This window comes from Magnolia sinica, chromosome 18 (genome assembly GCF_029962835.1).
Source record: "Magnolia sinica isolate HGM2019 chromosome 18, MsV1, whole genome shotgun sequence".
Taxonomy (NCBI): domain Eukaryota; kingdom Viridiplantae; phylum Streptophyta; class Magnoliopsida; order Magnoliales; family Magnoliaceae; genus Magnolia; species Magnolia sinica.
The window spans coordinates 53,289,669-53,433,847 of record NC_080590.1 but is presented as its reverse complement, the minus strand read 5'-3'; the positions used below and the strand labels follow the sequence as shown (position 1 = coordinate 53,433,847).

Below are 144,179 nucleotides of genomic sequence, written 5' to 3'. Positions count from 1 at the left end.
TGGGTCAATGATATAAAGGGAGGTACCTTAGCTTTCCAAACCCGCTATATGAATGAGCTTAATTAAGTACTTGACTAACACGACCATGCACCGCATTGCATGTGCTTTGACGAGGAAGTTGCACTTTAAGGAGGTTGTAATGGGCGGACTTGGTTGTTGGAGTCGCTTATGAGGGAGCTTTGTGCGAGGGCATGCATCATTATTGCATTCCATCCCTGCATTAATAAGAGTAGTTAGGGAATGATTGTTGTACTGCTTTATCGTTACTGCTTGATTGAATTAATAATATGTTAACCTTTGCCTTATAGTACCACTGAGTTGATCACTCACTCCCACCCTGGGATGGTGTTTTAAAACACAAACTAGACTATTGTAGATGCAGGTGATGACGAAGTTTATGCGACTGAGTTGGACCTCATAGATGAGGAGGAATTCTCCTATGTTCAGCTATTAGGCGGGTCTATGTAGACCTCGTGCTGATTCGACGGGATACAGAGGCACATGGATTAGTTGGACACTTACATTTTGATATTTTGCCTATTTTGAAACAATACATGTACTCATTCAGCCCGGCTACATAATCATACTCTGGAGGTTGTAAAACATTTACCTGTTCAGATATATAAGTGTTTCTATCTTCCACTTGCTAAATTTAATTATATCTGGATTATGATATGCTGTTTTAGTATTATCCCACTCATGATTAATACATTGCTATTGACAACATCTAAACATCATTATCCATCTTGCATAAGTGATGTACTGGATCTCGGGAGTTGAGTTTTGCTCGACCCTCGAAATCCGGGGCATTACAGGCGTTCTCACCTACATGGTCTTTTCCAGGTAGTCTGTCTACCATGGGCGACCCCTTTTTTAATACCCCAATTCCTGAAACTCAAGTACGCTACTCGTGTTCCAAAAACTCGAGCATTAACCTTTGAAAACACTCGAATTACACGTGCATTTTTTTTATCAAAGTTAACAATTTTAGCGGAATAAAAACGATTCAAGTATAAGAGGGAGTCTAAATGTACATAACCAAGATTTCAAGTGGTCACCCAAAAACTTATACAAATCAATGTCTTAAGTTTTTAAGATATATAACAGTACCAATTAAAAACAAATTAAATCAGGAATAGAGAGTCGCAGGATCATCTGGCTCTTCCTATTTCATATGAATGCCAGCATACGCGTCATCTGCATTTCCTGCACACTGAGTACGATTTAATAGCGTTAATGGCTATGCAAGTGAGGTATAACCCCCAAGATTTATTATATCATCAAGATAATTAAGCATAGTTATCAGAGATAGTGTATAACAAATATTACACAATGATTATCATGGAAATCAGATAAGGTTCATTAGATACACATTCATTAAATAAATTACACAAGATAATCTTGTTTAAATGCATGGATGCATGCACATGCTCACAGACCTAAGGATGCACATCCAGCTGGTAAAAAGTCACCCAAAGAGAAGTAGCCACTTGAAAAAGTACTCAAGGTATGCTCAAGGAGATCTAGCCACCCGAAAAAAACTATGCAATGAGGTTGCCCAAGGAGAACTAACAATCTAAAAAAGTACTCAAAGGTACGCTCAAGGAGAACTAGCCACCCGGAAAAGACTATGCAACGAGGACGCCCAAGGTGGACTAGTCTCTCAGAAAAGTACTCAAAGGTACACCCAAGGAGGACTAGGCACTCGAAAAAGTCTATGCAACAAGGATGCCATAGCAGTACGAATGCACGAAATAATGATTTAGGATCACCCAGTAAAATACTCTATGGTACAGCTTATAGTGATCCAAGAAAACCCCCGTATCTTACATTGACCACCCGGTAAAGTCCGCATGCCATGAAAATGCATGATTAGCCCAACCATTATTATTCCAATTTCATACAATCCTTTTAAGAAAGCTCAAATGTCACTATGGGGGGTTCATCACCCAGTATAGGCCGACACCTCAGGCATAGTGTCCCATTCCACCATCCTTGGCTTATGAGATTAACAAATAAGATATATAAAGGTAACCTACATAACTAGTGACCAATTTTAGTTTTACAAGTAGAACTTACCATCATAAGGTTAAACAAAGATGGTTCATTAAAGCCACATAGGGCAAATATCACATCAAGCCGCATAGGGCAAACAATTCAACCCAATGATGTGATAAAAATGGATTTTCCCAAAAGCCACATAGGCAACAAATGGTCCATAAGATGGTAATTCCACAACAAAAACTCCATTTAATTTATAAGACAAAATAACCACTAGTACGAGGATCTCTAAGCATCCATACAGTAATCACAAGTGGTAAAACAAGCCACAATAAATTCAATTTATGTATGTTGAACTCTTTTAATTACTCTTTTATTAGTTTATACAGCAGTTACCTTTCTTAATGTTATGAGAATTGTTACTAGTTAAATGTAGGTTAGTCCACTTTGTGACGTAACCCTCGAGTTCTGGTACTCAAGCGACAATCCTTAGGTTATAAGAACCAGGGTGTTACAAGTTGGTATCAGAGAGAGAGTTTAGACAAACCTTGCCTTTAGGGAAGAGTTTATGCAAACCTCCAATATCTTAAGTTTAGAATGTTAAAATTAGAAAGTTGAATCTAAGTAAATCCCCCCTAGACTTAGGAAATTTTAAGAATGTAGAGACCCAAATTTAGGTTCCCTTAGGAAATTTCAAGTTGGTTGTTTGAATGTAAAAATTAAACTTAGGTTCCCATTATAGACAATTACATATCTAGACTCAGAAACTAGAGATTTAGTCCCCTTTAGAAAATTTATTAAGAGAACCATTTAAAATTTTGAAATTTCCTTTTAGTTAGGAAGAAAGTGTTAACCTAGAAATACAGAAACTTAGAGTCCCTCGGGATTGTAAGATCCTTATAGCAGAACTAACTGCCTTATGGTGCGATAATGATAGAATATTGCACCCTAATATTGCGTGTCCTAAATTACAGGATACAATGCCTCCGAAGACACGAGCCTAGCAGGCACAAGCCTCTCAAGCGATGTCGCAGAATCGAGGAAGGATGGATAGGGAAGAGAGTCCCACATATACCCCAACACTCCCAGCACAACCCTAGAGCTGGACTCAGAATCGAGAGCGGAAGCGATCCCGTCACCTCATACAGCTCATATGGAAAGGACTTCGTCCTTTGAGGCATAGACAGGGGCTCCGACACCAGATGCGTGGGAGCAGATGGTTGCTTTACTGAGCCAGCAGCAAGCCTTCATGTGGTAGAAGCAGGCCACCATGGCGGCCGCAGTTGAGGCATTGAATCAGAGACCACACGTATCAGCTTCATGCCCAATTGTAGGAAAGATATTGACGTATTTAAGAGGTTTCAGAAGATGTGACCCCCAACCTTCTCTGGGACGACTAACCCCATCATAGATGAGCACTGGTTGAAATGTATGTTGAAACTGATGGAACCCTTGGGATGCTCGGATGCTCAGAAGGTGACCCTTGCCACCTTCGCGCTAGAAGGGGAAGCAAACGAATGGTGGGATTCGACCCGCAGGCTCACTTCGGCAGGCTACCTGTGGACGTGGAAGGGATTCCCAATCAAGTTCAATGAGAGGTATTTTCCAGAGTCGTTCCACGATGAGAAAGCTTCGTAATTCTTCAAGCTCGAACAAGGAAATATGACGGTTTCTTAATATGAAGCCCGCTTTGCCGAACTTTCTCAATACGTGCCTACCATCGTAAGTGAGGAGAAGGTCAGATTAAGGAAATTCAGGGATGGTTTGCATCTAGGAATAAGGTCGAAATTATGTTGCTTTGATTTTTCCCAGTATGCGCAAGTGGTAGATAAGGCCACATGGGTGGAGAAGGATATTGATCAAATGATGAAAGCACGGAGTCCATTCAGAGACTCAGGTAGTCGAGTCAAACCTGCGCCCCCTAGCCTCCTTATAGCATAGAAGCAAGCCAAGTGTTCTCCTCATCCGACTATACATTGCGATTATTGTGGGAAGTCAGGACATATTGCCAAATTCTGTTTCAAAAGGGCACAAGACGAGAGCAGCAAGCCTAGGCCACCAGCGACTCAATGCCATCCACCTCATTCAATGGTTAGGCCACCAGTCAGCAACCGATCTCAGTTTCAGAGGCCAGTAGCTCCGCCACAGAACAGAACTTTCGCTAGTTGCGTGTTTACTATATCTGCTGAGGATCGAAATGAGGACGCTCCACGAGTTGTCCAAGGTACGGCTTACATTAAGAATATTCCAGTATTTGTTTTATTTGATTCGAGATCCACCATATCTCTTATAAATTCATCCATAGCAAAAGAGTTAGACCTAATGATGAGCTATCTAGAAAGACCTTCGGTCGTAGCATCTCTAATGGGAGGATTCGTAGAAGCTGCAAAATTTTGCCCCACATGCTTAGTCATATTGGGAAACCATGAAACACATATAAATTTGGTTTCATGAATATTAAGTAGTTCGATATCATTATCGGTATGGACTAGCTTACTCAGGTTCATGCAATCTTAGACTGTCATGCTCGAACAGTTGCAGTGACATTACCTGGGCAATCACCCTTTACAATACAAGGAACGCGTCAATTCGAGACCTATGAAGGTTTACAGGCCCTAAAAGAGGCAAAATTGACCGAGATCATGATCGACCAGATACCGGTGGCTGGTGAATTCCCAGAAGAGATTCGAAAAATACCGGGATTACCGCCAAGGAGAGAGGTAGATTTTACCATTGACCTCCTACCTGGTACCACCACAATATCCATGGTTCAGTATAGAATGCCACCATATGAGATGGAAGAATTGAGGGCGCAGATCGATGAATTATTGGGGCAGGGTTTCATCTACCCTAGTGTATCTCCATGGGGCGCACCTGTATTATTCGTGAAGAAGAAGGACAGATCGCAGCGCCTTTGTATTGACTACAGGAGGTTGAATCAGGCTACGGTGAAGAACAAGTATCCCCTACCTTGTATCGATAACTTATTCGATCAGCTCAAAGGCGCCAAATATTTCTTGAAGATTGATTTAAGGTCTGGGTATCATCAGTTGAGGGTCAGAGAAGAAGACATTCCCAAAACAGTGTTCCACACCAAATATGGGCATTATGAATTTTTAGTGATGTCGTTCGGACTCACTAATGCACCTGCAATATTTATGGACTTGATGAATCGGATCTTTATGCCATATCTAGATCGATTCGTCATAGTCTTCATCGACGACATCCTGGTTTACTCCAAGAGTCATGAGGAGCACGAAGAGCACTTGAGAACCATTTTGAAGACCCTCCAAGAAAGACAGTTATATGCAAAATTATCAAAGTGTGACTTCTGGAAGGAGGAAGTGAAGTTTTTGAGTCATGTTGTGAAGAAGGAAGGTATTGCAGTTAATCCAGCCAAGGTCGAAGCAGTAGTGAAATGGGAACGACCTGACACTCTCACCAAAGTCAGAAGCTTCTTAGGGGATATTATCGGTGGTTCATAAAGGAATTCTCTCGTATCGCCCGGCCCCTAACCCAGTTGAATAAGAAGAACATGAAACTCAGCTAGAGTGACGAAGCATAGGCATCTTTTCAAGAGCTTAAGAAAAGACTCACCATGGCCCCCATGCTTACACTCCCAGAAGAAGGGGCTAAATACGTGGTATATAGTGACGCTTCACAAATAGGGCTAGGATGCGTACTCATGCAGAATGAGAAGGTGATTGCTTATGCTTCTAAACAATTGAAGAAACATGAAGAAAATTATCCTACCCATGATCTGGAGCTCGCCGCAGTAGTCTTCGCCTTAAATATCTGGAGGAATTACTTATATGGGGAAGAATTCGAATTATTCCGCGATCATAAGAGTCTAAAGTATATCTTCACTTAGAAAGACCTAAACATGCGGCAACGTCGATGGATGGAAACATTGAAGGACTTCAAATTTGAAGTGTCCTATCATCCTAGCAAGGCGAACCTCGTAGCAGATGCCTTGAGTCGAAAGAGGAATCATGAAGTTATGGTTGGCCTCATGATAAAGGAAGGAGAAATGTTGGATTTCATTCAAGGTTATGGCGCGCAATTTTCTTTCAGTGAACCGAGTATACGCCTCCGTAGTACCCTATTTTCGGCTCCTAACATCCATACGCCAGATTCTGATCCTGGGATCCTACAAGGAGGATTTTTTATATACATTTATATCGTAATAAGCATAACCACAAGTATACCTAAATCATAAAGCAACATCATCATCACATATCCATTAATATAATCATTTGAATACAATGCTGAAAGGGAAATACATATATCGAAAATTAAAACTCCAGAAGACCACTGTACCCTCCAAGATCAACACTCCTACAACCTAATATCACCTGCACGCATCTATCATGCATAAGCTTATAGAAAGCTTACAGGGTGGTGTAAGTGTGTGCACAAGGTAAGTGTCAAGTATTCAATACAATGCCATAGTCATCCAAGACCAAAAATACTGGTAATCCATAAATCGTATAATGTCAGAATAAGCAAAAATATTGACAAGATTATGAATTATCAGAATATACAGAAATACTGTCAAGATCACAAATCATAAGATAACAGAGTAAGCGGAAATACTGACAATTCCATGAATCATACGATATCAGAGTAATGCGAAAATCTACTGATAGGCCCATAAATACCATCAGCCTTATCCAGGCTATACAATGCAGAATATAATAAAAACAATATCATATACTGATGAAGTAATGCAGATCAGTTATGCAATGCGAAGACAGCAAACCAAATATCAGATGCCGATGATGCAAATGCAATATGCAAATCCTGATGAGTTCACAAATACCGCCATTCGTATCTAGGTCGTATAAATGCATAAACATAGTAATCCCAAATACCATATGTTGCAAATGTAATGCAATATGCGGTGCGAATGTAATGGCCCTGCTAGAGTGTGAAGTTGGGATGATAGTATGTAGTATCGCAGGCTATGGGGTCCATCATAAGGGAATTCTATCCAAACCAGTCCCATACCTAAATTTGGATAGTCAGACTCAATGTGGTAAACTCTTGATCTCAAGTTAGTTGCGCGCCCAACCAAAATCCTTGCCATGCGAAGGTACACAATAATTAGTTACGCACCACCAGCCCGAGTGGATAGTGAATGAAACAAATGCATGAGTATGCAACTCCTACTCAATAAGTCCACATATCAGTACGGTTCCTCTCTGGAAAATCACCAAGGTATATTACACTCTAAACCAGATTGCTGCCCTATCGCGCACAACAAGGTGAGTGGAAGAGACCTCACTATCCGCCTGCCAATATCGGGCCCGGCTCGTCGATAGCGAACCCATTCCTCGAGCTGGTCAGACTCAGCCTAGCATTGTCCCCTCCTCTCAGGCAGGTAAGGCAGTACCTCCTTCCAACCGACCACGACACAGTGGGAGACGCGGTCTAACGGTATACGACCCTCATGCGCTCATGCATTCACTCGGTCTAGACGTTGGAGCAACCTCTGGAACCAAGAGGGTTTAGGGACTTTCACTCAGGGATATCTATAACACCCCATGTAGAACAGATTTCCGGTGTCCCGTCTGGCCATCCACGATATGCTTGTGGAGGCTACAACCCTGTTATCGCTAGGGCACACAATGCAAGATGCATGAGTCATACAATCCATTCATGCATCAATCCTGCGCATACCGTGCGCTCATGTGAGATAACCTCCGCCTATCAGGGAGTCTCATAACAATTTGTTTAATGAAATATGCAATGGTCAACCACATCTCATAACAAACATGCAAATGATGCGTATGGGCATGTATCATGATGCTATACAGTCACATACTCATAATCGGTATCAATGACCGGCATCGACAATCAACCTCGACAATGTGGACATTTAACCAACATTGCCCCCGAGGAATGACCCTCATAGATCCTAACATATAATGGACCCATGACCTCACATAAGGGCTAAATATACAACACCATGGACCTCACTCAAGACCTTAATACACATTACGATGGGCCTTTCACATGGGCCTAACACACATCACAAAGGGCCTCAACTACGAGTCGCATAGACACCATATAGGTCTCGATAATCGACCTCGACAATTGAAATCGGTCAATAATCGGAATCAGCAAATCGGTCACGATAAACGGCCTCGATCGCTAATCGGCAATCGGTCAAGATAAACGGCCTCGATCGCTAATCGGCAATCGGTCAAGATAAACGGCCTCGATTGCTAATCGGTAATCGGTCAAGATAAACGGCCTCGATCGCTAATCGGTAATTGGTCAAGATAAACGGCCTCAATCGCTAATCAGTAATCGGTCAAGATAAATGGCCTCGATCGCTAATCGGTAATCGGTCAAGATAAACGGCCTTGATAGCTAATCGGCAATCAGCTACATAATCAACATTGATAATTGGCACCGATAATCAGTAGATAAACAAAGCAGGGTCCATAGGTGATCAGCCGATTAACCATAGTGTAAAGATCGACACTCGGCCCTGGTTATATCAAATCTGATAGCATAGAGTCATCCGTCTATGGTGAATGGGGCCCACTTATTTGGGCTAACCCACGAAGAGAACAGGCCTAACAGGCCTAAGGGAAGGTCACAATGAGGATGTCTAACAATCATTGCCCCTCAATGTGGGCATCTAACCAACATTGCTCCCAAGGAGTGGCCCACATAAGGGATTTATACGCAACGCAGCGGATATACATGCATCACATTGGGCCCCACATACATCGTATTGGGCTTCATACAAGGGCCTCGAGTGTATCACAATGGGCCACGTCCATGGGTCTAGAATACATCACTTTGAGCCTCGCCCATGGGCCTAGAATACATCACTTTGAGCCTCGCCCATGGGCCTTGAATATCAAGCGGGTCGCATTACATGGGCTGCATTACATGGGCCACACTAATGGGCCCAATACACCTCACAAGGGCCACAGATATAGCTAAATGGACCACGCCAAAGAGAGCCAATACACAACAGGTGGGCCCTGCACCTGGGCCTCAAATACATCATATGGGCCTCATCACACGGGCCCCAAATACACAATAGGCGAGCGTCAAATATACATCACAAGTGGGCCTTATACATGCAGCAAGTGGGCCTACTCATCATAGCTAGGCCTACCAACGGTCCAGCCAAAGGACGGCTTGGATAACAAATACATACTTGAAGGTGGGTCCCATCCCACACGTGTCAAAAGAGAGGATGTTTGAATATAGCACATGCCTCAGGATGAGGCCAGCGTCAGCACAGCAACTGGGTGCTGCTGGACGTACGGGCTGCTGGCCCAGCACCCACGGATGGACAATGCAGATGCAGAACGCCTGCATCAATAGGTAGGGCCCACCACATCCAGGTGGATGACGTGGATAGAGCACATACATCAAAGTGATGTCCACCGTTCAGGTCACTGGACGGTGTGGATATAAACATAAACATCATGTGTGGGCCTCATGTCCACGTCCAGGGACTGGACGACTTTGGATAGAACACATAAATCATGGTGGGTTGCCACCGTCCACCGTCAGTGGATGGTGCAAAAGAAACACATACATCACTGTGGGTCCCACGTGGGGCCCACCATAACGTTTATCTTCCATCCAACCCATTCATCAGGTCGCCCGTACCTGGATGAAAGGGAAAAACACAGTTCATTTTGATCCAAAACTCCTGTGGACCCAACAAGGGTTTCAATGGTAGACGGTTCAATTCACACTGTTTCCTGTAATGTGGGCCATCTGAGCTTTGGATGGGCCTGAGTTTTGGAGGGGGCCCATGTCAAGCAGGGACCCACCTCATGAACGGTTTAGATGTCATACACACATCATGGTGGGGCCCATGGCTAGAGCCGTGGGTTGCTGTCCGCTCGCCTGTCCGCCCGTGCGTGCGCAGGCAATGCCTGTTGCCATTCTGACAACTGCAGCAACTGCTGCTTATGAATTTTTTTTATTTTGTTTTCTAGTTTTTCTAAGTGTTGCTCATGTGGGGCCCACATTAGGTGAATCCACCTCGTCCAATGGCCCTCCATGGCTCAAAACAAGCAAAACAAGTCCAATATTGGGCCTGTTTCGGTGTATAGAAACAATAGGGGATATTTCAATGGTAAACCCCTTGTTTGCCATGTTACGGCCCGCCTGAAAGTCTTATTGGTCCCATCTTTCGGATCGACGCCTAAAACAAGCTTGGGAAAGGAATGGACAGCGTGGATTGAATACATACATCAAGGTGGGGCCTACATAGATAGCCCTCCCAAAAGCTTTGAAAACAAAGCTGAAATGTGCTTTCATTGACGTCCAGCGTCCCTGGACGCTGGACGGTCTGGGCAGCGCATGTACATAAGGTGGGCCCGGCTAGGTGGGCCACCAAACGGAGTATGGTGTGGGTACAATGCACACAAAGTGGGCCCCACTTGTAGATGGTTTGGATAGAATACATGCCTCATGGTGGGGTCCATTCAAGTGGGTCACATGACCACACCATCACAAAGAAATAAGGAAAGAGAGAGTGGGAGAAAGAAGCACCCACCTTCAAAACTACTACTCCTTCCGCATAAGGGCAATCTAGCTCCAAGGAGAAAGAATCAATGGTTGAGATTGGATTTTAGAGGTTGGATGATGGGGTATGAAGCTTCATGGTGGGTGGAAAATGGAGGAAAGCTTGGACGTGAGTGGCTCTCATGGAGCTTGGGAGAAATGAGAGAGAAATGAGGAAGAGAGAGAGAGGTGATAGGTGAGAGATGTGAGTGATGGATAGGTGTACTTGATGGGTGGAGAGAGAGTGTGTGTTGACTTTAGAGGTTGCTTGGGGATGGGTGTTTGTACTTGACATGATGGGATGGAGTACTTGACACTTGATGCGATTGATGGGACATTCTCTTGGGATTGCAACGCGCGGCGTTTCTCTCGAAATGAACACGGGCCCACATCTCCTGGCTCGGGTATCGTCTCGGCGCGTGAGATGCGGCATCGGAACCGCGGCGACGGCGCGGTCGCAGGGGTACAAGTCTTGGGTCGAGTCGACTCGGGTTGATGGCGAATGAATTAGGGTCACGCGTAAATACTGATAAAGGAAGGAGAAATGTTGGATTTCATTCAAGGTTATGGCGCGCAATTTTCTTTCAGTGAACCGAGTATACTAGTAGCTTCATTGGTCATAGAACTAGCATTGATTTGTCGCATCATTGAATCTCAGGAACAGGATGAATCACTAAAGAAGTTGAGGCAAAGGTGGGATTGTGAAGGAATGCAGGACTGGCACGTTAGCTCGGACGGCGGACCGAGATACCGAGGCCGTATTTGCTTTCTGAAGGTGCCCGAATTGAAGCAAGCAATACTGGACGAAGCACATAGATCTTGTTTCACCGTTCACCCTAGTAGTACAAAGATGTATCGGGATGTCAGACGTCAGTACTGGTGGGAAAATATGAAGCGTGATATTGCAGAATACGTTGCCAAGTGCCTCACCTGCAAGCAAGTAAAGGCAGAACACCGCAAGCCACCAGGTCTCTTATAGCCATTGCCTCTCGCCGAATGGAAGTGGGAATGCATCAACATGGACTTCATCTCAGGACTTACAAAGACATGTAGGAATCATGACTCCATTTGGGTAATAGTTGACAGGCTGACCAAGTCATCTCGGTTCCTCCCTATATGTGTGAATAATTCAGTTGACGACTTGGCTAAATTATATATCCAGGAGATTGTTCATGCTTATGGCATTCCTCGGGAAATCGTGTCTAACAGCACACCATGTTCACCTCCACCTTCTGGAAGAGGCTGCAAGAAGAGTTAGGCACCGAGTTGAAATTTAGCACAACATTTCACCCACAGACAAACGGTCAGACTGAAAGGGTAAATCAAGTGTTAGAAGATATGTTGAGAGCATGTATGCTTGAATTTAAGGGCAGTTGGGATGAGCACATCCATCTCACAGAATCCGCATATAACAACATTTTTCAAACCAGCATTGGCATGGCACCATTCGAAGCTTTATACGGACGACCTTGTCGAGCACTGCACTGCTAGGCCAAAGTTAGAAAGAAGAGTTTACTAGGACCAGAGATAGCCTAGGAAACTACAAAGAAGATAGACATAATTTGAAAACGTCTACGTACGGCTCAGAGCAGGCAGGAGAGATATGCAGACAATCATAAACGGGATCTAGAATTTGCAGTTGGGAATCACGTGTTCTTGAAGATCTCCCCTATAAAGGGCATTATGCGATTTGGGAAGAAGGGAAAGCTCTCCCCCTGATTTATTAGGCCTGTTGAAATCATGGGCAGAGTCGGGGCCGTCGCCTACTGTCTTACTCTACCGCCGAAATTCACCAACATTTATAATGTCTTCCACATATCTATGTTGAAGAAATATAAACCAGCTGCATCTCATATCATTAGCTGGGAGGAGGTCGAGTTAAATGACGACACCAACTACATCGAAGCCCCAGTTTGCGTCCTGGATAACAAAGAACAAATTCTGCACACCAAGACCATTTCATTGGTGAAGGTTCTTTGGTCACGTCACGAAGTCGAGGAAGCAACATGAGAACGTCAAGATGAGATGGAAGAGAAGTACCCACGGCTCTTCAACAACCTTACTTAGGTAAATTTCAAGGATGAAATTTCTTTTAGGAGGGGAGATTGTAACGACTCACATGTCAAAAAAAAAAAAAAAACTAAATTTCAACTTACAAATGAGATCAACATGACCAACACTTATGAATGATAAATCAACTAGATCGGCTCACCTAAACCTTATATCCGGCAGAACTTTGGCCAAAGACGCTTAATAAACTCACTAAGACAAACGAACGGTATGGATTACACCAACAATCACATGCACCCCACTTTTGAACTCGTGCCTGTGCACGGATTATGTACACTCTCAGTGCATGGGACCGTGAATGCAGTCAAATCGGGTTTAACTCAATAAGAACAAAAAAAAACACATTTTCAGCCATTTTCCCGCTGTTTAAAATTAAAACGAACCGGGATCGTCCTTATCCCAAAACGGCCTACCATCATGGGTCATCTTCATGATTAGAACCGTCCATCGTGATTAGTGGGACCCATCGATTGTAACCACGTCCAAGTTGTACGTAGTAGTACATGCGCACGTACACAATCATCCACCCCAGTTAGCAATGCAAATGCTCTCGTCAAATGCAGAAATCCACGTCACTCAAATCCACATCAATAGCGCCCGCTAGCAAATCCAACCGTTCGGAAACATATGTCATCATCCACGCATCACCCTAAGAGTCCTCGTCACCCCTACCATTTCGAAAAATACCTCCCTATTCAGCAAAAGGCGGAAGGAATAAATCCTGTTTTTAACAAAATCCGATCCCAACCATCACTCGTTCTCTGGAAGGTTCGCTCGAGCAAAATGAGACGTCTAAGATAGGGTTACCAGACATTCCTCCTAAAGACTGAGATAATGCCGGGAAATTGAAACGGCACAATGGTTTTCGGCTTTAGTAAAACTATCCAGATCAACAATCCATCCATCACCATGTAATGGACCCCACAAGCCTCCCGAGTATAATCCAACCCATTTAAAAGCCTCCGATCATGGGATCAGTCGGTCGTTGCAAAATCACCATGACCAGTGGGTCATCTTCTCCAAACCAGCTGTAAAACCAATCTTCCTTAAAAAAAATTCTTTCACTGATCTTAGGCGTCCATCATGCGGCCCAACTCATCCGAAATCTATCATAGTCGACTGTATGAGCCCATGCAAATGCTCGGCTAAACAAAAGAAACCTATCAGCGGGATTCTCGATCCTTCCATCGCTAATCGCCCGACTAATTGGCAATTAGCCATAGAGGCCTCTAGAAGCGGAAGAACACCTATTTAAACCCGAATCCCAAGGCAAATCGACAAGAAAGGAAAGAAATAAAAAGAGAAAAGGAGAAGGAGAGAAAGGTTCGTCCGTTGGAGCGAGGTGCGGACCTCTGTCGCAACTCAACTCAGCCCCTCTAACGAGCGAGTTGGTATCAGGTTTGACCCGTCCATTTGCTGAGAGAGAGAGAGAGACAGCTCCATCCGAGATCCAAACTCGGCCAGTTGCAAAACCGCTGACTTAGCGTCGACTCGGCCTCCGAAAAACCAACCAGACTCGCTCGTTCAGTCAGCTCCCGCAACACCTATCTGTCGTAGATTGAAAAGAGACAATCAGCCCATGGGACATCCTCATTCAACAAGCAATCACAGGTAATAGATTGTAAGTCAAGCTGGGTTTAGAATCTGAGTCATTGTCGAGTCATTAATTTTCTGACTCGGCCAAACCCTGTATTGCAGCTCTAGTTTAGTAAAACCTGACTGAAACGGCTCTACACCGCCAACTAGATCGAGTGATAATCAGGTATGGATCCCGACATTGCTGCCTATGTTTAGAAACAATCATAACTCGATGGCTAGTTGACTCACCCATTTACTTTGTAGTTGTTTAACTTGTTAGTGAGATAATGCGACTCATTCTCTTCTGAGTCAGGCCTGCTTTGTTCCAAACTCGCTGAAACACGTCCCGATCAACTGGACCGAGTCTAGAAACAAGTTCCTTGACTGGGACGAACTCAGATCAAGTTATAACTTGTAAGGCCCGTATCCTAGTCCGTACCATTCCTTAGACTCCTGCGATCCTCCCTGTCAAATTCTAGCAACCCATGACCTATAATCGGCATTTGCGCATGACCCTAAGTCACATCCCGTAGATCTAAGTCGACTTGACCCAAGACTTGTACCAGTGAGACCGCGTCGTCGCCGCAGTTCCAACACTGCGTCTTGCGCATCGATGCAATACCCAGGCCAAGAGTTGTGGGCCCACGTTTATTTTGAGTTAAATGTCACGCATTGCAAATCCCGCGAGAATCTTTACCCAATCCATCACATCAATTAATCTAATACTAGTTAAGTACACAACCCATCTCTCTCTTACACAAGTCATCCCCAAAGTCAACCCTTATGTCACTCACACCCATCACTCACCCATCCCTCTTCATCCCATAACATTCTCTCTCCCTCTCATTCTCTCCACCATTTTTCAAGTAACTAAGAGAGGACCGTCCAAGCTTCCAAGAGAGCCAAGTGTGGCCCACTTCCTACCCCCTCATCTCTTATCCTAGCCCTTCAATCTTTATCATCCTCCATCAAAGTTTAAGCCAAGAAGCTTAGCATTCAAAGGAGTCTAGAAGATTTGTCATCGGTGGGTGTTTTGTAGGATTAGATTTATGCTTTGATGATGGGCCAAGTGGGGCCTACCGATTGATGGTATAGATCTCACTTTGGACCCTAGGTTTTGCCGATGGCCCACCATGATTCATATTTTCATCCCATAATGGGGTCATTCTCCATGGACCCATCATGATGTTTATTTTCCCATTGAGAGAGGGTCATCTAGACTTTGCATTGTTGGTGAAAAAGGGATCTCCATCGTTGATTTTTATTGGTGGGCCCACATGTATTGAGACCCACTTCATAAATGTTTTGTAATGCATGGAAGGGAGGGCTTATAGTGGCGGAACCCTCCATCGCACATTTCTCTCTCCCTCCTCTCTCTCTTTTTCATGTATGATGGCCCACCTTGATGTATGATCCACGCCGTCCCGTCCGTGGGGCCCACCTCGCTGGCGTCCAGTGGGTAGGCCACTGCCTATCCGCCCTGGATAGACCTGGACGAGGAAAACACAAATATCCGCTTGGTCGTGAGTTGGTGGGCCACTCACGTGGACCCCACCTTAATGATGTATTATGTTTAGGCCGTCTAGCAGGCCTGGATGCTGGAGCAGGGTAGAAAAAAAATTATATATAATATATTATATATCTGATTAGTGGGCCAAACGTGTGGTCCGACCTGATGAATATCCACACTGTCCGTCCATACATGGACGTGGGACACACCTGTGATGCATGTGTCTTATATCCACACTGTCCAGTGGTCTGGACAGTGGGGACCACCTTTGATGTATGTGATTTAACCACGCTGTTCGTCCGTGGCCCACCATGATGTGTGTATGAAATCCACACCGTCCAGCCACATAGACAGTGGGTCCCACATGCTACATAACTACTATATTGACGTCAGCAAGTTCTGTGGGTCTGATCATGAGCTAAGTATTATATCCAACAATCCATCTGTTTGCTGGTCGTGGACCCACCCCACACGTGCTGCACGTGTGAGGGTGGGATCCACCTTGATATATGTATTCTCCATCCACACCGTCCAGTGGGCTGGACGGTGGGACCCACCCCACATGATATATGTGTTTTACTCACGTCGCTGTCCATTTGCTGGACGTGGGCCCACCCACACGTGCTGCACATGTGGGGGTGGGGCCCACCTTGAGGTATGTGTTTTATCTACACCGTCCACCTGGCTGGTGTGACCCACCAGGATGTATGTGTTTCATATCCACGCTGCCTGCTCGGTGGGGTTCGTCTGCCATATGCAGGGCCCACCTACTGTTTGTGCAAGGCCCACCTGCTATATGTCGGGCCCACCTGCTGTATTTAAGGCCCATTGTGATGAATATTAGGCCCATGTGAGAGGCCCATTATGATGCATATTAGGCCCGTGTGAGAGGCCCATTGTGATGAATATTAGGCCCATGTGAGAGGCCCATTATGATGCATATTAGGCCCGTGTGAGAGGCCCATTGAGATGTATATAGGCCCATGAGATGCGGCCCATTGTGATGTATATTAGGCCCGTGTGAGAGGCCCATTGAGATGTTTATAGGCCTATGAGATGCGGCTCATTGTGATGTATATTAGGCTCGTGTGAGAGGCCCATTAAGATGTATATAAGACCATGAGATGCGACCCAAAGTGATGTATATGAGGCCCATTGCGATATATATATATATATATGTGGCCCGTTTAAGGGGCCCATTGTGTTGAATGTTCGGCCTGTTTATGGGGCCCATTGTGATATATATGTGGCCCAGATATGAAGCCCATTGTGATGTATATGCGGCCCAGATATGAGGCCCATTGTGATGTATATGCGGCCCGTGTATAAGGCCCATAGTGAAGCATATGTGGCCCTTATGTGAGGCCCGATGTGATGTTTACGAGGCCCAATTATGATGAGTGATTCCACCATGATGTATGTGTTATATTCACACCGTTCATCCATTTCTCTAAGGCCGTGGGCCCCATTGCCTTGAGAGGCCTACCTTGATTTATGGGTTATATGCCCACCATGGGGCTGCCTTATGAGGCCCATCATGATGTATGTGTTACATAAATGATGTCCATCCATTTCCCCAATTCATATAAGGGTCGTGGACCCCATAAAAAGTTAGATTCAAATCCCAAGTGGACCACACACTAGGAGACAATAGTGGTTAAATGTCCACTGTTGAAATCCTCCCTAGGGCCTGTTGTTAAGCCCATTACCTTGAGAGAAATGATGGTTAAATGTCCACGATGTAATCTTCCTAAGGGCCATTATTAGGCCCATTCTCATCTCCTCGTATTGGGCTTACCCCAAACCATTAGGCCCCCATTGATGATTGTATTACCCACCTTCTCTCATTAGCCTAACCCAAACTGTTAGGCCTCCATTGATGATACCCATCTCACCCTACCGGGCTAACCCAAACCATTGGGCCCCAATTGATGCTAGTAATACCCATCTTTCCCTTATCGGGTTACCCCAAAACATTGGGCCCCATTGATAATAATGCTTTCCACCATACCCTGTAGGACTACCCCAAGCTTTGGAGCTCTCCTTGTGATTTATATCAGGTCTTCCATAGTAAATGTGATCCACCTAGTTGCACGGGTTTGCCCAAGTTTAGTGACCCAAATCGAGGCCCACTTAGATGATGGGTGAACTACCGACCCATTTGTAAGGACACATAGTCCTAGATGTATGGACCCTACCGAGGCCTACCTTGTATTCATATTGGGCCCCATGGGAAAGGAAAGCCCACTTGTTCTATACCCACTTGACTCGCCCCATGAGACATATCTTATCCTTGTATCTAGTTGCTAGGACCTCAGTGTCACGTATATATCATCCACACCGTCCATTTACTTCTTTGGGACAAGTGTGAGGCCTATCATTGACGTTAGTACACCATCACCTCTTATCGTAGATGGGAGAATATGTGGTACCAGATTTAGTATATCCACTATATAGAGCCTATCTCGATGTATGGGTTAGACCCATTGTCATTCCAGTGGACCCCGTCTTGGGATATATGATATATTAGTTAGTGCCTTGGAGGCTAATATTAGTCTAACATAGGACATACCACATGGACTCGTATAGTTGTAGAAGGGGCATGTCGTTTAGTTCCTACTCTTTGTATGTGATATGCCGATGATGGTCGATTATGGATTATTATTGTCTGCCCTATTAGATAATCATGTCTATGTACTTTATTACATCATGAAACATGTCCTTATGCATCATATGTATGCGTGTTATGAGGAGTGATTGATCATAGCATATGCCATTGGGTTGGTTTATTATGAGACTCCTTGTGAGACGAAGTTGAGGGTCAAATATTGCATATTATACCCTATTTATTACCTGATTTTATGAACATGATATTGTTTAACGACATCAGGGTCGTGGCCTCCACAAATATATCGTGGACAGTCAGATGGGACATCTAAAATCTTTTTTTTACATGGGGCGCGATAGATGTCCCTGAGTGAAATTTCATAAACCTCATGGTACCTGAGGATGCTCCAATGTTTAGACCGAGTGGATATACATGAGCGCATGAGGGTTGTATACGATTAGGCCACGTCTCCCACTATGTTGTGGTGAGTTGGAAGGGGGTGTGGCCTTATCCTCCCGAGTAAGGGGGCTATAATCTAGGCTGAGTTTGACCAGCTTATAAGTGGGTCTGCTACTGATGAGTCGAGCCGATATTGGTAGGCGGGTAGTGAAGTCACTTTCGCTCACTTGGTTGTGTGGCTAGGGAGTTAGCGGCCAGTGTGGAGTGTACTAGACCCTGGTGATGATCGCAAAGATGTACGGTACTAATATGTGGACCTACTGAGCATGAGTTGCGTACTGAGCATTTGATTCATTCATTCATTCACTATCCACTCAGGCTGGTGGTGCACAATCAAATCATTGTGTACCTTTGCAGTGGCCAGGATTTCGATTGGGGTGCGTGACCAACCTGAGATCAGGAATTTACTACATTAAGTCTGTCGATCCAAATTTAGGTATGAAACTCGTTTGGATGGAAGTCCCTTGTGATGGACCCCACAGCCTGCAATACTACGTACTAGCATCCCGACTTCACACTCTAGCTTGGTCATTTCTTTCGTACTGCATATTGCATTACATCACTAGCACATGACATTTAGTTTACCACGACCCCGTATTGCATAACCGATCTACATTGCATACTTTGATATTGTATGACTCATGAAATTATCAATATTTCTGCTTACTCTGATATCATATGACTCATGAACTTGCCAGTATTTTCGATATTATATGAATTGTAGACTTGTATTGTATACTTGGCACCTGTGTTACGTACACGCGTACACCACCCTCTTGGCTTTCTATAAACTTATGTATAATAGATGCATGCAGGTAACGCCAAGACTCAGTAGCACTGAGGCAGGAGCGTGCCGCCGAGCTTTGTGGAGATTTTATTAAATACATGTATTTCCTTTCAACATTGTAATTACCGATTTATATTGTGAATATGTGATAATGATGTTACTCTTGTGATTTAGGTACACTTGTGGTTATACTCTTTTACAAAAAACTTACACTAAAAATCCTCCTTGTAGAATCCCAGGGTTGAAAATCTAGCATATGGGCGCTAAGAGCTGAGAATGGGGTACTATGGAGGCTGTCGACGCCGGATTTGTTGATCAAAAATTTTATAGCCTGGTTTCTGAGTTTGGGGCACGACACAACTCATCCTACCTCCTCCCACAGCCACGAACGATTGCCATTCAGGTATAGAATCAGTGCCTACTATCTAATCTTCAAATCTCGCTCAACTCGGTTGTGAGTTGACTCCCCAATTTCCCAACTAAATCGGATCTAAAACAATTCTCAAACTAATAACAGATATCACCTCGGGAGAGCTTGAGAAGCCTCACCAAACTAGGGACCCAACTGTGAGACCCGTATCTTAGCTCGTACTGTTCCGTATGCCTCCTTAGTCCTCTCGGTCGAATTCCGGCGACCCGCGATCTGTTATCAGCGTTTGCGTGTGATCCTGAGTCATGTCCCATATTCCAGAATCGACTCGACCTGAGACTTGTACCCTTGTGACCGCGCAGTCGCTGTGGTTCCAATACCGCATCTCGTGCACCGTGGTGATACTTGAGCGAGGAGATGTGGGCCCGCGTTCAATTTGAGAAAAATGTCGCGCTTTGCAAAACCTAAGAGAAATGTTTCATCAATCAATCTCATCAATCACCTCACATACCAAGTACAATACCCCATTCCCAAGCAACCTCAAAGTCAAGACAACCCATCCCTCACATGTCAAAAGTACACATCACCCATCACACCCCATCGCTCACCCATCCCTCTCTCTCTCTTACACCTCTCTCTCTCTCTCATCTCTCTCTCATTACTCCTAAGCAACCCCATGAGAACTCCCAACGTCCAAGCTTTCCTCCAATTTTCCACCCACCTTGAAGCTTCATACCCCATCATCCAACCTCTAAAATCCAATCTTAAGCATTACTTCTTTCTTCTTAGAGTTAGATCACCCTGATGTGGAAGAAGGAAGTGAAGATCAAAAGTGGGTGTTTTTCTAAGATCTGATTTCTAGTGGAAAGGAAATCTCCACCCTTAATTTTGTTTATGGGCCCACACTTGGCTGGGACCCACCTTGATGTATGCATGCATGTTCATAGAGGGGCTCATAGTGGCGGAGCGCCTCCATTGCTCATCCCCTCTTGGCCGTCTCTCTCTCTTTCTCTCTCTTTCTTTCCCATATGTCGTGGCCCACCTGACGATGTGTGAGAGGAATCTGGACTGCCCAGCAGCAAGGACGCCCTTGCTGTCTATGTTGCTGGACATCCAGCGATCACGAGATTTGATGAAGGGAAAAACCCAAACATCAGCTGGATGCCAGCTTTGTACCCATCGGTGTGGACCCCACTGTAATGTGTATTTGATCCTCGCTGTCCATCCAGTGGCCCACACACTGTCCAGCAGCGGGACGTCCACTGACCAGCAGCAGTAGCCCACCTTACTGTTGGCCATATGGCAGAATGAAAAAACACAAATATATTTGTGATTTAACGACGGTGGGCCACACTAACGTGGACCCCACCTTGTTGTCTACGCTGCATCTACACCGTCCGTCCAGTTGGAGAGGCCAATTAGACGTAGGCCTGATGGTCAGGCGTAAGTGCACCTGCTGCTGTCCAGCAGTAGGCGTTGCTGAAGGAAAAACACAAATTTCAGATTGGTCCTTAGCTGGTGGGCCACACTCACGTGGGACCCACCTGCCTGGACGTGATTGGCTGGTGTACATCAGCTATATAGCTTCTGTAGCACGTCAGCTAGTTCTGTGGGTCTAAACCATGATGTAGGTGTTATATCCTAACTGTCCATTCATTTTGATGGGCCCCACCTGGATATATGTATGTGTGTGTGGTGTATCAACACCGTTCACCCTTGGAGGGATCATTGGGAATGGGCCCGCTGTCTGGACAAGCCCAATAGTAGGTCACTGTCCAGATCGTCCAGCAACAGGCATGGCTGGATGGTTGATGTAGAAATCCTATTGCTGGATTTTGAGTTACCTTATATGTACACCGTCTATCCATGTTCAAGGCCATGGGCCCCATTCCTGATGCAGATTCAAATTGCAGCAAGACCACTGCAAGAACAGTAAGGGGCTGGCGTCCTTTTTTCTCTTTTTTTTTGGCGGCCCACCATGATTTTTTTGTTAAAGCCCATGTGGAGGGGATAAGGCCCGCGAACGAGGACCACCATGAGCAGGTGTTTAATCCATGCCGTCCATTAGAGGGACGTCCAGCAGACCTACTGGGCTGACAGTCCCGTTCTGCTGGACGTCCAGCAAGTTCACCATACAGACGGGCTGGACGCCCAGCTGCTGGGCCACCACTCCTCTGTGCATTGCTGAGCCATGCTGGTTGGTTTGTGTGGGGCCCAGTTGTGTCTTGCAAGGCCCACCTTGATTGCTGATACAATCTACACCGTCCATTGCTTGGACGGTGGGAATTCAACCCACATGGGGCCTGTTTGAATGGAAGTGGATTGGCTGGCGTACCTCGCCAGCAGCTACTGCTGCTGCTGCGTTTTACATCAGCAAGGTCTGTGGGGCCCACCTCGATTTTTATGTCTTACCTATGCCGTCCATCCCCATTTGCTGCATATGCGGGCCCACCTGTTTTATATATATTAGGCCCATGTGATGGGGCCCACCTTGGTGTACGTATTCTATATTCACACAGTCCAAGGGCCTACCATTGATGCATGTATCGTATATCTACACCGTCCATTTTTGGGGCACGTGGTCCCACCTTGATGTATTTATTCTATGCCCTCACCGTTTGTCCCTCGTTGGGACGTGGGACCCACCCACACATGCTGCACGCGTGGGGTAGGCCCTATCTTGATAATATGTTTGTATATCATGCTGTCCATTTTGCTTCTCAGTATGGGCGCACCATGATGTATGTGTTTGATACACACCGTCCATTTGTATATGGGGCCGATGGTGATGTATGGGCCTTAACCACGTTGTCCATTGCTAGTGAGGCCCACCTGTGGTATGGGGTCTATGGTGAAGTATAAGAGGCCCTATGAGGCCTAATATGTTGTGCATGAGGCCCATTGGTGCGGCCCGTTGATGCGGCCCACTTGATGTTTATGCGGCCCATTAATGCGGCCACTCGTTGTATATGAGGCCCATTGGTGTGGCCATTGAGGCGGCCCACTTGTTGTATATGAGGCCCATTGGTGCTGCCCATTAATGCGGCCACTCGTTGTATATTGAGGCCCATTGGTGCGGCCATTGAGGCGACCCACTTGTTGTATATGAGGCCCATTGGTGCGGCCATTGATGCGGCCCACTTGATGTATATTGAGGCCCATGGGTTATGGCCCATTATGATGTATATTGAGGCCCATGGGTCATAGCCCATTGTGATGTATTTGGGGCCCATGGGTCGTGGCCCATGGTGATGTATATTAAGCTCGTATGAGCGGCCCATTGTGATCTATTTCTGAGCCATGCGTTAAGGACCATTGTGATGTATTTCCGGGGCATTTAGTAAGGCCCAATGATATGTATTGTATGACCCATGTATTGCGGCCCATTGTGATGTACCAAGGCCCATGGGTCGTAGCCCATTGAGATGTATTTTCGGCCCATGGGACGTGGCCCATTGTGATATATTTCCAGCCCATATGACGAGGCCCGATGTGATGTATTTTCAGCCCATATGTCATGGCCCATTGTGATATATTTCCGACCCATACGATTAGGCCCATTGTTATGTGATGAGGCCCATCGCGATGTATATTAGGCCTTTGTGTGAGGCCATAGGCCCACTATATGTTTGGCTCTATGTAGGCCACTCATTGGGAGTAATGTTGGTTAAATGTCCACATTGATGGGCAATGATGGTTAAATGTCCACATTGTAACCTTCCCTTAGGCCCTTTGTTAAACTGATTTTGATTGTCGAGGCCCAATGTGATGTATATGCGGCCCATATTTGAGGCCCATTGTGATGTGCATTCGGCCCGAGTTTGAGACCCAATGTGATGTATATGTGGCCCGTATTTGAGGCCCATTGTGATGTGCATTCGGCCCGTGTTTGAGGCCCAATGTGTGCATATGCGGCCCATATTTGAGGCCCATTGTGATGTGCATTCGGCCCGTGTTTGAGGCCCAATGTGATGCATATGCGACCCGTATTTGAGGCCCATTGTGATGTACATTCGGTCCGTGTTTGAGGCCCAATGTGATGCATATGCGGCCCATATTTGAGGCCCATGTGATGTGCATTCAGCCCATGTTTAAGGCCCAATGTGATGTATATGAGGACTATGCGATGAGGCTCATTATGATGCATTTGAGGGTCAGGCGATGGAGCCCATTGTGATGTATGGTAGGCCCATGTGAAAGGCCCATCGTGATGTGTATTAAGCTCTTGAGTGAGGCTCATGGTATTGTATATTTGGCCCTTGTGTGAGGCCATGGGTCCACTATATGTTAGGCTCTATGTGAACCATTCCTTGGGGGCAATGTTGGTTAAATGTCCATATTGTCGAGGTCGATTATCAATGCTGGCTATTGATACCGTTTATGAATATGTGATAGCATAGCATAATAATATATGTCCATATGTATCATCTGCATGTTTGTTATGAGATGTGGTTGACCATTGCATATGTCATTGGGTGGGTTGCTATAAGACTCCTTGATAAGCGAAGGTTATTTCACATGAGCGCACGGTATATGCAGGATTGATGCATGACTAGATTGTATGACTCATGCATCTTGAATTGTGTATTGTGATTACTTTACGCCCTAGCGACATCAGGGTCGTGGCCTCCACAGGAATATCGTGGATGGCCAGATGGGACACCGAAAATCTGTTATTAGCATCAGGCTGCCATAAATGGCCCTGGGTGAAAATCTCTAAACCCTCTTGGTACCAGAGGACGCCCCAACGTCGAGTCCGAGTGGATACACGAGCGCTCGAGTGCCGATACCAAGAGGCCGCGTCTCCCATTATGTCGTGGTCGGTTGGGAGGGAGTGTGGCCTTACTCGCCTGATCATAGGGGGCATAGCTAGGCTGAGTTTGACCAGCTCATGAATGGGTCCATTATCAACATGCCGAGTAGATATTGGCTGACTACTGGCCAGATAGATAGTGAGGTCTCTTTCACTTGCATGGTCGCGTGTCAGTGGGCGACGATTTGCATGTAGAGTGTACTAGACCCCAATGATGATCCCAGAGATAAACAGTCCTGATATGTGGACTTATTAAGCAGGAGTTGCATACTCATTCATTCATTCATTCACTATCAACTCGGACTGGTGGTGCGTAACTATTTGTTACGTGTACCTTCGCAATGGCCAAGATTTCGGTTGGGGCATACGACTAACCTGAGATTAGGAGTTTATCACATTGAGTCTGACTATCCAAATTAGGTATGGGACTGGTTTAGATAGAAGTCTCTTGTGATGGACCCCATAGCCTGCGATACTACGTACTATCATCCCGACTTCACACTTCAACATGGTCATTCCATTCGCACCGCATATTGCATTACATCCACGGCATATTACATTTTGGGTTACTGTGTTCTTGTATTTATATGATCTAGGTACAGCTGACACTATTCGTGAACTCATCAGGAATTGTATATTGCATTACATCCTTGGCATCTGATATTTGGCTCTTTATAACTCCTCATTTGCATAGCTGATCTGTATTGCGTATTATGATATTGATTGACTCATGGACTTGTCAGTATTTCTCCTTACTCTGATATCGTATGATTCATGATCTTACCAGTATTGTCGATAGTGTATGATTATGGCATTGTATTAAATACTTGACACTTACCTTGTGTACACACTTACACCACCCTCTAAGCTTTCTATAAGCTTATGCACGACAGATGCGTGCAGGTAATGTTAGGTTGCAGCAGCGGCGTTGAGCATGGAGTGTGCGGCTGGCTTTTGGAGCTTTGATTTTATTTTAACATATGTATTTCCCTTTTAGTATTGTATTCAAAGTTTATATTAGTGGATATGTGATGATGATGTTGTCTTTGTGATTAGGGTATTCTTGTGGTTATGCTTATTACGAGTTAAATGTACATTGAAAAATCCTCCTTGTAGGATCCCAGGATCGGAATCTGGCGTATGGACAGTAGGAGACGAGAATGGGGTACTATGGAAGCTGTCGGCACCGGATTCGACGATCGAAAATTTTGTGAGCCCAGTTTCTAAGTTTGGGGCCTGACACCAACAATTATTGCTACAATAAGTGGTTTTCCTAAAACCCTATATTCAACTAGTTTGCTAGTTGAGAATCCCAACCGAGTCAACTCAGTAGTACTCACTGATGTCTTATAATGTCTCATTCAGGTGCTGATTGCAACTGTTCGCCTTGAAGAATACTTCCCTTCAATCAATCCTAAGAACAAGTAAGTGGTTCATTAAAATCATGTGACTAACGACACATGTGCAAATTCTAACCAGGAACCTAAACACGTTTTTATTTAAATTTTATTACTCTTGAACTCATCTTGTAAGGACCACAAATCAGGGTCAACACTCACCCAAGGTGAGGAACATCCCCCATTGTTTCTTTTAGTCTTAGATTTCCATGTTAGCTTAAACCTCAAATGTAGAGAATTCTAAGAAAAATCATAATTTCAAATTTCATTTCTCTTATTCCTAGTTGGGTTAATTTTTATGAATTAACTCTTTTAATCCTTATTTCACAAATTTTATAGTCATTAATCATGTGTATGAGGTATTGTCTTATAATTTCCATGCCACATTTATGATTGTTTGCTTATGGGTACATCTCTACTATACATGACAAGAAATGGAAATTTTCATACTAAGTTATCTATAAATTGTGTAGTGAAGAAATTACCTTCATTGCTTTCTATATCCTCTAATTCCTAATTTAGTTGACTCTATCATATGAGTAGATCTTAGAATATGGTGAATAAGAATTTGATTCTAAGTAGTAGACAAACTGATGTTTGGAATCCCATCTTTCATAATTATTATTGATTAACCATGGGACTAAAATCAATCTTGTCATCTCTACATTATGGGTATATTTCTAATGGCATGACATGAGCCTTTCAAGTCTCATTTCATTTTATATTATGAGTTGTATAAGGAAGAACATGTATGGGACGCCTCCTTATGAGGAACGTAGAAGGGACTCTTAATTACTTTAATGATATGACTCTACTTGAGATTGACAAGTCTCATTGGTTAGCCCTCTTTTGAGATTAAAGAAATTTTAGAAGATCATATTGAACCCATGGATGAATGCTTAAACCTTGTTAAGAATCTTATAACATGATCGCATCTACATTTTGAAAAGCATTCTTGAAATGCACATAGATGTCATGGTGCAAAACATCCACGCATGACATGTGAGCTTTACCGAGTGTTCAATGTAAGTCACGTCCTATTGAGCTTAATAAAAGTTATATTACCTAAGTTTGACCATTAGGATATGTGCATTTGCACCACTATGGGCCACTTACCCTTTACATGAGGCTTTTCCGGGTTTAAAATCTCCTCGGGTGTATCCTGAGTATTTTTCCAGAAGATTAGATATCCTTGGGCGTTCTCACCTACATGGTCTTTTCCAGGTAGTCTGTCTACTACGGGCAACCCCTTTCCTTTTGACAGTTGGATGTGCATCCTCAAATCTGTGACTTGAGCATACATTCATACATCATGCATATGTATATATTTGATATTGTTGTATTATGGAATGAATATTCTAGTTTAATCTACGTTGGAATGATTTGACATGTACGAACCCTTGAGGGAAATTGCCACGGAGTTTTCACTCATTTAATTGTGCGGTTGCACCAAGTAGACATAGGTTTGATGGCAATAAGTGACACCTATGATGGGACTTCAGGGATAGCTGAGGATGAGTATGGCGATGAGGACCTGTATGCTGATGTAATTGAGGCGTTGAAGCTCATAGCATCTACTTAGCTTCATGTTTTAGACTTTATCTCTGTTTTGCTTTCATTTGCGGATTGTAATTAAAAATCCCCTGCTGAAGGATTTCACTTTTATATATTTTCTTCCATTTATGTATGTTGAACTCTTTTAATTACACTTTTATTAGTTTATACAGCTGTTACCTTTCTTAATGTTATGAGAATTGTTACTAGTTAAATGTAGGTTAGTCCATTTTGTGACGTAACCCTCAGGTTCTTGTACTCGAGTGACAATTCTCGGGTTATAAGAACCAAGGTGTTACATTGCATCTTCCGCACTTTACTGTTTTTCGTTCCTCTCTACGTGAAAGATTTCTTGTCTTTTTCGATCTTCCAGCTCACCTCTTCTGTCATAGGGGTTTAATTCTCGCACAATACTCCCTGAATTCGCGCGATATTTCCCATTGACTCTTGTCACATACTTGGTACACAGATTCGTTATACATGATCTGGTAATTTTACGCCATGTAGAATAGGGAGCAGTATGAGTAATGAGGAAGATTATAGTTTATACATGCTGAAAGGACATGCAAACAAGGGAACCCCTTTACGTCAAACTCATGACATGTACACGAAAGCTCACTGAGCTTAACTGTATCATTAAAATCTCCCACAACATAGTACTCATCGCGAGAAATTGCATGACAATAGATATCTCACGCCTTCAGTACAAGACCCTTTAACTGTTCCTCGACTCATGGTGTCAACGGCCCCACAAATGATGATCTAGATTCTCTTCTTTTATAGAACAAATCTTGAATCTTAAATCTCACCACCTCTATCAATATAGTCACGAGGTATTCTCGTGCTTTTATAAAGAGAACATTAACGCACTCAGATATGTTTGTAGTAACCAAGTTGAATCTTTTTCCTGCAAAGTGCGAAGATGCTCATCTTTCGTACCCTGTTTCTCTCAACCATGCATGTACTAGGGGGTTGGCCATTTCGATATCATGCATTAACTTTTCAAACTTAGCTCTCCTGCAGGTATTCATAGCCCACCAATAGTACATTTCCAACTACTTGTCTTTAAATGTATCCACCAAGTTTCTATATATATGGTAGGCACAGTAGCTATGGATCGCATGTTGGAAGACTTGGGGAACTTCTTTCATTAAGCCTTTATGTCAGTCTGATATAATCACAAGACCCAGAAGAGCCCCTAACGTACAGTTGGGGTGGGTAAGGAACCAATTTCAACTGTTGTTGTTCTTTGATTTTCCAATGCCAAAAGTAATTGGAAATATATGACTGTCGTCATTTAAGGCCGTATCAACGAATAAAACATCCTCGTATTTACCCTTTAAGTGTGTCCCATCGATGGCATTGAGGAAACATGCATCAACACGCTTCCTCCGTTGTAATACCCAAAGGGGTTGATCCACCAAATCGGATCCCAATAAATGCATGCTTTAGATCTAGTTGTTAATTAATCCATTTTAACATCAATTTCATTTAACAATGCACAGACTCAGAACATCACATCCACCATAACCTACCATTCGTGATAATACGGCTATCACACTTATCCACTCATGGACCCACCAATACACATAAATTTCCCCACTTATGGACTCACCAATACACATAATTTATCCACTTATGGACCCACAATTTTAATCACGATCATCCAACCAACCACTTGGATCTCCTCCACTTGGTAATCACAATTACACTCTTTGACATGGTAGATGTGGGTTACTTGAGGTGTGGCACTCTCAAGCATGTCTTATCTCATAACATGAACACATCAATTCTAAGGTTCACATGACCTTGTCATTACAACATCATAGCCTAGCATGGTGCATAGGTAGCCCAAAGAAAAACCAAATTTCATGATCACACATTTGCACACTCATGAAACACATGGTTCATCAAAAGTCCAACAACATTATGTGACATTAATCTCATGTAAAACATCATTACAAAAGTCGTACACATGTCTTAAGATAGACTAAACAAAACTACACATTGTAGGGTTCAATTTAAAATAATTACGAGAGAAAACTTAGGTGACTCAGTGATTTAACTCGGCCCGACGAGTTGACCCACTGATTACACATCTCCACATGTTGGTGAATATGAAATTTTCATATTTTTAACATATTGTACCATAATTCCACCAAGTGGTTCCTGTCATGAATCAATACACATATGTGAACTGTTATATGTGTAGTCTCACTTTCAATGTCACACCTCAAACCCAGAAATCGGATTCACAGGAATCCCGATCGCCGAATCTGGTGCTGACAGCCTCTGTAGTACCCCATTCTCAGCTCCTAGCGTCCAAACGCCAGACTCCGATCCTAGGATCCTACAAGGAGGGTTTTTCAACGTACATTTATCTCGTAATAAGCATAACCACAAGTATACCCAAATTACAAAGGTAACATCATCATCATATATCCACTAATATAAACATTTGAGTACAATGCTGAAAGGGAAATACATATATCAAAATCAAAGCCCCAGAAGTCAGGTACATGCTCCAAGCTCCATGCTGCTGCAACCTAACATTTCCTGCACGCATCTATCGTGCAGAAGTTTATAGAAAGCTTAGAGGGTGGTGTAAGTGTGTGCACAAGGTAAGTGCCAAGTATCCAATAGAATGCTCTAATCATACAATATCGGAAATACTGGTAAGAACATGAATTGCACGATATCAGTGTAAGCGAACATACTGACAAGTCCAGAGGTCAATCAATATCAGAATACGTAATACAGATCAACTATGCAAATGAAGAATCATAAAGAATCAAATATCAGATGCCGAGGATACAATACAATATGTAATTCGGAAGAGCCAACGAATACCATCAGTCTCATCTAAGTCACATGAATACAGAAGCATAGCAACCCAAAATGCCCTATGCCGAGGATGTAATGAAATATGTAATATGTGGTGCAAATGAAATGACCATGATGGAGTGTGAGTCGGGATGATATTACATAGTATCGTAGGCCATGGGGTCCATCACAAGGGACTTCTATCCAAACCAGTCTCATACCTAAATTTGGATAGTCAGACTCAATGTGGTAAACTCCTCATCTCAGGTTAGTCGCCCGCCTCAACCAAAATCCTAGCCATTGCGAAGGCACACGTAACAAATAGTTACGCACCACCATCCCAAGTGGATAGTGAATGAATAAATGAATGAGTATGCAACTCCTGCCCAATAAGTCTACATATCAGTACTGTTCATCTCTGGGATCATCACCAGGGTCTAGTACACTCCAAATGGCACTACCGTTCTCCCACCCGCATAGTCCAAGTGAGTGTAAGAAACCTCACTATCCACCTGGCCAATAGTCTGCCAATACCTATTCGGCACGTCGATAACGGACCCATTCACGAGCTGGTCAAACTCAACCTATCAATGCCCCCTGCTCTCAGGCAGGTATGGCCACACCCCCTCCCAACCGACCCCGACACAGTGGGAGACACGGCCTCCTGGTATTCGGCACTCGGGCGCTCATGTATTCACTCGATCTCAACGTTGGGGTGTCTTCTGGTACCAAGAGGGTTTAGGAATTTTCACTCAGGGCCATCTATGGCAGCTCAATGCTAGAACAAATTTTCAGTGTCCCGTCTAGCCATCCACGATATGTCTGTGGAGGCTACGGCCCTGATGTTGCTAAGGCGTACAGTAATCATAATGTAAGATGCATGACTCATATAATCCAGGCATGCATCAATCCTGCGCATACCGTGCGCTCATGTGAGATAACCTTCGCCTATCAGGGAGTCCCATAACAACACGCTCAATGACATATGCAATGATCAACCGCATCTCATAACAAACATGTAGATGATTCATATGGGCATGTATCATAATGCTATGCTATCATGTACTCATAATCGGTATCAATAACTGACCTTGACAATCGGCCTCGACAATGTGGACATTTAACCAACATTGTCCCGAAGGAATGACCCACATAAAGCCCTACATATGGTGGACCCATGGCCTCACACAAGGACCTAATATTCACACCATGGGCCTCACTCAAGAGCTTAATACACATCATGATGGGCCTCTCACATGGGCCTCATATACATCACAATGGACTCCATCGCCTGACCCTCAAATGCATCGCAATGGGCTCATCTCATAGACCTCATATACATCACATTGGGCCTTAGACACGGGCTGAATACACATCACATCGAGCCTCAAATACAGGCCGCATATACATCACATTGGGCCCCGACAATTGGAATCGACAATCGGTCACGACAAATCAGAATCAGTAATCGATCATAACAATCGGAATCGATCAATAATCAGAAATCGGTAAATCGGTCACGTCAATTGGAATCGGCAATCGGTCATAATAATTGGCCTCGATCGCTAATCGGCAATCGGCCATGACAATCAGAATCGGAGGGCTCAACAATCGACCTCGACAATTGAAATCAACCTCGATAATCGAAATCGGCCTCAACAATTGGAATCGACAAATCAGTATCGGCCTCGATACTCAGCCGAACAAGGCCTAAGGAAAGGTCAAAATGTGAATATTCAACCATCATTGCCCCATCAATGTGGCCATTTAACCAACATTACTCCCAAGGAGTGGCCCACATAGAGCCAAACATATCATAGGCGCATGACCTCATGCAAGGACCTAATACACATCACACTGGGCCACTCACATGGGCCTAATACACAACAAGTGGGCCCTCCATATGGGCCTCAAATAAACATCACAGGTGGGCCTTGCACATGCAGCAAGTGGGCCCTGGAAACTGATGGACAGCAAGGATAAAACATACATTGTGTGGGGTCCACGTCCCATGGACGCCATGAAATGAAACACATCCGTCAAGTGGTTCCCACTTATCAAACAGAAGGACAGTATGGATGAAACACGTACATCATGGCAGGCCCACCGTCCCATGTTGGACAGTGCAGCAGATACATCACCAAGGTGGGCCCCACGTCCAGGGATGGACGATGTGGATACAATAAATACATCAAGGTGTGGCCCACCGTCTAGATCCGCTGGGCGGCGTGAATACAATAAATACATCAAGGCGGGTCCATAGCACCACTGGACAGTGCGGGAGAAACACATACCTCATGGTGGTGTCCCACCATCCCACGTCTGGATGGACGATATGTACAAACATCATGTGAGTCCCACTAATCTAGATGGTGTGCACAGCGAGTGGGTGTCCACCGTCCAGACCATGGACGGCATGGATTCAACATATGCATCATGGGTGGGTCCACGCACATGGCCCACCAGAGATTTGAATCTACCACATTAGATGGTGTGGATGTGCACATCAAGTGGTGCCCACTACCTAGACGGTCTGATAAAGCACAAACGTCACTGTGCAACTCACGTCCAGGGAGATAAAACACATGTATCATGGTATGGTCCACGGCTCAAATGGACGGTAGTGATAAAACACTTGCATTATGGTGGAGGCCCACCGGGTGGGTGGCATGGGTGCTAAGGTGGGGCCTACATAGCACCGTCCAACAACTGGACGGTGCAGATACAAACATATATCATGGTGGATGCCACATCAGTGGACGGTGTGGATTCCACATGCAGATGGGCTCCACCATCCACGGACGGTGGATGGCTTGGATGAAAGACATGTCAGGTGGGTCCACACGTGTGGGACCCACCAACTTTGATAAAGCTAGCTGATGTTTGTATTTTCACTTCATCCAGTGTCCACAACACTGCACCGTCAGATGGATGGTGCAGATGAAGAATACATATATATATATATAAATATCAAGGTGGTCCCATGTGGGGCCCACCATAATATTATTTAAATATTATGTTATATATATATATATATATATATATATATATATCGTGTAGGCTACATCACACGTGGACAGAGCATGCATCGGTGGGCTCCACCATCTGGTCAGTAAAATGCATGGACGGTGTGGATGGAATCACACCTCAAGGTGGTCCACGGTGCTCACGGTTGCACACATAGCAGCTGTTATATCAGCTATTGGCCCACCGCCCATCAGACGGACGATTTGGATTCAACAGATGGACAGTGGGGATGGGACCCATACAGATGGACGGCGTGACTGCATACATCAGGTGGAGTCCCACCTTAGTTAGACGGTGGATGTAAAACATTTACATCAAGGTGAGTCCCACCGTCTGAAAATGTTAGACGGTGTGGATAAATCACATACATCAGGTGGGTCCCACGTGGTGGCCCACCTCAGTTGGATCTAGCTAATATTTGTTTTCTCCCTTCATCCAGGGCCTGTCCAAACGGATAGGTAGGTGAAACCCGCCCGCTGGACAGACAGTGTGGATAAAACATTTGCATCATGTGGTGGGGCCCACGTTCATGGAAGGAGTGGATCTACAACAGATACGTCCAAGAGGGGTGTCCCGTGTTCACGTGGCTGGACGGCATGGATATACGGCACATGCGTTAGGTGGGCCACACACTCCAAACAGATAGATGGTGTGGGCAATGCATATCATCAAGGTGGGCCATCAAAAGAAGGAGAGAGAAAGAGAGAGAGATCGGGGTAGCGGAGAGACCCCGCCACTATGGGCCCCCTATACAATGCATACATCATGATGGGTCCCACCATATGCGGGCCCTCAAATCATCAAAATCTCACGAATCAAGGACTCCTTCCATCAACACGTTTTATAGCTCCAAAGAATGCATTTCAATTATTAAGATTGATTTTTGAGGGTGGGATTGGGTGGTAGGAAGGTGTGCCACACCAAACTTCTCTCCCATGGAGAGCTTGGACATCCACTCCCATGGGAGTTGCTTGGGATGGAGTGAAAAAAAATGAGAGAGAGAGGAGTGGTGATAGATGGGGTGATGAGATGAGGGAGTATGGTACTTGTTGACTTTCGGGTGGAAAAGGAATGGGTGTCATGCCTTGTTGGTGAAAAAGGGATGGCTAGGTAAGGTTGTGTACTTAGACTTTGATTGATGGATTAATATGACGTTTAGGGTAGAGATTCTCTTAGAAATTGCAATGCACGGTGTTTTTCTCGAACTGAACGCGGGTCCACATCTCCTGGCTAGGGTATCGCATCAGTACGTGAGTCACAGCGTTGGAACCGCGGCGACGGTGCAATTGCTAAGGTACAAGTTTCGGGTCGAGCCGACTTCAGTATGTTCGACTTGTCTTAAGATCGTGCGCAAACGTCGGATGCAGGTTGAGGGTCGCCGAAATTCGACCAGGAGGACCGCAGAAGCTTACGGAACGGTACAGGCTAGGATACGGGTCTTACAGCTCTCTCCTCCTAATAAAAATTTCATCCTCGAAATTTACAGAACAGACAGGAGAAGAGGAAACATCATCAAGTATCTATGTCATGGCTCAATCAATCTACAAAAGGATGAAGATAACACTCTCTAATCTCAACCTCGCCCTCCCAAGACGCATCATCAACACTATGGTGACCCTACTAATTTTTGAACGGATCATCAGAGGTAATCAAAACTAGAATACTATACAACCTTATAATCTCAACGGTAGGGGGTTATATCAGAAAATCTCTAAGTTATTCAAACTCGAGGATCTAACCATTCTAAATTCTCAACAATTATAGAATGTAGGATATCTATCAGCATATATGTGATGTTTTCTTCAGGTATTCCCAAGTTATGCTTTGATACCATCTTTTGTCACGCCCCAAACCCAGAAATTGGATTCACAGGAATCCTGATTGCCAAATCCGGTGCTGATAGCCTCCGTGGTACCCCATTCTCGGCTCCTAGCGTCTAGACGCTAGACTCTGATCCTAAGATCCTACAAGGAGGATTTTTCAACGTACATTTATCTCGTAATAAGCATAACCACAAGTATACCCAAATCACAAAGGTAACATCATCATCATATATCCACTAATATAAATATTTGAGTACAATGATGAAAGGAAAATACATATATCAAAATCAAAGCCCCAGTAGTCAGGTACATGCTCCAAGCTCCACGCTGCTGCAACCTAACATTTCCTGCACACATCTATCGTGCATAAGCTTATAGAAAGCTTAGAGGGTGGTGTAAGTGTGTGCATAAGGTAAGTGTCAAGTATCCAATATAATGCCATAATCATATAATATCGAAAATACTGGTAAGAACATGAATCCTACGATATCAGAGTAAGCGAACATACTGATTGTGGTGTCCACTATGATGTTTGCTAGAGTAATGTGTAATGTGTGAGGGCCAAGGTTTGCTAGAGTATTGTTATGATTTTTTTTTAGAATATCATATTAAAGAGAGAGTTTGTCTACTTAATAACATGAGGGGTGGAGATATTTGGATGTTAATGTGCAAGAGGGGTTTAAATGGCCACTGATTGTGGTGTCCACCATGATGTTTAGTCAAATCTATTCCATCTACCTGATTTGGCATAAAAAGGGGACATGAATTATGTAATTTATTTGGGAATCAACAACTCACGAAGAAATATATGAGGTGGGACTTGATATACGATCATAGTACTATAATTAGGTCCACAACTTTATCAAAATTCATAGTCTTATGGGATCACCCATCTTCCAAACTTTCATCCTTAATGGATGGTGGGAACCTATATAACTTGTGGCCTACTCAACTGAATATCACCCCAATTTGATTAATTAACAATTTAATTTGAATTTAGGAATAGTTTCCCATTCTAAGCATAATACAACTTGGATGATGAGATCTCTCAATTGGTCTATGATCTTTGATATATAAGGCATTCATCAGATAGAGGATAATTGATTACGGATATTGGTTGAGTTTTCCCTCACTATGACTATCAAAATCAAGAATTTAGAATATCTTTCGCTAGATAGGCCACTTATACTATGATCTAAGGGCTAAAAATTGACATGTATAGTTCATTTATGATAGATAAGCATAGGATAAAATATTAAGTCGAACGGATTATGAGAACCATGTGATATAGAAATCAAGGGTCTAGGCCAATGACATTTTCGTAATTATTTCTGATCTGAGAGTTTTGGAAAATTTTAATAGTTGTACATGGTTCTATGTATGTTTCTAAGAAAATCTTGTAAAAGGAAACTCTTCTAAATCCTTATAAATAAATTGTTATTCACAAAAAAAGTTAAAATTCACATTAACTGAGCAAAACACATATAACAAGCGACATACTAAACCTAAGCTAAAACGAAAGCATCATGGATGTTATAACATGTGAGACAGGAGTAGCCTATTACTCTCAAATGCTCTAAGAACCTAACTAATGAAACGGAAATAACCTGTCACTTTCATTAGATATTGTACAACTAGAGAAACAAGAGTACTTTGTCACTTCCTCCATTGTAACACTCAAAGGGGTTAATCAAACTCCCGAATCCTAGTGGATGCATGAGATTAACACAATCATTTAATTAATATGATTTAACATGTAACTAATTTAGTAATGCACACACTATCCAAGTTACTACCATATTCCACCCCCAAGATCCACCACTGCTTAAGATAGTCGTTATCCTTCACATGATACCATTCATGGATGGACGATCATACCTTATCCATGATGTCACATATGAATCCAACCATTCATTATCGACACATGGATTCACAATTAATGATAATCTAACCAGTTGAATTTGCCATAATTCACGTCAATCCAATATATATGGATTTTTCATAACCAATCAACAATACAAACCACAGGTTTCTCATAATTTCATAATATGTTTTCAAAAATCATAGAATGGGTGGCTTCCATGAGATGTCACATTCAAAATACATAACTTCTATTATCACACCATCACAACTATTCATCATGCACATCAACATATGTTTCTCATAATGAAACATACATAGTTTCACCAGAATGCCATCAATCACATGGGACAACTCCCATATCCACACTCAAATGTCTATGCACATGTAATTCCCATATTATTAAAAAAATTAGATATATGAAATTTTTCATGAACATCATATTAAACACCATCAAATAAGCTATAAACACTTTATCAATCAGGTTAACCCAAACTACAACATATAGGGTTCATATGGGCTAGTTTAGTGGGCATACCATGTAAACTTGACAGGTTAATTCGTTATAATGGTTTAACTCATTGATATACATGTTCTCATGTAATCCACCATCATGGGACATCATCCTAACCACATATATCCACATGTTCATTATTGATGTGGTTTCCATCATTATATTAATACTATTTATGAACCCTTCTACATGTAGTTTAGGTTTAGACCTAACCTTGTTCCAATTCAAACTCAAGCCATAACCACCATGTAATTTATCATCCATCATAACATTCACAGCATATAATAACAATAAAAAAGAATTAAACACAAATTTTATAATTCTAAGCATACATATTAACGAACAAGGAAACAATGTATAAATTAGAAAAAAAAAATAGTTATTATTAAAAATAAGTATGAAGGGATTCCTCACCTTTGTTGTCACGCCCCAAAAATTGGCACCCGAGTACGGATACTCTGATCCCGAGTTCTCAGGTATGAGCCTAGCGAAAATGCACATGGGTGAGTTCTTACGTGCCCGCGTAGTCCAGTTAACATTCATATATGATTAAAATTAGAGTGGCTTTAAAATCAGCCATATCAAAAATTAAGTAGATATAATTAAACCTGAAAATGTATGGCTAATATTCAAAATGTACATTTTTTAAAGTATTTTTCGCTCAAATGGAGATTATACAAGCCATAATATACATACCCAAAATGATTGAAGTACAAATTTTTTAGTTTTCGACCAATCATCCAAAATAGAATGGCGGTGGTGCAAGTCTATCTATGCTTACTTCTCTGAGATCTCGATACTACTTGCATTAATAATCTCACCTGGCTAGTGTTTTAAAACACTGTCCTAGGTGGGAGTGAGTAACTAACTCAGTGGTTCCATTAGTTTTAAGTTACACATTTTATCGACTCAATCAGCACAGGTAATGATGAAGCAGGTAAACAACAACTTCCTAAATACTCTTGTTAAATGCATGAATAAGATTATGAAATGATGCATGTGCCTTACAATTTAGCACTCCCTCACAAGCGACTTCAAAACCTATTACACAAATGCCAACACTCTATCATCATGCTACTACAACGCCAAATCACAACAACCTAATCTAGTACAATGCGATTGATATATATGATTAGTCAAGTGATTATTAATATCAGTTCGTATAATAGATTGGTAAAGCTAAGATACCACCATTATATCATAAGTCTCTACCTAAATCACAAGGGTCGATGCACCCGTAGCGACTCATCACCTGTGTTCCTTTATCCATTTTAAAGTTCATCGCCCAATGACGACTATAAATAATGTAAGGGTTAACACCTAAATAGAAATGTTATGGTGTGATTGATATATATATATATATATATATATATATATATATATATGATTAGCCAAGTGATTATTAATCAGTTCATATAGCAGATTGGTGAAGCTAAGATACCACCACTATATCACAAATCTCTATCTAAATCACAAGACTTGAAGCTCCCATAACAGCTCTTCAACTGTGTTTCTTGATCCATTTTAGGGTTCATCACCCAAGGACAACCACAAATAATGTAAGGGTTATCACCTAAAACAAATGTTGTGAAGTCCCAACATAAATTTCATTTATAATATGGTAATCTCATAGCCTTCACAAGTGCTCAATGGTCACTACAGGGAGGCTTGTCATCCAATTTAGTACCAATATAGTGGGCTTATTACCCCATTTTTTACCAATATGGCAGGCACATCACCCCAGCGTAAGCCGACAACTCAGGCACGGTATCCCATACTACCATGCCCAACTCATGAGTTTTTGTATGATCATATCGCTAACAGTTTTAGACTCATTCAATGAGAATTGGGGTATCCTAAATTCAATTGGTCGTTGTCATACATTGTGAATATACATGATCAGTCAGTCATTAAACTAATTTGATTGACTTAGGAGAACCCTGGCACAACTGGCATTGGATGCAAGCAACCCGCGTAGTCCAGCTACTGTTAGTCATTAGTGTTCAACATGAGTCAATCAAATAAGCTTAGGGTGGTAGACTTAACTAGGGTCACCCCTTAGTTCGTGTGATTTGCCAATTGACCCAACATCATAAGCAGTTCTAAACGTCACTAGGACTAACAATTCATTAGACAATTATAATGAGATTTCACATAAATTCTAAATTTAACAACTTATTCATTCAAGCATTTCATCAAATATGTGAGCATCAATAAACAAGTAATAGCATGATTTGTAACTATAATCAAAGTGTAGACGTGTTATCATGCATAAAATAATTCATAATTAATAATCATTAACTGAGACCCTCAAGGGTCGATAAATGGTAACTTATGAATAATGGTCCGCACCATAAAAGGTTTTACGTGACCTAATTGCGCTTGGGGTGAGAGTTTTTAGGAAAAATCATCAATTCCTATACAAACACTAATAAATATGTGAGATTCATGCAATTAATCCTATAAAAACATAGGTTATGAATTAGGGTTTGTTTCTTATATCCCAATCGCGAGTGGGATGGATTCAACAAAGGAAAGCGGTTGATGATAGGACTTTGATTGCAGGGAATAGATGAAAGGAAGCAGTAAAACTTCCCCACTTCTACTCTCACTCTTATTCTCTTCCTCTCTCTTTCTCTTTCTCTCATTTGGTTAAGGCAAATTCGTATGGGAAAAGGGGGTGCCCAAATGAGGGCCTTATATAGTGCTGAAAGTGATGTAAATGGCCCCAGAGACTAAGTATTTGATATTATAACCCTATGGGAGGTTATGCCAACTATTGGGGTCCACTATAGGTGTACGGGTCGATCTATGGCTTGAGATAGTTTCTTTAAGTGACGATATACGCAAGGCTTCGATCGCCCCGCATATCAGACACACCAATTAATGGTTATGATCAAAAGTTAGTTCAACGGTTACCGATCATTAATTGGGGTCGCGACTATACGGATGTGTGTATGACATTACTATATATTACCATCCTAAGTTTGGTTACTATCTAACGGCTCGAAATTCACCACTTCGAAGAAGATCGAAGGTGGATAATTAACTTAAATTCATACTGATTTCAGCCCAACCTCACACAACACATGTGCTGCCTTTTGGCTCCAAATTGAGTGATTTTGCATGCCGCCTTGACTCAACATTCGCGATTAACGTCAAACATAATAAGATAAATGTCTTTCTATAGTTTCAAGTTCAATGGCCCACTAACAAGCGGCATAGAGCTAGTTTGGTTAATCAGGGCATTTCTGAAATGAACTGTGCAGTGAGATTTCTTATGCACAACAAATAGAGTTTGGATTAGCTACGTTCATAGCACATCCTATTCGTAATTCATGAAAATTATAATTTGCATCTAATCACGGTAATTAAGAACCCTAATTCAACTATATTATTAAAATATTTGAATCAATAAAATTTACTAAAAATATAATATATTAATTTAATCATATAAGATGATTTCTATTATAATTAGAAGTAAATCCTAAGAAGATACTGAATAAAAAAACTCTATGATAAAAAAGATATATGTGGTCCATTAACAATGTGCAGTTGCATACATTTTTAGTTTCAATATGTATATTGCTTGTAATATTTTTGGCACTTTTAATTAATATATTATTTTTATAATTTTTTTTATAATTCATCATCAAGTTTTATTTAGCCCCACCAAATTTTATTATATTTTGAGTTCTATAAAAATTCTAAAAATTATTGAAGTATCAATTGTCTGAAACTAATGATTTTCAACATGGTTTTCAAAACGTCCTACAATTAACTTCCATTGAGTTTTGTTTTTTATTTTTTTATTTATTTTTCTATGAAACTAGACTCATGAATCTTCAATCTACCTTTTGAATCACCTTAATCGAAGTTGTAAAAAATTTTTAAAAAAATGAATATTTAAAGTCAATACACTGAAACTGTCAAAATCTGAATATGTGGAATATTGTTAAACAAGGGATGGTGGTGGATCCGCCGGCTGTTGTCCATTTTTTGTGGAGGCACCGCCATTCTGGCGATGGCATCTAACACCATGAATTTCGAGGGTCGAGCAAAGCTCTACTCCCAAGATTCAACACATCACTTATGCAACATGAATAATGATGTTTAAATGTCGTCCATATCAATGCATTAATCATGAGTGAAATTACACTAAAATAGTATATCATACTCCAGAAATAATGAAATTAAGCAAATAAAAGTCTGACGTATATATATTCTAATAAGTAGACAGTTAACAACCTCCAGAGTATGATGATATTACAGGGTTTAATATATACAAGATTTGTTTCAAAATAAACAAAAGGTAGAAATGTGAGATGTCCAACTAGACAAGTATCCCAGTATCCCGGCAAAGCAGCTCTAGGTCTACATAGACCCGCCTGAAAGCTGACAGTAGGAGAACACCTCGTCCATGAAATCTTGCTCCATCGAGTAAACCTCATCATCATCTACATCTAAACCAGTGTCTGGTTGATGTTTTAAAACACCATCCCAAAGTGGGAGTGAGTGATCAACTCAGTGGTATTATAAGGCAAAGGTTAATATGTTATCAATTCAATCAAGCAGTAATGATAAAGTAGCATAACAATCACTTCCTAATTACTCTTATTAATGCAGGAATGGAATGCAGGTAATGATGTGTGCACTCACATCAAAGCTCCCTCAACAAGTGATGCCGACACCATATCGCATATGACTACACTGCCTCCTGTGCGAATTTCACGCATTTAAGGCACGTCCTAACTAATGCAGTGTTATGCATGGTCATGTTAACCCAATAATTAATTTAGTTTATTCATACTGCAGATTTGGGAAGCTAGGGTCCCTCTTTATATCATTGACCCGAACCGAAGGATCCATCTAAGTTCATCACTCCTAGTCAAGCACATACAATAGGCAAGTTATGGGGTCATCACTCCCAATGGAAAGCAGCAAATTCATAAGTTTATACTCACGGTCACTACAGGGTGGCTAATCACCTCGGCGTAGGCCGACAGCTCGAGCACGGTGTCCCATACCACCAAGCTTAACTCACGAGTATGGGTTTACTCACTGGTCACTACGGGGTGGCTGATCACCTCGGCATAGGCCGATAGCTCAAACACGATGTCCCATACCACCATGCCCGGCTCATGAGTCTTAGAAGATCGTGGTACCATGGTTAAAATGGGCCTTTACATCGGAAAGGGATACCTTAGATTCAAGCAGTGGTGTCCATACATGGTGAACATTCAATGGGCCAATCGGTTTATTAGACGAGTTTGATTGGTATGAGCACATGCTGACTTAATCGACATGAAGTGCATAAGCACCCCTCGTGGCCTAACCACTGTCGGTAATCGTCGTGCGACCCAGATTCGTTGAATATATCTAATGTAGCGAGATTAATTCGTCCACCTAAACAGAGACCGTTACCGATGGCCTAGGCTAGGATGTAGCCCAAATCGTACTTAGATGCGGCAAGTAAATACATGTGATAATCATATCAACATTTAACAAATAATCCAAATAAATTCCTCATTTGAGCATTTCATCGAATGCTTTAAACATAATAGTAAACACTTTCACTTTACTCCAATTTGCATAGCGGTAAATATGATTACATGAAAGAAACCATACATATGAACAAGGTAACTAGGAATCCTATCTTAATACTCTTATTAAATATAAATTATCATCAATTTCTCATTCAAGCAATTCATCAAACACTTAGACTATACTTCACCTAATATATAGACTAGGTTAGTTACAACACTTATTTTAGTAAATCCTTACGCAGAGAGGTCAACATGCATATAATAGCGATAAATTCTAAATTAGTAGGCATGGTAAGCATAAATCATGATTACATGTTCATTTAGACATTTCAACAAACACATGAAATGCATATTTTGTTCAACATATTTCATACATGTAAAATATATCGTAATTGGCGTGTGTAAGACAATAGATAGTAATCAAGTCAGACATAAACCATTAGCTGACAAATGTGGAAGTGGGAGCACGTGTCGACAGATTTCATTATGGGCTTGCCGAGGACTCAGCGCGGCCATGACGCCAATTGGGTTGTTGTGGATTATCTGACAAAGTTGGCACATTTTCTTACAATGTGTGTGATTTAGTCTATGGACCGGCTTGTGAGGTTATTCATCGAGGAGATTATGAGACTACATGGCGTTCTAGTCTCGATCATTTCTGACCGAGACTCGAGGTTCACGTCTCAATTTTGAGGGAGCTTCCAGATAGTGATGCGGACTGATTTACAGCTCAGTACCGTATACCATCCGCAGACCGATGGCCAGACCGAGAGGGTCAACCAAATCCTTGAGGATATGCTTCGAGCCTGCGCGATTAATTTCGGGGGTAGCTGGGATGAGCATTGTGATTGGCTGAGTTCGCGTACAACAACAACTATCAGGCGACCATCGGTATGACTCCTTTTGAGGCACTATATGGTAGACCATACAGATCACCGAGTTATTGGACCGGGGTTGGAGAGCGTCGTCTCTTAGGTCTCGAGCTTGTGCAATAGACATCAGAGGCTATCGATATCATCAGGCAGAGGATGCGCTCAGCTAAGAGTCGACAGAAGAATTTTGTTGATCGTCAGCGTCGTCCCTTGGAGTTTGATGTAGGGGACCATGTATATCTCAAGGTCTCGCCCATGAAGGGCGTAGTTCAATTTGGAGCAAAGGACAAGCTTGCCCCGAGATTCATATGACCTTTTGAGATCACTGGGCACGTTGGCGCAGTGGCCTATCGGCTTGCCTTGCCATCTCAGTTGTTTGGCGCTTACAACATTTTCCATGTCTCTATGTTGAGGAAGTGTGGGTCAGACACCGTTCCTGTTATTGATTGGCAGCCGTTAGAGGTTCGTGAGGACGCTTCCTATATTGAGCAGCCGTTCATATCCTTGATCGGAAGGAGCAAGTCTTCCGGACTAAGGTCATTCCATTAGTGAAGGTTTAGTGCGGTCACCATTCTATTAAGGAGGCTTCTTGGGAGCGCGAGGTCAAGATTCGAGAGCGCTATCCCCATCTCTTTGATGATTGAGTGTTGTATTTTGTATGCTATCTTTGATTTTATATAATAATGTTATGTTTCTTCTTCCTCGTGAGTTATGTCTAATTGGTTTGATTGTGTAAATTTCGAGGACGAAATTTTTATTAGGAGGGGAGAGCTGTAAGACCCGTATCTTAGTCTGTATCATTCCGTAAGTTCCCATGATCCTCCCTGTCAAATTTCGACAACCTTTAACCTTTATCTGATGTTTGCGCGTGACCCTGAGATGCATGCTATCAATCAGAGTCGGCTCGACCCGAGACTTGTACCCTAACGACCGCGCCATCGCCGCGGTTCCGATGCCGCGACTCGCGCTCCGAGGCGATACCCAGGCCGAGAGATGTGGGCCCACGTTCAGTTCAAGAAAAATGCCACGCGTTGTAAAACCCAAGAGAAACTCTACAACATGTCACCTTAATTAATCAATCAATCCCATCAAGGGTTAAGTACATGTCAAGTACACATCACCTCACACCCATCCCCAAGCAACCCCAAAAGTCAAAAAGTTCTTACACAACCCATACCTTTCTTACACAATCTACCCCTAAAGTCAACAATCTCTTACATACCCATCCCTCTCTCCCATCCATCACTCCATCCCATCTTCTCTCTCTCTCTCTCTCTCTCTCTCTCTCTCTCTCTCTTATTTCTCCCTTCTTTTCTAAGCAACTCAAACCACAAGAAAAATTCCACGTCCAAGCATTTTCCCAAACCTCCAAGAGAACTTTGTGTGTGGCCCACTTTCACCCTCTCATCTTTCATCTCAACCATCCAAACTCCATCTCTTCCGTTAGAATCGAAGCTAAGGAGCAAAGGAAGCTTAGGGAGCAAGAAGAAGCGGACGGTGGGTGATCTTGGACCCACATTTTTTTTTCCTTTTGTTATTTATTTGTTTGGTGATTTAAGGGTCCTATGGTGGGACCCACCTTGATGTATGCTTGTATCCAAGAGGGGCTCATAGTGGCGGGGTCCCTCCATCATCGTCGATCTCTCTCCTTTCCTCTTTCTCTCCCTCTCTTTATTTCTCTATGATTAGTGCCCACCTAAGATGTGTGTATTTTATCCATGATCTCCAATGAATGGGCCTCCTTCATCTCGGTTGGGGCCTACATGACCGGACAGTCACATAGGCTCGGATGAGAGGGAAAGACAAATATTAGCTTGATTGAGATACAGTGGCCCACTACGTGAGACCACCATGATGAAAGTGCATCAATCAGCACCATCTAGATTGCTGGACGGTGGCTGGATGCTGGTCAGATGATGAATATAATATATACATTTATATATGGATATGGTAGGTTTATGTATTATAATATTATATTATATTATATTATATTATAACATTATAGTATGATATAATATTATATATTGTGTATATAAGGAATATACATGATACATGCATCCGAACGTGAGGGCCCCATGTGGGACCCACCTGTTTTGGACGGAGGATGGGTTGGTGCACGACCACAACACCTATGTAGCTGCCATACTTGACGTCTCCAGCAATCTGAGACCCACCTTGTTTACACGTTGCTGGGACCCACCTTGTTTACATGTTGAAAATCCCAACCGTCCAGGGGCTAGGACGGTGGGTCTGGCCATGTAGGGCGTGTGGCATACACACCGTTCATCAACTTGAAACCACACCAGATGGTGGGACCCACTGCCCTTTTAACGCCAGCAAGATCTGTGGGTCCCACGTGAGATCCAGACCATGCAGATAGTGGGACCCATCAATCCATTTAACGTCAGCAGGTTCTGGGGTCCCACGTGTGGTGGTACCCCATCCAAACCGTCCATATTATGGTGGACCCCACTGTGATGTGTACGTGGTTCCTCACCGTCCATTGCCTGGACGGTGGGCCACATCTGTATATGTTTTTCATCTAGCGGTCCATCTATCTGGACGCTGGTTGTCCTTCAAAATAAAATAATATATAAAAATAAGATATATATTAATATAATATATTATAGAACATATATTGTGGTGGCCCGCGTGGGACCCACCTAACCAGCGGTTCGGCTGGGTAGCACACACCAGCACATGGCTGGTGTATTGACGCCACCAAGTTATGTGGGGCCCACTACTGATAACGACAGTAGTGGTTTGGATCCCACCATAATGTATGTTTTGTATCCCACCGTCCAGATGGCTGGACAGTGGGCCCTTCTTGATGAATATATGTCATCCAAGCCGTTTACCCCTTTTAGCAAGCGTGGACCCCACCTGCTGTATATGGATCACCCAACCGCACATCCATTTGGTGAGCCGGTTCTAATCCTTAAGACTAAAAATAAGACAGATCTACATCAAGTGGACCACACTGCAGAAAATAGTGGGATGAACGTCCACCATTGAAACCCCTTGGGTTACAGGATTTTGGACCAATATGACATTTGTTTTTCCTCCATAGCCAGGCCCTTGTGACCTTATGAACAAATTGGATGGGAAATAATGCTATGGTGGGGCCCACTGGAACTTAATAATGGAAATCATCATCACCATTGTTAGGTGTGGTATGGTCCAGATGATCCTTCGGATATGATTTTTTTTTTGTAATAATGCTCTAAAAAGATCTCTAGCAATAGAAGAATGGTGTGTTGGTTTGGGCCCATTTGAATCGGCCAATTTGAAATATATGAGGCCCAATGAGGCGTATGTGAGGCCTTCATGTGGGCCGAATGCGTTGTATATGAGGCTCATTGTGATGTGAGATTCTACCATGATATATGTGATGATGTTTTTGGCGGTCATGCCTTGGGAGCAATGATGGTTTGACGCCCACATTGTAAGAGCAATGATGATTAAATGTCTGCATTGTAACTCTCCTGAGGATCCATTATTAGGCTCATACTTGTAGTGTGTAGGCCGTTTAGGCCCATCTTTGTTACAAGCAGAATACATGTTTAGTATAGTCCCATGATTCATGCTCAAATACATCATATGTGTGCTTGATATGAGGAGTGACTGATCATAGCATATGCCTTTGGGCAGATTGTTTATGGCTCCCGGATAGGCGGTGATGCCCCACATGAGCGCACGATATGCACAGGATTGCTGCATGATTGGATAGTGTGATTCATGCATTTCGCATTGTGTGACATGGTTAATTGTACGCCCTAACAACATCAGGGTCATAGCCTCCACAGGCATATCGTGGTTGGCAGGATTGGATACCAAAAATCTTGTTCTACATGGGGTGCTATAAATATCCCTGGGTGAAAGTCCCTAAACCCTTATGGTACCAGGAGGTTGCTCCAACGTCTAGACCGAGTGGGTGCATGAGCGCCAAGTGCCAATTACCAGAAGGCCGCGCTTTCCACTATGTCGTGGTTGGTTGGAAGGGGGTGCGGCCTTACACGCCCAAGAGGAGGGGCCAAAGCTAGGATGAGTCTAACCAGCTCGAGGAATGGATCTGCTATCGACGAGCCGAGCCCAATATTGGCAGGCAGATAGTGAGGTCTCTTCCACTCACCTTATTGCACGTGATGGGGCAGAAATCTGGTTGGAGTGTACTAGACCCCGGTTATATTCCAGAGTTGAACTGTATTGATATATGAACTCAAATAAGGATTTGTATGCTTGAGTTGCATCTTGCATCGCATGGCCTTGGTATGGCCGACATCATTCATGCCTCGCATCGCATAGCCTTGGTACGACAAATGGTATTCATGGATTCATCAGCATATTCCGCATTACTCTGATACTGCATAATTGTATTACTACCTTGCGCACACACTTTCACCACCCTCTAAGCTTTCCATAAGCTTATGCACGACCATTGCGTGCAGGTGACGTTGGATCGCAGTAGCGCTGAGGCTAGAGCATGTGGCAGATCATTTTGGAGCTTTTGTCTATCATCATTGTATTTCCCTTTACGCGCACTGTACTTATAAATTTTTTATCATAGTGGAAATGTGATGGAGTTTTTGGTTGTTGTTTGTGGGTTATGTCTTTGGATATGCTTATTAGGAATCAAACTGATGTTGAAAATTCTCCTCGTAGCATCCCAGGATCGGAACTTGGTGAATGAGCATCGAGAGCCGAGAATGGGGTACTACGGAGGCTGTCGGTGCCGGATTCGGCGATCGAAAATTTTGTGAGCCCGGTCTCTGAGTTTAGGGCGTGACACATCTTCACTTAACTGTACTTGCTTCCATTTGATAAAATGGGTACGGTCATGAACATATTTCTTTAGTATCGATACGTGAAACACATTGTGCATGCCTGCGAGTGGTGTGGGGAAGGTGAGACGTTATGTCACCACACCCACTCGGTCTTGGATCTAGAAAGGGCCAATGAATCTCGAAGTAAGTTTCCCTTTCTTGTCAAAATGAAGGACTGCCTTCATTGAGGAAACCTTAAGGAATACATGGTCCCCAACATCAAATTCCAGCTGTCGCCATCTTGTATCGGTGTAAATCTTCTGTCTGCTTTGGGCTGCAAAGAGTCAACGCCTAATAATATCAATCTTCTCTGAGGTCGCCTATACCAAATCTGGGCCAACAAAACTCTTCTCACCAACTTTCGCCCAACAATGTGGAGCTCGACATGGGCGCCCATACAAAGCTTCGTAGGGAGCCATACCAAATGCTCGCTTAAAAGCTATTGTTATAAGCAAACTCGGCATAGGGGAGACAGTCATCCCAAATGTCCTTGAAATCAAGCACACACACTCGCAACATATCTTCGAGTATCTGATTTACCCATTCCGTTTGCCCATCAGTCTGCGGGTGGAACGCGGTACTGAATTTCAGTTTCACTCCCATTGCTTCTTAGATTCGAGTCCAAAAGATAGATGTGAATCGTGTGTCTCGGTCTGACACAATTTCCATAAGAATTCCATGCAATCGCACTATCTCTTTAATGTACAGCATGGCCAGGTCATCAGCCGAATTAGAAACTCTAATCGGGAGGAAGTGAGCCAATTTCGTCAATCAGTCCACAATCACCCAATTGGAGTCATGCCCCTTTCTTGTCTTGGGTAACCCGAAAATGAAATCCATGGATATGAAATCCCATTTCCACTCAGCTATGGGCATGGGTTGAAGTAAACCAGGGAGTCGGTGATGTTCGGTCTTAACTTGCTGGCACGTGAGACAACGGGATACATAATCTGCTATTTGGGCCTTCATATTGTCCCACCAGTACAAACGATTCATGTCTTGATACATCTTCGTACTGCCTGGATATATCACCATCTTGGAATTATGAGCTGCTTCTAAGACTTCCTTTCTCAAGTCATGGAGATTCGAAACGCATAAGCGGCCACGATATCGTAAACCTTCGTCTGAGCCAACTCTCCATTTGAATTCTTCACTGTCACTTGCCCGCTCTCTCTATTTCACTAATAGTTCATCTTCTTTCTGAGCCACAATGATTCGGTCATCAATAAGTGGCTGTACGCGGACGTCTGCGATGCTTTCGAATGGCTCCTCCACTGTCAGCTTTTGTTCAAAGTCTCGCACAAACTCTACCATATTGTACTCTTCTATCATCAGCGGAGCTGCAAATTCTATTATTTTCTTATGGCTCAACGCATTGGCTATAAGGTTGGCCTTGCCAGGATAGTAGGCGACCTCAAACTTGAAGTCTTTCAAGGTCTCCATCCAACGTCGTTGCCTCATATTCAGGTCTCTCTACATGAAGATGTACTTGAGGCTCTTGTGGTCGCAAAAGAGCTCGAACTCCTCTCCATAGAGATAATGTCTCTAGAGCTTTAATGTGAAGATGACTGCCGCCAATTCCAGGTCATGTGTGGGATAGTTTTCTTCGTATTTTCTCAACTGTTGCGAGGCATAGGCGATCACCCTATCCTTCTGCATCAGTACACATCCTAAACTAATACGAAAGGCATCGATATAAATAGTGTACTTGACTCCTAACTCTGGCAATACAAGCATAGGTGCGGACGTCAGCTTGTCCTTGAAGTCTCAAAAGGTTGCTTCTGCTTTCTCATTCTAAGCAAACTTAAGATCTTACCGAGTGAGTTGCGACAATAGTCGGGCTATCTTGGAGAAATTTTTAATGAAACGACGATAATAGCCGGCAAGTCCAAGGAAACTCCTCACTTCTGTAACGGAGCCGGGCTGCTCCTAGTCTTACACCATAGTCACCTTGGTAAGGTCCACGACAATTCCTTCCTTGGAAACCACGTGTCCCAGAAACTTGACTTCTTCCTTCCAGAAGTCGCATTTCCGGTACTGAGCAAATAACTGATTCTTCCTGATCGTATCAAGAACTGCTCGTTAGTGTTCTTCGTGATCCTTCCGACTCTTAAAGTATATTAAAATATCATCTATAAACACGATGACAAATTGATATAAATACGGCCGAAACACCCGATTCATGAGATCTATGAATACGACCGGTACATTTGTAAGTCCAAACGGCATCACGAGGAATTCGTAGTGCTCGAAGATGGTTCTGAATGCTGTTTTCTGCACATCTTCATTCCTGACGCACAACTGATGATACCTAGACCGTAGTTCGATTTTAGAGAAATACTGTGCTTCCTTCAACTGATCAAACAGGTCATCTATCCTGGGCAGAGGATACTTGTTCTTCACTGTTACATGGTTCAACCTGTGATAATCTATACATAATCGTAGCGATCCATCCTTCTTCTTCACGAACAACACAGGAGCTCCCCAAGGAGATACGATAGGCCGTATAAAACCTGCATTCAATAGATCCTCTATCTACTTCCTCAATTCCTCCATTTCGCATGGAGGCATGCGGTATGTCGGTAAGGAGATAAGCGTCACATCTGGCACAAGGTCGATAATAAAGTTGATCTCGCGTTGAGGAGGTAGTCTAGGGATTGTTCTGAACACGTCTGTGAAATCTTGAACCACAGGCATGTTCCCAAGCATCAGATTATCAAAATTTTCTAACAAAGAAGCGTAACAACGAACACGTAAAGACAACTGACCTGAATGGGAAAAGTGAATGTCATGTTATCAGGCCCATGTGCCGTCACAAATCTGGTATCGCAGTCAATATCGACCTTCATTTCAGTGAGTCAATCCATGCTGAGGATGATGTCTAATGATATAATGAGGTGACAATCAGGTTAATAGACACCACCCTGCTTCCTAAGTCTATCAAGCAACCCTTACACAACTTAGCGACATCTGTGAAGGTTCCAACAGTCGCAATGACTCTCACCCCAACCATGGGGGTAGTGTTTAGCCCTAAACGCTTAATTGTAGAGTATGATATCATCGAAATAGTGGACCCGATGTCCACCAACAGAAATACAGGTGTACCTTGAATATGAGCAGTGACTTCAAAGGCTAAAGGCACTTAGTTGCTGACTCAGATGCTTCAGCTGCAAGTGCATGTACACAAGCTTGTTGTGGACAATTCACTTGCACTGTCATATGTCATTGAGGCGGCCTACTTCAAGGTACGGGCGGTCGGTAAAACAGCTGTGCCGGTGGTGCAGATCATAGAGGTGGAGCCGCAATAACACGCGATGGCTGGGGGTTGATCTTCTGAGGTGGCGTGAAACTGTTGTCCTTCATCTTGGTAAAACAGAAGGGGTCAATGTGTCCCCATTTGTTACAATATGTACACTAACGGTCAGTTCGCCTCGGCTAGGTCGGTCGAGCCATTAGCCTGGGAGGTGAATCCACACGTGGCCTTTTGCCGAGAACAGGCCAGTTTTGTAGTTCAAGCTGAGGCCTTGGGCCCATTGGCATGCGTGTCCGAGACAATCTCTCATCATCCTACTCAGCTCGGAGGGACATGTTCGCTAGCTCAGCATAGTTGGGAATGCTAGTGCAACACATCTTAGTGCGGATATCAGGCCGCAGACCTTCTGAAAACCGCCACATTCTCATCGGCTCATTCGCTAGGATCAATGGAGCATATCTGGCCAGCTCTATGAAGCAGTTCTCGTATTCAGTCACTGTCATCCCCCCTTGTCGAAGGCATAAGAATTCACCATCCTTTTCATTACGGTAAGTGAGGAGAAAATACTTTCTATAGAAACGAGTTTCGAACGTGTCCCATGTCTATACATATCCCACGGGGACGATTCGTAGGATGTTATCCCACCAAAGACTAACTTCCTTCTCAAACATATAGTTAACAAGCTCTACTTACTCTGCCTCAGTACAGTGCAACGGCTTCAACATCTTGAATATACGATCCAACCAATACTCAGCCTCCTCAGGTCGGTGAGTACCTGCGAAAGTAGGAGGACGGAAGTGCTGAAAGCGCTCAAGTAAGCCACTAGTGTTCATAGCTCCAGCAGGCTGCGCAAGTGGCATAGGCGGGACCACATTCATGTTTTGGTCAATGGCCCCCGCAATAATGGCTAAAACTTACCATTGTTGCTGCATTAGGAGCATCATCTGCTCCAACCTATCAGGGGGAGAGGCCGCCCGAGGCATGTGTGGTGTCGATGTAGACCCATGGTTCTGTCCCAAAACCGGTAGTGCACTAGGTATTGGCCCATTGGTGGGGCCAGTGACCAGCTGTAAATCCGGCACTGTCTCAATATTCAGGCCCAAACTGGGGTCCGTATGGCTATCGCTCAAGGGAGGTGCCCCATCAGTCGATCCGCCAAGTGGAAAACGTGTCATATTCCAAGTGATTTTCAGAGGCATTTCCTATATGCAACATAAGGTGCAATGTGTGTAAGATTATGATAATATTACCCACTTTTTCTAAACATTCTACACATTTCAAATCAAAAGAAGCTTCACACATTTCATTTAACCAAAATTAGGCCCAATACATATGATGTAGCATTACATGAATTATGACAGAGAATACATGTGAGCTAATTTAACAAAAGCTTTAATACTAACTACCCTAACATCCAACTAAGCCAACCAAGGCTATTACAAAGAAGACAAGAAACAAAGAAAACAAGAAGACAACGACAACACATGACTAGTCCTTCGACTCTAGCAAAGGTGGAGGTGTACCCTTATCCTACATACAGCACAGGAGGGACTTTAAGGTGCGAGACATTCTCTTGAATTTCGATTTCAAATAAGCCTGATTCTCTTCAAACTTTTGCTTCAACTGAGCCTGGTTCTCTTCAATCTTGGCCATGCGGGCTTCTAAGGTGGCCTAATCATGGTGGTCTTCATGTGTAGTAGGAGGTCCCCCCATCTGAGTCTTAGGCCTCCCCTTCTTCTTCCTGCTCTTCCTCCTCAATGCCTTCCTCCTCACTACCTTCCTCACCATTCCCTTCCTCATCCTCACTACCTTCTTCCTCTCCATTTCCTTCCTCATCTTCACTACCTTCTTCCTCTTCACTCTCTTCTTCTATTTCATTCCCGTACTCATCGAGTCGGGCTTGGCATTGCCTAGGGCCAATTCCCATATTGTTGAGAGTAGTCTCACTGATGAAGTGGATCGGTACAAGATTATCCATATGAAGTCTGAAACTGAAGTTACGAGCAATATTGCAGATATCGGCCGAATAGGAGGGATGTGTCCCCCCGAGTAGATCGTGCGGTCCTGATTATCTGAGACAAGGCGAGAGTAGGCGGGCATACTTTTTCTCCTTGTCCAACTCTGTACAAGAAGTCCACCATGAAGCGAGTGCATTCTATGCGGTTACTCCACCTAGGATACACGTTATACGTGCATATGTGGTGGAGTGGGCAGAATTCTGCCGTCATGCATGCCGATGCGAGCCTATTGTCTCGCCTCCAATGGGCCAGTCGGCTGCAAAGGAAACGTATGCAGCGATCTTTCTCTCGTCTGCTAGCGAGATGAGTTTCACTAGCATGTACCAAACCACATTCTATTCCCATAATACGGGCCATAACATCCACATTAACTATAGCTTCCTGCCTCCCCAAAAGGGATAGTAAACTGAAGAGACTTCAGAGTTGGGTTCTGTATGTGAGCATAGAAGGCTCGTACAGTGCCATCACTCGCATGAGACTTTCCTTCGAATATGGGACCCCACCCGGCCTCTAGAAGAGGTCAATCACTAGGTACAACCCGATTAATTTCTCATCAACATGAGCTTCAAATACGACTTTGCGATCACGAAACTTACCAAGCTCGGCGCCCGCTGGTAGCAATCTTTCCAACGGGATCCGAGGATCGAGGTCCTGCTTCAACCTTCGCTCAGCACTTGTTCTAGTCTCTGCATCCGTCCTCTTCCTAGAGCGGCTTGGACGGCTAGGCGCGGCCTTATTTGAGGCCGCTCTCTTCTTTTCCATAAGGGAAAGGAGCGTTGAGATAGAGAAAATGACAGTGACTAGCTCAAAGAGAGCCTTCGAGGTGGAAAAGCTTAGAGAATGGAGTGGACTTAAAGGTTTGAAGGTTATGAGACACAAAATGTAGGTTTTGTGCCCAAAGGAGTGGAAATAATGAAGACGAAGAGTTGTAAGGGATAATTTTAGGGTAATGGTGGTGGATGGGTGTAAGATGTGGAAGAATTGGAAGGTTTGTATGAATAGAAGTGGGGATTTGAGAGAGAGAGACTTTTTAGAGGGTTTAGGGGTGTTGGAGGGTTAGGAGTAGGTTGAAATGGGCAAAGGGGGCAAGGAGAGGGTTTACTCGATGGTCCCACACGTGGGAGGGTGCCACATGAACGGTCGGTCGGTAGTGCGCCGCCGCCCGCAAGGTGCCGCCGCACCCCTTTGGGGTGTCCAGCGGTGGCCACCCCCTCCCGGGGTGCCGAATACATGCGGGGGACCCCCTGGGCCCCACTGAATTTTACGGTTTAGATCCCTAGGCCCGTATGATACACTTTCTCTATCCAACAAGCATGTATTCGCGCCTTTTGGCTTGTTTCAAGTTTACAATTTGCTGACTTATAGTTCAAACTCGTCGATCGATGGCCTAAAAGGGACTGAGATTAATTCACATGATCTTGGACGCGTACGGGCTACACTAAAGCAGTCAATCTCGCCCATCGGCAAAAGTTTGGGAATCCTACGACTGTTTCTAAATTCCATCGCCCCCTTCCTAAGTCAGAGTGTGTCAGAGTGCATTGTGATACCTATAACCCTGGTCCAGTTTAATCTAAATCATGCTTTGATACCAACTTGTAACGCCCTGAATTTCGAGAGTTGAGCAAAGCTCTACTCCCAAGATTCAACACATCACTTATGCAATATGGATAATGTGCATTAATCATGAGTGGGATTACACTAAAATAGTATATTATACTCCAGAGATAATGAAATTAAGCAAATGGAAGTCTGACGTATATGTATTCCAATAAGTAGACAGTTAACAACCTCTAGAGTATGACGATATTACAGGGTTTAATATATACAAGATTTATTTCAAAATAAACAAAAGGTGGAAATGTGAGATGTCCAACTAGACAAGTATCCCAGTATCCCGGTGAAGCAGCTCTAAGTCTACATAGACTCGCCTGAAAGCTGACAGTAGGAGAACTCCTCCTTGTCCATGAAATCCTGCTCTGTCGCGTAAACCTCATCACCATCTACATCTAAACCAGTGTCTGGTTGGTGTTTTAAAACACCGTCCCAGAGTTGGAGTGAGTGATCAACTCAGTGGTACTATAAGGCAAAGGTTAATATGTTATCAATTCAATCAAGCAGTAATGATAAAGCAGCTAAACAATCACTTCCTAACTACTCTTATTAATGCAGGAATGGAGTGCAAGTAATGATGCGTGCCCTCACATTAAAGCTTCCTCAACAAGCGATTCCGACACCATATTGCATATGACTACACTACCTCCTGTCCAACTTTCACGCCTTTAAAACACGTCTTAACTAATACAGTGCTATGCATGATCATTTTAGCCCAGTAATTAATTTAGTTTATTCATACAACAGATTTGGGAAGCTAGGGTGCCTCTCTTTATATCATTGACCCGAACTAAAGGATCCATCTAGGTTCGTCACTTCTAGTCAAGTACATACGATAGGCAAGTCATGAGGTCATCACTCCTAATGGAAAGTAGTGGATAGACAAATTCATAAGTTTATACTCGCGGTCACTACGGGGTGGCTAATCACCTCGGCGTAGGCCGACAACTCGAGTACGGTGTCCTATACCGCCAAGCTCGGCTCACGAGTCTGGGTTCGCTCACTGGTCACTACGGGGTGGCTGATCATCTCAGCGTAGGCCGACAGCTCGAACACGGTATTTCATACCACCATGTCTGGCTCATGAGTCTTAGCAGATCGTGGTACCATGGTTAAAATGGGCCTTTACATTAGTAAGGGGTACCTTAGATTCAAGCAGTGGTGTCCATACGTGGTGAACATGCAATGGGCCAATCAGTTTATTAGACAAGTTTAATTGGTACAAGCACATACTGACTTAATCAACATAGAGTGCATAAGCATCCCTCATGGCCTAACCACTGTCAGTAATTGTCGTGTGACCCAGATTCGTCGAATATATCCAATGTGGCGAGATTAATTTGGCCACCTGAACATAGACCGTTACCGATTGCCTAGGCTAGGATGTAGCCCCAATCTTACTCAAATGCAGTCAGTAAACACATGTGATAATCATATCAACATTCAATAAACAATCCAAATAAATTTCTCATTTGAGCATTTCATTGAACGCCTTACACATAATAGTAAACACTTGCACTTTACTCCAATTGGTGTAGCGGTAAATATGATTACATGAAAGAAACCATACATATGAATAAGGTAACTAGGAATCCTATCTTAATACTCTTATTAAATATAAATTATCATCAATTTCTCATTCAAGCAATTCATCAAACACTTAGACTATACTTCACCTAATATATAGACTAGGTTAGTTACAACACTTATTTTAGTAAATCCTTATGCAAAGAGGTCAACATGCATATAACATTGATGAATTCTAAATTAGTAGGCATGGTAAGCATAAATCATGTTTACATGTTCATTCAGACATTTTAATAAACACATGGAATGCATATTTTGTTCAACATATCTCATACATGTAAAATATATCATAATCGGTGTGTGTAAGACAATATGATAGCAATCAAGTCAGACATAAACCATTAGCTGACATTGAAAGTATTGAAATCCATAACTTAAATGTTTATAGTCCGTACCTTTTGTCGGAATATTCGATTTGGACGTGGTTTGAATTCTACGTTTCTGAAAACGAAACGTCGGGCACCTAAACAACGAAATAGGTTAGCTAATTCGTCGATTATGCTATCTGGATTTCTAAATCGAGATCAGGGTTAGGTTTTCTTACCCAAATCATAGCTGAAACGGATTGTGTAACGAAAAGGAGTGGTGATTCAGTACGTGAAGTAGCAGGAAAGAATCACAACAACGATCTCCCAAACTCTCTTCTTTCCTCACTTTTTTCTCTTCTTTTCTCTCTTCTCTCTCCTAGGGTTTGGATAAAATTCGTATGAGGGAGAGATGGGGTGGTTTAAGGGCTTTATATAGGCCCAGAACTGATGCAAATGGGCCCAGGGCCCTGGTATACTTAGGTTATATCAAAAGGGCGACTGTTTCTGACGAACGGGGCTCATCGAGAGGTCCATTACTCACATACGCCATAGGGTAAGTTCCCTGACTATAGATTTATGCTAGATGTGATTTCGGTGCGATTGGATAAGCCGATCGACTGTGAAGGACCTGTGTCAGATCAACGGTTGTTCTTATTCGATCGGGGCCAGAAGTATACGGATATGGGCAGGAAAATTTTCTTTTCCCATGGGTGAAGTTTGGTCAGAAATTGGTAGTTCGAAATCTTCAATTTCACGCGTAAGCGAATGGCCCAATTTACTTAAGTTTCATTATGTTTTCTAAGGATATCAGTATTTCTCACACACTTTACTCAAGACTCAAGTTATGCATTTCTGGACACCATTTGGGCTCGATTCCCGCGTTGGTTGTCAAGCCCAGTAGGATGGATATAACCCTATAGTTTCGCATTTATCGGACTTTCGACATGCGGACCAGGTCCGATACGGAGTTTCAATGTACTCCCGAGAGCGATAGGCTCATGGGATTTCTCCTAGGTTTTTAAGTAGTGTTGAGTTAGCGATATTGATGGTTCTGGGTCTTGCCATTTGTGTAAATGGTGGTTTGAGCTAAATCCACCGATTAATTCAGTTTAGTACTTAATTAATTTCTGTCTAAATTACTATAGAATACAGTCCTTAACTCTTTCTGCCTGAGGTGGTACTCGGGTCCTTGTATGGATTTTTTTGAGACGTTACATGGCACCTCTAGGGACTATCTAAAAACCTTTTTTTGGTGGCACCATCGGGGTCGGTCCATGCTCCGTAAAATTCAAATTTTCACTCTTTTGGGAGGTTTTGGTGGACCACACATCACTCATTTTGGTCCCAAACATGTGCGAATACATGCACGAACATGTACTCAAATTGATAAATCAAAGGTAACAATCCAATGACGTCTAACTCCCGAGTTGGCAAAAATATGAGATTTTACATTTGCCTAAGATGGAACCTTAAATGGATTTAGGAGAAGGTAGAAGTGTGCACACATCTAAGGGTTGAGAAAACCACATGTGTAAATCTTATATAGTAAGGGGTGCTCAATGGGACGGACGGCCAAGGGTGGAACATCCTCTCTCTCTCTCTCTCTCTCTCTCTCTCTCCTATGGAGGGCGTGAGCTAGAATTAGGCTTAAGAGGAATATAGGAATATAGAGGAATATAGGAAAGAGGGGAGGCGTGCGCAAGTTGGCACACAATTTAAGCATTTATACTAAGAAGAGGATACGGGCAGTCCAATTTATGGAAAAAGGGGGTGATGTTTTGAAAATCTACTATGCCCATCAAATTTAGAATAGAAAATATAGTCAGAATATGTAAATTTCTAGGTGGTTTACTGCTCAGAATGAATGATTTTGAAAAAGGCTTAATGGACAGTCATAGTGCATTGATCGGGTCCACTCTTTCCACAAAAACTCGTAGTCTTGCTAGACAAGTCGTCACTCAAAATTACATGATTGATGGATGGTGGGAACATAGCTAACTTGAGGTCCACTCCATTGAAATCAAGCTTAATGTTACATTTATTTCTCCTAAACTTGGATTAAGAAACTAGTTACCACTTTTGCTCATATTATAACTTGGATGATGAGATCTCTCATTTAGTCCATGATCTTTAAGGTCTAAGACACTCGTTAGATAGGGAATAATTGATTATGGATAATGGTTGAGTTTTCCCTCACAAGTGTATATATTAGTTTATCAATTGGATGCCCTCATTGGCCTACGAGTAAAGTTCTTGATTCATGGTTGATAGGGTTGATATACTTATTATTAATATTGGGTCTTTTAGGAGTTATTAGTCAAGAATATAAAATCATGGAAATAATGATATTCAAGAGATCTTTAAGCTGTATGCCTTGGTTTGATCATATGACACCCAAGTTGGCCAAAATAAACTTGATCTTGATTAATGATCCATGCCTGATGATTGGAGTCCATAATTGAAGAAAATGTGTAGTCATGATAGGCATTTGGTTAGGCAAAATTTGGTAGCAGATAGATGGTGAAAAAGGCCTAAATATGATATTACACCCATTATGTCGAAAGGCAGAGACTAGTTATAGGGTAATCATCATTTGATGGTGTAGGATCATATATCGGGGTCCATTTTTTTACAATAATCTCATAGAGGCCAAGCTATGGTCAAATTTTAGGTTGCGATTAACGGTGGAAAGTGAGTCAATTGGAATGTCCATCTTTGGAAAGATTTGGAAAACTTGGTTATTTCCTTAAAGCTTAAGAAAAAGGCTTATCAAGGTGAGGCACTCATTGTGCACACTGGAGGGTAGATTTTTTGAGGGAACGGGAGATCAACTCTCATTTTTCCATTGGCTGCCTTACTCGAGGGCTTTCGTTAGAGGGGTAAAAGGGTATTATATTTGACCAAAGTCATCATTAACCAATTATTACGATTTTAGAGTCAGTTAGACCCCATAAAAATGCTTAAGATTGATGACCAGATGTAACGCCTCGTACTTTTCCATACTAGGGTGCTACCAAGTAACCCAATTTAGTATAAGTACAAACCTAGCCTAAACGAACATTCACATACATTTCAGTCAAAATCCGACCATTGAAAGCAGTCTACACCCATATATCAAGCTATCTATCTGTTATTCTTCAAAATGGACCATTACGTCGTTAGAAAAACCTATTCTTACGATTCTAATTTCATTGATAGACAAATCTAACCGACCATCATAAATTTAAAGCTATGGATCACAAAATCCATCGTTCATCAGGTTACAACAACCCATTCGATTATCCATCCTTTGAAAATACAAACCGGATCATCTACTCCCATATTTGACTACCAGATCACACCTAAATATTTCTTAGGATCCCTATAACTATTAATAACTAAAGATGAGTCAATTCAACAGTTGAATTATTTAAATCATTAGGATGTGGAGAGTTGATAAGTCGATCGTTCACTTGGTGTCGCTCACTTAACTGTTAAAAATTAGTGGAAGAATGACGTACATGACTCCAAGTGGTTGACTCACCTAGAGAAACACTTCTGATTAGAGGTAGGCCCTGCAATTTCAATTTATAATAATAACCGTAAATGTTGAAACTTATTCTAATCATAACATTTAATATTTTAAATTCATAGTATAGGTGGACCCGGTCATTTGAAAAAATTCTTGGGACCCTTTCAACCGTTAATGTTCAAATTCAGAACGATCCGATCAGCAATTCAACAGAAACCCTCAATTAGAGCTTTAAAGTTAAAAGTATGGCCCACCTGAGCTCTGGATTTGCTTGATCTTCGGTCTAAGGCCCTGCTTGGGACCTCCAAAGTGGAATGGATGGTATGAATTGTACAAAACATCAGTATAGGCCCCACACCTATTGTGCGTGTACACTAGGGTGTGGTACACCCGCTGTGCACCGGACCTGCCAGCCTGGTCAAACATGGCTGACCCGACATGTTTTCGAAAGAGGAAACCTCCTCTTCTTCTTTCATTTCCTGCCAATGACGGACAACGTCCGTTTATTTGAAATCAAGCCCACCACCATCCATTGATCGGATGATCCAAACCGTCCATCTGGTGCAGCATTAAGTTTCCATCAAAACCCAAGTTTTCTTGCATGAAGGGAGGCACATGTACGAGCACAAATCCAAACACATCTACACTGTGTGTAACCACTTTTTCGGAAATGGAAAGCTCCATTCCTCCCTCCACACTGGCGATCCGTGTAAGCTCCCCTCCCTGTATCTCGACCGTTCATACCAGAGAAATCCTAGCCACCTACTCATAGCTACGTGGTTTAGGGCTTTCAAACAAAACAAGCGTCGATTTTGGTTGCGCCAATAATTTGCAAATACCCCCATCAACAAAAACCCTAGTATCTAGTCGATCATAACTGTCCATTCCTAGCTCTTTCTTTCATAAATAAGCCCTAGAAACCGTGTTTGAGCACACCTCCACCTTTCTTGCAGTTGCGGGAGAAAGCCCATCTGCAAACCTCCACCTTCGAACCCACCGAGAAAACATCATTGGAGCTCCACTCCGATCATTCTCCACGCTTCTCTGAGCCTATACACACCATCTAAAATAGTCAGCTTGAAAAAATACCCACCGATTCGTGATCCACCATTGAAGTCGGGTCGTCTTCTCCACCGTTGTTGTAGCCATGTCGAGCCATTAGGACGGGTGCAACCGAGTTCTGAGACAAGTCTGGGTGAGTCCAGACTCTGCTGGTTGCCTCAAAGGAAGAATGAGAACAAGAGAAGAGAGGAGGTGACAGTGGTGCAATATGAGTGCTACACTCGCGCCGAGTCGTTAGGTCAAGCCAGCCAAGTGAGTAGATCTGTCCAACCTGTTGTTAGGTCGTTAGAAGAGGCAGAAAGAAAGGAAAAGAAGAGAGAAGAAATAGAGAATGAGAGAATGAGAGGGAGAGATGAGGATAGAGAGGGTTGGGGTGGTGCAGCTGCAACATTGCAACTCTACCACTGAGTAGTTGGAGAGTTCGGACTCGGTTTGGGCCTGTCCGAGTTAATCTACTCGCTAACCCATCCTCTGATGTATTCAAAGTTGGTCTTAGAGCCCAGCAAGGAGAAGAGAAATGAATGAGAGAGGGATGGGTTGCTGTCGAGCTTGTGTTGAGCTTGTGCCACTCATGGCTGACTCAACCGAGTCTAGGTCCAAAACGAGGTGAGTTGTGGTTTGTGTTTGGGACTTGTTGGGTGAGTTTTGGTCTAGCAACCTCGCTGGACATGCCGGCAAGAGAGTGAGTGGGTGAATGAGAGAGAACAAAAAATGGGTATGGGTTAAGTGTTGCTCTAAACCACCTAGTTGTTGACTCGTTGAGTTGAGTTGGGCTGAGTTGGGTGGCACGACGAGATAAGTCCCAGCGATGCTGGACTTCCAAGGAAGAGGGAGAGGAAGAAGAAAGAGAAGAGAGAAGGATGGGAGAGTCGGGCCAAGTAGACTTGACACGCCGAGTCGAGTTGGTAACTTAACTTACTATAGAGTCAGTCGGGCCTTGACCCGTTGACTCCTTGAGTCGGTTGGGTCTATCTAGTTACTAGTCGCGGTTGGGTTGAGGGAAGTAAGGAGAAAGAGAGGAAGAAAATAGGGTTGGCAGTTGTGCTAGGATAAGTTAACTTGGGAGTTGAGGTTAAGTCAATACAAGTTAAATCAACTAGTTTCACTTTGTTTGGGTTGAGTACGAGTCAGGTCAGGTCTACCTCGGGAAGATTCCAAGGGTGTGCGCACCTCCTAACAACATTAGAAGGCAAGTCGACAACACAAGGTGATGATTTCTTCCCCCTGAGGTTTCTATTTCCAAATTAGTCTAAGGAATAGTTTTTGTTGAATTATAGTTGTTACCTTATAACTTGTGATTACTTACACTAATTATTGAATCTTAAGGGATGACTTACATTTGAATTATAATCGATGGCTTGTAAACCATAATCACATGCAATAGTTATTTGATATTACATGTTAGTTTCCATTTAAATTCCAACTGATAGCTTATGTAGCTGATTTATGATCTATTATGGTAGTTATGAACTCAATGATTAACATATGTCTTGCATATTGTATCTGTACACTTTCATATGTCAATGCATTATTTGTAAGTCACTTATGAAATTCAATTCACTACATTAACTAGTGGAAAACTCCACTTATATATGTGAGCCCACACTTAAGATGTAACGGGACAGAATGTGTTAGAAATGGACCCTCGACTTGGAGGTTACCTTTGGTGGTGGAATGTTAATGTGGGTTTACCATTCATAGGTTGTTGTGCCTATGTGACTTTGGGGATGATCTTTTACCGCTCTGATTTAACATCGCCTTACGCAACCTCTTTACTATTTTGATTTAGTATTTACTTCGTGTTACCTTTTATCGCTTCGACTTGGTATTTGTCTCATGATTTGATATTTATCCTATATGGCTCCGACGGTTCATTCTCATATAACCATGCGATGGTAATTCCCGCATATTGTATTATGATTGGCCGCTAGTCGATGGGCTTCCATTAAATATCTGAAGGTGGGGGTCTTATGAGCCAGGGATGGTGGAATAAGACGCTATGCCCAAGCTGTCAGCGTACGTTGGGTGATGAACCCCCCGTAGTGACCTTTGAGCTTTCTTAAACTAACTGGTTGTAAATAGAATAATAATGGTTGGGTTAATCATGCATTCATAACATACGGGTGATGACGGGTGGCTAATTCTGGATGTTGTAGTACGTGCCTTTAGGTTTTAGTTGTGGTACCGTTTCGCTAGCTCCCAGACCACCGACTATCGGCCCACTTTCAATGAGCTTGGCACTACTCATGTACAGGATGTACTTTCGTTAGTGACGGGCCACATGCATGGGTATTGCCTAAAAGCCAACCGGATGAGCATCCCCAATTGATGTGCACTCATGCATACATGCATTTAATAAGATTGTATCATGTATTATTTTGAATGCCTTTTTTCTTACAACTATGCTTAACTAATGTAGTGATGAGTAATCTTGAGAGGAATTCACACTGAGCTGGTCACTCATTCATCAAATATATAACCGTATAGGTAGTGCAGGTGGCTTATATAATATTCGTGTTTATATTAATGAGAAGCAGGGTACAATTGTCAATGATGCATGATTGTATTTGCCAAGAGTTGCTACGTATTTTTATAACTCAAGATTAGTTATAATTTACCTAGTTTCACATGCGATATTATTTGTAATTGTAAGTATTGGGACATTGGTTTGTATAAGTTATTTGGACAGTCGCTCATATATTCTGAATATAAATGCAAATTTTCCTTTATGTTTTATTTGTCTATCTTTCACTAAACTTCTAACTTTAAAAGGGAAAAAAAAGAAAAAAAATGTACGTGGGATTTGGTTATCCTTAAAGTTTAACACTCGGGTTTTTGGAAAATGAGTCATATACTCGGGTTCTGAAAACATGAGGCATTACACTTGAATATTCTTAACCCTAAAATGACTTGTGAGTTTACGTTCCAGAGATTTCAAGTAAGGAATTGTGTTTACAGAGGGGAAGGTGTCAGACACCCACCTGCCTGTACGAACATACGATCTTTACTTTACAAGATCTGACTAATTTCTAAGGAATACGATTAGTTCTGGCATGCATAAGATATAATGCGATGCAGTGGTTGTCACATCCTAAACCCAGAAATCAGATTCACATGAATCCCGATTGCCGAATCTGGTGCCGGCAGCCTCCGTAGTGCCCCATTCTCAGCTCTCAGTACCCATATGCCAGGTTCCGATTCTGGGATCCTACAAGGAGGATTTTCCAACGTACATTTATCTCGTAAGAAGCATAACCACAGGTTTACCTAAATCACCAAGGCAACATCATCATCACATATCCAGTAATATAAACATTTGAATATAATGCTGAAAGGGAAATACATATGTCAAAATCAAAACTCTAGAAGTCAGCTACATGCTCCAAGCTCCACGTTGCTGCAACCTAGCATCACCTGCACGCATCTATCGTGCATAAGCTTATAGAAAGCTTAGAGGGTGGTGTAAGTGTGTGCACAAGGTAAGTGCTAAGTATTCAATACAATGTCATAATCATACAATACCAAAAATACTAGTAAGATCATGAATTATATGATATCAAATTAAGCGGAAATACTGACCAGTCCATGAGTCAAACAATATCAGAGTACACAATATATATCAGTTATACAAATGAGGAGTCATAAAGAGCCAAATATCAGATGTCGATGATGCAATGCAATATACAATTCCTGATGAGTTCACGTATAGCGTCAGCCATACCTAGACCATATAAATGCAGAAACACAGTAATCCAAAATGTCATATGCCGCGGATGTAATGCAATATGCGGTGCGAATGAAGTGACCATGTTAGAGTGTGAAGTCGGGATGATAGTACGTAGTATCACAGGCTACGGGGTCCACCATAAGGGACTTCTATCCAAACTAGTCCCATACCTAAATTTGGATAATTAGACTCAATGTGGTAAACTCCTGATCTCAGGTTAGTCGCGCGCCCCAACCGAAATTCTGCCCAGTGCGAAGATACACAACAATTAGTTGCGCACCACTGGCCAAAGTGAATAGTGAATGAATGAATGAGTATACAACTACTGCTCAATAAGTTCACATATTAGTACGGTTCCTCTCTAAGATCATCACCGGGGTCTATTACACTCTACGCCAACTTGCTGCCCCTATCCGAGCGCACGACTGGGTAAGTGCAAGAGACTTTACTATCCGCCTGCTAATATCGGGCTCGGCTCGTCAATAGCGGATTCATTCCTTAAGCTAGTCAAACTCAACCTAGACGTTGCCCCCTCACTCAGACGAGTAAGGTCACACCCCCTCCCAACCGACCACGACACAGTGGGAGACGCGACCTACTGGTATACGGCCCTCATGCGCTCATATATATCCATTCGGTCTAGACGTTGGAGCATCTCCTGGCCACGGAGGTTTAAGAATTTTCAGTCAGAGACATCTATGACGCCCGTATGCTAGAACCAAACATTTTCGATGTCTCATCTGGCCATCCACGATATGCTTGTGGAGGCTATGGCCCTGATGTCGTTAGGGCATACAGTAATCACAATATATAATGCAGGATGCATGAGTCATACAATCCAGTCATGCATCAATCCTGCGCTATAGTGCATTCATGTGAGATAACCTCTGCCTATCAGGGAGTCTCATAACCTGCCCAATGACATATGCAATGGTCAACCATATCTCATAACAAACATGCAGATGATGCATATGGGAATGTAGCATGATGCTATGCTGTCACATACTTATAATCGGTATCAATAACCGGCATTGACAATCGGCCTCGACAATGTGAACATTTAACCAACATTGCCCCCAAGGAATGACTCACATAGATCATAACATATAGTGGACCCATGACCTCATACAAGGGTTAAATATACAATACTATGGGCCTCACTCAAGAGCTTAATACACATCACGATGGGCCTTTCATATGGGCCTAACATGCATCACAATAGGCTCCATCGCCTGGCCCTCAAATGCATCGTAATAAGCCTCATCACGTAGGCCTCATATACATCACATTGGGCCTTAATCACGGGCTAAATACACATCACAATGGGCCTTAAATATGGGCCGCATATACATCACATTGGGCCTTAAACACGGGCCGGATGCACATCACAATGGGCCTCAAATATGGGTCGCATATACATCACATTAGACCTCGACAATCGAAATCGGCCTATACATCACATTGGGCCTCAACAATCAAAATCGACACTTGGAATCGGCCTCGATACTCGGCCTAGACAATCAGAATTGGCATATACAATCGGCCTCGACAAATCGGAATTGGCCTCGATACTCGACCTCGACAATCAGAATCGGCCGATACAATCGGCCTCGACAATCGGAATCGGCCTCAATACTCGGCCTCGATAATCGAAATCAGCCTCGACAATCGGAATCGGCCTCGATAATCGGAATCGGCCTCAATACTTGGCCTTGACAATCAGAATTGGCCTCGATACTTGGCCTTGACAATCGCAATCGGCTTATACAATCGGCCTCGACAATCGCAATCAGCCTATACAATCGGCCTCGACATTCAGAATTGGCCTCGACAATCGGAATCGGCCTTAATACTCGGCCTCGACAATCAAAATCGATAATCGGAATCAGCCTCGATAATCAGAATCAGCAATCGGCCTAACCAAGGACCTAAGGGAAGGTCACAATCAGGACTTTCAACCATCATTGCCCATCAATGTGGATATCTAACCAAAATTGCTCCCAAGGAGTGGCCCATACAAGTGATTTATACACAACGTAACAGGCCATACATACATCGCATTGGGCCTCAACTATAGGTCTCGAATACATCATAATGGGCCTTGCCCATAGGCCTCGAATACATCACAATGGGGCCGCATACAAGGGCTATATATACATCACTATGGGCTGCATCATATGGCCCTAATACAAGTCACGGTGGGCCGCATCACATGGGCCTAATACGCATCATGATGGTCCTTGTGTACATCAAGTTGGGCCTCATCATATGGGCCTCATATACGCCAAGTGGGCCGCACCAATGGGCCTCGTATACGGTCAAGTGGGCTGTATCAATGGGCCGCACTAATGGGCCTCATACACATCAAGTGGACTACATCAATGGGCCACACTAATGGGCCTTACAACAGGTGGGCCCTGCCCATGGACCTCAAATACATAACATGTAGGCCCTACACATGGGTCTCATATGCATCAAATGGACCACACATCTGGGCCTCAAATACATCAAATGGTCCACACGTCATGGGTCTAATACACAACACAATGGGCCATGCAAAAAAGGGTCATAAATACATAACAGGTGGGCCCTGCACATGGGCCTAACATACAAAACAGGCGAGCCCTGCACATGGGCCATTAATACATCTCAATGGGCCACGACCCATGGGCCTTAAATATAATACATGGGCCGCATCAATGAGCCGCACCAATAGCCCTCATATACATCAAATGGGCCGCATTAATGGGCGGTGTAGATATATAATACATACATACAAGGTGGGCCACATGTGCCATCAAGGTAGGGCCCACCATAACATTATTTTTCCATCCAATCTGTTCATATGGTCACAAAGTCCTGGATTAAGAGGGAAAACATTTTCCATATAAATCCAAAACTTCTGTGACCCAAAAGGGGTTTCAATGGCGGACGTTCAATCTTCACTGATTTTGTAGTGTGGTCCACCTGATAGATCCGCCTCATTTTTAGTCTCAAGCCTTAAGTCGAGCTCACCAATTGGATGGACCGTTTGGATGTAATACATATCAAGGTGAGCCATAAAAACATCATATTAGGCCTCGACAAAGGCCACAAACACATAACAGGTGGGCCCTGCATATGGTCCCTCAAATACACCACATGGGCCATATAAACATCAAGTAGGCTGCATTACATGGGACTTATATACAACACGTCAGGCCTCATGGACGAGCTACAAATTCATCGAGGTGGGCCTCATGGATGGGCCATAAATACATCAAGGTGGGTCTCATGGATGGCCACAAATACATCAAGGTGGGCCTCATCACATGGGCCGCACCAAAAATCATTTCAATAGTTGTAGGTATAATATGTGTATCACTGTACACATGGCCCACTAATGATGATCAGCACTATCAAAACATTGTCTAGGTAAATCAGCACCATCCAAACATTTCCCATGTAAATCAACACTATCCAAACATTTTCCATGTAAATCAACACTATCCAAACATTGTCTATGTAAATCAGCACCATCCAAACCTCATCTATGTATATCAACACCATCCAAACCTTGTCCAGTACCGTCCAACACCATCTGGACGGTATGGATGGAATAAATACATCATGGTGGGGTCCCACAGAACCTGCTGATGCCAAAATAGGTGGGACCCATATAACTTGCTGACGTCATGACAGCAGCAAATAAGCTGCTGTCATCGCACACCAACCAACCTGTTTCCAAGAGGGTGGGTCCCACGTCCCTATCTGCTGGACGGTAACAGATACAACATATAAATCAAGGTGGGGCCACGTGGTGGCCCACCAGCATTGGGTCAAGCAGATATTTGTATATGCCTCTCCAGTAGCGCCTGCTGCTGGATGGTGAAGATGCAGCCCATATATCATGGGTCCCATGCCCCATGTACGGACGAACAGCGTAGATCATACACATACATCACTCTGAGGTCCACGTCCAGCACCGTTTGAATGGTGGATGGCCAGGATAAAAATACATATATCATGGTGGGTCCACGTGGTGGCCCACCACTGTTTGAATCGAGTTGACATTTGTATTTTCTCCTCCGTCCAAGTTTGTCCAAGCGGACAGGCAGGAGGCCTACCGCTGGACGTTGGTAAGGTGGGCCCCACAAATGGGACAGTGTGGATAAGATCATGGTGGACCACACATCACGAGAGAGAGAGAGAGAGGGAGAGAAACGAATGGTGGAGATGGGAGGAGCTCCGCCACTATGAGCTCCTCCATGCAAGATACAATGTATACATCAATTGGGTCCCACCACAAGTGGGCCATCAAACTTAAAAATAGACGGATAAACACCCACCTTTGATCTCCCTTTCCTTCTTCCGCCAATGCATGATAGAGCTCCAAAGGTACAATTTCAACGGTTGGCATCAATTTTGGAGGATGGGATTGGGTGGTAGGGAGTGGGCCACACCTAGTTTCTCTCATGGAAGCCATGGACGTCCACCTCCCATGGGGGGTTGCTTGAAAAATGGAGAGAGAGAATGAGAGAGAGAGAGGTGATGGAAGAGAGGGATGGTGAGTGATGGAGTGATGTGTACTTAACATGTAAGGGAGAGAGTTGACTTTAGGGATGGGTGTTGGAACTTAGGGATGAGATGTTGTACTTGACATGTGAGGTGATTGATGAGACATTTCTCTCAGAATTCGCAATGCGCGGCGTTTCTTTAGAATAAACGCAGGCCCACATCTCCTGGCCCAGGTATCGGATCGATGCGCGAGTCGCGATGTTGGAACCACGGCGATGGCGTGGTCGCTAGAGTACAAGTTTCGATTCGAGTCGACTTCGATATGCAGGACTCAGCTTAGTATCGCACGAAAACTTCGGATACAAGTTCAAGGTCGCCGAAATTCGACGGGGAGGACTGCGGAGGCCTACGGAACGGTACGGTCTAGGATACGGACCTTACAGTGGCAATGATGATTGAACAATCTTAATTTCTGATGGACAATATCTACTTATATTGGCAAGCCATAGAGCATACGTTCGAAACGATCAAGTATAGGGTGTAGAGTATGTATGTATGGGATGCTTGATGATATATTGATGCTTATGATAAAACGTCGGCTAATCGGCTAAGATTTATAGTGGATCTGCTCCGATTATATTGGTAGGCCTGAGAGCATACGCCCACCAGTCAGATACTAGAAAACAATGGAATACAATGTATACGTCAAAAAACAGTTAACTAACTAAGGTTTCTGGTGGGCATAATCCGATTATATTAGTGAGCCTTAGAGCGTACGCCCGCTAGTTAAATGCGAGAAAACGATAAAATGCACTATGATGATGATGTATGTGAGGAGCAAGGGGGTTAAGAAGGGAATGGATGTTGCACGATCCTAATGCTTGGGTTTAATGAAGCCGGTATAAGCTTGAATAGTTGGATGAACGGTAGTGCTGCAAGGCTAGATTGAGTAGCTCAGATTTGAACTTGGGTAGCTCATGAGGCTTGGACTTTAACTAGGCTAGGCTAGACGAAGTTGGGCTCTCTCTCTCTCTCTCTCACTCTCCTTGGTGGAGGATTGCTTCCTCATGGGTGTGGTCTCTGAAACGAGAAGGGATGCTTGAAATGAGAATGGATAGTGGCTATTTATAGTCTTCCAACATGGTTGTTTGATAATTTTTTATGATCCTAGGGGCAAAGGTGGTCAAAGGGTCAAGATTGTAGATTGTCACATGACATCATTTCATGGGTTTGATAAGGTGGTAAAATGGTAATTTTGGATAAGGAAATGGACATTAGAGTAAATATACTTTAACCACACACTTGGGGTAGAAAAAAGAGAGTTTCACATGCTTAATGGGCGCCACCCCAAAGAGGGGGAGTGCTACGTGGTTGGCGGCAACCTGGCTACCACCAGTCCCTACTTGAACTCCCTGCTTTGGCAAACAACATTCTTAGAGCATGTGAATGCTCTATTGTGAAAGTTGTTACTTTGAGATTTTGCATATTTCTCTAATTGGGCTTACTTTTTGGGCTTGGTTTCCGTCTTAACTAGGTGACTAGGTGAGTTGACTCGCTGAGCCGACTCAAGGCTTTAAGGTTTTAGGTTTATAAGGTTTAGGGTTAGGCTGATTGGGTTGAATGGGCTGAGTTTAGAGTTTAGGATTGGGGTTCATAGGGTTTAGGCTTCTAAGGTTGAGGTTCGGTTATCCATCTATTAGTTCAAACTCAATTAACTTATCAGCTTAGGGTGGATTGTATAACTCGTACCACTCATTCGGTATATGTGATGTTCCGAGTTACTCACATGAATTGAAATATTTAACTACGACTACTAGAGTTGTACACGAGTCGAGCTGAGCTGAGTATTGCCCAGCTCGTGCTCGGGTCACACTGCCTGAGTCCCAGCTCGTACTCAGCTCAGCTCGGCCTTCGAGCTCGGATGCCCAGCTCGTGCTCGGCTCGTCCAAGTTCGAGCAGATATCGAGCCGAGTTGGAGCAGAGTTTTCGGCAGGGAGCAAGATTCAACTGTGTTCGATCTCGGTAGGGAGCAGATAAGCTCGGAACTCCGCCGGCTGTGAAACTGTCTTGAGTTCTTTTTATGTTAGTTTTCACCATTTAAAACGCGGTGGGAATTCATTTCTGCACGTGAAGTTGATATATATACAGCCATCCTGACCATCCAAACTGTGGGTTCCTTAAAATCACACCAATCGAGCAATGACAACCATCCAATCATTACCTATCGAAATGGACAGTTATGGTAAGATAAGTCGTCCAAGGTAGAACGGGAAAATCAAATGGTTATAGGAATGGGTACAGTTCTTATTTATGTACAACTTGCTACGTGTACGATCGATGAGTTACTCCACCGCTTTCTTTTTACTCCTTTTAAAATCGTCTAATGTTTTCCCACTTGTTTTGAAACGGTAGTCCGCGAATTCCTTCCATTCTTTGATCCTTTGGTTTCTATGCTACGCTCGAATGCGCGTGAGCTATGACATATTTCAAAACAAGTGAGAAAACAAGTGGGGTATATATACCCCTGGTCGAGTACCGAGTCGAGCCGAGTTGAGTTGATTTCGAGTACTATTCAAGTTGAGCCGAGTCGAGCAGGGCCAAGCTCGTGCTTAGCTTGAACTCAATTCAAGCACTAAAAATCAGCTCGTGCTCAGCTCGAAGTCATTTCGAGCCGAGTTGAGTCGAGTATTTTCGAGTCGAGTCAAGCGAGTTACTAAGCTAAATCTGTCCATGTACAGCTCTAACGACTACCCATTAACTTTTCCCACTCGATGGACACTAAAATCAATGGTTAATATGTTGATTTAAAAATTGGGTCACTTTTACTATGATCTAATAATTGAAAATTGAAATGTACGGTTTATTTATGATAAATAGGCATGTGATAAAATCTCAGGTCAATTGAATCATGTGAAACATGTGATATAGAAATCAAAGGTATAGGTTAATGGTATTTTTGTAATTATATCTGATTTAAGAGTTTTGAGAAATCTAATGATTTTAGGCATGTTTCTAAGCAAAATTTATAAAAAAATTCTCATCTAAATCATTACAAATAAAGAATTATTCACAAAACGAGTTAAAATTTAGGTTAACTAAGAAAAATACTCTTAACAGACAATATAGTAGACTTAAGCTAAAATGGAAATATTAGGGATGTTATGTTTTTTTTTTTTTTTTGTTTTTTTGTTTTTATTTATTTATTTTACTTCATCTACTTATATCATGGCACACCTACTAAGTGGACCACTTTGTCCTTCGAAAGGAGTATCTACAAGGGTGACACCCACATGATGGATGGCTCCGATACTTCAGCCGTGTCAAGCTAGCTAAAACGGAAATATTAGGGATGTTATGTTTTTTTTTTTTTTATACTTCATCTACTTATATCATGGCACACCTACTAAGTGGACCACTCTGTCCTTCGAAAGGAGTATCTACAAGGGTGACACCCACATGATGGATGGCTCCGATACTTCAGCCGTGTCAAGCTAGCTAAAACGGAAATATTAGGGATGTTATGTTTTTTTTTTTTTTATACTTCATCTACTTATATCATGGCACACCTACTAAGTGGACCACTCTGTCCTTCGAAAGGAGTATCTACAAGGGTGACACCCACATGATGGATGGTTCCGATGCTTCAACCGTGTCAAGCTAGGTGGCATACGTGGTGGCGTGTGCATATTAGCTAACTTGCACACTACTCGTAGGCTCGGCAAAGCTCTAATAATCTTTAGGGCGTGTTTGATTTTCCAATTATAACAGTAAACAACTGTAAATGGGTCATGATCATTTAATTTTGTAATTTAGTTATCACATTATGTGCATTTGACTCAAACGGTAATTATGTTACGTTGTTTGTTTTATCTTGAAATTATGGTGGTTTTTCAATGTAAGAAGGTAATGATTACATTTTACTTCATCTAATTCATTCACAAGTGTATTTGACCCTGGACTTACGCAGCCATGATTCCTCGTCAAACGAACACCTATAAATGATAATATGACTCATTTACCTTGCATTTTACCGGAAAATTGGAAAATCAAACAGGCCGGTTTGTTCCAATGCTCTCGGTGCATTACAATATCATACATCATGTCCATATTCATTGGATCTTAGGTCATGTTCCACAATCTAAACCATTTACAAGCTTGGCAAAGGAAAACAAACAGCTAACTCTTCAGTTGAAGTACTTAGGAACTTTTATTATTTATCGAATATGAACCGTCAGGTTAGTTGTTGCTTGGTGGGCCATTGATTTGAAATTTTAAGATTTTCCAGTAGTAACGTATTTAGTTAAATCACTGACTTGATAATAGACACAACCCCAAATTGAATTGGATATAGTGCATAACATGTCGTAAATGTGTGGGATGAATTCGGTAAACCTCTGTCCTTTACACACAAGTGAATAAAGGCAAGAGATAGAACCGCCTCGAGTTGCAACGGGGTTAGTAGCTGCGTTAAGGTAAATCATGCTAGGAACCTATAGGGCTATTTTCACAAATTGAGAGCGACGTGGTTATAACTTTCATAAGATCCATTCCATCCATTAGGTGCTATATATAATTTTAACCATTAATAAAAAAAAAAGTTCATCATCATTCAAAGCTCACGCATGCTGCACAGTAGGAAATAGTTGACATGGAATTCCAACCATTAGTTTTATGTAGGACTTACGGTAGTGTTCATATACCATCTGATCCATTCATCATATGTGAGCTCTCATCTGGATGAAAGAATTACCCAAAAATCACAATATATTAAAACCAAGGTGGGTCATTCCATTTGAATTTATAGGTTTTAGGTATCCTGAGTGTTATACCATACTAATGTTTGGGATCAAGCCCAACGAGGGGTGTTGTATGTGATGAACGGCACGGATTTACGTCGAGTCTTCTCTCCCACACTAGTGGAAGTATATAGTCGTTACCAAAGTAGATTGTGCGGACGTCATCAGGATCTTTGCATGCCACCGTAAATGTATGTGCTATATCCACATTGTTAGCCTATTCTGTGAGGTCATTCTAGGGCATTAACCAAAAAATGAGACAAATCGAAAGCTCTAAGTGGACCACGTCATGAAAAAAAATAGTAGGGAATGAACACTTACCATTGAAAACTTCTAGAGACCAAAGAAATTTTGGATCAAGCAGAAATTTGTATTTTACCTTCCTATTTCAAGTAGGTCCATGTGCTTATGAATAGGTTGGAACATAAACTCCCGGCCCCATGAAGGTTTCAACTTTGGGTGTCATTGTCTCCGTTACTTTTAGTGGTGTGGTTCACTTGAGCCATGAATCTGCCTAAATTTTGAGTAATAATATAAAATGATCTCTAAAAATAGATGGACGGTGTGGATATAACACATACATTATGGTGGGCCCTAATGAACATGTTACATCAACACACCACCATGGTGCGTGGCACGCCATGCTATCTAGGTGCGGATTAGCTAATGGCAGGTTGACTGATGTATATTTTGTATCCACACCTTTCATCCATATGGGGAGATTATTTTAGGGCAATATCAAAAGAAATAGTTAAATCCAAAGCTTTAGTGGACCGGCATAGAAAACAGGGGAGAGAATGACGCACATCATTAAAAACTTCTAAAGGCCACAAAGTTTCGGATCAAGTTGATATCTATGCTTTTCCTCATTTCATATCTTTTTTAACTTTTAAACAGGTTGAATATTAAAAATTATGGTGGGCCATAGGATAGTTTCAATAGTGGGAATCACTCTCCCCATTCTTTTACGTGGAAGGGCCCACTACAGCTATTTATTTGCCTCATTCTTTGGTTCATGCTCTAAAGTGATATCTCAAAATGGATGGACTGTGTGGATGTAACATATACATCATAGTGGGCCCCACTGAACTTGGTGACGGCACTTCAGTAGCCGAGTTGCTACTCAGAGCCTGATTGTTGGGAAACGGATTGGCTACTGCCCCGCCACCAGCCCCATGCTGGTGGTCGGTGTTCTGTGGGCCCCACCATTATGTATGTATTTCATCCGTGCTGTTCATTCATTTTTAAAGATTATTTTATGCTTGATCATAAAAATGAGAGGAATATAAATCTCAGGTGAACCACATCATAGGAAAACAATAGTGATTGAATATCCACCATTAAAATCCTTTGTATGCTTGTACTGTTTATTTGACATCCAATCTGTTGATTAGGTCATACGCAGATGGATGAAGGGAAAAAAAAACAAAAATCAGTTTAATAAAAAACTTTTATTGTCCGCAGAATACTTTTAATGGTCGACGTTCATTCAAAACTATTTACTATGATGTGGTATACTTAAGATTGGGATATATATCATTTTTGGTCTCATAGACTTAAATGATATATAAAAATAGATGGACGGCATGGATGAAACACATACTTCATGTTGGGGCCCACAGAGCACCAACCATTAGCCAGTGGCCCGTGGCAGGGGAGTAGCCAATCCGTTTCCTGAGCAGGAGCTTTGAGTGGGTCTTATCCACACCGTCCATCCTACCATTTTAAGAAATAAAATAAAAAATAGGCACATCTAAGGCTAAAGTGGACCACACCACAGGAAGCAGCGGTTATAATGATTCTCAACCCTTAAAACTTTTCTAGGGCGTGGCCCTTAAGAAGTTGTCAACGGTAATAGTTTAATCTCCATTGTGTAGTACAATTAAGTCATGGATTTATCTAATTTTTTGTACTATACCTTAAAATGATACGAAAAAATAGATGGACGGTGTGTATAAGACTGATACATCATGGTGGCCACCAAAAGCTCCTGCCCGTCAGGGGTGGTAAGGATGCAATCTGCGTCTCCGATTGTTTCCATTCGGCGTGGAACATGGTTTCAAATGCTCCGTGAGACTACTCCCGTTTTACTTTCCAAATAAACCCCGGTCCTTTCTCGCTAGCCAATTTTTTCTTGCTCTCTCGTTACAGAGCTTTCTTCCTCTCGCTCCAATTTCTACCGAAGAAGCTGTTCAGATTCGTCGATCGGACGACTCTTTCTCTATCTATCCATGACTATGCTGACTCCTCCTCCATTAGATGTAATGCATATAAATACCAAACCCTCTCCGTTTTCGTATCCTTCTCTTCGATACTTTCTTTCCTTTTTCTTTATTTTCTCTACTTCCTGTAGCGTCTAGGGTTTCGATTTTTCTCCACCAATCGGCCCCAGTTCCAATTCTCTTTCATCTGTATTGGGTTTTAGGGTTTCGATTCGATCTCTAGGGCTCTGTTCTCTCGGATCTGACCTCCGATTCATGCGTTTCTTTCTTGCAGCAGGAAGACGACGAGATGCTCGTCCCGCATTCCGATTTCGTCCCCGAAGGACCGCAGCCGATGGAAGGTGAGGATCACCTCATCAGAATTCGATTTTCCCTAGTGCGTAGCGGAATTCAATTATTATTATTCACTGGAAATTACTGGAATTTGTTACTGTTTTTGTTTTTATATTAGTAGTGCAGCAGCCGGAAGCTGCTGCAAGCACGGCAGAGAATCAGCCGGTGGAGGATCCTCCGTCGTCGAGATTCACATGGACAATTGAGAACTTCTCTAGGTTGAACACCAAGAAGCACTACTCCGACGTTTTCTTCGTCGGGGGTTACAAGTGGTACGGACGCAGGATATGTTGATCTTCTTTGATCCTGGTGCTTTTAAGTTTGGATTGTTAGATTCGCTTGATTATTTGATTTTTCATGTGGCAATTTGGGGGCAGGCGGGTGCTGATTTTTCCGAAAGGGAACAACGTGGACCATCTTTCGATGTACTTAGATGTTGCGGATTCTGCCAGTTTGCCTTATGGATGGAGTAGATACGCGCAGTTCAGCTTGGCTGTGATTAACCAAATCCACAACAAGTATACAGTAAGAAAAGGTATCTTCAGTCCCCTATATATATATATATTTATGTGGTCTATCTATCCATCTCAACGTAATTGTCACAGCCTCGTCCCAGTTTTTTGGGGATATCTCCATGTCCTGATTGAGCAGTCCATCTTTCTATATGCACGCACATGTATCTATATTATATGGGCAGCAATCAATGCTCCCACTGGGTACCCTACATGTGCAGATGTGTATGATGATCCTAACCATCTGTGCTAGGGGCTCCACATTGATTGGCCGGTAACTGAAAGTAGGCAATTTAACCTTGTAAAAAATGATCTGTCTCCATTGAATTGCAACTTTGCTAATTTTTGTGTTTTTGTGTCCATTTGCATTTACACTGCTCAATACACTTTGAATGTTTGATTAGTGGGATCCTTGGTTTATGGCCCATTCACTTTTGAGAAGTGTCTAATTTGTAGTCTGGATCTTGTACATGAATGCCCCATGTACTGCAATTCTGTAAATATTTGGGGGCACTGTGATCCTCGGGAACATTGGAGAGAACTAGCATGAACGTCGTACTTCATTTGGAGCATTATGTGATGGTAACAATATTTGTTAGCTCTTAACTTCTAATTTTTGCATGTCATCTCTATGTATATTTTTGTTTGTAATTTAATATGATTGGTGGTGGTACGTGAGTCATTGTGTGGTTGACTAGATGCATTGTAAAATTTCTTTTGATGGAGTTTTTTCGTATATTACTATTAAAAAAGATAAAAAAGATGGGACCATTTGAATATTATGCCCCACAGTCATGAATCTGGTTGTAATCGTGACTTATGTTTGTGATGTAGACACACAACACCAATTCAATGCACGGGAGAGTGATTGGGGTTTCACATCCTTCATGCCCCTCAGTGACCTCTATGACCCGTCTAGAGGGTATCTCGTGAATGATACATGTATAGTTGAAGCCGAGGTTGCTGTCCGTCGAGTCGTCGATTACTGGACGTACGACTCGAAGAAAGAAACGGGTTATGTTGGCCTTAAGAACCAAGGGGCGACCTGTTACATGAACTCTCTTCTTCAGACTTTGTACCATATTCCCTACTTTAGAAAGGTTCGGATTTGGTCCGGGTTTTCTTTCGATAACTAGTCTGTTTGATCTATGTTTAAAAGGAGAAACACTCTCTGAATCATGTATTCCAGGCTGTATACCATATGCCAACGACTGAGAATGATATGCCGTCCGGAAGCATTCCCCTAGCTCTTCAAAGCTTGTTCTATAAGCTTCAGTATAGCGACAACAGTGTTGCTACAAAAGAGCTGACCAAATCATTTGGATGGGATACGTATGATTCTTTCATGCAACATGATGTGCAAGAGCTGAACAGGGTTCTTTGTGAAAAGCTGGAAGACAAGATGAAGGTATGGCATTCAGTACGGCAGATTGCTGTTGAATTGGCTGTTGAGATTGTTATGATTTTAACATTTGATTCATTGGATCAGGGGACTGTTGTGGAGGGTACAATACAACAGTTATTTGAAGGGCACCATATGAACTACATTGAGTGCATCAATGTTGACTACAAGTCCACAAGAAAGGAGTCATTTTATGGTATTTATTATATGTTCAACTTTGTCATTGTCCAACCATGATGTATAATAAAATCAAAATCTTTCGTGCTAGTACTTGACCTTGCTTACATTCTTATCAGACCTTCAGCTTGATGTCAAGGGCTGCCGGGATGTTTATGCTTCTTTCGACAAGTACGTGGAAGTTGAGCGTCTTGAAGGTGATAACAAGTATCATGCAGAACAACATGGGTTGCAGGTTAGTTACTTTGATACCAGATGTTTCGAGAACAATGTGCCATAACTTAGGACAGAATATTTGAAATTCTATCTTAGTGTTCAGATTGAATTGGACAGATTTAGTGTGATTTGCACTCTTGCAATATGGACACATATACTTTGTGATTGTTTGACATGCCAACACTTGGGGATGTCTGGACACTCCCTGAACTGACATGGCAACTCAAAATCTGTATGGACAAAGTGCCTTATTGATTTCATTTAAAAGCGCCTTATCGATTTCTTTGAAAAGTGCCATGTGTTGTGCACTTTATGCAAAGCATTCAAATACATACATACATACATACATACATACATACATATATATATATATATATATATATAAAAGGTAACATTACCAAGGATTGAACCCTAGATCACTCACATACTCTACACTGTCTTTGCTAGCCTTGGTGTGCCGTAAAGGCCGTTACGTAAAGGTAACGATGGCAACTGTTATACATTACAGGGTCGTAAAGGCCGTTATGGAAAAATGACTTGTAAAGGCCTTTACAGCTCTCGTAACGGCCCATTATGCATCCCGTAAAGGCCCCGTAACGATCCATTATAGGACCAATACTGATTTTTTCAATAAAAAAAGAGATTGTAACAGCCTTTACACCCCATATCGTAAAGGTAATGGTGGTGGCCGTTACAACCATCGTTACTGTTACGGAATACCTTGCTACTAGCTCACCTAATGAGCGAGAGTCACATATGATATATTCTCTACGTTGGACATAATGCTTTGCGTTCAAACATATATTCTCCTTGTAGTTTTTTTTTTCCTTATGTAAGTTCTTATTATCAAGCTTGCCTCCTCTCTCTTAGTTCCAAAATTTTCTCAAGGACATAATATCCTACTTATGATGTTAAAAAGTGCTATATGTTGACGTGAGGCGTAAGCAATGTTCGAATTATCTCCAATATTATTGAAATATCTCCGATATTATCTTTATCTCCAGCTCAGCAATATCGATAACACTGGTAGTGATAATGATAATGTCGATAGTATCAGAAATTTTAGGTATTAGCAATGTATCGCCAAGTATCGCCAACGTATCAATATCACTAATGTAATCGCCAATATTTTCAACCGTGGGAATTCTGTGTCACTTGTATTGCCAATGCATTAATATCGCCAATGTATCGCCAATATTTTCGACTATGTAAATTCTAGGTAATGTTTGTTTCATAAGTGTATCGACAATATTTCAATAATATTGCCAACCTATTGATATCATCAAAATTTTGTTTATTAGAAAAAAAATTTATTTCAATTTTTTTCATGGGCACATGGTTGTAGGTAGTGTTCAATTCGTCATTGATAATATTGATAATATCTTGATATTATCGAAATTGCAACATGCGCAATATTGAGACCACAATCTTTCGTTTCCTTTCCAATTATTAATGATTTCTTGGTAAATATCATATGTTGTTGATATTTTGCAATATCGATGGATGTTTGGATGGAATGTTGGATGGTTAAATAGGCCGGATGGAATGGTTGGACTGATTTCTTACAACAGCACATGCTTTTAAGGCCCCATTAAATGGAAACTTGTTATATATGCATTCTTTTTGTAATTTTTTAATTTCTAAATATGCAAATATGTAAATTTTAACATCTCTTGAAGTAAAAATTCCACCATTTTTCCATGTTTCCTATATCGATATTGTTTCTGTATCCCTGGCCAGCGAAACTTGTAGCGATACCGATACTTTGAACATTGTGGCGTAAGCCACACACTACTTCTACATTTTAAATTGAGGATGTGCTTGGTTGTATTGATTTCATGATATTCTGCACCAAATTTAACTAATTAATAATGAAATTTAACAATTTGATGATATTTCGTCCAACCAAACACAACCTATGGGGGTGTTTGTTTTTCAATTCCCTTGTCTAAATGCATGTAAATGGGTAAATGATTAATTACCAATGTAATTTCTGCACCTTTTCTATGCTGACAATGACTGCTTGCTTTTTAAACACTAAAAGCGAGGATTGTGGGAATTTCATGTTGGGCCCATTGTGATATGTGGTTTATCCACATTGTCCATCTATTTTGTAGGCTTATTTTAAGGTATGAATCCAAAATCGAGGTGGATCCAGAGCTAAGTGGACCACACCACACGAAACAGTTGCTTGAACGCTTACCATTAAAATTAAAGATCTTTTATGACCATGATTTCCTATGGTGTGGGCCACTTGAGCTTTGGATCTGCCTCATTTTTGGGCTCATGCCCTAAAATTTTCCGGTAAAATGGATGGATGGCATGGATGTCACAAACCGTACAGTGGGTCCCATGAATGTGAGTCCATCCTTTTCAAACAGCTTTTCAAGGAGGAAATACTCATTTCTGCCAAATGCGTAAATGGTAAATATTTCCTATTTACCTGTATTTACAGGGTGGAATTGAAAAACAAACACCCTCTAAAGTGATAGGAAAGGGGTAATGATTAAGTATAAAGGTAAATAAAGAGCAACAAAACTAATTTAACTCTGTTACTTATATTATTTTACTAAAATCATTAAAAAGATTAATAATTTTTTATTGAAAATAGAAAAATGCAACAAATAATTGAAAACATTAATTGATTCGAATATTGTAATGAAAAATAACTTGCAATGTGAGCTACATAGCGTGTGACGTAGTCTATGTACCATAGGCTACATGTGACTTAAGCTATTTTCGTAAACTACGTAGCGTTAAGGCTAAGCTACGCTACACGCATGCATTCCACTTGCACAGTGGATTAGTCTCCTCAATTAGTAAAATTTTCCTACTTGTCCTTCAATAAAAATAAATTAGATTTGATAAGCCATGTAATGAGACTCTGAAAATGATAATTATGCCTTGTTTTAAAATGTTTATAATCAAGCAGCTGGGTCATTCATAATTGGCATGGGTCCCAGTTTAGCCCAGCCCATGCACTGTGCCTGGATCTTAAGCTTGGGCCCGGCCCTTTGACCAAGGTTTAGGGGCCTAGGTGGACTGGACAGCAAGGGCCCATGGCCACCTGTAATTGGCGTGCATGCACACATTTTCTGTGTTGACCCCAATACATTGGGATAAGGCTTAGATGATGGTGATATTTATTGTTCGTGGAATTTTTCTTTTCATCAGTTTTGATCTTTTGTTAAGTAAATTTCTTTGTCAAGCCGAATGTTTCTTATTCATAGCCCCGGGCTTGCTCACTCTCTCGATAAAAAAACTCTTTTATAATGGTTCAATCTTACATTCTAGGTCTTAGTTTCAATTTCTGTTATAGGTTAAATGGCATAACGAAAAAAGCACATGCCACTTTTGCTGTTGTTCTTTGGCTGAGGTTTCTAAAATTTTTTAACAGAGCAAGTGATGGTCCCAAAATTTTACCACAAACCATTTTTAAAAATGATTATTGTGTATTTTTTTATTTTTATTTTTTTGTTGATTGATTATTTGTTAGTTTAGATTTCTGCTTTTTCTATTTGGTTTTGATGGGAACAACATGAATGGTCTTATTAAATTTCATTCGATCTTTATGATTTCTGTTGTTTAGTTTATTTATCAATTTCTTTAATTAGTAAGAATTGTTTATTTGTCCACAAAAGTTTGAGTTTATTTGGAGTTTGTCATGCCGAATGCTTTAGGACACTTTGACAACTTGCAGTTTTGCCATGTTTTTGAGTAACACTGGTAAACTGCTGAAGTTGATGCTGATTTTTGGCAAAGAAGCTTCTCTTTTGACCCATTTCTAGGTAGAATAATTCATTCCACCAGTCGTGAATTGAAACCAACTCTGTACTGCAGCCGTGGTTAGAATAGTTGGTTTCAGTTTGCAACTCATTCTACATTGTGACCTAGTTGACTTGGTTTTTTGGTACATCTTGGATGAAGCAAACACCAGGCTAAGGATGAAACTATCCAAATAACTGAGTTGGCCGTTGGGTGAAACCGACTCAACTCAATATGTACTGAAACTGATTTAACTTTGTGGAGTTAACCTGGTTTTGTTCAATATTTGATTTCATGAGCATGTTAGGGCACTCGCCTACCACTAGAACACTGGTAATCTGATAAAATGAATTGTTTCTTTAGATAGTTTGATCTGCCAGTAATATGAGGTGTGGTGGTGAGACAAGCTAGTGTTAGGGTACTCTCCTACCACTAGAACACTGGTAATCTGATAAAATGAATTGTTTCTTCAGATAGTTTGATCTGCCAGTAATATGAGGTGTGGTGGTGAGACAAGCTAGTGTGAACATCCTCTATTTTGTAATTTTGGTTTTGCTTGTATAACAGTATCCAACAAGTCTGGACACTGATGTTTCTTTTCACTTTTGTGATATGCTAGTTTTTATGGATTGAAAAATTTGTCCTTCCTTGATAATACTTTTTGTAGATGTTTACTATAATTTATGACCATTTCAGGATGCTAAGAAGGGCGTCTTGTTCATTGACTTCCCTCCTGTGCTGCAACTTCAGCTAAAACGGTTCGAATACGATTTCATGCGGGACACAATGGTAAAGGTTGGTATTTTAGCGAGCGGGTGTTCTCCTGTAATTTGTGGCTATTTTTGGAGCCAATGTTACATTGCATGTACATTTCACCAACCTACAAAATTGGAGTGAACTTTTGTCAAATTTGGATTGATTTAGCAAATTGGTTGGGCTTGGGACCTGGGTTGACCCTGACCTGTCCCAATTTGAGAGCCTCACCTGTTGCAATCCCAAGACTCTAGTCAATTTGGTGCTTTGTAAGAAGGAATGCCATGGAATTATGTTCAATGATGTTGTGGAACTGGAAAAGATTGAAAGATATCATGTAGGGATGGGTACCCATGGAATTCCTTGAGCTCAATCTTGATGTTCCTTTGCAAACATTGAATCGGCTAGAATATGAGGGTGGTTAGCACTGTTAGAGATGGCCACAGTGCAGTCAAGCACATTTCTGTTCCAGTCAAGGAGAAATATTTGAATGAGGCCGAAGTTGAGATATTCTTACAGGTTTGATTGATCCCCAGATTTGGGGTCGAAGAGGATTCAGTGACTGCCGTTAAGCAAAGAATAGATAGCTGAAACTTGCCTCTCTTGCTCGCACTATGGATGAACTTAGGGACATTACAGCTTCTTGTGATATGGTTCTCTCTCACCCCATGGGGTCTAATAATGACACTTACCATATGGCTTAAGTGCTCCACCTGTGCTTGAGCTTTTTGTTGAGGAACCTATCCCTTTTTTAATGTTTTCTGTAATGTTTTTCTATTAGCCAACTTTTTTTCTTTATAAAATGGAAAAGCTGCCTTCTTTTCATTTATCTTGGTTTATTGAGCCACTATTTCTGGGATCATATATAGTAATTAGTTGTGAAACCTGCCTTTTCTTTTGACCATGAACTTATGTATGCTTCATGTTTTAACCTTGGAAGGTGAGGATCTAATTCCTAGCATGTTCTTTCTTTATGCAGATAAATGACCGTTATGAGTTCCCATTGCAACTAGACCTTGATAGAGACAACGGAAAATATCTTTCTCCAGATGCAGACAGAAGGGTTCGCAACCTTTACACACTTCACAGGTACCATGCCTGAGGAGCATTATTTCCTGATGTGATTGATCGTTGATTATCTTTTACTGCTCTGATGACATGTCATAATGGCTTTAGTATAACAGTTTATGTTTGGGTGTTCCCACTTTTGGAGGCAGACTGGATGTGCTCCATCAAATTGGTGGTGAGATGGGGTGGGTCAAAGTGATTCTCATCTCACTTGAGATTTGAGCTGGAAAAGGGGGAATAACAGAACAGAGTCCCACCTAACAAAGATTCTGCTTTTCGTTTTGTTCCAAATGGCACAGGAAACTAAACAAATCCCAATTCGGGTGCACATCCAAATGGGCCCTTGTATCACTCCAATTTTCTTCTCAACAAACAAGGTGCCTGTTTGATTGGTGTTAGGTGGGTCTAACTTAATTGTCAGATAATTTCTTCTAGACATTTGTAATGTTGTCAAAATCGTTATCTTATCGCAAATCGTAGTAGGGGTTGAATTGTATTGGATCGCAAATCATATCGTAAAATATTGAAAAAAAATGAAAATATAAATAAATCAGGATTTTTTTGAAAAACTCATCCATCTTCCTTTTGCCATTAATGTGCACCAAGTAATACCATGTCATGATAGTGTTAAAGGATTCTCATTCCTTTATTTTTTGTCTTCCATGAAATTTCCCTTAAAAAAACAGACAAGGGTCCTTTAATAATTGATGTTCTTGTTACCTTTCTTGAATGTAGAATCATGGTGGAAAAGTGGCCTTTGATACTGTAGACCGACCAAAAAAGATATTTTGATTTCTAAACATCATTCCATAATACATACAAGTCAGCATGATCATAACCATCCATAAAAGCATTACAGGTAAGTCATACATCAATTTGGTGTTTTCGCTAGTTAAGAAGTAAAAAATCACAAAAAAGGCTACATGATTTAACGTTGATGATAATATATATAATTTAATATCTTATAAAGAACATAAAAATAATCTACCTTTTCTAAATGATTCTTAAAGCCTCCACCAATTTAAAAACATAAAATGAAAGCCAGGTAATGCATGGGCATTTTCACACCGGGCTCGAGTGGGGTAGCCTGTGGGATGTGAGGAAACACTCGAGGTGGGCGGCCCATGTGAGGCGGTACCCATGTGATGTGGGGCCCACGAGGGGGGTTCGGCCGAGGTCCTAACCCATGCGATGTGGGGCTTGGGCTATGAGATAAAGGGATTAATTCGCCATGCTCTATCAGTTTGAGCTTTTAGAGCAAGTGGTTAATTGTCCTGTATCACCTAGTGAAGCTCAAAATAGAAGAGAACAAGTATAATTTGAATCGTAAATTGTAGGATTCAGATCATAGAATTGTAGGATTCATATAAAAAGGGATTCAAATCCTTTTGCTTAAGATTCGACTAAAATCGTCAATCGTAGGATTTTGACAACAGTATCTGTATCATTATTTGATGTTAGTGTTGAAGTGATAAAGTCCCTTGATATACATTGATACACTACACTCTGACAGCTTGAGCTTTTGGAGTGAATGGTTGTTTGACATGGTATCAGAGCATAGATCCTGTCATTCCGCATTCAACAGATTGAGAGGCGACACGTCACCTTGCTGACATCAGCAGCGGTACGGATACATGGACTTCGTTTAAGCTAAAAGTTTAGGGATTTGATAGATCTTGATTTTAGAAGTTTTGTCATGATTTTTTCAGAATTTATTGGATCTCCTTTCATGGTATTTTGGGCGAAATAGAGAAATTCGAAAATCGGCCCTATATTCCATTTTTCTTCGATTTACCTCAAATCGATAAGCTTTTCTTTGGTTTCTTTGCTCAAGATGGACTGAAATCTTCCTCCCAAGCTACCCATGGTGGATTTTTTTTACTTAAGATCACTGTTTGAGAGGTTTTTAATCTCAAATAGACGTGCGGTTGGGCCATTTTCACTCGGTTAGGGCTTTTTTGGCTGCATTTCATGGTATTTTTGGATGATTGATATTTGTTTGAGGTTTATCTCTTATTATCTTGAAGGATTGAGTGAGATAGAGTTGTTTGAATCAATCTTACTTGGCGTAGGGGCTCTCTTGGCATAGATTTATCTCTCCCAAACTCTCCTTCTTCTTCTTCTCTCTCAATATTTTCCTCTCTTCTTCACATTATCATCATCAAATCTCTCTCTACCTGGAATCAGAGCGGAAAGTCCTATGTTCGAATCTCGAGAGCAGCAAATATGCCTCGTTAATATATTATTCTCCCACGGGGGGTCCGGAAAAATCAGGTCCGGCCCATGTCAGTATGTTCCCGTGTGGAGTTCCCACCCCGCACGTGCCGGGGGGGGGGGGGGTGATGAAGTGATAAAGTCCCTTGATATACATTGATACACCACACTCTGATAGCTTGAGCTTTTGGAGTGAATGGTTGTTTGACAGTTGGGTGGATTAGGAAGAGATTTTATGGGTTATTTTCCCTTTGAAGGGAAGGAATCTTACGAAGGTTGCATTTGGGCACTGGTAAATACTGTGGTATTTCCATTAGTAAGAACATTGGAATGCACTAAAATTGTGCTCCACAAACCACCTGTGCAATTATAGCACCAGATTTTACAGCACTTTCAGCAAAGATATTTTTTACTTTTTGGACAGAGGTAAATGCTAGTATATTTTAAAATGTAGGCAAAGGTAGAAATATTACAATATCCCATTCACACCATCTTTCTAGAAAAGGGGGAAAAAACTTCCCACCTTCCACCCAAACTGGCCTTAAATTTATTGGTGCTATCTGGTGATTAAAAATGGCAAGACACCCTAACTCTTCACACATGTCATCTGCCATCTGCTAAATATGATTAGGGTAATTGTCTTCTCGTTTTGGCCTGTCCAGAGTTTATGATTGTAACTATAGATTGATTCAATGCTGTATGTTGGGTTGGAAAAATGCTTGAACCTAAGTAGGTTATTTTCCTTTGTGTACTGTACTGGTGGATTAGTTGTAAATTTGACTTTCAGCTATCTTGTATGTAATCTTTCTATGGTCATTTAGCTGACAGAGTGTAATGCTGGTTTTATGTGCTACTTTGTAATCCTGAAATAATAATTTCCCATATGACCACCAGGTTGAAGTTCTCTTCTCGATCCTTAATGTCGTGCCTGAATTATTTCTTTGACTTTTAGCTAATTTGTGAGATTAAGTAGATCTGGCAATTCCCAGACTTCAATGGTCTTGTTATCAATGCTGCAAGTGTCCATCTTTCTATTATATGATTGGCATTAGAATATACATCAAAACTGATATTTCTTTTTCTACCTTGGTTGCAGTGTTCTCGTTCACAGTGGTGGTGTACATGGTGGACACTATTATGCTTTTATCAGGCCAACTCTCTCTGATCAGTGGTATGTGATTTGTATGTCATATGCAGGTACCTATGGTCTCCTATCTGTTGTACATGATTGCTTGGAACTGAATGTGCAAGCCTTCATTACTAGCTATGGTTGCTAGATCCATCTAATCGATGGCTGAATGGAATGATTTATTTGAATGTAAAACTGTCGTGATATGTTCTTGTCATGTGTGGACCACGACTTGGTAATTATTCAAACAACTTAGGGCAGTCTAATTGTGTGCCATTTGCTTTATGTTTTTTTTTTCCTCAGAATGTTCTTTTCACCTGACATTATTGAGGAGTCTATTGCTTGATTTCTGATTATCTAGTATTGCCTTTCACTTCATGTGCACATGCGGGTGGCTTGCATGCACATGTAACATGGCTGCTGGTGTGCCCGCACGTGTTCACTGTCATTCATGCCCGCGTGGCAATGGGTGTGTGCAAGTTGCTTTTTACATGATTAAAACCTCGTAGAATAGTTTCAGACACACGGAGCATTCACCATGATATTCTAAATGGCAGTGACTCATTTACTTTGCACAGCATACATGTACGGCAATCCACATTTAACTATTTGTGGGGCCCATTGTTAATGGAGCATAGCCCTAAAAATTACCCTAATTGAACATTCCTAAATGACCAATTGTTGGACATCAAATGGATGTCTAAAAATAAATTGATTCTGTCCAAATCCAATGGTCCAAGTCAGATGGTTAAGATTGTTTGTGTCATGTGATCTCTAAGTTGAGCTGCATCCATGATGCACCTGTTGATTGAATTGTCTGGGTTGCTATACGTGTGCAAGTGTATAGTGGAAGATGGTGGTGAATGCAGACTAGGCAATAGTTCTATGCAACTTATCATGACTGGGATTTTCCACACCTTAGAATGATGGGGTACCTCCATGTTGATTGACAATATTTTCTGTTTTTAAGGTTCAAGTTTGATGATGAACGGGTAACAAAAGAAGATGTGAAGAGGGCACTAGAGGAGCAGTATGGTGGTGAGGAAGAGGTGAGGGCTTCAGTATTAAGTATATTTCTTGGTACTGCCATGCTTTTTGGTCTTTTGTAATCAGTTCAATCTGAGTTGTTTCTTTTATCTGCTTGTATCCAACAGTTACCTCAGACTAATCCTGGCTTTAATAACACTCCATTTAAGTTTACGAAGTATTCAAATGCATACATGCTTGTGTATATTCGTGAAAGCGACAAAGAGAAAATAATTTGTAATGTGGACGAGAAGGATATTGCTGAACACCTTAGGGTAAGATGCTTTTTACAGGTGGCTTAATTTTTTTTCAGATTACTTTTTATGGAAGGATGATGTGTGTAATTAACATCCTTTTCAGATAAGGTTGAAGAAAGAACAAGAAGAAAAAGAGCACAAGAAAAAGGAAAAAGCAGAGGCACATCTTTATACCATTATAAAGGTTTTGACTAGCTTTTTTCTGTTTTTGTGCTAGAGCATTGATCAATTTATTCTGGGGCTTCCCATCACTGTTCTTTGCTGAATCAATTATTTCAATATGTGCAGGTTGCTCGAGATGAGGATCTTGCAGAACAGATTGGAAGGGATATATACTTTGATCTTGTGGATCATGACAAAGTTCGGAGTTTTCGCATCCAGAAACAGATGCCCTTTAACCTTTTCAAGGTACCATCCTTATTGTTTGGGAAAGTACATGTGTGGCATTGTCTTTTTGTTTTTTTTTTTTAATTTTTTTTTCTTCTTAATAATGTTTTGATTAACCATAAAAAAGAAATGTGTTGTTGGTGAGAAAACAAAACTTCAGTCATTTTTCTTAACCACAACTTTGTGTGAAATCTATCTTTTCTGCTTTTACTCATTAAAGATGTTTATTTTATATTTTTTGGTCAAATTGATCCCATCTTTTAGCTTTTGCTGAATACGTGATTGATACATCTACACCCATTTGCAACCTGTTCAACTCAAAACCTCCACTTCCTGGGAGGCAAAGTCATTATGTGAACTGCTAGTGCAGTTGAATAAAGTGGGAAACACAGGTCACCTGCACAGGTTACACTTATGTCCACCCTTGACTTAGCTCACATATATTCCTTAGAAATACATGCTTCGTCTTGCTTTATATTTATTTCTGCATCTTGCACATTCCTTGTCCTTGACACTCCCATGATTGCATTCTGAAGTACACTAAAACAATATTCCAAAGTGGAAGTATTTGGTGCTGCTCTATAGTAAAGGTTCAACGTTGAATCAAGTGGGTTAACAAAGGTGGCTGTTACGGCCACTATTATCGTTATGGAACACCTTGGGTTAGGTTTTTATTGTAACTTAGGTCTTAATGATTTCCTTTTGCCCTCTTGATCAGAGCTAAGTCTGGGTTTCCTCGCCTTCGTTGGAAGATCTAGATAAAATATTATTCATAAGGCAAATTCATCATGTCAGGCCGGTGACCGCCATTGTCAAATGGTCAGATTGGTCACCGTTTGGGTTCTTAGATGCTTGGTTCCATTTTTCGAGATTTCCTTTAGAACTTTGGTCATTTGATTTTTTTCGTGCTTTGGGCTCTTGTATTGGTGAGTTAAAGGTCATAGACGAGTCGTCAGAGAGATGGTAAGGGCTTCAAATGGCGAGGCTATTCATTTGGGTTGGGAATGCCGCTAAGACTTCGGCCGTTGTTAAGGTCTCTGTGGGGGAGATGTAGTTCCAAATCAGGCGTCGAGAGAAGGCTTCCTTGCATATCATGCTTGGTTAGGAGAGTCTGCAAACCGTAGTAATGGCGGTTTCCGATCTTTTGCCCTAGCTCTGGTGTTGGGGGTGTTCAGGTGTCCCCCAGGACCACAGGCTCTTGGCTGTCTGTGTGTGATCCCTGTTTGGAAAGTGGCACTCGTGAGAGCTTGCGTGGGGTCTTGGGTGTTACACGTGGATGGTGGGAAACAAATTTGCTTGCCAGTCAGCAACTCCCCTCGTCTCTACTCCTGAACACTTGTATCTGTCCTCGACCCCAGCCCGTTTGATCCTCAGGCATCATCTCTGAGTCTAGGATGATTGAGATTCCCCTCATGTTGGATTCTGGTACGGATCGGCTTCCCCCAACGCTCGTTCATCTCCCGTGCTTATCTTCATTCAAGATTTTGAATTTATCGCCTCCTTTAGATAAGGTGAGCGATATCTTGCTTATTGAGAATCTCTCTTCTTTGTAGATTTAGCCCTTTAGCCCTGTTCCAGCTCAGTCAATCACTAATGCTATTGTTAGTGATCATGCGGCTTCTTTTGGTGTAGAGGATACGTGTCTTCATCTCCTTCCTCCAACTAGCTCCCCTATCAGCGGCGTGTTATAAGCTGAGCCACTCGTCATTATGAAACTTTTGCCCTTCCAGTGGCGGTGGAGCAGAGAGGGATTATTGCGAAGGACAACTGTCCTCTCCAACTGCTCGAGGCGGGATGTGTCCAGCCACCTGGCTCTCTCTTTTACTCTAGATGACGGTTGCCAAGGTGATGACATTAGTAATGATGTTTTAGCTTCTTTGAAGGTTGATGCTAATAGAAATATTATCTGCTCTTCTCAATCAAAGACAGACACATGCCCTTTTAAGTCAGATGACTACTCAGAAGCTGATTCGTCTCCCTCTCTTAAAGACTCCTCTCTGATCTCTGTTCTCCACCATCAGAGCCCCCATCCGTGCTTTGTTTTGGGAAGAGCTTTCATCTTTGGGACGGATGGATGCTCCCTTGGTGCATGGGAGGAGATTTTAATGTGTGTTTTGTGCATGAGAAACTCAATGGAAATAGTCTCAGCAGTATTCGTGGTATTTTAGAATGGATAGGGAAGCACAAACTTCTTGACCTCCCCATCAGGGAAGTGAAATTCACTTGGTTGAATGGTCGTGCTTCCCTGCCACATCCTTGTTAGACAACCTTTTGGTTTCTCCTAGGTGGATTCAAAGGTACCCCTTTGCTCATGAAAGAGGCCTCCCTAAGCCGACCTCAGATCATATTGCCCATTTTGCTGGAAGTTGATGAAATTAACTAGGCACTGAAACCCTTTAGATTTCGAGTTGGCTTGGCTCAAAGTGGAGGGTTTTCACTCTCTGGTCAATGGTTGGTGGCCATCTTTTTCGGTCGAGGGTAGACCTAGTTTTGTTCTTGTTAAGAAAATGCAGATGCTAGAGGAGAACTCAAGTTGTGTCATTGGGAGGTGTTTCATAAAAGAGTGTTGGAAATGTTTGTCCATACTGGAGCGGATCCAAGCCCTAGATATCCAAGAGGAAGGGGGCTCTTTGTTAGATGAGGATTCAACTCTTAGAGATAAGTTGATTTCATATTATTCTTCTAGATCGAGGGAAGAAGAAATCAAAATGTCGCCAACATTTTAGAGCTATTTGGCTAAAGGAGGGTAACAAAAACACTAAACGTACCATCATTTACGTTACAGTTGGGAAAATGAGTGGAGTTACGAGGGTTAGATCGTGGAATACAGATGTTCAATGATTGTTTTCTCTTGGAATGTTAAGGGATTGGGGGGTAAAGCAAAAAGGGCGTAGATGAGGAGAATTTCCAAAAGTTCTAAGGCTGATATCGTTGCGTTTCAGGAGACCAAGCTCCAGAAGGTGGATAGGGGGATGGTATATTCTATATGGGGGGCTAATAACAAGGATTGGGTTTCAGTTGGAGGCATTATTATTGCATGGAAATCTGACCTTTTGAAGAAGCTAGACACGGTTCATGGCTCCTTTTCCATCTCAGTTCGGTTCTGCGAGTTCTCTTTTGGTTTTTATTGGGTGTTTACAACAGCGTATAGGCCTTATATCCCTTCTTTGAGGGAATGTTTCTAGGCAGAGAGAGTGTTAGATAGAGATGGAATGATCCTTGGTGTGTGAGGGGAGATTTCAATGTTATTAGATTCGGTCATGAGAAGTCGTTTGGCAGTAGGATCACACGTAACATGGTTAATTTTGCAGATTGGGTAAACCGAAATGATATGGTTGATCTTCCTTTGGAAGGGGCTAAATATACGTGGTCCAACGGTCAATAGGAACCTACATTGTTAAGTCTGGACATATTTTTGGTATCTAGGTCTTGGACAGAGAAGTTTCCATTGTCTTCGCACTACTACTTGCCTAGAATAGCGTGAGGTCATCGTCCCATAATTCTCGATATGGGGGCTGATACTTGGGGGGCCTAGACCTTTTAGATTCGAAGCCTCGTGGTTGGAGATAGAAGGATTCCAACAGTTGGTGGCAAAATGGTGGAACTTGTTTGATGTGGAGGGATATGCAGGCTTCAGGATTGCCAAGAAATTCAAAATGCTGAAAGGCAAGATTAATCTTTGGAAGAAAGAGGTCTTGACAGAGAGGTGAAGTTCGATTCGATCTTTAACGCAGTCCATGAGCTTGATGTTTTAGAAGAGAGTGGGGATTTATCTATCGAATAGAGGAAATTGAGAGCGGATTTGGCGGTCAGATATGAAAGAGGGCTAGATAAGAGGAGATCAGATGGTGGCAGAGATCGAGAGCAATATGGCTCTAGGAAGGAGATAAGAACATGTGATTTTTCCATAGTATGGCTAGCAAATGGGCACGTGCAAACATAATTTCCATTATTGTGTTGGATGGGAATCGGGCATCGAACAAGAACAAGGTTTCGGATGCTACAGTCTAGTTCTTGAGAATCTCCTTTCTAGGGAGCAATGGGAAAGGCCAAGGTTAGACAATCTTCAATTTCAGTCTCTTTCTTTTGAAGATGCTTTATTGCTTGAATATGAAATTTCAGTAGATGAAGTTAAAGTTGCGTTGGATTCGATGTGTGGGGGGAAAGTGTCAGGGCCGGATGACTCTCCAATGTTCTTCTTTAAGAAGTTTTGGTCCTTACTCAAGAAGGATGTTATGGATTTTATCCTGGAGTTCTATGAACAAGGCGACCTTTTTGTTGAACTAGTAGTGACGTTTTTGGCCCTTATCCCTAAATTGGATCAAGAGTCTTGCACAAATGAATACCGCTCTTCTAGGTAAATGGATTTGGCGGTTTAGTACCGAGTTAGGGAGAATGTGGAGGGAATTAATTGCTAATAAGTACGGAGTGCATCGAGGTGGATGGTCAGTTAGGAGATCCTCCCTTTATAGAGGTTCGACAATTTGCAAGGAAATTGCAGCAACTGAACATTTAGTGCAAAAAGGAATCTCTCTCCCTCTCTCTCTCTCTCTCTCTCTCTCTCTCTCTGTGCAATGGCTCGACACTTGGTGATGTAGAACAGCCTAATCCAACCTTAAATGAACGTGGTATTTGAAAGGGGCAGATTTATGCAATCTTTAAAAACAAATCAAATATCAGCCTTATACATCATAAACACAAGAAAGAAATAAGGTTAATGTAGCAATGATTATGGCCATCCATCACAAACATAAGTATTGAATCATAAAACCTGAATTTAATTGGATCCGACGAAAGATAAAACTTTCGTCTTGCAATAGGTCCGTCTAACGATCCAAGTGGATTTTCTAATCCAGAAAATATGAATTTTCTGGATTGGGAAATTTGGAATATTCAGAAAAAAATTTTGTGATTCTTCAAATTTAGGCTTTAAGTGATGGGTTTTGAAGAATGTCAAAATACGTAAATGCAGGGATGAAAATCTTTTAAGATCAAATGATTTAGATAAAAAAGAAACAAGATTGGCTTCTAGATCTTAAAGATTTTAGGAGAAAAGGAAGATATTTTCGTCTTTAAACGAAAGATAGAACTTTCGTCTTGCAATAGGTCCGTCTAATGATCCAAGTGGATTTTCTAATCTTGGGAAATCTAGAATATTCAGAAAAAAAATTTGTGGTTCTTCAAATTTAGGCTTTAGGTGATGGGTTTTGAAGAATGTCAAAATATGTAAATGCAGGGATGAAAATCTTTTAAGATCTAATGATTTAGATAAAAAAGAAATAAGATTGGCTTCTAGATCTTAAAGATTTTAGGAGAAAAGGAAGAGAATAGGGTTAAAGAAGAGAGCGAAAGATATAACTTTCGTCTTGCAATTGGTCTGTCTAATGATCCAAGTGGATTTTCTAATTTAGAAAATAAGAATTTTCTGGATTGGGAAATCTGGAATATTCAGAAAAAAAATTTGTGGTTCTTCAAATGTAGGCTTTGGGTGATGGGTTTTGAAGAATGTCAAAATATATAAATGTAGGGATGAAAATCTTTTAAGATCTAATGATTTAGATAAAAAAGAAACAACGATTGACTTCTAGATCTAAAGATTTTAGGAGAAAAGGAAGAGAATAGGGTTAAAGAAGAGAGTACCTTGAGAAAAGAAAGAAGTATTGAGAAGTAGAGGATGAGAAATCATTTCCCTGGGCCTCACGCCTTCTTCCAATCACTAGAAGTCGAAGATGAAATCATGAGAAGCAAAAACTCTTTTTTTTTTTCCTTAAAACATAACATAACATTCTTTAGGATTAGGGTAAAACACTCTTATAAATTCGTAATTACATGAAATTACCAAAATACCTCTACCAAAAATTTTTCTTCTAAAAAAGAAATTTGCACAAAAATTGTGTGCAAACTGTCTCAAAACTTAAATGACTCAAATGTTCATAAACTAAATTCAAATTCAAGATGCCCGATGGGCCCCGATGATAACGCTGGGAAGGTGGACCGTCACGATCCAACAGTCCCAATCACACCATCCTCACGATCCAATGGTCCAAATGTCTTCTTCGAGCAACTTACACATGTCACGAACATGTGTAAGGTCTTCAACCTCTAGAGACATGACTCGTACCCGTCATCTAACCACATTGACACGGGTAATGCACGCCTCCTGCGTTGATATACTTTGAATGACTTGGTGTCCGCATCTACTCCCCTCAGCTGAGAAGAGCTTGACTTCGGCGAGATAAAACTCTTGTGCCTTTCTAACAAATCTAGATCTGGCCTTCGCAACTTCGCTTCTGTCAAACATGTACAGTTAGATGATGGTCTGTTCTTCCACTTCACCAAGTACCTCTAAAATTCACCGTATCGAGTGGAAACAATTTACTCATCCACAATTCCTTCAATTTCTTCTCTTTCTTAGGTGTAGCAGTGATGGGGACATCAGAGGACCTATTCGGATGTACCAGAGATAGAGACAACCACTCACATCAGCGCAACTTTCTTTGTGGATGGGTGACGAGTTCCAGATGGGGTGCATAAGGAAGACCCTACATGCATTGGACGCGCATTAGGAAGACCCCACCTTGGGATGATGCATGTAGGCTGCTTAGGAAACTGTTTTAGTCATAAGATTTCTATTTCGTGTCGATCCGACCGTTGAATCTTGTAGATCAGGCTACCAGATCTTCTACATCTGGACCTCTTGGACTCTGATATTGCTTTATTTATGGCTTTTGTAATTTTTAGGAGTTATTTGATGGTTGAGATTAATAATATATGTTTTAGTTTTCTTATTTTAGACGATGGGCCACTTAAGTGAGTGGCATAGTTGTAATTATGCTGGATTTTAATTTCGAATTTTTAATTATAAAAGCACAGAGAGGGTGGAGTTCCAACCCTAGTGGAGATTTGAGAAGAAAAAAAGAAAGAGAGAAGCTCTCTTGTGTGAATGAATTTTCCTCATTGTTTTCTAGGGTTTTTTGAAAAAAAAAAACCCTCCCTTCCAATTAAATTGTGGAAGGGTAGAAACTTGTTTGGTGGTGGATTCCTCAAGGTACATCCTTCCTCTTCCTCTTCTTCGAAAGGTAGTCTTCTTCTTTTTTCTTCTTCTCTTATCTTCCTCTTTTTCTTCCCATTACAACCTTCTAAATCCTAGATCTTCAATTTCCTATTTTCCCTAATTTCTAAAGACCCTAATTCCAAAATCCCCAATTCCCATGAACCCTAATTTTTCAAATTACAGATTTTTCCCTTTTTAACCCTAATCATAAAACCTACTAGTCATCCCCTTTAGTGTGGAATGTGCCTATGCTAAATTGGAAGTTATATCCTTCTATCGATCCTAGTTTTAATTGATTTATGTGATTTCTTGGCATCCGGGCATGTGATTTATGTTAAATCCAATTTTATTTCTATTGTTTACTCATAATTACTTGGTGGATTAACATCTTTTGTTAATTGAATTACTTTATGGACTCTTTCATAATCTCCACGTTGCATGTTGGCATTAAATCATGTGTCCTTTATCAAATTTCGTATCAGAGAATATGTTTAGCATAGGATTTTTGTGTTGCATCTAGGTTAGAGTCACATCTAGGGTTAGTAGAACATTCATTGCATATATGATCATATTGCTGATTTTAATTTTTATTTTTTGGAGTTGTTGAATTTTCAGCTAGCGTTTCCACTTATACCATTGCTGAATTTTCAGCATAGAAATCTCGAGGTATCACATTTCTAAATTTTCAGTTTGGCACCCTTAGATTTCTACCCTGCTGAATTTTCAACATCATATTTGAGGATAGTGGCTTGCTGAATTTTTTGGTTGGTGTGTCTAGCTTGATCTCTTGGTTAGTTTAATCATTGTCCTATGACCTAGAGTTTCTCTTTTAAAGTTACCTTGTGTATGCCCCCACTTGTTCTGGACGTGGCTTTGGTCTACATACCATTATGAATCTAGAGCAGATTGACGAGGCCCTTAACGCTATCAACGATCATCTGACGGCTATTGAAGCGCACAATAGGACCACCACAACTCAATTGACCGTTATCAATGCACGTGTCAATTGGGCTTGAAGCCTCCCTTCAGGCAAACCCCGACACTCGGGAATATGTCCAATCACAAGTCAGAGATCAAGTTAAGACTGTGCCACTTGCAATTGTTAGCTGCGCCTTAAGCCAAATTGTAGAAAGTGATGATTGGCGCAGAGATTCAAGTTTCCACACTTATGCCAAGTGTGGTGGCAAAAACTGTAAGGCGATCATTGATAGTGGCAGTTGCATCAATGTAGTATCTGCTCGCACCGTGGATCGTTTAGGTACGCTAGCCGTTCCTCACCCTCAGCCTTATCGAGTCTCATGGGTTGATGCATCTTCAATTTTAGTTTCCCAGTGTTGTCCTATTCCCATCCAGTTTTGTTCCTATACGGACACGTTGTGTGTGATGTTTTGCCTATGGATATAGGCCACATCATTTTGGGCAGGCCTTGGTTGTATGACATGGACGCAACACTATTTGGTCGCTCGAATACGTGTTCGTTTCTGTATGGAGGCAAAAGGATTGTCTTGAAGTCTCTCTCGCCCAAAAGAATCCCTAAAAAAGAGGACGTCAAGACATGTGGTCTTGAAGATGTGACGAAACTCCAGCTTGAGTCTCTTCTTATAGTTAATGCCAAAGAGTTTGAAAAAGAGACAAACCGATTTGGCATTGTATGCACACATGACAAGTGTGGTCACACCTAAGGTTATTATGGAGATGCCACCTGAGGTTAAACCCGAGGTTAGTGTAGAGTTTACCATATGAAGTAGAGTCCAATATTGGAAGAGTCCAGTGTTGTTATTCCAAAGGACATACTAGATGAGCTTATAGCCGTGTGAGACATTCACACATTGACTCTACCAAACCGTCATCGCGATCAAATGAGTGCTGGGGAGGACGTGGATTTGGAAAGATAAGTAGATGAGCCTAGGACCCCTATAGATCTAATACCCATGTCCGTGTTCCATAGGCCTTCAGAGTTTGCATATGCATTTACACAATATACGTATGACTTGCATGTGAAGATTAGAAAAAGAATCAATATAAGTAATGAAACATACAAAATGATTGTTGACTCACACCATAGGTTTAAAGAGTTTGTTATGGGTGATGAAGTCATGATTAAAATATGTCCAAAAAGGTTTCCAAAGAGAACCATAAAAAAATTACAAGCCTGTAGCACTGGACCTTATAAAATCTTGAAAAGACTGGGTTCGAATGCTTACTTGATAGATCTTCCACCTAACATGAGTATCAGTTCCACATTTAATGTGGAAGATCTTGTACCGTTTCATGGACATTCCCCTGACCCTCACATGAACTTTGATAATGATGCCCTTGACCTGACCCAAAATCCATGGCCATTACTTGACCCCTCTTCTTAACCTTTACCATCCGTATCGTCCATACCTATGAGAAGAGAGGAGATGAAGGATATCTTAGATGAAGAAGTATTTTCCATACGACATGGTAGTTACCAGGAGTACCTTGTCAAGTGGAAGGACAAACCAAAATCAGACAGTACGTGGATCATAGAGGCAAAGCTTCAGCGACGGGACCCGGATCTCCTCGAGCATCACTGTAGCTTTATTTCGCCAGAGGCGAAATCTCCTCAACCGAGGGGAATTGATGGGGACATTAGAGGACCTACTTGGATGTACCAGAGACGGAGACGATCACTCACATCAGCACAACTTTCTTTGTGGATGGGTGACGAGTTCCAGATAGGGGCCGCCAGGCCATTTTGAAGACCCCACATGCATTAGACGTGCATCAGGAAGACCCCACCTTTGGATGATGCATGTGGGCTGCTTAGGAGACTCTTTTAGTCATAATATTTCTATTTCGTGTCGATTTGACCGTTGGATCTTGTTGATCAGGCCATCGGGTCACTAGATTTTTTATATCTGGCCCCTTGGACTTTGATCTTGCTTTCTTTATGGTTTTTGTTATTTTTAGGAGTTATTTGATGGTTGAGATTGATAATATATGTTTTAGTTTTCTTATTTTGGACGATGGGCCACTTAAGTGAGTGACATAGTTGTAATTATGTTGGATTTTAATTTTGAATTTTTAATTATAAAAGCACAGGGAGGGTGGAGTTCCAACCCTGGTGGAGATTTGGGAAGAAAAAAAGAAGAGAAGCTCTCGTGTGAATGAATTTTCCTCATTGTTTTCTAGGGTTTTTTTTTTTTTTGAAAAAAAACCCTTCCTTCCAATTAAATTGTGGAAGGGTAGAAACTTATTTGGTGGTGGATTCCCCAAGGTACATCCTTCCTTTTCATCTTCTTCGAAAGGTAGTCTTCTTCCTTTTTCTTCTTCTCTTATCTTCCTCTTTTTCTTCCCATTACAACTTTCTAAACCCTAGATCTTCAATTTTCTATTTCCCATAATTTCTAAAAACCCTAATTCCAAAATCCACAATTCCCATAAACCCTAATTTTTCAAATTTCAGATTTTCCCCTTCTTAACCCTAATCATAAAACCTACTAGTCACATCCCCTTTAGTGTAGAACGTGCCTATGCTAAATTGGAAGTTCTATCCTTCCATCGATCCTAGTTTTAATTGATTTATGTGATTTCTTGTCATGCGGGCGTGTGATTTGGGTTGAATTTGATTTTATTTCCTATTGTTTACTCTTAATTACTTGGTGGATTAACATCTTTTGTTAATTGAATTACTTTATGGACTCTTTCGTAATCTCCAGGTTGCATGCTAGCATTAAATCATGTGTCGTGCATCAAGTAGGCATAGGTGGTGTAGGTTGGGAAGAAAATTCAGACATTGGCTAATGGTTTGGAACAAATTTAGGGTCTATGGGATGGCTTGAACAAGGTATTAGATCCTCCTCTACATTGAATGTTGAACTAATCCCCATGCGAGGTAGAAGATCTATCACATACGCATTGGACCCAATCTTTTTCAGAATCTTAAATGGTCCAGCAATGCATGCTTGTAACTTCTTAATAGTACCTTGTGGGAACTGTTCTGGCCTCATCCTAACCATTACATAATCACCCTCATTAAATTCTTAAATTATACGATGTAAGTTAGTTGAAATTTTGTATTGTTCTTTATTAGCATTTATCCGCCTCCTAATATCTGCATGCAACTCATGAATATGATGGGAAAATGCATCTACTGACTTTGAGGTCCTCTAGGTGACTGACATAGGTAACAAATCTATTGGTAGTCTAGGTTTGTAACCACTAATAATCTCGAATGGACTCATACTCGTAGACCTATTAACTGAACTGTTATATGCAAACTCGGCGATTGACATAGGTAACAAATCTAAGTCCCAAGTTTTAATGTGTTCACCCAACAATCATCGTAGTAGATTTCCGAGACTTCGATTTACAACCTCAGTTTGGCCATCAATTTGAGGGTGGTATTCAGACGAGAATTGGAGTCTCGTGCCCATCATGTGCCATAATGTCTTCCAAAAATAACTAGTAAATCGGACATTCCTGTCAGACACTATGGTCTTAGGCAAACCATGTAATCGAATCACCCTCTCAAAGAAAATCTTGCTATGTTGGATGCATCTGAGGTTTCAGAAAAAGGGTGAAAGTGGGCCATTTTTGAGAAACGGTCCACGACCACAAAAATGGAATCGTGCTTTTTAATTGTCTTGGAAAACCCAAGCATGAAATCCATACTGATGTCTTGCCATGGTGCATGTGGCACTGGCAATGGCGTGTACAATCCAGTATTCTGTTTCTTCTGTTTTGCCAGTTGACACGTTCGACATTGCCCTAAAATTTTGGCTACATCTCGCTTGAGTCTTGGCCAATAAAATCGATCCTCCACTAGGGCGATAGTCTTATCTCGACTAAAATGGCCAGCAATACGTCCAGCATGAAGCTCCCAAACAAGGAAATCCCGGAGGGAAGTGGGGAAAATACAAAGTCGGTCTCCTTTGAAAAGGAAGCCATCTTTCAGCATGAACTCTCCCAAACTATGCTGGGCACCTAAGAGTGACACGTATGTTTCCTCAAAATCTAGACACATGGGATACTTGTCTTTCAATTGCTCAAACCCGACAACTTTTGCACTCAAGGAGTTGAGCAATGTCACTCTCCTACTAAGGGCATCGATTGGTTTGTTCTCGATCCCAACTTTATGTTTAAGGACAAATGAATATTCTTGAAGAAACGCTATCCACTTGGCATGCCTTGAGTTAAGCTTCTTTTGGGAATTCAAATACCTCAAAGCTTCGTGATCAGAAAACAAGACAAATTCTTACAGTAGAAGATAATGACGCCAATGACGTAACGACTGCACGACCGCATAAAATTCTTTGTCATAGGTGGAATACTTTTGTTTTGCCTCATTCAGTTTCTCACTGAAATAGGTTACTGGATGACCCTCTTGGCTTAGTACTCCTATACCTATGCCCGAAGCATCACACACTCATTCAAAGACTTTAGAAAAATCTGGAAGACGCATGACGAGAGCCTGTATTATCCTACCCTTAGTATCTTTGAATGCCTTATCTGTGGCCTTAGACCATATGAACTCCCCCTTTTTAATGCAATTAATAATGGGAGCCATAATAGTGTTAAATCCTCAAATGAACCGACGATAAAATGTGGTTAAGCCATGAAAGCTTCTCACATCATGTATGTTTTGCGGTTCAGGCCAGTCAACTATGGCCTTGACTTTTTCTGGATTTGCTCGCATTCCTACAAACGACATGATGAACCCTAAGAAGACAACCCTATCAGACAAGAATAAACATTTCTTAAGGTTAGCACATAACCTCTCCGCCTTAAGGACACTATAGACATGCCTCAAGTGGTCGAGATGCAGCTCTTTAGTGGTACTATATACGAGTATATCATCAAAATAAACCATTAAGAACTTCCCCATGAAGGGTCTCAAAACTCGGGTCATCACACATAAAAAGTACTGGGTGCATTAGTCAAGCTAAAGGGCATGGCCAACCACTCGAACAACCCATCCTTCGTCTTGAAGGCCGTCTTCCACTCATCTCCTGGGCATATGCGTATATGGTGATACCCGCTCTTGAGGTCTATCTTGGAAAAAATGGTGGACCTGGCCATCATGTCTAACATATCATCAAGCCTCGGTATCGGAAACCGATACTTGATCGTGATCTTGTTAATGGCCCTAATGTCCACACACAGCTGCCACATACCATCTTTCTTAGGCGTTAATAGCGCTGGTACGGCATATAGACTCATGCTCTCACGGATGAAACCCTTTCGCAGGAGCTCATTTACCTGCCTATGCAACTCTGCATGCTCTGTAGGGTTCATCCTGTAATGAGGAAGGTTTGGTAAAGTAGACCCCGAGACGAGATCAATGGCATGTTGGATGTCCTGCATAGGTGGAAGCTCATCCGGTAAATCCTCAGGGAATACATCACTATACTCCTCTATAACTGGAGTCACCTCAGGGGGTAACTCTACATGCACCCCGGGTGCAACTTCCCTAACCATTAGTGCGTACACCATCGAATCATCCTCAGTCTCTTTCTTAAACTCTTTTACATTTATGATATGTAGAGACTTTGGAATAGATTTCCTCTCTTCCTTCCTTGACTCACTTGTTTTCACATCCCTAGCCTTGTCCATGTGGCTCTTGGGTGGCAACGGATTAATCTTGATTTTCTTGCCCTCATGTGTGAATGTACACACATTCGAACGACGAAAAATCGTGACATTTCTATCGTATAACCACGGCCTTCCTAGAATGATGTGACCTACATCCATAGGTAAAATGTCACACCACAACATGTTTTTATATGAACCGATTTGGATGGGGACTAAACACTGTTGGGACACAGGCATAAAAGACGTGTCAACCCAAGAAACCTTTTAGGGTTGAGGGTGTGGGATGGGCTTCAAACCTAAACGAGTGACTGTGCTAGCCGAGACCACGTTGGTGCAACTATCACTATCCATGATGACTTTGTAATTTTATCCCTGCTCTTGATAAATGTGTAGAAAATTGTGCTTTTGCGCCAATCATCACTCTCCTTGGCCTGCACTGAAGCACATCTTAACTACAGCCAGTGGTGTAGCCTTTGGTTCTTCTTCTTCATAATCACTAGCACCTATCTCTGATTGATATTCCTCAACTTCATAATCACCCATGTCATCCGCATTTTCATTTGACTCGTCTATGACTAAGGCTTTCCTGCGAGTCTTTGCTGTGCACTGATATGCGAAAGGTGTCCTTTGTGCCAATCCTGGCAGTGGTTGGCACCAAGGACTCCCTTGCCCTTATCATCCTTAGGCTCAGGCGGTGCATTAGCTTGCGCCCTAGGCTGACTTCCAACGTTACGCTTGGTTCCCTGAAAACTAGATCTAACATTAAACCAGATCTAACATTAATGTCTCGGGACTTTAAGCGCCTCGTGACAGGGGACTTTAGGTAAAGCTCTAACTCCTGGACAACTTGGTAAGCTTTATCCAAGTGACCCATTGCATGGGTCATAAGCTCACGCTGCAGATCCATATGAAGGCCCACCTTGAAACGCGCCAGCGTCATTAAGGGATCTTCCTAAATATCACACCGCATCATGTACTCTTCAAATTTTGCGATGTAATTTACAACCGACATAGATCCTTGGCGTAATGCTTGCCATTGATCTAAGAGCTTTTGACGGTAAGAGAGGAAGATCCCAATGCGCGACCGGGACCTCCTGATCTCTCGATCATACGCTCCATATTTGTCCAAAACAATTTAACTTGACCCACAAGTTTCATCTTTGCAAACCGCACTTGTTGGTTCTCAGACATTGCATAACATTCAAAATAATGGTACATGTTTGCTAACCAATCAAGGAATGATTTTGGGTCAAGACGCACGCTCATCAAAACTATGAGCATTTCCTTTAACACTCTTTAAGACCCTCTCATCGGCATCATAACGGTCTTGATACTCGACTACGGGCTGCGAATTTCGCGCCCCTCCACGTCCTACCCCTCGGCCACATGCTCCACGACTTCTACCAAGATTTCCTACCCGTTCCTCAACTACTCCCCCAACGTGAGACTGTTCATCCCTTTCAATGTCGGAGATTTCTCTTAGGGACGCTTCTGTCTGATCCATACGGGTATTCGTGTTCCTAGACTGCGCCTCAATGGCGGCCAAATGTTGGTTGATCGTGTTCATCATCTTAGTCAACAGCTCCATGTTTAAGATTGGGTGTAGACCAAATCCTCTACCAGTCCGAGTGGGCATACACAATAAGACTCAACTTAGATTTCCTAAAACACGACTCTAGGAGATTGTTTTGACACAAGACTATGGACACTGATGATCCTAACCTTTAGAATGATGCAAATGTGGAAAAATTCAGTATCTAGACTTTTTTTTTTTTTTTTTAATGATGCAAATATGAAAATTTCAGATCTAGACTTTATATGCTATGCATGAAACCCTTGACAAAAATAAAAATCTAGACTCTTGATAACTCAATCTAAGGCAACCCAATGCAAGAACCGGTCTCTGATACCAAAAATTGATGTAGAACGGCCTAATCCAACCTTAAATGAACATAGTATTTGAAAGGGGCAGATTTATGCAATTTTAAAAACAAATCAAATATCAGCCTTATACATCATAAACACAAGAAATAAATAAGGTTAATGCAGCAATGATTATGGCCATCCATCACAAATACGAAGTATTGAATCTTAAAATCTGAATTTAGTTGGATCCGACGATAGATAGAACTTTTGTCTTGTAATAGGTCCGTCTTACGATCCAAGTGGATTTTCTAATTCAGAAAATAGGAATTTTCTAGTTTGGGAAATCTGGAAAATTCAGAAAAAAAGTTGTGGTTCTTCAAATTTAGGCTTTCGGTGATGGGTTTTGAGGAATGTCAAAATATGTAAATGCAGGGATGAAAATCTTTTAGGTTCTAATGATTTAGATAAAAAAGAAACAAGATCGCTTCTAGATCTAAAGATTTTAGGAGAAAAGGAAGAAAATAGGGTTAAAGAAGAGAGTACCTTGAGAAAAGAAGTAGAGAGAAGTAGAGGATGAGAAATCACTTCCCTGGGTTTCACGCCTTCTTCCAATCACTAAAAATCGAAGACGAAATCGTCAGAAGCAAAAACTCTTTTTTTTTTTTAAAAAAAAAAAACATAACATAACATTCTTTAGGTTTAAGGTAAAACGCCCTTATAAATTCGTAATTACATGAAATTACCAAAATACCCCTATTAAATTTTTTTTTTTTTTTTTTTTTTTTTAATTTTAAATTTTAAGAACGCACAAAAATTGTGTGCACACTATTTCAAAACTTAAACAACTCAAATGTTCATAAATTAAATTCAAATTCAAGATGCCCGATGGGCGCCGATGATAACGCTGTGAAGGTGGCGCAATGAAGGTGGGCTGTGACGATCCAACGGTCCCGATCACACCATCCTCGCGATCTAACGGTCCAAATGTCTCATTCAAGTAACTTACATATGTCACAAACATATGTGTAAGGTCTTCAACCTCTAGAGACCCGACCCGTATCTGTCATCTAACCACATTGACACGTATAACGCATGCATCCAGCGTTGCTATACTTTGAATGGCTTGGTGTCCGCATCACTTGGTGTGGAGATACAACTTTACAAAATTTATATCCTATCCAAGATTGGCAAGGATTGGTACCGATAGATTTATCACTGTAGCAGATTGTTATTCTTCTTATGGCGTCTCCTCGGCTTGGAATCCTCCCTGTCGTAGGATTTCGGCAGATGTGGAAACTAAAGTCTTGGTGGGTCTGCTCATCTTGCTTAAAAATTATATGCCTTCAAGTCAGAATCAAGATTCTATGGTTTGGAATGCTCATAGTTTGGGGATCTTTTCAGTGAAGATGTTTTATGATAAATTGTCTAAATCGCATGTTTCATGCGCCTCCCCCCATCCTTTCCATAATTGGTTTTACTGTGCCCCTCATCATGTGGCAGTGTTTGTATGGTTGGTGGGAAGGAGAAGGATTCTCACTATTGATAATATTCACAGATGATCTCTTATCCTACCGAATATATGTTTGATGTGTATGCAAGATGTGGAGTCCATTGACCATCTTTTCATTCATTGCCCGTTTGTGAGGAATATTTGGGAGCATTTCTTGCTATCTTTAGGCGCTATGTGGGTGGTGCCGAAGGCGGTTGAGGATCTCCTTTTGGCGTGTCATGAGGGAGGTTCGGGAATGGTCGGAAGAGTCATTTGGAGACTCCATATTATGGCCTTTTTGTGGGCAGTTAGGGGAGCTAGGAACGCTTTCTGCTTTCATAACGAGCCGGTGTTGGTGGAAACTGTTATTTGTAGGATTAATCATCTCACTTCAAAGTGGGAGAACTATGTTAAACTTTCCTAGGCTGTTGGGGACTTCTGCTATTTTTTTTTGGTTTGTTTTGTATTCTTTTGTGCCTTTCGGTACATTTAAATAAAAAATAAAATGTTGTTATCTGTTAATAAAAAACACACTAAATATTTCTATGGCATAGCTAGCGGTAGAGCACGATGTAATTCTATTTCCTCTATAGTAGTGAATGATGATTGATTATCTGATAAAGATCGCATCACTAATGCAGTGGTGAATTTCTACACCCGATGGACCTTACATTAATGATCTCCTTTTCGATTAGATTTTCACAGAGGAGATGGCCTCTCTAGAGAGGTTGTTTCTTCTCGTAGAAATTAAGGCCACGATCTTTGATCTTGCTAGGGATAAGACCCCTATACCTGATGGGTTTCCTCTTTCCTTCTTTCAGTTTTTTTGGGAGTTGGTTAAACAGGATGTCCGTGCTTTTGTCCAGGACTTCTAGTCAGGTTGAATTTCGACTGAAATAGGTTGTTCCTTCATAGCTCTGGTGCATGAGTTGGAGGGTGCTGAATGCTTGAAAGACTTTCCCTCTATCTGTCTCATTGGTAGCTATCGTAAGATAGTGGCTAAAATTCTTAGTTCTGGGATTAGGCTTGTTCTTCCTAATGTGATATCTCCTTTCTAGAGTGTTTTTGTTTTTGGGAGAGAGATTTTGGATTGTGCTTTGCTTGCCCATGAATGCCTTGATTTGTACCATCGGGCTGGTAATAAAGGAATTCTCTGTAAGTTAGACCAGGAGAAAGCATATGATCATGTTAATTGAAATTTTTTTTTTTTTTTTTTTTTGGACCATGCTTGATTGGCTTGGGTTTGGGGAGAAATGAAGAGATTGGATCAGAGTTGTCTCCTCGGCCAGGTTCTCAGTGATTATCAATGGTTCCCCTTTCGATTTTTTCAAGGCCACTCGAGGTCTCAGGTAGGGGGATCCTTTATCCCCCTTCTTGTTCATCATAGCGTCTGAGGCATTGAGCAGAATGTTAACTAGAGGTTAGGAAATAGGCCTATACCATGAGTTCTCTGTGGATTTATTTTTTTCTTCAGAAAATTGATCATTTAGGAAATAGTTAGCGGCTGATGACACCCTCATTTTCTGCTAATCCTCAAACTCGATGGTAGACTGTCTGGCCATGACTATTTGTTGGTTTGCAGTATTTTCTAGTTGAAAAATTAATCATGTTAAGAGTGAATTCCTTGGTATCCACATGTCTGTCGATGAAGTAGCTGGCCTAGCCTCTGCTTTTGGATGTTGTGTGGGTTCCTACCCCTCTTCCTATCTTGGTCTCCTTTTGTGTGGGGGAAAGTCGGCCCTGCACTTCTGGGACACGGTTTTGGAAAGGATGAAGTGTAAGTTATTTCCGCGGAAAGGCAACCTCCTATCTTTGGGTGGGAGATTACCATGATTAAAGCTTCCCTTTCTAACCTCCCTTTATACTTCATGTCTTTGTTTCAATGCCTTAAGTCTCTTCTTTTGAGGATTGACAAGCTTCAGAGGATTTTTCTATGGTAAAGTGGCACTTGGACTAGGAAGTTTCCTCTCTTAAAGTGGGACCAGGTCTGCAAACCAGTTTCTGAGGAGAGGGGCAGATATTAAGCTTCTTGATCTTATTAATTCGGCCCTTTTGGGTAGGTGGATCTGATGCTTTGGTTCAGATGAGGATTCTCTGTGGAAGAATGTTGTTAGGGCCAAGTATGATGTGGAGTTGAGAGGGTGGTGGACTAAGAAATCTTCCATGCATCGAGCTTCTACTTGATGGAGAGAAATTGACAAGGTGGTAGCTCAAGTCTTCTGTAATCTTTCCTTCTCTGTAGGTAACGGAGAAAGGATTAGATTTTAGATTGACCCTTGGTGTGGTACTACCCCACTTAGAGATTCATTCCTAGCTCTTGCCAGGCTTTGCTCTAACCAAGACATCTTGATTGCTTTGTGCCTTTTGTCTTCTGGCTCTAGTGGAGTGTGGACGCCTCCCTTACATAGGAACTTAAAAGGAAGAGGAAATTGTTGAGTTATTCACTCTCCTTTCTTGTGTGCAGGAGTTCGTATTTGTCCCTGGGGTAGCTGATTCCATCGTTTGGAGTCATGATAGAGCCGTAGCTTTTTTGGTGAAGTCCTACTATGATATCATTTCCTCCCCTGAGAATCCAGCTCCTCCTAGCTGTATGAGTCCGCTATGGTCTTATGGGGCCCCCTCCGAAGATTTCAGCTTTTGTCTTCCTGGCTGGAAGAAATCGCATTCTCACCATCGACAATCTTTATAAAAGAGGTCTTATCCTTCCAACTGTCTGTCTTCTCTGCCTCCATGATGTGGAATCTGTGGATCATCTTCTTCTCCACTCTTCATTCTATTCTGCCATGTGCTATAGTATTCTGCTTTAGGCGGAAGTTTCCTGGGTGGCGCCCTATATGATTGAAGGGCATATCGGATCTTGGGTTGTAGGGGGTGGAGGGAAGCTTGGAAAGAAAAGATAGAAACTTTTTTTACTTGCTGCCTTCTGGGCCATTTGATTAGAGAGGAATGGCCACTATTCTGAGGACATGAAAGGGGTCGGTCAGTGGGGTTCTCTGTAAGGTTCTCCAGTTCATCAAGGATTGGGCTCCTTGATTTCTTATGGGTTGGGTTTGAGCCTTGAGCTCTTGTTTGTTTGTTTGTTTTTCTTCGTTTTGTTGTTTCTGCCATTGTTGCTTTTGCTGCTTTTCCTATTGGCTTTTGCCTAATATTCTTCGTCTTAAAAAAAAAAATTTGGTTGTTGAAGATCAGCTAGGTAGGAAATTACTTGAGGACGATAATGAGGGGGCTACCTGTCCATGTGTTTGTTACGTTCATTTAAGTACCAGGATCACTGCCATGCTGTGGCATCTTGGTAGTTATGACTATAATTTTGGCACTTCCAGCGTGCTATATTAAAAATCATATCAGCCATCTTGCCTTTGATGACTTTGCTATGGAAAGCATTCGAATGTTGTTTTGCATCTGTTGTTCTAGTTGTCAGATTCCTTAGAAATAATTTATGTGGCTCTATGGGGCCCCTTGTCTATCTCTTTTTTCTTGCTTGAGAGTTGAGATAACTATTTATGTTTGCAGAAGATTGCACCAAATTTAAAATTTCTGAAACATAAGATGGTCCTGTAAGTATTTAAAAGGCCCATAGTTTTTACTGAACAGTGGCAGTGCAAAGAGGATCTAAGATTTCCATTCCACATATCAGCAGTAGCACATTGTTTCATGGAGCTGACAGTCCAAAATATCGAATTACAAGTGATTTGTTTTTATCCCTATGAAAACCGATTCTTGAACCTCTTTCACGCTTATGTCGAGGCGTTTCAGAAGAAAAAACTGCAAAATTGATCTGAATTATCATAATTGATTAAATATTTTTAAGTGATGGTGAGGAGAAAATGAAAAAATGTATAAGGCTGATCCCAAATGGCTTGGTCAAGGTACAACGATGATCTTGATGAGGGAAATATTAATTGTTCATGAGAATTTTGAAATTTATGAATATACTGGAAGATCTTAAACTTTTTTCGCCTTTAATGTTGTCAAAGTGTATTGGCCTACCAACATTTCTCTTTCTCAAATCAGCAATTGCCTCTTAACAGCCTCTTTATTCAACCCTTTCAAACAACAGTTCATATAATTAACAGAATACCTATTTTTATGCTTGGAGATTTATCTATTTTTACTCATTAAAAGAAGAATTATCTGCTTTTCGGAAACTGTTTGGGCTACCTTGGTAGACATGGCCAAAAACTTTGGTCGCATGTTATGCAGTTGGCTGAAGGATGTGTCTTTTCCATCATACCCTGCATATTTGTTGGCTTTAGTGATTGATACAATGGATGTGGAGGACTTCATTTCAAATCAGTTACTTTTATTGGGATCAGATCCCTGCATCATAGTTTCATGTTTCTTTCTTGGTTGTGGCAGATTCTGTAGGATTAACTTGCACCTGCTTTCATGCATTCGAATATAGGAAGAACGTTCTGTATTTCGTGTATGAAGTTGTTCTATTAGCGTCAGTAGATGCGATTTAAGGTCTGGTGCATCTGAGGTTGACTAGTTTATTCCATCTAGTTTCTTCTTTCAGGCTTTGTATTTTTCCTATCTTGATGGATGCTAAGCTTGCTGTTGTGTAACATGATACATCTCATTGGATGGCTTGGCTTGGTGTGGCTTTGTATTCACTTCCTTGATTGCTATTGTTGTTGTTGTTGATGTTGTTATCATCTTGAACATGATTCATGAAGGCTTTCTGGCTGTTCCTAAGGTCTCAGTTTTCTAATTTCAAAGTTGTTTACAGGAGGAGGTGGCTAAAGAATTCGGAGTCCCAGTGCAATTTCAGCGTTTTTGGTTATGGGCTAAGCGCCAAAACCATACATATCGTCCCAATAGGCCACTGTCACATCAAGAGGAGACACAATCTGTAAATACTCTATAACAATATTGTTTTTCGTGTGTTATGCAGACTGATCTTTTATGCTTTGAAAATTCTCTATAGTATTAGATGTTGCTTACTACACAACTTTTCCAAGTCAGGTGCTCTTTTAGCACTCCTCAAGTCTGGTGCTATATCAGCATAACTTTCGTAGTACTTTTCTATTATTCATTCAAAATTGTGCAAATATCTTCCATCTCTCTTCCTTGTGGAGCTATACTTCAATCTGAATATTGTTGCAGTTAATATAGTAATCCTAATGTAGAGGAGGAATAGACATTTTTTCTTATAAATAACCAAAATAACCAAGCCAATGCTTTGATGATTTCTCCAAATAAGTACTAGGAAGAGGACTTCATTTGACCTTAAAACTGGAATTGAATACCAGGGAATTCTGCACATGCTATTTTGATGCAAAATCCAGATGTGTGGTGTGTGTGTGTGTGTGTGTGTGTACGCGCGCGCGCGTGCGTGCATGTGTACGCATGTATATATGTATATGTATATACAATCTCGTCTGTCGCTGCTTCCATTCATGCATGCAACTCTCTTAGATTTATTTGAATGGAAGCCACTGAATTTTGGTCATCTTGGCTACAACTTCTTGGAGATCAACACTATTCACATGAGTTTATTGTGCGTTTTCTTGTTTATGCATTGTCTATCTTTTATTCAGTTTTTGTTTTGTTTATGGCATCGGGTAGTTGGTGCTATCAGTTGTTCCAGTGCACATGGTGTACTATATGAGTTGATTTATGGTACTATTCTTAGTTCTATACCAACAAAGAAAGTCTCTTGGATCAAGCAAGACATTGTCACTAGGGCTAGGCTTCAGAAGGAATATGTTTGTTTTTTTTTTTTTTTGGAATAAAAATGAAAGTTCAAAAATTACTCTATGAAAAGAGCATGAACCAAATGAAAGCAAGCCTAGGCATTCGTTGAGTCTGCTTGGAGTTGGAGGCAATCACGTATCTTTGTGGAAGATGGTGGCTAGGAGAATGCTTGTGGTGAAATGTGATCTTGTTCTGGGAACTAGAAAGGGCCTAGGGATACGAAGGAATTGGGGGCCGCAGATGAAGCTGGGTTTAGTGAGAGGAAAATCGATAGAGATTTCAACTTACAGTGGAATGTTGTTCAGGAAGGTAGTAAAGAAAGGTGTAGTGGCTTCTAGGACAGAAGTTGATATCCTTGATAAGCTGTGGTGGTGGTGATGGTAGTGTGGGAACTAAAAGGTGGCTTGGGTAGAGGGGGAAGAAGGAAAATGGTAAGGTAAATCAAAGTAAGGGAGATGAACAAGAAGTTCAACATGAAAGATTCATTTACATTGCTTCTTTACTAAGCCTGCATACATGATATCCATGCTCCAGCTTTAGGGGGAGTGTGGATGGAAGGTCATGGTTGTGTGCGTCTCACCTTGTTGATGGTTGATGATAAAATGATTTGGAATGGTCCATGTAGTAGAGCACATGCATCTTATGTTTGCTGTGGTTTAGTTAGTATGCGTATGGTTGTGAAGGGTGCATATCTAATGAGGGCATATATATAATTTGATATTTCTTTAGTAAAGTCCTAATATAAAAGAGTGACAAAAGGGGGCTTGACCACCTTTTGTTCACTCTATTATATTAGGGCTTCCCTAAAGAAATGTAAAATTACATATATGCCCCCTTCATAACTAGGCCCATACTAACTTAACCCACAACAAAGATAAGAAGTAAATGTGGGCTATTACATGGACCACTCCAAATCATCTTATCATCATCCATCAATCCGGTGGGCCACACACAATCATGATTGTCCATCATAGTCTATCAATACTCTCCCTCAAGTTGGAGCATGGATATCATGTATGCTCATCTTTGTAAAGAGGCGATCTAAACGGGCCCTAAGAGCTTTTGTGAAGATATCCGCCAACTGATCCTGATACCTCACAAGTCACAAATGACATAAAATCTACTTGCTGGCAACTTTCTCTCACAAATTGACATTCCATCTCGATATGCTTCGTCTTGTCATGATAGACGAGATCGTTAGCATATGAGGTGCAACTTGATTATCATAGTGAAACTTGATTGCACCCTCAATTTTAAATATCCACTAATTCATCAATGTATTTAACCACATGAGTTCACATGTTGTATGTGCAATCCCCCCACACTTGAACGGGTTACAACACTTTGCTTCTTAAGTGACTGGATTACCTCCAACAAAAGTACAATAGCCCAAAGTACACGGCTTGTCAGAGGGAGAACCAGCCCAATCTTGTATTGGAGTATCCATCGATAATTTTAAGATGACTATTGTTCTTGTAAAGAACCCCACAACCAAGAGCACCTTTAAGATATTTGAGAATTCGTAACAAGGCTTCAATATGAGGAAAGCGAAGAGTTTGCGTAAATTGACTAACGTATTTGGTCGAGTGATTGTTAAATAAATCAATTTAGCGACAAGATGACAATATCTTCTCGATCATCAATCAAGTCTACTTGATCTACATGTAGCTTCAAATGTGGATCCAATAGGTGTTTCAACTAGTTTGGTCCATCATATACTTTTGCTGTGACAAATTAATGCCCACCTTGGATTTGGGGCCACGTCAATAACTAAGAAATACTGTAGTCGGCCCAAGTCTTTTGTATTGGAGTGCTTCTAAAGAAATGCCTGCTCCATCACTAGCCGGAACGACAATATCATCATATCGGCCACTAATACAATGAATTCCTATTTGATTGTGATTCACAAACATCGAGTGATCAGCTTGCCTCTACTTCATGCCATATTCACATGCCACTTTACTAAACTTGTTGAACTAAGCTCTTGAAGATTGTTTTAAGCCATAAATTGATTTCTCAACGTGACATAATTTATCTGACTCCTCTTGAGCAACATCCTAGTGGTTCCTCCATATATACCTCTTCAATAAGGTCTACCTGGCGAAATGCGATCACTTATGTTGACACAATGACCATCCCATATCAGTGAACTGGAAATAATGACATGCACAGAATTGAGCTTCGCCATGAGGTAGAATGCCTCAAGATAGTCGATTCTGAGGGTTTGAGAATATCCTTTGGTGACCAACTGAGTCTTTAATCGTTCCATTCAGCCATCTGGTTTTTATTTGATTGTATAAACCCATCTACATCCAACTGCACTATTTAAAGTAGGTAATTCAATTAGAGTCCAAGTTCAATTGTGATGAAGAGCTGCCATATCTTCTTCCATGACCTTTCTCCATCCATTACGACTCAATGCCTTCTGAAAGGAACAAGGAATAGACACCGATGATAGAGCCAAAGGAAAAATACGGATGATAGAGCCAAAGCAAAAATACGAAAAGAAGAAGTTAAACCAGCAAGATAAACAAATTAAGAAATGAATATTGAGTTCAAGAATGTTTACTCTTATCTTATGATAACTTAGCTTCATTGGTACTTGAGGAAGATTTAGGAGGATGCTTATCTTCAGATGAGGATGATTGATCAGGTACAATCACGGTTGATATTACATGTATTGAGATTACACCGTCTTTTTTTCAGGATGGTAAGATACTGCAGTATGATGAGATGCTCACCACCTTTCATAACCATGTCCTTACTAAATTGACCCACAACAAACATAAGAAACACATGGGCTATTACATGGACCACTCTAAATCATCTTATCATCATCCACCAACCAGGTGGGCCACACACAATCATGATCATCCATCATGGTCCACAACAAATGACAGCCAATTACAATAACGGGTACCTTGATCTAACTCTTAGTCATCCAGGAACTCCATAGGTAGTAGGGGGAACGTGTCTCGGGAATCAAGTAGCAAGAGCCAATGCAAAAAGATGGCTCCGGTTGGCAAAATGGTGGGAGTGACTTTCAGGGACAGGATTGAAGACTATTACGCTCCGTTCTTGTTTGTAAAAGAAAGAGGAAGTCTTCTGATGCATCCTGTTCCCCAAAAGAAAGCCCAATGATCTCCTAGTGCCCAAGGAGAGTTGGTAAGTCTTGTTTTTTATGGTAAAATTTTATATGGGGATTTTGATGAAAGGGTTAGGAAGGGAATGTTAGCAGTTTGGGATGCCTGCAAAAGAGAGAAAAAAATAAAAGTCATTTGCTAGAGGTGGAGGAAACCTCAATCTATTTCTTGACAAGAGAATAAGCTGTAAGGAGTTAACAAAAAGGTTATGGACTCTGTGGGGTTTGTCTCAAAAGATTAGGTGATCTTTGGATCAGTTGGTTCAATTGGGGGAATTCTAGTAGCTTGGAACTCCAACCTCTGGTATAAGGTGGACTCATGGCGAGGATCTCTCTCTCTTGGTGGTTTTATTAGATGTCGGTACTGGTTTCAAGTGGTGTTTTATGTTTGTGTGTGGCCCGAATAAAGCAGTGAGAAGGCTTGAATTTTAGGAGGAACTCGATTTAGTGCGGGAAAAACTTGTCCTTGGTGCATTGGCGGTGATTTCAACGTTATTAGATTTTCTTTTGAGAAGTTTTACAAAGGTAAAAGTGACGAGCAACGTGGAAGGTTTTTCTGCGTGGATCGGCAAACACGGCTTGGTAGATCTCCCAATGGTCAATGGGAAATTTACGTGGTTGAATGGGTAGTTTACTCTAGTCATACCTAGGTTGGATAGATTCCTGTTGTCTATAGATTGGATGGAGAAATACCCTTTGGCATCTTTGAGAGGGCTTCCTAATCCCGCATTTGACCATTATCCTATCTTGATTGAAACGGAGGTGGAGAGTTGGGGATCTAGACCTTTTTCATTTCAAGTTGTCTTGGTTGGAGATCGATGGTTTCGCCAATTCTATTAGAGCGGTGGAAATCCTTCATTGTTGTGGGCTATGCCGGTTTTCAGTTTAGTTAGAAATTAAAGCTTCTAAAGGGAAAAATCATTGGTTAGAAAAAAGAAGAAGAAGAGTTTTTGGGAAAGCGAGAAGAGGAGATGGATGGAATGTTAAAAGGAATTCTAATGTAGGGGCATTTTCACACTGGGTTCGAGTGGGGTTTCCTGTGGGATGCACGGGCACACTCGGGGTGGGTGATCCATGTGATTTGGGGCCTACGGGGGAGGTCTCGTGCTCGAGACTCCTCACCAGGGGTGATTAATGCGCATTTCACACCGGGCCTAAGTGGGGTAGCCCGTGGGATGCGGGGACACTCAGGGTGGGCGGCCCATGTGATTTGGGGCCCATAAAGGGAGTTCGCCCGAGGTCTTAAACCCCTGAGATGTGGGGCCTGGGCTATGAGATGACGGGATTAATTCGCCATACTCTAACAGTTCGAGCTTTTATAGCAAGTGGTTAATTGTCTTGTATTAAATTGGTATCAGAGCGGGAGGTCTCGTGTTCGAGACTCCTCATTGGGGGTGATTAATGCTGGGGCATTTTCACACCGGGCTCGGGTGGAGTAGCCCGTGGGATGCAGGGACACACTCGGGGTAGGTGACCCATGTGATTTGGGGCTCACGAGGGAGATCTCATGTTCGAGACTCCTTACCGGGGGTGATTAATGCGCATTTCACACCGGACTCGAGTGGGGTAGCCCGTGGGATGCGGGGACACGCTCGGGGTTGGCGGCCCATCTGATTTGGGGCCCACAAAGGGGGTTCGGGCGAGGTCCTAAACCCATGAGATGTGGGGCCTGGGCTATGAGATAAAGAGATTAATTCGTCAAACTCTAACTGTTTGAGCTTTTAGAGCAAGTGGTTAATTGTCCTGCATCAAATTGGTATTAGAGTGGGAGGTCTCGTGTTCGAGACTCCTCACCGGGGGTGATTAATGCAGGGGCATTTTCACACTGGGCTCGAGTGGGTTGCCTGTAGAATGTAGGGGCACACTCGGGGTGGGTGACCCATGTGATTTGGGGCTCATGGGGGAGGTCTCGTGTTCAAGACTCCTCACCAGGAGTGATTAATGCGCATTTCACACCGGGCCCGAGTGTGCTAGCCCATATGATGCGGGGACACACTCGGGGTGGGTGACTCATGTGATTTGGGGCCCACGAAGGGGGTTCGGCCGAAGTCCTAAACCCATGAGATGTGAGGCTGGGCTATGAGATAAAGAGATTAATTCGCCATACTCTAACAGTTCGAGCTTTTAGAGCAAGTGGTTAATTGTCTTGCATCAAATTGGTATCAGAGTGAGCGTGTTCAAGACTCCTCACCGAGGGTGATTAATGCAGGGGCATTTTCACACTGGGCTCAAGTGGGGTCGCCTGTGGGATGCAGGGGCACACTCGGGGTGGGTGACCCATGTGATTTGGGGTCCAAGGGGGAGGTCTCGTGTTTGAGACTCCTCACCAGGGGTGATTAATGTGCATTTCACACCGAGCCCGAGTGGGGTAGCCTGTGAGATGCGGGGATACACTCAGGGTGGGCGGCCGATGTGATTTGGGGCCCACAAAGGGAGTTCGGCCTAGGTCTTAAACCCTTGAGATGCGGGGCTTGGGCTATGAGGTAAAAGGATTAATTCGCCATACTCTAACATTTCGAACTTTTAGAGCAAATAGTTAATTGTCTTGCATCAAATTGGTATTAGAGCGGGAGGTCTTGTGTTCGACTCCTAACCGGGGGTGATTAATGCAGGGGCATTTTCACATTGGGCTCGAGTGGGGTTGCCAGTGGGATGCAGGGGTACACTCGGGGTGGGTGACCCATGTGATTTGGGGCCCACAGGGGAGGTCTCCTGTTCGAGACTCCTCACCAGGGGTGATTAATGCACATTTCACACCGGGCCTGAGTGGGGTAGCCCGTGGGATGCGGGGACACACTCGGGGTGGGCGGCCCATGTGATTTGGGGCCCACGAAGGGGGTTCGGGCGAGGTCTTAAAACCATGAGATGTGGGGCCTAGGCTATGAGATAAAGGGATTAATTCTCTATACTCTAACAGTTCGAGCTTTTAGAGCAAGTGGTTAATTGTCCTGCATCAAATTCATGACCTCGATGTAAAGGCAGAAGAGTTGGAGCTTTAAGAGGAAATGGAAATAAGGACGTGTTTATCTAAACAATCTTTGGATTGCCTAAAGGAGGAAGAGATTAAATGGGAGTAGTGTTCAAGGGCTACTTGGTTAAAGGAAGGGGATAAAAACATTAAGTTTTCCATAGCATCGCCAATGCGTGGGCAAGATGCAACAAGTTAGGTAGCACTGTAGTGGAAGGTAAAATAATTGAAGACAAAGATCAAGTGTGTGCTTCGACTGTAAAATACTACAAGTCTCTTCTCATGAATGAGGGATGGAATAGGCCCTTGATGGATGATTTGGAGATTTCTAGTCTTTCTGATGAGATGTAACCTCTATCGAAAGGCCTTCCTTGGAGGAAGTAAAGGCTATCGTAACATCATTGGGAATGGATAAGGTCCATGGTCATGTTGGCTTTGGAACGACTTTTTTTCCCTAAAGTTTTGGGAGGTAGTCAAAGGGGATGTTATGAGTTTCATGCAAAAGGCTACTTATCGACGGAGTTGGGTGCATCTTTCATTACTATAATCTCGAAGATTACAGGAGTAGATTGTCTGGAAGATTTTAGGCAATTAGTTTGATTGGAGGGCGGTAAAAGATTTTAGCAAAAACTTTGGCTATAAGATTCTGGACGGTTTTGGCGTCAATTGCATCTAAGAACCAAGGATCTTTAATTGAGGGAAGAAAAATTATCGATAACATTCTAAAAGCGAATGAATACACTGACTCTTAGCATAAGGAAAGGGGCGATGGCATGGTGTGCAAGATAGACTTGGAGAAGGCTTATGATTACGTTAACTAGGGATTCTTGGAATATATGGGATGTAGGCTAGGATGGAGATGATGGTTGAGGGAGTGTGTTAGCTTAGGTTGGTTCTCTGTGTTGGTTAATGATTCCTTAAAAGGGTTCTGAAACCAGCAAGTGGTTAATTGTCCTGCATCAAATTGGTATCAGAACGGGAGGTCTCGTGTTCGAGACTCCTCATCGGAGGTGATTAATGCAGGGGCATTTTCACATCGGGCTCGAGTGGGGTTGCCTGTGAGATGCAGGGGCACACTCGGGGCATGTGGCTCATGTGAGGCGTGTGGCTTATGAGAGGCAGGCCCCACCCTTGTGATTCTGGTGGCTCGTGTGAGGCGGTACCCATGTGATTTAGGGCCCATGAGGGGGGTTCGACCGAGGTCCTAACCCATGAGATGTGGGGCCCAGGCTATGAGATAAAGAGATTAATTCACCATGCTCTAACCGTTCGAGCTTTTAGAGCAAGTGGTTAATTATCTTGCATTAGAGAGGTATAAGGTAAAGAGATCATTTATCCTCCCATCTGTTTATGGTTGTGCTAGAGGCTTTGGGATGGATGTTATCAAAGGGGCAAGAAGCTAGCCTCTTTTGGGGTTTTATGGTGGATAGGGTGAATCCTCCAATCTCTTTTCCCTAGTTCACTGACACGACACTTTGCTTTTCTATGAACTTGATGAGTTTATGTTGGAAAAGTTGAGGATGTTGATCCTCTGCTTTGAAGTAGTCTCCGGTCTCAGAGTGGATGTTGCTAAGAGGGAGATCCTTGGGGTGTGTGTTTCTTATGTAGTTGGTTTGGTTGGTAGGAGTATTTGGTTGCAAAATGGGAGCTTTTACTACAACCAATCTTGGGCTCCCTTTATGTATTGGGAAGCTGGCAAAGTATTAATGGTTTATTGTTGTGTAGTGGTTCAGAAGGAAACTAGCTAAATGGAAATGTCAATATTTATCTCACTGTTGACGGATAATGCTCATCAATTCTGCTCTCTCGAATCTTCTCTTGTATTTTATGTATCTATTTAGATGCCCAAAATCTTTCCTCAACAAGTTAGAGAAGTTGAGAAGAGATTTTCTTTGGCAGGTGGCAGGGGTAGATGACAAGAAGAAGTTTCACTTGTTGGAGTGGAGAGAGGTTTGCGAACCCTTGAAAGAAGGGGTGCCTGAGATTAGAGATTTGGAATTTGGTGAATATGGCTCTTTTGGGAGGAACATGCTTGTGGTGGGAAGAGATTGTGCAAAACAATGTTGTTTGGTGTCCTCCTTGTCGTTGTGATTTGGATGATGAGGAAGTAGGAGAATTTGTAAGGCTTTTGGATAGGCTTATTTTGTATGCTCTGAGGAGAAATGAGCGGGACAAGTTGCTTTGGCTTGAGGATAAGTTGGGTTGCTTCTCGATTCGATCGTTCTATGGATGTTTGTGTTCCTTGGCTATGGTTGAGAGGTGTAATTATACATCCCATGTGTGTGCTACAGGGCCTTAGCGAAAGTCGCGACATTCAGTTGGTTAGTTGGAAGGAAGAGAGTTCTCACCATCGATAGCCTTCAAAGAAGATCTATGGTCAATCATCTCATCGTTTTATTCACTACAAGGCCACTATCGAAATGTGGAGCCAGTCTTGAGTTGGCATGGAGCGAGGATTGAGAAGCGAAAGATTGCTGCATGGAGGATGATATTTCTAGCTATTTGTTGGGCGATTCTTTCTTTCTTTCTTTCTTTCTTTTTTTTTTTTCTTTTTTTTTTTTTTGTGGATTGTGATTTAGGCTTTTTGCCTTTTGCCTTGTTTGTAATTTATGGCTCTAGCATGGCGCCTTTTGAATGAAAGCTCTTGTTAAAAAAAATCATTACTAATTCCTCGTTTTAACTCTTGGTATTAAAATTGCAATCCACATGCCATGTTTTAGTCCCACTACATTTAAATCTTTTAGATTCTAAGGCACAAGAAATAATAGATGCTTCTGTAATGCCTCTAGCAAGGAAGCAGACGTTCTTAAGGGCTAAATCCTTTGTTTTGGGATGGGCTTCAAATGTAAAATTTTTAGAGGATTGCGATCAACGTTTTCTGCGTTGTGTGTAATTTGTGGTGCTAGCTTGGCGCCTTTTGAATAAAAAGCTCTTGTTAAAAAAAAAAAAAAAAAAACTTTACTAATTCCTCGTTATAACTCCTGTTGGTAATAAAATTGCACTCCACATGCTGTGTTTTAGTACGACTAATTTTAAATCTTTTAGATTGTAAAGCACCTCTTTGTGAATCTAGCTTTGTGTTTATGTCCTCCCTTGTCTTGTCAATCAAAACTATGCCATCTCCAAACAGCATGCTCCATGGGATCTCTTTTTGCAAATGCCTCGTTAAATCGTCCATGATCAATGTGAAAAGATACGAGCTTGATGTTGATAGTTGATCCCTATTGCAAGCCTACAATAATTGGGAACTCACTTGTCCCTCCACTAGAGGTCCTCACATTTGTTATTGTTCCCTCATACATGTCCTTAATCATCTCATTATATCCTCTTGAAAGTCCTTGCTCTCCTAACCCCTACCTGATTAACTCTCTTAGGACCCTATCATAAGCTTTCTCTAAGTCAATACGGAACATGTGGAAATCTTTTCTCATCTTCCATATTTTGCCATCAATTTAATTAGGAAAATAACTTCAGCGATAGACCTTGGCATGAAACCAAACTGATTTTCTGATACATTCGTCTCATGCCTCAGCCTTTTCAAAATCACTCTTTCTCAAAGTTTCATGGTATGGCTCAAAAGTCCCACGATAGTTAGTGCAACTCTATGTGTCGCCTTTATTATTATAAATAGGCACCACGGTACTTTTCCTCTATTCTTCTGGCACTTTTATCGATCTTACAGTTTTGGTTAACAACTTTGTGTACTAAAATTACCTGGTATCTCCCATATACTTACAAACCTTATTGCTATACCTTTTGGTCCCAAGAGCCTTTCCTATTTTCATTTTTCTTCCCAAAGCTTTTGTCACTTCCGATATCCTAATCCTACAAAAGTATCTATGGACTCCGGCGTCAATTGAGTTTATGGTTCCTTCTATCTCTATGCTCTCGGAGTAATTGTCATTTAATAAGTTCTAAAAATAGCTTCTCCACCTTTCGTTGATCTAATCCTTGATTAGTATGCTCTGGTCATTACTCTTAATGCTTCTAACATGATCTAGGTCCCTACTCTTCCACTCTCATTTTTACAAGTTTAAAGACGGCTTTCTGACCTTCTCATCCCCAATCTATCTGTTAAAAAGATGATTTCGTCTTTTATGGATGACACCAAATAGCTGGATCAATGTCATGACAACAGTGATGATGAGAATGTCATCTTTTGTCATATTTTCATTCGCTGTATTGTTGGGACTTGCTTGAATTTACAATATCTAATTACAAAACCAATGTTTGGTGCAGTCTTTGGTTTACATTGCAGCTCGGCAGGCTATGTTGTTGCATTCTGTTTTAGGGACCCCTCTTTGCTTTGGATGTAGCCGTGGTGTTTTTAACTTCCATAGGAAGATTAGGTTTCTAACAGGTTCACTGGAAGTGATGAAATCTTTTAACCTAATGATTTTACTCTCTTTCATTGTAGGTTGGACAATTGAGGGAGGTATCAAACAAGGCCCACAATGCAGAACTAAAGCTGTTTTTGGAAGTAGAGCTCGGACAGGTAACCGATTCTTAATTCTTTAGCTATTTAATGCAAACTTGGGCTGTCACAGTATGTTTCCCTGGTTTCGAATCTACTTGCATCTGAAAAGAAACTAACTAGTAATGCTCTATAACAGCCTCAGGATTTCATCTTTGGAATGTAACTTCCCTTTATTTTTTATTGTTTGTGTAATCTTGCAGGAATTACATCCCCTTCCTCCTCCTGACAAGACCAAAGAAGATATACTACTTTTCTTCAAGCTTTATGATCCTGAAAAGGAAGAGCTCAGGTATCTCTATTGATTTCTTATGTTTCTGTTGGTTTTTTCAGGTCAGCATTGCATATTTACATATGACATCTTTGGTATTCTTTCTGATGGTATCAGGTATCTAGGGAGGCTTTTTGTTAAAGGTGGAGGTAAGCCAGTGGAAATCCTAACAAAATTGAATGGAATGGCTGGCTTCTCTCCAAATGAAGAAATAGAACTTTATGAGGCAAGTCTTGTCTAATTTCTGGTCTCTAGATTAGCAGTGTAATTTTCCTTTTCTGTTAAGGTTTTCATTTGGTATTTATTTGCAGCCATATGCTTCTTCTTGTCCTTGTTTCTATCCAGAAATCTTTAGTGGCAAAGTTCTCTTAACCCTTCCTCCCCTGTTTTTAATTCTCAGGAAATAAAGTTTGAGCCAAGTGTTATGTGTGAACACATAGACAAGAAACTTACATTTCGAGCTAGCCAGGTATATATGTATTATTGTATAATGCATGAATCATCTTTTCGTAAAGGTAATATTTAATGACAATATTGGGTCAGAAACAGTACCTAATATTCTAATTTCTTATGTGCAGCTTGAAGATGGGGACATAATTTGTTTCCAGAAATCTCCTCCAGTTGAAAATGGCGATCACTGCCGTTATCCAGATGTACCTTCATTTCTGGAGTATGTTCATAATCGACAGGTAAGCCTCCTTTCAGAAAACCCTTGGTTAATAGACATGGTCCTTTGATGCTCTTTTTGGGCTCGACAAGGGACCACTTGGCTCTATTCTGGCTTATGTAAAGTGTTTGCTATTTTCAGCAGCTGTCTGAAATTAAACTGCATAGCATTTGTATAACATGGTCAGCTGGAACTGAAAACTGTTGAAGTTCAAGCATATGTTATGAGTAGCAATTTGGCATATTGTTATTGGAATGTTTCATACTGTGGTCCCCCCCATCCCCCCAAATTTTTATTTTTTTATTTTTTTTTCGGGGCTCATCGCCTAAAATGAGATGGAAAAATGGATGTACATCATGGATATACAACACATACATCAAGGTGGGCCCCACAGGGCCGCACCATGTTGGGTGAGACCGGGGCTGCACCTAATCTGCTACCAGTTAAAACTCGGTTTAGGTTGGAGTTCAATTGGTTAAGGGAACTTACATAAAATTTTGCACGTTTCATTTACTAGAATTAGTGCATGACATCTCTTTGATGATGGCTGGGTTAATTTGCCTAGGCAATCCATATTCGGTAGGGTGTGTGTAGGATGGTGTAGGTTGATGGAAAGATACGAGGCCATAGTTCTAAAACTCATTGAGCTGATATGAAATTCAGCTTAATTGACTCGACTTGGTCAAATTTTGATCAAGTATCTTTGAAACTAGGTTTGGTCAAAACTCCAAGAATCGATGTGGACTTAGGCAACTCTTGCTCAACTTTTTCTGCTTGACTTGATCCTCTAAGACTAGACTGAGAATAGCAGGTTCTGGTTATGTTTTTTCAAAGGAAAAAGAAGTGGAGAGGGAGCATGGTGGGGATAGTGGGCCGGTGATGGGCATGTAAGCTTATGGTTTTGTGGTTGAGAAGGAGAGAGGAGGGAAATATCCATGGAAACCATTGTTGGTTGTCGAAGGTGTATCATCTTAACCTCAGGGTCGTCTTCTTGCATAGTTGGTGGACTTCCATGGCCTACATGAGAAGAGGCCTCTGATACCTTGGCCTTGATGAGAAGAGCCATCTATTACCTTGGTCTTCTTGATGAGAAGAACCCTCTGTTTGAGCTTCATCTATAGTTGCACAAAGTGTGAAGCATAGCAGAAAACAAATTCATGTGCAGGTGCAGTGAAGCATCTGTTTCAAAACAGTATCAAGTATGAATCTTTTATGAAGTATGAATCTTATAGTTATGTTTGAATAAATATGTATCTATTTTCAATATATATATATATATATATATATATATATTTGTATATCAATAAAAATATTAATATTTTATAAAATTATTGACAGAATATTAATGTAATACTGGGTTAAGTCAAGAGATCAAAATAGAAATACTGGGTAAAGACTAATGATGGCCTGAGAAAGTCTTTGGGTTGACTGAATGTTAATGAACATCGACTTAGAGTTCAGTTTTCGAACTTATGGTTGAGACAGTTCCCAGTGATGCTAATCTGCGAGAGGCTTGCCTTGACATCCAGTTGAGTGATGCTGATACTCATTAATACATTTTATATAATTTTGCACTTGTTGGCATGCCTACATATTTTTCTGGCTCTGGATACCTGGACATGGTTTTTCACAGAAAAGTATTTCTTCTGGTGATTAACATGGGTTTCTAATATTCTGAGCATTTGATGATGTGATGATGCTATAGGTTGTCCATTTCCGATCTCTTGAGAAACCTAAGGAGGATGACTTCTGTTTAGAGTTGTAAGTATTTCAAAACAACTATTATTTTATCTAGACACTTGGAGGATGTACATTGTGAGATTCCTCTTCTGGCTTAATTTCTGTATGACCTTTCTCCATGTGAATATCAGGTCGAAGCTTTTCAGTTATGATGAAGTTGTGGAAAGAGTTGCTCGCCAACTTAGTTTGGCTGATCCATCTAAAATTAGGCTTACATCTCATAACTGTTACTCTCAGCAGCCTAAACCCCAACCCATCAAGTACCGGGGCGTAGAGCATCTATCGGACATGCTGGTCCATTACAACCAGGTTTTCCATCACATACCTCATCGGGCTTGGGATAGAATGTCATTTTATTTATGAAAACTGCGATGGCTACTGGCGACTGTAGGATCTAGAATCCTGCTCTCCAGGTCCGGGGAGTGCATTAGGTGGGTCCTACCATTTATGCGCCACTGCCTGAAAAATAGGGCACTCTGAATATCAGCCTTATCAGGTGACCAGATTTGTCTAAAAATGAACAGTTAACAAAAATTAGCCAATGTTGTAATTTCAACATACACATGGGGCTGACCTGATCAATGACCTGGATCTTGCACAAGATCACATTGGCATTTGTGGAAAGAACGGACTCAGAATCCTACCCCCACAATTAGCCATAGCAGGGCTCTTTATTTACACAATCTAAGAAATGATTGATTGTGTCAATAGTGTGTTGTCAATAACTTGAAAATTCTAACTGATTCCTTCTGGGACAGACATCCGACATCCTTTATTATGAAGTGTTGGACATCCCTTTGCCAGAATTGCAGGGTTTAAAAACACTGAAAGTTGCTTTTCATCATGCGACAAAGGATGAAGTAAGTATGCAAGACTAAAGTGGTCATCTTTTTCAACCATATTACCCTTAATGGCGTCTTTATTAAATGTATTTCTTTTCCTTCAGGTGGTTATTCACACTATTAGACTTCCCAAGCAAAGCACTGTGGGAGATGTGATCAATGATTTGAAATCGAAGGTAATTTTTGCAACTGTTGATACCCTTCCAGTTGATGCAACCCTCACTCTTTCTGAACGAGAGAGAGAGAGAGAGAGGGTTCTTTAGCCGTATAGCTAGTAGCAGAAGGGATTAGGTTAGGGATCTGCATGCCTTTTTTGTCTTATTATCTGTGCAGTAGAATTGCCTCAAATAAAACTCTTAACTACTGTGTGTCTTGAATTCTTGAAGGTTGAATTGTCTCACCCTAATGCCGAGCTTCGACTACTAGAGGTTTTCTATCACAAGATCTACAAGGTATTTTTGTTTGGTCTTTTTAGTAATTCTTCTCTGTTGCTGGTGTGGATTAATAGGTACTCCAATGAGAACTCTTTTTTCTTAATTGTTAGCAATAATTAAGAACATTATGAATTGGCCGCGATTTATGCAAATTGAGTTTGAACTGATCTTAACTGCTGCAAGTCGGTGACACTCTTCTGGTTTGATTGGATCCCTCTTTAGTGCATAGTCTTAGTAGCTTCTTTCTGAAAGAAATTTGTTTTTATTGTTCGGTTGGAAGAAAGGATCTTTTCTCAATGGATTCTTCGCCCCTTTTTTCTCGGAGGCTGCAAGCCCAAATTGAAGTGTTCAAAGACTTTAAGATCTTTTAATACCATTGTGATCATTATTTGGCCAGTAATTCCTCAATATTTTCTTTGCAGATTTTTCCACCGAGTGAAAAGATTGACAACATAAATGATCAATACTGGACATTGCGTGCAGAGGAGGTAAGTCTTTCTTTGAGTTTGCTGTTTGAGCAGATCTGGCGAAGGTAGACATCATAATGGGGGATTTCTAGCTCAATCTGTTTGTGTAAATGAGTTTGACACTGCGTCAATTTGTCTGGATTTTGGTTGCCAGAAAATATGGTACCAATTTTCTAACCGTGAATTCATTAGCTGTTTCTTTTCACTCTTATAACTATCTGGTTTAACTCATTGACTTGAATAATGGACAAAAAAAGATATCGAATTATCCATTCAGTACATACAACCTCGTTTCTTTATTTCTAGGAAAGAGGGAAAATATTGATAACACGCATGGAGTTAATGGTATTTGATAACTAATAGATTGAGTAGTAGCTCGTAGACCATCTTAAAAAGGAATATTTATTATTCGATCCATATCCTGGGCATAAGAAGTCCAATAGAAGCAATACTAGATATAGTCATCCATGCAATCCATATGACAATACTGCCGATAATCAATGTTTTAAATATCGATGATATTGGCCAATATATCCTACGATATATCTTGTATCCCACCTGTGCGATACAAAATGCACAGGTAGTGCCGATATATCCCACATGTTTGATCTGGTGAGCATTTTCAATTTCCAATCCCTTTTTTTTTTTTTGTTGGAATTATGTTAAATCAATGTCAAATGGTTATAAATCCATTGGTTATGGAATTATGTTAAATCAATGTCAAATGGTTATAAATCCATTGGTTATTCATGTTTTGCATGAAAAATCACGGAGTTGGAGATTTGATTTCAATATCCATTGGTTCTTCATGTTCTCCATTTTTTAATTTTTTTTTTCGAAAATTTCCTTCAACTAGCTGTCATTTGAGACTAATTTCGAAGTATTTAGGAGTATTTGATGAAATGATCATAACATACACTCTAATTTCAAAATTTGAGTGTTGGTGGTCTGATTTGGGGAAGTTTCAAAAATTCCCCAATTTCTTTGAAATTTCTTGCAATGTTGCACTCCAAATATAAAATCAAGCATGTATGAGGGCTATTCTACTGGTTTGTCAAGCCTTTGTCAATTTTTGGAAAATAAAAATAATTTATATTTAAAATTTAATAAAAATTATTAAAATATTTTTTTTTCTTCGAAATGTTCATTTAATCAGCTGTCAATTGAAACTAATTTCGAAGTATTTAGGACTGTTTCATGGAATGATCATCACATATACTCTAAATGTTATTCATTCAATTTGAATATAGTTGCATTAGTTCAGTCAGACAACGCATAGCTTAGGACCCTATGCAAAGGAAACCTATTATGTGCACTTCTTTTTTGAGATTTATGATTTAAAAGTGTGAATTAAGGTCTTTTTTTTAACAATCCCTGAAGTTTCATTGAAAAATTCAACCATTTCCACAATGTTTCCCCATGTTTTCCAAAAAGTGCGATTAATTATCTGACACAAACAATATATCCCATGCGATTAACCGACATGTATTTGTATCCCAAGGATGCGATACGTAACGCGATACTGATATTTCAAACATTGCTGATAATCAAACAAAATAATTCACCCCAAAGGGAAGCAAACACTAGTCAAACTCGAAAAATGGCGATGGTGATGCAGCTACTGATGGTGATGCAACGACTGAAGAGGAAGAGGGGGCATGGACAATAGTGCCCATAAGGAGAGGATATCAGTATGGAAATACCAAGAAAGATCCTGCTCGCCTCTTGAAATATCTAACGCAATTCGTGAAATGTTTTCCGGAAGGATGGATGCCGATAAACTTTGAAAGGGGTTCATTATTAATAAGTATGGAAGGAGGTCATCATCCTTATTAATGCGTGCCTTCTTTGCCTGAAGGATGAGGAATCGACATCTCATTTGTAAAAGAGGACTCATCCTTATGAATGGGCTGGAATAAGGTGTTGACTATTTTTAACCTTTGTAAAAGAGGACTCATCCTTATCAATGCTTGCCCTCTTTGCCTAAAGGATGAGGAATTGACATCTCATTTGTTCATGCATTGGTGCTTTCAAGGGAGGTGTGGGCTCTTGTCCTTCAGTATTTTGCCATTGCCTGGGTTTTTCCAGATTGCGACAACTTCTTTGTTGTTTTTGGGGGGGGGGGGGGGGGGGTGCTACTTCGGGAAGGGAAGTATCTCAGGAATGAAGACTGTTTTTGCTAATTGGGTTATGGGCCATTTGGATGGTAAGAAATCGTAGGTGCTTTAGGGACATTCTGGGCAAACCCGTGGGTTTTATTTTTGCTCGATCTCTGGTGGTTGAGTGGAGGGAGTGTTGTTATTAGCGTGTAGCTAGCGGATGGGACAGATTTTTTATTTTTTCCTTTTCTTTTGTATTTTTTTTCAGCTTTGCGGTTTCCTTCAAAAAATTGTCATCCTTCAAAATAAAAATAAAGAAACAACTATGCTGAGGTCGTCTAGAACAAGATGATAGCCTGCTGCTATGAAGAACTAATCTCTCAGTTTTGGAAAGTGATAGCCTATTTTATGTTAATCAAATTGAATTGTAAAATTCAAGAGGCTGGATGTAATCTTATGGTAATTTTGGACCAGAAATTGTTAGGCATTTCTATAGTTTAGTTCGCAAAAGTGTAGCGGATGAATCTCCCAAGTAGGAAAAAGCAAGATGCTGCCAAATCAAGAGGATACTAACATTCCACATCAGGATGTTGATCCCATAGCTGAGTTGGATGGTACCTTCCTATATCACAATCTTGAAGCTGTTGTTTTATCTCCGCTTACGTGTCAAGCCATTCCCCTTATCAAAATTTAGCCACTTTATGTCATTCCATGAATATGAACACACATTCACATGCACACAAGGAGGGTGATCTCAATAGTAATAGGAGCTAAACATGGTATTAAATATTGCTTTTGGAATGCTATTTGCCTTGATGTTGAACTGGTTCAACTTGGATAGTCTGATTCTGGAGTATGACTTGCCCGGTGACGCATTTTATTTCATCAGTGTTTTAAAACCTGACAAGTTTTAGTGGGCAGTTCAGTCCAATCAAACCCAATCTTGTTTTGAAACGTATTTAATGTGAAATGATTCAATTATTGAATAATCTGCCTACAGCACAGTAGTAAGGGTGTTTACTTGAGAAGCAGAGGTTGTGGGTTCTAAATTTCTTTTGTAATCTAGCAATTGTTGTCAAATGCGATCGCATATGTGCATATGCGATTGCATATGCCATGATGGCATATGCGATCCTAGCAAGTATGCCATGGCATACTTTTATATGCGACCAATATGCGATCGCATATACGAGTATGCGATCGCATATTTCCCAATAGCCAGAGTGGAAGTAAATTTTTTTTTATTGTTATTTTTTCAATTTGGAGAACTTTTGCCTATAAATAGGCACTCATATCCCTTCCATTTTCACTATTCTTTACTCCAAAGCTCTAAATCTCTTACTCTTGCTCTCTTACTCTAATTTCTCTACAATTATTTCAACTATGTTTATTTTTTATATTTTTTAAGTTGTGCTTACTTTTTGTAAATTAAGTTGTAAGTTGTTTCAAGTTATCCATTTATCAATAAAATTTCTTCGTTTGAAGTTTATAATAATTAGTTCTCTTTTAAATGTAGCTTGATTGTTTTGTTAAAATTTATATAATATAATAATTAAATATATAACTTAATGAAACACTCAAACTATAATGAAATAAGTAAAATAACCCAATCCAATCATGTGTACTAATTAGGCAAGTTTTTCCTATTTTTTAAGAGTTTTTTCAATTTTTCAATTAATTTTTTTTTTCATTTTAATTTCTTTATTATTATATTAAAAATATGCCATGGCATATGCAATTGTGCGATCGCATATGCGAACAGCATATGCTGATCGCATACAATCGCATATGCGATTTGACAACACTGTCTAGCATTTTTTGAAGGAAACAATTGACCACCTAGAACTGGTTTCTGGCAACCTGGCCTGCTTTTGTGGTCAGTTCTGGCCAAAACTAGTCCAAACGTCCAGTCTACTTTGGGTTTTAGAGCACTGCATTTCATTACTCACTGTTACCAAGTTGATTCAGCCAAGTCGACTCAGTCTCAATTAGTATTAAAAACCATTGAGCTCGTTTGGCACTGGAGGTGTTCTCTAACAAGGACAAAGTTGGGGCAGTCATGTTTTTAAATTGATTTCTTAGTCGAGGCATAGATTCTTCGAGGGTGATTCTTTGTAATATCATGGGCATGATAAGAAGCCTGGGTCCATGGTGATTTAGTGTGAACCATAGATGAAATTCGTGTTTCCAGTGCTCAATGAAAACGAGGTTGGTCAGTTATTAGACGAGGCTAATCCTGTGGCAATATACTTGTCAAGAAATGCTCAGTGTTTCAAATAGCGCCCGTAGCGTAGCGGTAGCATACGCTACGTAGCGTCCCAAATAGCATAAATCCCCTGTAGCGCACGCTATAGGGGTAGCGTACGCTACAACTATGTAGTGCGTAGCGTCCGTAGCGTACGCTACAACTATGTAGCGCGTAGCGTCTGTAGCGTAAGTTACAATGTATTTTTTTACTATTTTAGTTTTTTATTTTTATTTTTTCACGTTTTCTTTGTTTCTAATGTTGAGGAATGTGACACTTGTATTGCACTTGATACTTTTAACCTATGGGATTTTTATTTCTTTTCATAATTGTGACTTGTGGTTTCAATTAGACATTATTAATTAAAGTGGTTTGCTTAGGAAGTTGTTGATGTGATAATTATTTGATTTGGCTTATATATGTGGATTGGCTTTTGATAAATGATAACTAATAACTTTTTTGAACATGCTCATAATTGATAAAATGAATCATCTTTTAGGCATTTTTATATTTTTTTTCACTATTTATTATTTTTGTCCTATTTTTAAATTAAAAAATAGAAATATCGTGTAGCTTACACTACATGCTACGTATTTGTGCTACACGCTATAGAGGGCTGAATGCTACACATCACGCTACCGCTATTTAAAACACTCAAAATGCTGATAAATCATCTGTATGTATTGGGAAATCTTTGTCCCTCGTTTAGTCAATTGTTGCCATTTCCTGTTTTGGCAATAACTAGGTCATTTAGAAGACAAACTGCATATAGAGCTTTCAAACATCTAAATATTATTCAGAAGTCAATTGCAGTGTTGTGGTATAGTTTTTACATCCATTAATGCATCATAGCATGTTACTTGAAATTCCATCTCATTTGCCTTCATCTGTACAATGAAACTAATAAATCATTAAGCGTGGCCATTCTTTTGCAAATGAATCACATGTTTTATTTAGTCCTTTTATCAGATATGATTCTAGTTGAATCTTGACTTGTTTTCTGTGGGATGTGTGATACCGAACCCTATGACCAGATCACGATGATATAAAAAAAAGGGTAATATCTTTAGTAGGGATAAGATCTTTCTGAGTACTTGAAGAGGTTCACGTGCTTTGTCCATTGCCACAGGTTCCAGAAGAAGAGAAAAACCTTGGTCCTCAAGATCGCTTGATTCATGTCTATCACTTCACAAAAGATGCATCTCAAAATCAGATGGTATGGGTCAGACATTTATTATGCATGTTTATTATTTTCAGGTGCAGCAGATATTTCTGGACTGGTTAAGGCCATCTTGTTTCCGACTAACCCTGCTTCAACTTTTTCAACCTGTTTGGTTTCAACAGCAGGTTCAGAATTTTGGGGAACCCTTTTTCTTGATCATCCATGAAGGTGAGACTTTAGCCGAGGTTAAAGTCCGTATCCAGAAGAAGTTGCAGGTTCCAGACGAGGAATTCTCTAAGGTATTTGTTATTCTCAACTTGAGAATGTTTCATGAGCCTGCATGCTTCTGCATAATTTCTATATGACAAAGATCAAAGTGTTGGAGACGTGTCAACATTTACATTTAGAGTAGGAAAATGCTTGCGTACCTTGCTCAGGTATCCACCAGGGTTACTCTCTCACGTGGGGGAAACGACTTAACGTGCATGAAATCCACCCCGTCCATCAGGTACACCACCCTTTGTTTGGCCTTGATCCCAAAAATCAGGCTGATTCAACGCTCAGATGGGCAACCCATAAAATTATACCTAAAACCTTCAAATTCTCGTGGTGTGGCACACCTGAGTTTTGGAATACTTTGATATTTGGGTAATTTTTTCATCCTGCTGAGGCACATTAGATGAATGGATTGGATGGCATATAAACACCATGGTCGGCCCTCCACAAAACTAATTGTGGGTGTCCCATCCCAGCTGTTTCCTATGGTGTGGCCCACCTGGGTGTTGGATCATGATGAGGCATCATACCCGATGGACAGTGGATCTTATGAAAATTTGGCTCTCGGTTAGTGGAGGGACGCTATTGCGAGGTATGCTAGTGTGGTTCTTTAGAATAAAGTCAATTCGTCTTTTATTTCCCTTCTTTCCGGTTTGAGTAAGTATCCAATGCTAAATGCTAAAATCTTAGTTATCAGACAATTTCTGTTAACATGGCACGCATATGAGATATGGACTGTTCAGCTATTTTACCCTACTGTGGGTAGGCCATAACAATTATAACACCAATCAGATTATCCTAGTCATCTCTTCAAGGACATTTGCACATGAATGCCGACTGTCGGTTAGATTTTCTCCTAATTAGACATTTGCAAGCCTCATGAGTACTTAAATCGCCATGGTAGGCCATATGAAAACTAACACCAATCAGATTATCCTGGCCATCTCTATTGAAGGACTTTTTGTCCATTGAATGTCGAATGTTGGTTGGATTTTTCTTAACTACCTATTTGCAAGCCTCACGAGTCCAATCAGTGTGATTTTTGATGGTTCATGTCATCCATGATGGGGCCCAAAAGATGAAACATTCTTGTACAGGTACCACGTCCATGAATATTGAATGCTTCATAACTCTGGTAATGCTGATAACTCTGGATCTTCTCATGGTATTATTTGCAGTAAGTGCCACGCCCAACGCATGATAAGAGGAGAAAAAAGCAGACACTTACCAAAATGGATTGCCTGTTGGTCCACATTTGAGGTGCATGTGATGGCAGCACATGATAATAGGAGAAAAAAGAACAGTAAAAAAATAGCAGATGGTTAGAAAATTGATTGGTTAAAAAGGATTGCTTGTTGGTCCACTTTTGATGTGCATGTAATGGTGCACCTCATGATCTTGACCTTATTTTCATGCCACGGCACGGACGGGGTAGGGCATACCTGATCATTGGCCGGGGTAGGGCATACCTGATTCATCGTCTCTTGATCGTTTTTTATTCCCTTGAAAAGCCCTCTCGGTCCGTCTTCCTTCAGTTAAAGAGTGGGTTTAATTGGATTGTTCCACTTTGTTAGATAACTTTCAACATAGGGTAATGGTATTTGAAGTCTTTAATAAATGTGTACCAATTTTTGATCCTCGGTACTGCCAATTTAAAATGAGAGTGATTATGCATTAACTATAGGCAAATCTGAAAACAATTTAATTGCCACCTCAATATTGATCATGTTTCATGTTGCTTCTTACTTTTGCTGTTTATCCAGATAAATTTCTCTCTGTGCTATCCTTTTATGTACTAATTTTCGTAGAAACCGTTTCAAATTACAGCAGAGATGTCAGTGCACTGAGTTTCTCAGGTTCACAATGTCTGACGCCAACATGAGTGACTTGGTCCATAGCTTAATGGAATACTATTAATCAGAGCCCTGCCAGGGGGACTTGTTCTCACAAGCCCATCTATGCAGCACACAAGCTGAAGTGGAAATGTCATCAAGGTCCTAGTCATTCATTAGGTATGTCCAACATTGAACATACCCTGGCCAGAAATTCAAGTCGATCCACTAATTAGGTGGCTGTATGTGTCTCAAAACATGGAAGTTATAGAAAATATGACCAATGGTCAATTTTCAACATACACGTGGTTCCTCCTGGTCAATAGCCTGATTTTCACACCAGGGTGTGTTCATTGTAGGCCCTAACTGATGAATGATCCGGATCATGCACCCATGGGCTACATTGGAGTACTTTCTGCATTTTACCCCTTTACGCTCAAGTAATAAGTGGTCTAATCATTGTGTCATATTCATTCAAGAAAGAAGTGAGTAATGTTCATGCAAGAACAAACAAATGAACTACATCCCTTTTGTTGTTGTAATAAGCATTGTTCGGAGTATCCCTGCTGTTATCGAAATATCCTCAATAATATTTGCATCTCCAGCTCAACAATAACACTGGTAGTGATACCGATAACACTGGTAGTATCAGAAGTTTCAGGTATCGGCGATGTATCACTAAGTATTGCCAATGTATCAATGTCGCCAATGCAGTGCCAATATTTTCGAGTGTGCAAATTCCAAGTGTCGCTTGGATCACCAATGTATCACTAATATTTTCGACTATATAAATTCCAAGTGTGGCTTGTATCGCGCTAGCGTATTGGTGATATTTTGATAATATCGCTGTATCGATATCGCCAAAAGTATGTTTTTTTATTTTTTATTTCATTTTAAATATTTTTATGGACACATGGTTGTAGTGTTCGAATTGTTAACGATGATATTGATAATATCACAATATTATCGTTATCACAACATGGGCTATATCGAGACCACAATATTTCATTTTCTTTCCAGTTATCGACGATTTCTCAGCGAAATATCATGTGAAGTGAATATTTTGAAATATCAATGGATGTTTGGATGGAAGGTTGGATGGTTGGATAGATAGATGGGATGGTTGGACTGATTTCTTACGACAGTGTCACAACGCATGCTTTGAGGCACTCATTAAATGGAAACTTATAATAGATGCGTTCTTTTTGCAATTTTTTGATTCCTAAATATGCAAATATGTATATTTTAGTGTCTCCTGATTTTTCACTGAAGAATTCCATTTTCGCCATGTTTCCCGATGTTGCCCTGCATTTCTGGTTATCGGTGATACCATCGACAATATCGATATTGTTTCCATATCCCCGGCTAGCAAAACCTGTAGCGATACCGATACTTAGAACACTGGTGCTAAGCACCAACAAATCCATGTGTTGTAATCCATATTTACCATGACCTGACTTTGTATCCTTTCTCAACTCACAGTGGAAGTTTGCTTTTCTGTCACTGGGTCGTCCTGAATACCTTCACGATTCCGACATTGTGTCCAGTCGTTTTCAGGTAAGTCTGAACTTTTATTCTCTCGTCCTTTTCAACCTGCGATTCATCAAGTCCCTTGATCTCCTTTTAATATCCGCCTTTCTCCAGAGAAGAGATGTTTATGGAGCTTGGGAGCAATATCTTGGGTTGGAACACTCAGACACTGCTCCAAAAAGAGCTTACACAGCCAATCAGGTAATTATTATGTCTTAATTACCTTTTGGTTCTTCAATTTCATATAAATGCTCCTTTTGTAGCTGAAGTTATTTGTTCTCTCTCTTTTTTTCCTTGTGTGGCTGTGTGCATGTGGGTTTGTGGGGATGGTGTGGGTGTGGTAGCTGTCAATTGCCCTCATGTGTGTGCACTTCCAAGGGATTTTTTGGCTTACACAAACCAGCTTGGTTCGTGCGTGGGCGCGTTCGTTTGGCTGCTAATTGCACCCCTTTCCGTGCACTTTCCAGGGGATATATTTCTTACACATGCTGGCATTGCTCACGTGTATGAGATCTAAGCCATTCACCTGGCAGGCACCACCATGTTGATCCCTTGAATCCCAAAATGGACTAGCCTTGACTTCAGGTGGGCAACCCCCGTATAAGGTAAATGGGCGGTTAGAAAAACTTGATCAAGTGGCCACACTCGATATGAATACATGCCCCACTGAATGAATGGACTGGCCTGCTTTTTTGCCCATTTGCGTCAACGCTTTTGGGCCTGCCTGATGAGCTTCGATCTTGCACAACTTACCCATCACCCACTTTCCATTTTCAAAACTGGATCTTTCTGATCAATTTTTTTATGTATTTATTTATTTAACCTTTTATATGATGCGCTATGAGTTCCTGGTATTTGTGGTTAGCCCATTTGAGATTACACAAAATATTTGTTCTTCCCGGCCAATGGAACTCACATTTACATTGTTTGGACAAAGGTGGTCTAAGAATTTCTACTATCCATTTAAATATCAGAAACTCTACTCGTCCCCACAATTTTCATCACCATGCTTCTTCCTCTTGCAGAGCCGCCTCACATTTGAGAAGCCAGTGAAAATCTACAACTAGAAAATGTCAGTGACCTCCGCAACCGCACTGACCAAACCCAGTGCCTCAGCCTGCTGCCACTCCAGCTATATGCTAAATGGGGCACACAGCAAGATGCACCCTAGGGACGAGAAGCTTTGAGATTGTTGTCGGGTTTGGTTTATTAATTTTTGTTGCTTATGTATTCTTTCTAGTGTTGGGTGGGGAGATAGTTTACGAAATGCCTATGTGCATGTCATTTACCAACGACAGCAGCCCCCGCTCTTGAGCTTTTCGTTTTTTCTCCTTTTTTTCCTCATCTTTTTTTTTTTTTTTTTGGTTCCTTTGTGGTCAAGAAGGCCCCTTGGGTGAGAGGTCTCACCATCATCTTCATTTCCACTGTAATTTAGCACATAAAGATGATTTTGGACTAGGGGATGTATACAGGGTATAAATAGTTGGGTGTCTTCAACATTTTTTTCCCGTCTTTTTCAGTATCTATTTCTTTCCTTGTGTTTAAGGTATGGGGGCTGTATAATGGTTGGTGTCACTGCTTTTGAGTTTCGAAGGGGTATTTTATTGTGTAAAAGAAGCAGCTCTTTAGCCTCCAGCTTGAGTTGGGCCTTGGAGGCCTCTTTTATCAACTCTTCCTTATTAGGGCTGCTCTGATTTCTTCTCCGTGATTATCTCGTGATGAGACTGACTGAGTGGAAGTGATACCGAGGCACTTGGTGCGCACTTAGTCGGAAAAAAAAAATAAAAAATCATTGATGCTTGTAAGGTTCCTCAACGATCTGAGGATTTAGTGGGTGGGCCTCAGCAAGCAAGCTACTTGCTGAGGTACACAATTCCTTGCGGGGTGGGGCTGTTAATGTGCCAGGCTCGGGCCAAGCAAGATCAAAATTTTGAATTGCTATGGACCGAACAGTTAAGAAATCTGGGCTGAAGGCAACCCCAGGTCTGATCCCTTGACTGCTCCATTGTCAGTTTGATGCATTTGTGATCCAGCCTCAGCAAGCGTGCTACTTGCTGAGGTACCCAATTCCTTGCGGGGTGGGGCTGTTAATGTGCCAGGCTCGGGCCAAGCAAGATCAAAATTTTGAATTGCCATGGACCGAACAGTTAAGAAATCTGGGCTGAAGGCAACCCCAGGCCTGAACCCTTGATTGCTCCATTGTCAGTTTTGATGCATTTGTGATCCAGCTGATCGATTTGATGGGCACAGACCTTAATAAGGGATTCCCCAAAAGGCTCCGTGATTGGAAGATCCCAATCTGGATTGAGATCGTCCAGTCAGAGATCCCCGGGGCCTCCCCAATCCCGGCCCAACCCTAGGATTGGGTTACTCTCGGTGAATTGTACACTTAAAACGTTTGGAATGCACCCTTGTTTCATTGACTTTTCATTTATTAGCCTTCGTTCTCTGTGCCTTAACATTACTAATTCTTTAGTTGAAAGACTTGCATTGATGGTTACTTCATCTGAAACAGTGGCGGCTCGTTCTCCACAATTTTGTAGATACGCAGTCTGTCCAGTGTTGGACGTGACCATGTGGTCGAAGTGGAAATGGGTGGTTGGAAATAGAATAGACGGTAAGTTCTAATTCAATGGGTGAAATAGATTGCTATCATCTGCCTGATCAGTTCTTTTTGTCTTTTTTTGGGGGCCGTTGTGGCAACTTCGAGATCGTTGGAGCCAATTTTCATATGGAAGAGGGGCAGATTGCTTGGAAAAGAGTGTTATTTTTGCCTGTAGTAATAAAATGGCGGGATCTTCCGAGTACATAAACAATCGAACTTCATCAGTTATACGAACAAATGAAGATTTGAAATGAGATACGGTGTATCTGGGAGGAAAAGAGTATTTTCTATATGTTTTAAAAACGCAATCATAGAATGATCAGTTGTCATTTGGTTGATGCTTGGGGCCTGTTTAGTAGATGTTCCATCTCATTTTCAGGCCTCTATGAAAGAGGTCCTTTGATTGTAAAAAGCACGTGCCTTTAGAAGCTGTCTTTCAACCCGCATTTCATATTGAATAAAACAGTTGGTTGCATTATGGCCCATCAATTGTGTGGTTATTAGGCCTTCTCAACTAGCACATGAGGTCGGGGGTACAGTGGTTATTCTAAAAAGGAGAACTGGATTGCGCTGCTTGATGCTCGGATCCATGATGCGCCGGTTTGACAGGATAAGCGTTAGGATAGAAAATCAAATCAAGAGGAGTCGTATTGATATGTGGCTAACTAGAAGCCTACACAACACCATGGAGAGGAAGCCCACACAACTCATGAGGAGGAATGCGTATTCTCACGAGACTTTCTGGCTGAGATTCCTTAGCCATAGGATGGATATGTTACAGGTTCATTTCACATCTTCGTTCTTCAAAGCTAGCATGTTATGACCATGGGGCGTAGCCTCATTTTTATCAATGCTTTAAGAGAATTAGGGTCTGATTGTTTACTCTGAAGTTCCAAGTCTGAATCTGAAGTTGAAAACCTAGTATTGAATATATAACAACGTATTTGTTAACTAACCTCTCAAATGTTTGGAATATGTTAATTTGACACATCTGCCCTTATGAAACAATCATGATTGAATCCCTACGAATCCCTACCATTAAAATCTTCATGGATTCAATCAAAATGTTTATTTACCAACTTGTTGATAAGGTAAAAAACAGCTAGATGAAGAGACCACACAAATATCATATTAATCCAAAGGTTGTGTGGTTGGCAAGAAATTTTTAATAGTCATTTACCACCTTTTCTTATACTATGGCCCATTTGAGATTTGGATCTGCCTCATTTTTTGGTTCAGGCCCAAAAATGAGCTTTTAATATGGTTGTATAGTATGAATGTAGTCACATACATAACGGTGGGCCTCACAGTTAGGGTATCACCCACCTGAGTGGATCCAGATTGCATACTAACGACAGGAGTAGCTCCTAGCTATTGGACGGTATTGTATGGCCTCCATAATAATGTATGTGTTTTATCCACGCCGTCCATCCATTTTTCCAAATCATTTTAGGGATTGATCCCAAAAATGAGGATGATCCAAATCTCAAGTGGCCTAGAACTTTCTTGGCCTATTAATGGTCACTCACCGCTATTTCCTACGGTATGGCCCACTTGATAATTGGATTTGCTTCATTTTTATTTTTATTTTTATAATGCCACAATGATTTGAAAAAATGGATGGACAGAGTGGATATAAGATACATACATCAAGGTGGGCCCCACGATTAGGGCCAATGTCAGTGGCACGTGGCACACCACACAATTCGCTGAACCCCCAAAATTCAGGAGTGGATTAGGTGAGATGCGGGATCACCACCGTGGCGGGACCCCTAACTATGGGGCTTACAATGATGTGTGTACCTTAAATCCACACCATCCAGCCATTTTGAAAGTTCATTTTAGGGCATTACCCCAAAAATGAAGCTGACGCAAATTTTATGCCGACTACACCATAGGAAATAGACGTGATTTAATCCTTACCATTAAAAACTTCATGGATTCCATCAAAATGTTTATTTTCCATCCAACCGTTGATAAGGACAAACACCTAGATAAAGAGACCATACAAATATCATCTTGATCCAAGCACAAGAAGTTTTTAATGGTCAATCACCAATGTTTCCTTTACCATGGTCCATATGGGATTTGGAGCTGCTTCATTTTTTATTTTTTTTTGGATCATGCCCTAAAATGAGCTTTCAATATGGATGGACGGTGTGGATGTAGTCACATACATCACAGTAGGCCCATAGTCAGGGGTCCCACCACCTCGGTGGATGGGGTCTCCCCTGATCCGCTCCCCCCAAATCTGGGTGGGATTGCTTACTACCCCTATTCAGTCTAGGTAGAGATGGATGGTCTTGTCAAAGGGCTCTATGGGGTGTACCGTGATGTATATGTTTTATCCACACCTTTCATTCATTTTTCCATATCATTTTAGACGAAAAACAAGCAAGATCTAAGGCTTAAGTAGGCCACACTAAAAGAAACAGTGGGAGTTAGGTGCCTACCATAAAAAATTTCTTGGGGCCACATAAGCCTCTGATCAAGCTGATTTTTGTGTTTTCCCTTCATCCAGGTTTATGTGACCTTATGAAAAGTTTAGATGGCAAATAAACTTCACAGTGGACCCTAAGAAGGTTTTAACAGTAGTCATTCCATTCCCACTGCTTTCTATGGTGTGGTCGACTTGAGGTTTGTATGTGCGTCATTTTTTGGGATCATAATCTAGGATGATAGAGAAAAGTTGATGGGCGGTGTGGATCTAACACATAAATTATAGTGGGCCCAGAGAAGTGCCACACGTTAAAAGTTGGGTTATATATTATGCAAAGGAAAAGGTGCCGGGCAATTTTGAAATTTTAAAAAGGAATACACGGAGCACATTCTCCATTCACCATTAAGCTAGACATTCATTGTTGAAAATATTCAGCCAAAATTATGGACCACTTTTCACGTTCCGTGTTAACAAACAAAACTAAACGCCAAGTGCTTTCCAGATTCCGCATTAAGTCAAAATTTTCAGTTTACCAAACTGGTCCCCCAAGTTACCTAATGGCCTGACCTAATGTTCATCAATCTTTAGCAAATTAGCCTACTTTGTAAAAGATGGCAGTTGAGTTACTTCACAAACAAAATAATAATAATAATAATAAAAATAAATACATAACATTCATTGAAGTAGCCTATCTGTATGCTTATATTGTTCTATTTGATGTCTTAAATCTAATGAGATTCTGTGCAGATTTTTTGTGCAACTGCAAAAGTGCGGGATTTGTTTATGATTCTTTTCGATTTTGTTTGGGATTCTTCCTAAAACTATATATATATATATATATATATATATATATATATATATATATATATATATATATATATATATATATATGGGTGTAAAAGGGATTAAGAGGTATTATTCTAAGGGATTCGAAGACTTTCTAAAATAGTTTTAGGGTTTGCAAAGAGTGTAGCAATGGTGAGATTCAAGCTTGTTTGAATTGAGTAAGTCTTTTCTCTTTCTAATTTCTGCTTTCATAATGAAGATCTGTCGCTTTGTGCCGTGATTTTTTCCCGAAAGAGTTTTCCACGTTAAATCTTTGTGTTCACTTGTGTTTGCTTGATGCTCATGGATTGCTATCCTAGATCCATCTCTGTGTGATTCTGCAGTCCAAAACTCAACAAGTGGTATCAGAGCAATCGTTGGGGCACATATATGGATCTGCAAGATTAACGTTAATGAGAAACGCCAAGTTTGATATTGAGAAGTACTCAAACAAAAATAATTTTGAGTTGTGAAAGATTAAGATGATTATTCTATTAACCAATCAAGGTGAAGCTAGGGCTCTTGAGGAGCGGAAATCAACTTTGAAAGATGAAGAATAGGATACTCTTGATAGTAATGCTTTAGCCTCCATCTATTTATATTTCACGGATGAGGTTCTTTATAATGTTTTGAGGGAGAAAACTGCAGCTAGTTTATAGCCAAAGTTAGAGGAT

At 41.4% G+C, this 144,179-nt stretch overlaps 2 protein-coding genes across 7 annotated transcripts; both read left to right on the top strand.

The window, feature by feature from the left end:
- The first annotated feature begins 11,095 nt into the window (after positions 1-11,095).
- On the top strand, positions 11,096-11,809 carry LOC131232402 (uncharacterized). Its single transcript, XM_058228625.1, has 2 exons — positions 11,096-11,519; positions 11,631-11,809. The coding sequence occupies exons 1-2, from the start codon at positions 11,096-11,098 to the stop codon at positions 11,807-11,809; spliced, it is 603 nt and encodes a 200-aa protein (XP_058084608.1).
- A 65,603-nt stretch (positions 11,810-77,412) lies between these two features.
- On the top strand, positions 77,413-139,270 carry LOC131232742 (ubiquitin C-terminal hydrolase 12-like). 6 transcript variants are annotated; one of them, XR_009164926.1, is made up of 32 exons: positions 77,413-77,616; positions 77,852-77,918; positions 78,029-78,182; positions 78,288-78,445; positions 79,257-79,522; positions 79,612-79,830; positions 79,912-80,020; positions 80,121-80,236; positions 84,679-84,777; positions 85,715-85,824; positions 89,114-89,188; positions 90,117-90,195; positions 90,301-90,447; positions 90,533-90,613; positions 90,718-90,837; positions 112,519-112,641; positions 124,014-124,091; positions 124,274-124,362; positions 124,459-124,567; positions 124,742-124,810; positions 124,920-125,030; positions 126,714-126,769; positions 126,880-127,057; positions 127,507-127,608; positions 127,695-127,766; positions 127,977-128,042; positions 128,447-128,512; positions 133,965-134,051; positions 134,183-134,296; positions 134,750-134,865; positions 137,588-137,662; positions 137,750-137,814. XR_009164926.1 is itself a non-coding variant. In XM_058229209.1 (32 exons), exons 1-32 carry the CDS (start codon positions 77,587-77,589, stop codon positions 138,700-138,702), a joined length of 3,351 nt encoding a protein of 1,116 aa, XP_058085192.1. In that variant the 5' UTR covers positions 77,418-77,586; the 3' UTR covers positions 138,703-139,270. The 6 variants fall into 6 exon arrangements, 4 of the variants coding, with proteins under 4 accessions (XP_058085192.1, XP_058085189.1, XP_058085190.1 ...); XR_009164925.1 differs by having other exon boundaries at positions 77,415-77,616; positions 134,180-134,296; XM_058229209.1 differs by lacking the exon at positions 134,750-134,865 and adding an exon at positions 138,661-139,270 and having other exon boundaries at positions 77,418-77,616; positions 78,032-78,182; positions 137,750-137,836.
- Positions 139,271-144,179: the final 4,909 nt, after the last annotated feature.

Excerpts from the sequence above, each read along its gene's own strand:
- LOC131232402 (XM_058228625.1), top strand. The coding sequence starts at position 11,096 with ATGTTGGATTTCATTCAAGGTTATGGCGCGCAATTTTCTTTCAGTGAA. Across the intron at positions 11,520-11,630 it reads AGAACACCGCAAGCCACCAG|TTGACAGGCTGACCAAGTCA; the intron begins GTCTCTTATAGC and ends TTTGGGTAATAG.
- LOC131232742 (XM_058229205.1), top strand. The coding sequence starts at position 77,587 with ATGACTATGCTGACTCCTCCTCCATTAGAT. Across the intron at positions 77,617-77,851 it reads TGACTCCTCCTCCATTAGAT|CAGGAAGACGACGAGATGCT; the intron begins GTAATGCATATA and ends TCTTTCTTGCAG. Across the intron at positions 127,609-127,694 it reads ATCATGCGACAAAGGATGAA|GTGGTTATTCACACTATTAG; the intron begins GTAAGTATGCAA and ends CTTTTCCTTCAG.